The sequence below is a fragment of the Callospermophilus lateralis genome, chromosome 7 (assembly GCF_048772815.1).
Source record: "Callospermophilus lateralis isolate mCalLat2 chromosome 7, mCalLat2.hap1, whole genome shotgun sequence".
NCBI classification, from domain to species: Eukaryota; Metazoa; Chordata; class Mammalia; order Rodentia; family Sciuridae; genus Callospermophilus; species Callospermophilus lateralis.
This window is the reverse complement of record NC_135311.1, coordinates 127520103-127660496: the sequence shown is the minus strand read 5'-3', so window position 1 is coordinate 127660496 and position 140394 is coordinate 127520103. Positions and strand designations below refer to the sequence as shown.

Sequence of the window (140394 nt, the reverse complement as noted above, 5' to 3'; positions counted from 1 at the left end):
AATAAGGGTGGTTTGGGGAGACCTTTGGAGAGATCTCATTTGAGCAGACCTGCAGGAAGTGGGGGAGGCGGGCTAGATAGAGAACCTGAAAAGACCTTAATTTGAGAAAGAACTTGGAGAAAAGACCTTAATTTGAGAAACAGCAAAGAGGCCCCGGGGCTGGATCAAACAAGGAAGTGAGAGAATGGAAAGAGTCAGGAGAGGTGCAGGACAGACCTTGGTTAGGTTCCAAGAAGGCACTGGGGTGCTTTGAGAAGGAACTGAAAGTCTGATGGTGCTGCTTTCCTACTGTGGCATTTCAGGAGTTCTGTCTCCCCCAACCCCTTCTTCTTTTTTTTTGAAATAATTTTAGACTTACAGAAGAATTATAAAAAATAGAAATCATACACATAAATAAGTGCAAGTAAAACAGGGAAGGTGGGTAGGTTGCATCCTTGTCAGTGTCCTGGTTGTGATATTATTTTAATATTTATTTTTTAGTTGTAGTTGGACAGAAAACCTTTATTTTCATGAGGTGCTGAGGATTGAACCCAGGGCCTTGCATGTGCTAGGCAACCGCTCTACTGCTGAGCTACAACCCAGCCCCTTATTCTGTAATTTTGTATAGCTTGGATGGTGTTGGACAAAGGATGAATGTTACTATTAGGGGAAACTGCAAAGTGTACAAGGGCTTTCTTACTTTTCTTGCAAATCTATAATTATCTCAGTAGAATTTCCAATGGAAAAAATTATAGAAAGCTCCTGTGTCACCCCCTTTCCCCTAATGTTATGATCTCATGTAACCATAGTGTAGTAATCAAAATATAAAGTTAAAATTGGTTAAGTATTGGGCTGGGGATGTGGCTCAAGCGGTAGCGCGCTTGCCTGGCATGCACAGGGCGCTGGGTTCTATCCTCAGCACCACATAAAAGTAAAATAAAGATGTTGTGTCCACCAAAAACTAAAAAAATAAATATTAAAAAATTCTCTCTCAAAAAAAAAAATTGGTTCAGTATCATGGGTTTTATTTGACTTAAGCAGTTTTTCTATTGGTGTTCATTTTATGTTCCAGGATCCAACCCAGATCCCACATTGCATTTCATTATTTCTCCTTAATCTCATCCAACCTGTGGGCATTCTTCAGTTTTGTTTTTCATGACATTGACACTTTTGGAAAGTACTTAGTAGATTGAACCCAGGGGTGCTTTACCACTGAGCTACATCCTCAGTCCTTTTTATTTATTTATTTATTTTGAGACAGGGTCTCACTAAGTTGCTGAGGGTGGTCTTGGACTTGGAATCCTCATGCCTCAGGCTGTGTAGTCACTGAGATTATAAGTGTTAGCCATGACCCTGCCTAATCAGTTAATTTTAGAATCTCTCAGTTTGGATTTGCCTGTTGTTTTCTCATGGTTATATTGAGGTTGTGTGTTCTGGAGCAGAATCCCACAGAGGTGATGTGGCCCTAGTGCATCAGTGTCAGGGGGCTTATGATGTTGCTACTTTACTGAGGTAGAACAAAGGATCTGATCTTAGGAACTTTAGAAAATAGTGTGTTTGATTAGATACTAGAAGGCTAAAGAAAAAAAGAACTCTACACAAACTTTCTACATAGTGGGGAGCGGGAGGAGAGAGCAGAAGTCTCTTTTCTAGGTTTGAACAATAAGTAAATATATTGTACATAATGAGAACCAGGTTTCTCCCTGTTGGAAAATAAGTGAAAGAAAGAACTACAAGTATGTAAATGGGAAATGAATGAACCCAGTGGAGTTGGATTGGAGGTATTTTTGGAACTCAGTACAGAGAATTGTGTGTGTTCATGAATTAGTAAAAAAAAGCATATATTTTCTATCTCTTTCTACTTGAGAAGACCTACAAACACTCCAGAAACATCACCTTAACCAAGCAATCAAGATTATCAGTGGTGAGCTGGGTGTGGTGGCTGGAGCCTATAATCCTGACAGTTTGGGAGGCCTAAGCAAGAGGTTTGCAAGTTCAAAGCCAGCCTTAGCAATTTAGTGAAGTCCTGAGACACTTAGCAAAAGACCCTGTCTCTAAAGCATAGAAAAGGACTGGGAATGTGGCTCAGTGATTTAAGTGCCCCTGGGTTCAATCCTTGGTACCAAAAAATTAAAGAAATAAACAGTGGCTGGGCGTGGTGGCACACACCTGTAATCCCAAGGATTCAGAAGGCTGAGGCAGGAGACTCTCAAGTTTGAGCTATCCTCAGCAACTTAAACAGCCCCTAAGCAACTTAGTGAAACCCTGTCTTAAATTTAAAAAAAAGGACTGGGGTATGGCTCAGTGGTTAAGTGCCTCTAAATTCAATCCCTGGTACCAAAAAATATAAATAACAGCAGTCACTTGGGAGGCTGATGCAGGAGAATTTCAAATTTGTGGCCAGCTTGGGCAACATAGGAAGACTCTGTTTTAAAAAATAGAAAGGGCTGGGCAAGTAGCTCAGGGGTAAAGTACCCCTGCATTTAATCCTCAGTACCTCACTCCCCAAATAAGAGTTTTTGGACACTCTTAATCACTGTATGCCACCACGCCCAGCCACTGTTTATTTCTTTAATTTTTTGGTACCAGGGATTGAATCCAGGGGCACTTAATCACTGAGCCACATTCCCAGTCCTTTTCTATTGCATTTGAGACACCTTTTAATCATCTTCAACTTTTACTTTATTTGTAGTACTAGGAATCAAACCCTTGGTTTCATGCATGCTAGGCAAATGTTCTATCACTGAGCTATATCCTCAGCTACCTGTTAGTCATCTAAATGGAGGTGTCACATAAGCAATTGGGTAACTGGGGAAAATAGATAAAAACTTGGCAGGGGGCTGGGCTGTGGCTCAGCGGTAGAGCGCTTGCCTCGCACATGTGAGCCACTGGGTTTAATCCTCAGCACCACATAAAAATTAATAAACAAAATAAAGATTAAAAAAAAAACCTTGGCAGTTACTAGGGTACAGAATGAATCAGTTTGTACATTGTCAGTAGCAAAGTGCTTTTCAAACTTTAGCAGGTTTATCTCCTAGAGAGCTTATTAAAATAGATTCTTGGGCCTCCCAGGACTTCTAATTCAGTGGATCTAAAGTTGGAGGAGAATTTGCATTTCAAACAAGTTCCCAGATGCTGATGACGCTGGTCATCCCAGCTTACTTTGACTAGAATCTAATGCTGACCTTTTAGCCTCTTTATTCAGTTTTTCCTTTCTCTCAAAGAAGATAAAATATCATACTCTAAAGGACAGTGTCTAAAAACCACATGCTTTAAACAACTCTTTTTAAAACAGATAACCTGAGTCTCACTTACTTCATCTTACCTTAAATCAGCACATATGAATGACAGTTGGCATTTGAACCCAAGTCTCCATAGTGCACATATTATACCCTACTCCCATATGCAAGTCACCAAACCTAAGCCAAATCTTTAAACATTCTGTCCTACTAGGTGCTGAAGAGTCAACATATAGTGGTCCCTTCTTATCTAGTTTTACTTTTGTTGCTTTCAGTTACTCTTTTTTTTTTGAAGAGAGAGAGAGAGAGAGAATTTTTTTAATATTTATTTTTTAGTTATCGGCGGACACAACATCTTTGTTTGTACGTGGTGCTGAGAATCGAACCCGGGCCGCACGCATGCCGGGCGAGCGCGCTACCACTTGAGCCACATCCCCAGCCCCACTTTCAGTTACTCTTAATTTCATTCTGAAAAAATTTTTTGGCAGGGGGAAGGAAGTTCCAGGGATTGAACTCAGGTGCACTCAATCACTGAGCCACATCCCCAGTCCCTTTTTTTTTTTTTTTTTTAAAAGATTTTTTTTGTTGTTGATAGACCTTTATTTTATTTATTTGTATACAGTGCTGAGAATCAAACCCAGTTCGATTTCCTCACACATACCAGCAAGTGCACTACCACTGAGTCACAGCCACAGCCACTCCCCAGTCCTTTAGTATTTTATTTATAGACAGGGTCTCACTGAGTTGCTTAGCGCCTCACCATTGCTGAGGCTGGCTTTGAACTCTCAATTCTCCTGCCTCAGCTAAACTATCCACTGGCCACTGCATCTGATTCAATCTGAAAATATTAAGTAGAAAAGTTCAGAAATAAACAATTCACAAATTTTAAGACTGGAGATTTAGCTCAGTGGTAGAGTGATAGCCTAGTATGCCCTGAATTCCATCTCGACACTCCCCCCACCACACACACACACACTGTTACATCCTACCTAGGACATGAATAATCCTTATCCTGCTTATCCACATTGTATATGCTGCCCTCCTGTTAGTCACCCAGTAGCTATCTGAATTATCAGATCTATTGCAGTGTTTGTGTTAATTTAGTAATCTAATGCTAAGTCACAATGCCTATATTATTCACCTCATTTCATCTGAACATGTAGGCTTTGTATCATTTCACATCATTATAGGAAGAAGGGTAAGTACAGTATAATGAGATATTTTGAGATCAAGACCACATTGACAAAACTTTTATTACAGTACATTGTTTATTCTATTTTATTATTGTTAATCTCTTACTATGCCTAATCTATTAATTAAACTTTATCATAGATATGTATGTGTAGGAAAAACAAAGTATTTGTAGGGTTCAGTACTCACCTCAGTTTCAGGCAAGAAGTCTTAGAACATACACTCCACAGACCGGTTGGGGGAGGGGGGCTACTGTGCGTGAAACTGCTGTGCATGCTCTAACACTGTGCTTGTGAGTTGTTCCTGTTGTCCTTGTAGATGTGGTCAGAGATTTTCAATGTGGCTAATGTTGATCTGGGATATAGTAAAAAGTCTCACAGCCCTAATTGTGAACTAAGCATCTGTGGAGAGAATTATGTGTGGTGAATTCCTGAGCTCTAGAACATGTTCCGTTAATCTTTGTTTTATTCATTTTTGTGCTAGGGATCAAACCCACAGTCTGACTGGTGCTAAGCAAGTGATCTACCACTGAACTACCTCCCACTCCTGGTCTGTTTTAGAAATTGCTCTCATGGTGGTCAGATTGTCATGCCTACCAGCTGAGCTCACAGGGACTTGGGGGCACAGAGAAAGCTCAGAGGAGGAGATAAGAAAGAACTAACATTTATTGACAGATCTCCTTTGTTCTGGTCCCTTCATATATTTGGGTTAATCTTTATAGTTGCCGTATGCATTATACAATATTCCCATTTTACAGATGAGGAAAGAGACTTAGGGTCATCACCAAGAAGTGATGGAGCTTGAATTCTAACACTGTTCCTTCTGACTAAAAGTTTTCTGTCGCCTGAAGAGGAACCTTGAAGCATAGATACTTGGGCTCTAACCTAATGGCTTCTGGTGTGAGGCTGTAGGAAGGGTGAGCCCCAGGCAAGAAAGTTAGAAAATTTAAAAAACAACACCACCTGTACTCCCAGCTACTTGGGAGGCTGAGGCTGGAGAATCTCAAGATCGAGGCTAGCTTCTGCAGTTTAATGAGACTCTGTTCCCAAAAGGGCTGCAATGTAGCTCACTGGCAGAGCACCCCTGGGTTCAATCCCCAGTACTACAAAACAACAACAAACAAAAACGAAAACTGGGGAAAACCAGACAACTCTGTGGGCAGTCTATTTGGGACCTCTGGGAGTGAAAATTTCCATCAGGAACCCTGTCACTTGTCTTCTCTTTATATCTGCTTCAGCTAAATTTACCATTCATCCATCCCTTCCCAAACGTTCATCAAAGCACCAGGCCTGTGCTGGGCCCAGCAGTAAGACTGAGTTCCTACCTCTGGGTGCTACAGGAGGAAGCATGTCAACATAACACTGAAGAGTGGATGTAAAGTAATCCATAGTAAGCATAACAGCATTACCATTTGCCCACAATTGCTTTTACTTCTGGGTGTATATACCAAGGTATTTAAGAACAGGCACTTGTACCCCAATGTACATAGAAGCATTATTCATAATAGCCAAATGTAGGAAAAACTCAGATGTTCATTGAAAGATGAATAGATAAACAAAATTTGCTATATACATACAGTGAAATATTACTCAGTTTTTAAAAGGAATGAAACCCTGGTATGTGCTACCTCATGGATGAACCTTGAAGACATTAAACTAAGTGAAATAAGCCAGTCACAGCAGGCCAAATGCTAGATGGTTCCAGTTGTATGAAGTACCTACAGTAAGTCACAGAGACAGGAAGTAGAACCCCTGTTGCCAGGCATCCTGTGAGGAAGCAGTTAGGGAGTTTCTGTGGAGCGGTGCAGAGTTGGATCCTGGGATGGTACACTTGAGAAAGGGTGGTGAGAGGCACAGCAGTGTGAGTGTGCTCCATGCCATGGAACTGCACACCTGCAAATGATGAAAATGGTAAATTTTATGTACATTTTGCCACAATATAAAAATGTAATATATTTGGAGCTTTTTCTCTCTCTTTTTTTTTTTTTTTTTGGTACCAGGAATTGAACACAGGGGTGCTTAACCGCTGAGCCACAACCCTAGCCTTTTTTTGTATTTTATTTAAAGACAAGATCTTGCTGAATTGCTTAGGTTCTTGCTGAGTTGCTGAGGCTGGCTTTGAACACCCAGTCCTCCTGCCTAAGCCTCCTGAGCTACTGGGATTACAGGCTTACGCCACCACATCTAGATGGTCTTTTAAACAATATGAAAAATTTAAATTATTAAAATAAATTTATTTTATGTTTTACCAAAAATAGGTAATGCAAATAGCCATATAATAACCTTTGTGGTAAGTGCTACAGAGAACCCTACCTAGTGTTGGGAGAGAGGATAACAGGTAAACCAGTTCTGGTTACTGAGGTTCTGAAACTGAGAAGGAGTTCTTCTTTCAGAGAATGTCATTTCAACTAAGCCCTGAAAGGGAAGGCTTAGTGAAAGGGGTGGGTATGGGTGAAGGACAGAACATTGCAGACTGAAGGAACACAGCAAGGCAAAGTCTTGCCAAAGGGCCATAGTGTCCTCCCAGGAGCAAATGGAATCCACTAAAGAGTTTGAGCAAGGGATTTTTATTTCTTTTATTTCAGGGCCTTGTATGTGCTAGGTAAGCATTATAGATTCACACCCTGCCCTGGGATTTTTGTAACTTGACAGTCCATTTACCTACTTGAAATTAAGTAGAAATGGAAAGAATTTAAAATTTATTGTGGGCATACCGTGTGCTAGCTGCTTTTCCTGCCATTCTCTTCTTGGGTAGAAGCCCTGTGAGGTCAGAATTATAAGGAGCTAAATCCCTTGAGGACAAGGACTAGCATTTTCAAATCTCTGTCACTAAGCATAACATTTGGCAAGCAAGGTGCTCAAAAATAACTCAATGGTTGATTTTACAGCTGAGGCTCAGGGAGATGAAGCCATTTGACCCAAGTGAGCAGGTAAGGAGCTACGTGATCTAGGAATGGGGCTAGCCCCAAGCCCACACTTCTGGTAGACCAGGCTGCAAATGCCAAAATCCCAGAATTCCCTGCTCATTTCCAGAGCTGCTTCCCAGGTCCCTTCTCTCAAGAACACTGGTGTGTGTGCCCCTAGGTCCAAGAAGTGGCCAAGGGGCAGACTTTAATGAGTGTGACTTTGCACTTACAGGCTGCAAGGGACTAGGGAGGGTAGTGTACTAGTTTCCTATTGCTGCTGTGTAAGAGTTACCACAAAGTTATTATCTCATTTTTGGAGATCAGAAGTCTAAAATAGAGCTGGGTATGGTGGCACACATCTGTAATTCCAGGGATTTAGGAGCCTGAGGCAGGAGGATTGAAAGTTTGAGGCTGGCTTAGGTAACTTTTAGTAAGACCTTATCTCAAAATAAAAATTAAAAAGGTGTGGGAACGTAGCTCAGCGGTAAAGCACCCCTGGATTTAATACCTAATTAAAGAAAAAATCCAAATAGATCTCAGTGGCTCAGTGTGGTGGCGCACGCCTGTAATCCCAGCAGCTTGGGAAACTGAGACAGGAGAACTGTGAGTTCAAAGCCAGCCTCAGCAAGTGTGAGGTGCTAAGCAACTCAGTAAAAAATACAGAATAGGGCTGGGGGTGTGGCTCAGTGGTTGAGTATCCCTGAGTTGAATCCCCGGTACTAAAAAAAAAAAAAAAAAAATGGGTCTCAATGGGCTATAATCAAAAGTATTGGCATTCTCCTGGCTGCCCCCTGTTCCCTCTTTTCACTTTTAGACCTTTGTGATTACATTGAGCCCATCTGATAATCCAGGATAATCTCCCTGTTTTGTGGGTTAGATGACTAAGAATTTTAATCTCCCTTTTCATATTAAGGTAATATATGCCACAGTCTGGCTGGGCACAAAATAACGGAGCCGCCATGAGGCACTTGTAGGTTCAAACAGGAACTCCTTTATTGCCGGAACTCCCTGGAACGCCACCCACGCGGCCCTCCCAGGAACACCACACACCAATCGGAACTCCCTCCACCGGAACTTCACCAACCAAAGCGAACTCTCCAGGAATCTGCGCAAGAGCTCAACAGGAACTCCTGGAGAACTCAAAAGGGCCTTATTCTGCTTATTGTCAGTAGAAAGAGAAGTCTAAGGGCCAGGGTCTAGTTCTTGTGCCACCACATTCCCAAGAACTCTGAGAATTCCAATTAGCTTCCAGGCCATTAGGAAGGTATGTTTATCAGGTAAAGAAGAGGATAGGATAGAATAGAAAACAAACCATATTCAACAGTTGTTGACTTATTTTGTAACTCTGAAGTTTTCAGATACATAATATGTAGGCCTCCATCTACACTCTTGACATCCACCCTGCAAAGCCGTATGCAAGTGAGTGTTCAAGATCCCGTTATTTTCACCCCAGGGGAACTAGGCAGTAGGCTGCCACCACTCACGCAGCTTTGATGGGTGTTACAGGACTACCTCTTCTGAACCTCCCGAGAAGCTGGCCGCCTCCACCTTCTGAAACCGAGTCTCCTCTCATTCCACATCTGCCCTGTGCAGTTGCCTCACATCCACACCCTCCTCAGGGCTGTTTAGATTTGTTCATTATGGATTCACTCAAGAGTTGTTCAGCACCTCCACTGGAGCTTCAGAGATGGCTTAGTCATAGTCTGCCTGTGAGCTGGTGAGCGCACCAAAAAAACGAAAGGTGCCATGACAGGGGCAGTAGGGACTAGGTATCAGGGATGGCTGCAGAGGTCACATGGGCAGATGGAGGGTGGTGAGTTTAGGTGGGGGCTTTTCAGAGGAAGTGGTTCTCAAGTTGTCTTAGCTAGGCCAGGAAGCTGAGGGCTGGAATTTTGGGTGAAGAGATAGATCTTGAGGTCAGAGCAGGGCAAGTTTGGGGAATCCCGAATCTGTCATGGTAACTAGAACAGAGGAGGAGGTGGAAGGAGGCAGAAGTAGGCTTAAAACACGAAGGGCTCGATTGATCCTGATGGACCACAACTTCATAAGGAGCCTAAATAGGATTCATTGTAACCTCAGCGCCTGGGAGAAGTCCAGCATGGAGCAGGGGCTTAGTCATTATTTGCTGAAAGAATGACATAGGGTCTCTGGACACCCTGCTGGAGAAACTGCACTCTGAGAGGCCAGCAGTTTCCAGCCCTGGCTGCACATTAGAATCATCTGGGGAGCTTTAAAAACTAAAAACATCTTTAGTCTGAATCTCAGAGTGTGGGACCTGGTGTTCAGAGAGGGTTAAAAGCTCTCCAGGTGATTCCCACCCTAGGCTGAGAGCCAGGGCTAAAGGTCCCAGGGGACCATTAAAGGGGTTTATTCAGATTTGCATGTTAGAATCATTCTGAATTGACAGCTCTGTGGGAATAAGTATGGCAGGGGCTGAGGTGGCAGCTGATAACAGGTGGTTGTAGCAGTCCAGCCAAGAGTGAGTCCCAACTAAGGGAGAGTCAAAAGGATTCTGAGGGAGTTTAGAAAGGTACAGTCAATGGGATCTTGAGACCGGAGGTGGCAGTTCAGGTCTGGCCCCCTGACTAACCATGTGAGTGTCCTCTCCTGGAACAGGGAGAGTGCTTTAGGGAGGATTCCTCTAATGGTTCTCAAAATGTCTGATCTTTGTTGGCTGCTGACTGTTCCAGCCCAGGGTTCCCCCAGTCCCCTCCTTGCCTCAGGCCCTTAGTAATCCCAGTTACTTTCATTTCTTTACCACTGTGTGGGTGGGGCTTGTGGCCAAGGGAACAGTCTCCTTAGCCCCCTCCTCCATGCTGCCCCACAGACTGACACTCTAGACCTGTTTTTTTACTTTTATTTTTTGGTGGTGTTGGGGATCGAACCCAGGGCCTTGTGCATACAAAGCAAGCACTCTACCAACTGAGCTATATTCCCAGACCCCTAGACCTATTTTTAAAATAAATAGGGAAGGCTGGGGATGTGGCTCAAGCAGTAGTGCGTCACCTGGCATGCCTGGGGCCCAGGTTCGATCCTCAGCACCACATACAAAGATGTTATGTCCACCGAAAACTAAAAAATAAATATTAAAAAAATTCTTTCTCTCTCTCTCGTAAAAAAAAAATAGGGAAGGAGGCAGGGATATGGAACAGCAGGGAGGTTATTTTCCCAACTGTTATGAAAGCAGCATGCATTTAAGAACATGAGGTGGGCTGGGGGTATAGGTCAATGGTAGAGCACTTGCCTAGCAAGAGTTGAAGCCCTGGGTTCAATTCTCAGCACTAGGGGAAAGAAAAATGGGAAAAATTGAAAAAAATTTTAACCAATTGTATTATGCCCACATAAATTGAATCACTGCCATCAATCATCTTGGTGTGTTTCCTAGACATAGATTATTTTGTTTTGTTCCTTTTATAGTTGTAATCAACTGGTGACACTGAACTGATTATAACAATAACAAAGCAGCTTGAGAAAGCAAAGGGAAAATATGCCCAGTGCAGGCAAGGGTGTGGAAAGCACTTTCACACAGTGTTGGTGGAACTATGCATTGGTAGAGTCTTTCTGGAGGCAGTTTGACAGTATCAGAGTCATACATATGCATGACCTTGACCCCAGGATTCTCCTTGGAATTGTCCTGCAGAAATAAATGTTCAGGGGCTGGGGTCGTAGCTCAGTGGTAGAGCGCTTGACTAGCATGTGTGAGGCCCTGGGTTCGATTCTCTGTACCACATATAAATAAAGTCCATTGACAACTTTAAAAATATTTTAAAAAAATAAAAAAATAAATAAATGTTCAAGTGCACAAATTTAGGTAGATGAGGATGTTTGATGCATTTTTCCCCAGTACTAGGGATTGAAACCAGGGACGCTACCACTGAGTTATATCCCTAGTCCTTTGCATTATTATTATTATTATTTTTAAATTTTGAGACAGTCTCACTAAGTTACAGAGGTAGGCCTTGAACTTGCAGTCCCCCTATCTCAGCCTCCTGAGTTGAATTTCTGGGATTACAATGTCAATGTCCTTGGCAATGTATTAGTTCTCTTTAAATAAGGAAAACCTGGGGAAACCCCACATACTTATTGATATAAGTGAAATAAATTCCAGTCTGTCCCTAGATGATATGGGAAATGCACCACAGCATATTGTTAAGAGAGGGCACAGCACATTGCAGAGCACGAGCACGTGGAATCCCATTGGGTATTAAAAGCAAACACAGAAAATGTTTCTGCCTTGAAAGAAAGGCACTGAAGTGTTAGCAGTGGTAAGCGTGAAGAGGGAACTGGTGAGTTGGTTAGGTGGGGACACTGCAGAAGCACCAGGGGCAGATGGGACGGTGTCTGAGATTCAGCCAGTGCAGTGAAATCACTGGGTTCCAAACCCATAACTACAGCTGACCTTTACACTCAGCAGCTTCTGAACCCCAGCTTTCTCACAAGGAAGATGGGAATGAATGGCAGTTGCTTCTGTCTCCCAGGGCCGCCTGCAGTGGGAGCCAAGTATCTCACTCAATAAGTGCTTACATATGAATGTAGTTAATCAATATTAGCTAACCCAGAGATTCCTGAGCTCACATTTCAGCTGAGCCACCAATTGGGCAAATTTCTTAACTTCTTTGAGCCTCCGTTTTTGTGTGAAAAATGTTGATTTATAGAAAGACACAGGGGCGCAGGCCTATGATCTTAGCTACTGAGCCTGAGGTAGGAGGATTGAAAGTTTGAAGGCAGCCTCAGCAACTCAGCGAGACCCTGACTCAAAGAAGAAAGGGCTTGGCATGTAGCTCAGTGGTAGAGTGCCCCTGAGTTCCATCCCCAGTACTGGGGCAGGGCAGGGGGAGGTCAATTATAGCATCAACCCTATAGGGGGGTTTTTTGTTTGTTTTTTTGTGATGCTGGGGTTTGAACCCAGGGCCTTGTGCATGAAAGGCAAACACTCTACCAACCAAACCATATCCCCAGCCCAAGCCCTATAGGGTTTTAAGGACATGGGATTATAGGATGTCAGTATCTCCCTGAAGAAATTGTCCCAGGTCCTAAGACAAAGCTGGTCATTCCAGTCTCTGGATTTTATTCCCAGGAATGTAGATCCCATTAAATCCCCAGTCCTGGAGGGGCACGCTTTGCGCCTCTAGTTGAGCCAGCCCCAGTGTGGGAGGCAGGGGAGCCATGGGGGTGTGGCCACAGTTGCTGACCAGCTCCAGCCAAGGGTTGGCCATTGTAGACTGGGCCAAGAGCTGCCAGAAATGACTATTTTTCAAGAGAAGTTGTGAAATCAATCTCCTGATTTAACACTCTTAGCAATCAGTTCATTTGGTGAACACTGTGAAAGCAAATAAAATATGCCAGCAGACCACATTCAGCCCAGGCTGTAGGATTGCTCCCTGTTCTACACCCTTTCTGCACTTGATTTAGAAAAATATTTACCAAGATCCTACTGTACCTGTCACTCCTCCAGCACCTGACCATGCTTCTTGTTCTGCAACCTCAGGTCTGCTGGCATAGTGCTCCTGTCAGTTGGTCAATCAATCTGGTGAGTAAAACAGTGTTTCATTGTGGTGGTTTGTTTTGTTTTGTTTTGTTTTAGTTGTAGGTGGACATCATACCTTTATTTTGTTTTTTATGTGGTGCTGAGGATCGAACCCAGTGCCTCACATGTGCCAGGTGAGGGTTCTACCACTGAGCCAGCCTCAGCCCCTCACTGTGGTTTTAATGTGCCCTTCCTTGACTGCTGCTGAGATTGAATATCTTTTTATGTATCTATATAAACTTTTCTTCATCAATAATATTTTTTGTTTCAAGTCAATTTTGGGGTGCTAGGGATGGAACCTAGAGCCTCATGCATGCTAGACAACTGCTCTACCACTGAGCCACACCCCCAGCCCTCTTTCTGGTTTAGATCATCCTCTGAATATCAATAAATTTAAGGGTTTCCCCGATATATATATATGTACTGGGCATTGGATCCAGGTGTGCTTTACCACTGAGCTACTTCCCCAGCTCTGTTGTTTTCTTTGTTTTGTTTTTTCAACAGTGTTTCAGTAAGTTGCTTAGGGCTACATTAAGTTGCTGAGGCTACTGGGCATGCTGGTGTGAACGCTTGTAATCCCAGTGTTTTGGGAGGCCGAAGCAGGAGGATTGCCAAGTTTGAGGCCAGTCTCAGCAATTTAGTGAGGCCCTAAGCAACTTAGAGACCCTATCTCAAAATAAAAAATAAAAAGGGCTGGGGCTGTATCTCAGTGGTAAAGCTCCCTTGTGTTAAATTTGCAATTATCCGCCCCCCCACAAAAAAATTGCTGAGGCTGGCTTCAAACTTGTAATCCTCCTGCCTCAGTCCCCTGACTTACTGGTTTTATAGGTGGGTGCCACTGCACTGCGCCAGAATTTTTCTTTTGAATAACATCACACCCACTAGATTGGACCCCTTGTTTAATTTGGGGCTGTGTACATATCAGAAGGCCCAGTGTCAAACTCAGTATTGCCACCAAGTAGAGTCTCAGTAAATGTTTGAATAGGACTGGTATATAGCTCAGTGGTATAGCACCTGCCTAGCATGAGTGAGGCCTTGTGTTGAATCTTCAGCACCATGAAAAAAATAGTTTGAACAAATCAAGTCCTGTTTCAAGAGCATGAGATTTCTTCTTTATTCTGCAGTTCTTGGCATAAGTATTATTGATTTAGCTATCACCTTATTCCACAATCAGGCTCCCCACTTTGATGAAAAAACAAACTGTGAGAGGTTTTCTATATTCTGCCCCATTAAAACCAGGAAGTAGAAAGGGGAACTAGTGGCCTTAAGGGAACAATGATTCTTTTAGGGGATGGGGAAATATCTACTAAAAGGGACATTGGAACTTGAGAGAGGGCTACTTTGAATCTCTGATAACCAGCTGCATAGAAGTGGTCCAACAGGAGGCTGAGCTGGAGGGCCCCCAGGACACAGAGGGCCTCCCTTCTTCATGTGTCAATCGCCTTGTGATGCCCTTTTGTGGTGAAGTGGGCAACACTGTTTTCATAGCCAGAAGGCTGGGCTCCAGTCCACTGATTCCCATACCCTGACCAAGTCTGTTTCTTCTTCTATTTAGGGGCAATAATACCCACCTCATGAAGCTGCCCTTTAAGTGAGTAAATATTGAAGGCCCCACCTTTGCAAACAGTGCTAAGCTGCCCTTTGATTTTGTGTTGTTAGCATAGCTGGCCTCTGTCACCCTAAGTCAGAGGGGTTTTATCTGGGGATGGATCTAAACTGCATTTGTCCCTGAGTCAGTCTGTTTCAGGCAGCTCTGCTCCCTGGAATGGACTTCCTGTGGTTCTCTTTCAGGCTGGTCTGTTTTTTTTTTTTTTTTTTTGGTACCAGGGACACTTAACCACTGAACCACATCTGGCCCTTTTTTAAATATTTAGACAGGGTCTCAACTGAGTTGCTTATGGCCTCAGCTGCTTAGGCTGTCTTTGAACTCACAATCCTCCTGCCTCAGTCTCCCAAGCCACTGGGATTACAGGCGTGCACTCTGCACCCAGCATAGGCCTATCTTTGGGGTGAAAGTCTCTGCTTTGTGGTCACAGGGACTTCTCTAGAGAGTAAGTTCCTTGAGGGCTGTAGGAAGTCGTGCTGGTTTGAATGTGGTTGTTCCGTATGGCTGGTTTGGCATCTGTGTTCAGATAGTCTGTTTTTTGTCTTCAAGGTAGAATATTCTAGTCCCACAACCCCTTTAATCAGTGTCCTCTGTGAGCATGTGTGGATGTTTATCAGGTGGGGTATTTGACAAAGATTGGGGCACACCATGAATGGTGCTTTTTTTCCGTGGTGCTTTCCATCATATTCCCTCCAGGCCCCACCTCCAACAGTGTGTCTGTCCATGTCCTTGAGCACCCAAGCTCCAGCAGACCTGTAATCCCATTAGACCTGCTGTTGCCTTACCTGGAGTCATCTTCCATTCACTTCTCACACCTGGCAAATTCCTTCCTGCAAGATCTCAGTCACATGGTCTCTCTCTGAAAGCACCACCTGCCCTCCAGGCAGTCAGGCCTCTCTGTAGGTATCATTCACTCACTCAGCTACTTTTTGTGTGTGGGGGCGGTGCTAGTGATTTAACCCAGGCCTCATGTTAAGCAAGAGCTCTGTTACTGAACTGCACCCTCATACCCTCAACAGCCCCTAGATCCCCAGAGGAGAACAAGTTTATGGAGAAGATAACAAATTTCATCCCTTGCTGAGTCACAGGCACACGGGAACCGGAGGAAATGTCTGTCCAGACATATTTTGAACTCCTTCCAGGAAATCTAAAAGATGGGACTAGCCCTATAGATATGGGAAACACCAACCCTTTGATGATAGAAACCATGAGATCAGATGGGAGTACACAAAGAGAGAGTGTAGTTACAAAAGCAAAGATCCTGGACCCATCCCTGAGGAATATAGTGTTTAAGGGAGAGAAATGGTGAAAAAGACATAAAGGTGACAGAGGAATAAGGGGACAGCCAAACCTCTCATGTGCTCTGTGAGCATATGTGGATATTTATCAAGGTATTTTAGGTTTTGTCACTTCCCTATCTAGAATTCATTAAGTCAGAATAAAATGCAAATTCTTTACCATAGTCTCTAATACCCTATATAATCTGCTCCTACTCCTAGCCAAATTCATCTTATACTGCCTTTACCTTTCTAATTGCACACCAGTCACCCACACCAAAGCTGGATGAATGAATGAAGTGTTGGATGGTATTCCAGGTGGCTTCTCAGGTAACAGGAAACAGAGCAGCTCAGGGGCAAAGAGCTTGAGTTCAGGTGCCATACAAACCTGACTCTTCAGCCCCCGGCAGTGCTGCTTATAAGCTCTGAGACCTTGGGGAGGTAACAAATCCTCAGTGAAACTTTCCTCATCTCTGAAGTGGAGATGATGTATCTATATTACAAAATGTTTCTTTCTTTCTTTCTTTTTTTTTTTTTTTTTAAAGAAAGAGTGAGAGAGAGAATTTTTTAACATTTATTTTTTTTAGTACTTGGTGGACACAACATCTTTGTTTGTACGTGGCGCTGAGGATCCAACCCGGGCCGCACACATGCCAGGTGAGCGTGCTACCACTTGAGCCACATCCCCAGCCCCACAAAATGTTTCTTAAGGTAAAGTTGAGAATTAATGCAGATTGCTTAGCACAGTGCCTGGCACATTTTAAACAGGCATCAGTGGCATTACCATCTTCATTGGTACTGCCGTCATAGCTTGACTAGCCCTCCTTGTTAACAGGAAGCAGGCCTGGCTAGAGTCATTCATGGAGGGGGTGGAGGAGGGGTGATCGGCGCCCAGGCTTCAGGCTTGGAGTATAGGCCCCTGCACTGAGCTGGAGCTGAGCAGACTTGTTCACGGTTTGGGTCCATCCATTACCAAATTGGAGCTCGTTCCTTAGCCTTTTTTAAAATTTTATTTTATTGTGAGGGAGCAATTTTTTTTTTTTAAAAGCAGCATAGTTATACATAGTAGTTGGATTAATTTTGATAAAATCATCTAGGCATGGGTTTTGATTTACTCCATTTCAATCCTCATTCCCCCCTCTTTCCTTCCTTTCCCTCCTTCCTCCCCCTATTCTCTTTCTGCTACTCTACTGTTCTTACCCTTTTGAAGCCTTGGATTCTCTATCTTTAAAATTGCTCAGGAGATCGCTGGAATGTAGGGAGATGAAGTATATGAAGGCAGCACAGAGCTGAGCCACCAAGAAGACACTCAGCAGGTGGCAGCTGTTCTCACCCCAGTCTGTGATGCCGAGTTTTTATTCTTCCTACTTAACTTCCCTTTTTAATCTTTTTGTTTTATTTTCTTAAAGATAGATGGGAGACATAGATCACTTTGAGAATTTGTAATCTTACAACACGAAACACAGAAAGTCCACAGCCCTGCCAACATAGAGTATAAAAACTTAGTCCAGCAAATCAGTCAGCCACTCCTTCCTCTCCTCTTTGTCCCCCTCCTCTGTTTTCCTTTCTATTTCCACCAGTGGGAGACTATCTGCGTTCAGCTCAAACTCTGACACCTTTATTCCAGTAAAGATTCCCAGCAAAGACCACACATTTTATTTCTGGGGCTGAGGGCATGCTCTCATTAAAATTTCTTAAGTATCAATCCCTCATCTAGAAAATTGAAGATTGACAAAGATAACATCATTGGTTGCTAGCACTTTCCAGTTTCATTTAATCTGTACAGTATTGGGGGGTAATTTTCATTCAACTCAATTTATTGAGTACCTTCTAGGTCCAGGCACAGTGATGCTCCTAGAGCTCACATAATGTGAAGAGACTATAAAAACAGGAACCACTAATTAAGGTAATTTCGAATTAATGTTAAGTGTTATAACAAAAATAAAAAAAGATGAAGAGCTAAGGGAAGACATGTAGGTTATTACCTGAATACAATTTGTATGCATTGGTAAAGTTTAAAAGTATCCATTGTTACTTTTTGATTTTTTAAAATTTGTTTTTATTCTGGGGATTGAACCTAGGGCCTCCTGCTTACTAAACATGTGCTCTGCCACAGAGCTCTGCCCCGACTTTTTTACTTTTATGGTAGCTGTTTTTCTGGAAAACATAGATTCTCTGCAGACTGCTCTCTAAGGGTGTGAGAGAATGCTGAAATATATTCTCTTCACACAAAGAACCTCAGAGGCTATCCAGGTTTGATATCCTTAAGTTGCTAGTGGAAAGTTTAATCCAACTTTCAGGCATTCTGTGAAAGGTGTGGATTTTTAATCTTAGGCACCACTCCCTGAAGCAGGCCATTTCCATTTCCATTACTGTATTTGAGGAGTGAATCTGGCCAGTGTGAAACACATCCTTTAGGAAGGTGCCATCCCTGAGTAAATAACCAGCTGAATGTGTTTGAAGGATGTGAAACAAAGATGGACATAGTAAATTCAGAAACCTGAGCCCTTTGGAAGAACCGTAGCCACAGCTATGAAGAACAAAATTGCCCAGAAGAGGAGTTTTCACTCTGTTTTACAGAAGATCCCAGAATGCTCTTGACTGAGGCAATGCATTTTCCTAACAATTGCTGCTTTTTCAAAAATACTACTCAACTTCACTCATTAATGTGATGACAGGTCTCACAAGAAGTCTAGAAAGGAGGAGGAAACAGTTTCAGTGAGTTCAACTTAATTGTGAGCTACACAGTTAGCATGGTAGAGGGAGATTGGAACTCGGATCAGCACTGAGCCCCAGCCTGTGTTCCCTGTACCCACCATCTGAGAACCTCAGATGCTGCCCACTTGATAAGATGAATGGCAGAGCCCAGGGCAGTGGGGTGGGGGTGGAGCTCAAGCCAGTAACCTTTACTTAGTACAGGGTCTGTTCAGCCTGAAGAAGAATGTCACTTGAAACTCTAGGAGAGGGTCTTTTTTCTGCTGTTGAGGACAAGATGGATGATTCATCATTATTTATTATCTTCCAGTGTTTCAAATTTCCTAATATGAGCCAGCCTGGGATTGCTTTTCTCTAAAATTAAAATATCTTTGGGCTGGGGGTGTGGCTCAAGCGGTAGCGTGCTTGTCTGGCATGCATGTGGCCCGGGTTCGATCCTCAGCACCACATACAAACAAAGATGTTGTGTCCGCTGAAAACTAAAAAATAAATATTAAAATTCTCTCTCTCTCTCAAAAAAAAAAAACGTTTAAAATAAAATAAAATAAAATATCTTTGTTACTTTGATTATGAAAGTAGACTATACTTTATGCAAAAACTCAAAAAATGTACAAAGCAGAAGAGTCCCCCTGTCCATTTTTCTCCCCAATTATAGCCTTAAACACATCTTCAGGGCATAATAAGAAAGTTAATTATTAATTATCTGTAAATTATTCTCGTGAAGAAGCTCTAATAGTGTTGGTATGTGGCTAGAGAACCCCTCTCAGGTTTTCAGATGAAAATCTGATCTTGCCTTAAGTTTAATGATTAGTTCAGTTTTCAACAAACTTTCATTGAATGTTATCTGTGTGCTAAGTGTTGCTGATTTGAGATAGACAAAACTACCCTGACCTTAGGCAATTTTGTTCCTGTGTTGAACATGCCTGTGTAAATCAAGAATTACAGTGGTAACCTCCAGTGAACATAAACTTTTGGCTGGTACCCCTGCTCCCTCCCAAGGGCACTCTACCATTGAGCTACATTCCCAACCTTTTTTTTTTAATTATTTTTTTACTGTGAGACAGGATCTCACTGAGTTACCCAGGCTGGCCTCAGACTTGTGTGATCCTCCTGCCTCAGCCTCCTGAATTTGCTGGACTATAGGCATGTATTACCATGTCCAGCTAAAAACTTTTTTTTTATTAAGTCAGACAATAACATATATAATAACATATGTAATTAACTGCTCATCAGAGAAGTCACAATATCCAAATGTCAGAGTACTTTGTAGACTGACTACAGAGGGGCAAAGGGTGGTGCACCCTCTCCAGAAGCCATCAGCAGCAAGTGTGGTTTCTTTTCATTTTGGTTGTTGAGATCTCCCTGGGTAACATTTGCAAAATGTTCCATGCGTCCCAAGTATGCACCAGGTCAGTTAGTCAGCAATTCTGCTTTAAGAACCAGCCTGTATTCCATTACACCAGTGCTGCATTTTCAAAATGGAAGGAATTTAAAGTGTAAAAGCATTTGTTGTGCAGAAGAGACTCCAGGTCTCACACTTGGTTCAATGCCTTTTTCCTTTATACCCCTAGATAGAGTTTAGGGCACAAAGTGAATGGTCATTAATCTTATGTGGGCCTCCCTAGCCCATCCCCCACTCTCACTCCTTATTGTGCTGGGGATGGAACCCAGGACTCTTACAGGCTAGGCCAGCAAGCACTCTACAAGCAAGTGCTGCAGCACCAGCCCTTTTGTATGGGCTTTTCATCCAAGGCTGATTATGTGGCTGTATTATTGTAGGCAGCAGACATTCCAGGTTGTTTTTGTATTTGACAAGACAGAAAATTTTTCAATTTCTCTGAAAGGAGTCAATTATTGAGGGAGCTTGTGGTGGGACACCAAAGGGACACCAAATAGAGGTGTAGGACATGGCAGGGAGGGCTTTCTAGCTAGAGAGTGAGTGAATGTTCATTTGAAGAAACAATTTATATTGTTTTTGTTTTCTTCCAGAACTGGAATGTGGAAGAATGCCTGGGCTTCTCTGCTTTGGGGGAAAGGTCAGCCCATATGCATTGTCAATTTGCTCCTGGGGATCTGATTAGAATCTAATGTAATCTGACCTAATCCAGTAAGATTTAATTGATGTTGATGTTTTGTTAGTTTCAACTGTTTAGTTTTTCTTTTTAATAATTATAATAAAATTACTTTTACCAAGTAATAGATTTTAGTGCTTCTTGGATGAGGGTTGGTGGCAGGGAGGGAGGTGTCTTGGGTTGTAATGATTCAGGATCTACTGCTGATGAGTAGGTCATCAGAGGAAACAGCCATTCATTCATTCAAGAAGTATTTATTTCGGGATTGGGGTTGTGGCTCAGCGGTAGAGCACACGCCTAGTGCGTGTGAGGCGCTGGGTTCATCCTCAGCACCACATATGAATAAAAAATAAAGGTATTGTGTCCACCTACAACTAATTTTTTTAAAAAAAGTATTTATTTGCTGCCCTTGTGCCAGACACTGTTGAGGGAGGGGGGACAGACCACTGTTGTCTGAAGGAGCTAAGGTGTTTTGACATATCCCTCTGGCCCTCATATGCTGACCTATTCATAGGTGTGGACTCACGATGGACTAGAGTTTTTAAAATCAAATTCTGTCTTCATTAACTATTATGTGAACATTTTGCAAGTTATTTTCATCTTCCTGGGCCTCCATTTCCTCATCTGTAAAACGGGGATAACTCGTTTCAATGGGTTGCAGAGAGGCTGAAATTAAGGTAGTCCAACTGCTGGCACAGTGTGCGTAACCTACATGGTCGCTCCTTTTATTACCCCCGATTCCCAGAGCCAGGCAAGGACCTGGGCCCGCCGTCAAGGCGTTAATTAGGGTGGGGCTGGCAGCCCCCCGCGGGGAGGGGTGGAGGTTAGGACTTATAAACCCAGGGTCTTGCTCTGTGGCCCATTCCTTTTTGGACTATATACTGGAGAGGTCTTCGAGGCTTGGGCTCGGCTCCCGGAGGACCTGACGCACAGAGGTCGGAGGCTGGCAGCGCGCTCCCGGGAGCGGCCGCGCGGCGGGCGGGCAGGGGGCCCGGGGCGAGCCTGGGGGCGGGGCCTGCAGCCGGCCAGCCCCGCGCCCCCCGCCCCTCCCTCGCCGAGGCCCGGAAGGGGCCAGTCGCGCTTCCGTCTCCGCCGGGGCTGCACGGAGGGCGGAGCTGCGGCCCGAGGACGCAACGCGAACCCAGTTCCGGCGAGGAGGCCGCGCCAGTGACAGCGATGGCGGCGGAGTCGGCGCTCCAAGTTGTGGAGAAGCTGCAGGCGCGCCTGGCTGCGAACCCGGACCCCAAGAAGGTCAGCGGTGGGCTGCGCGGAGCGGGCGGGCGTTGGGCGCGGCGCGGGCCCCTAACGGTCGCGGGCCGGACGCGGCCGATTCCCCACCGGCCGGCGCCACGGGGCTCGGACCCGGAGCCAGGCCCGCGGGCTGCAGCGCCTGGCACGCGGTGGGCCCGCCTCCCCTGTCCTGGGTCAGGCCGGGCGCCGCGGGCTCCGGCGGCAGGGGCGATCCGGGGCGAGCGCGGTGTGCCCGGCGGACTCGGAGCCGCTCCCCGGCGTCCCGGGCCAGCTGTTTCCTGTCGGGGGAGCTGGCGCGGAGTCGAGTGCCCGCACCCGCGAGTCCGCGCTGCTTTCCGCGTGTCCTGGGTGTTGGTTGGGAGCCGGAGGAGGTGCCGGCGGTGCGCCGTGGAGTCGAGGCTCGGTGAGGTCCTGCGCCTCTGCGGGACGTTTTTATCGCTTCTCGGCTTGGTCTTAGAGCGTGAACCCTTTGCTTTCTCAGTAAATCCCGTTCAGAGCAACAAAATAAAGCCTCCTGTCACCTAGCTGTACTCCAGAAACTTAGGTTGTAATTGAAGGGGGTGCGGCTAGAAGTTGTGGTTAGCTACCCTCTGGCCTTATAGAAAGGTGAGACCTACCGTTTCTCACTGCTGCAAACGATGGGCAACCATTTTTAATTGTACTTAACAAGTTTTGTTGCCTCTTTTAGAAATTGTTAAGTTAAATACGCCCTTCTCCCTTCTTGACTTTGTTACTCAGCGTCTCGATGTCTCTAGGAGTGTCTGGTGGGTGTTAGAATTGTTTTCGTTGAAATACAGAGTTGAGCCAGGCGCGGTGGCGCACGTCTGTAATTCCATTGACTGGGGAGGTTGAGGCGGAAGGATAGCAAGTTCGAGGTCAGTCAACTTAGCGAGGCCCTCACTAATTAACAAATAAAGACTGATTGGGGATGTAATTCAATCCCCAGTTCCAGAAATAAAATAAAACAAATCACTTAAGGGTGTGATGTTCTCTGCCAGCATTCTAGACAGGGTGAGTGGTTCCTAAGAAATGAGACCCGGTCCTGATGGAAGAGGAATTAAAGGAGAGAGGCATTGAAGATAAAATGCTCTGAAATTTGGATTCTGATCCATTTGCCAGCCATGAACAGTGGGGGAGTTCTTTGCTGAGCCTGTCTTCTCCCACTTTTGCCTAGGATTTTTTTATTTTTAGTTTTAATTTATTTTTTGTTTTTGTGGTACTGGGGAATGAACCTAGGGCCTTGTGCATGCAAGGCAAGCACTCTACCTACTGAGCTATATCCCCAGCCCTTTGCCTAAACTAAAAGACTCAGCTGGAAGAAAGTGCTTAGTAGATGTTAATCACTGTTTTTCAGAATTTTTCTCCCAGGCCCCCCGCACCCCCCCCCCCCCCCCCCGCAATTTCTCTTGTTGCTACCTAGCCTGTCACATGAGGGTTTTCATCTGCACACAGCCTCTCACTATCAGGCCACTCTTGAACTCTCTTCATTCATACCCAGCTGAAGAACCACTTTTTCAGCTAGTTACAAAGCTATGAAAACTTAAATGCTTTCAATTGTGTTGTATTTTTTATCAATGCTTTATTACCTAGTGGCCAGGCATATTTATAAGTTTCTTTTTACAATATCCCTTTGTGGACATCTAATAAATGGTCATTATTTCTGAGTACTAGTTCATTTTCCTGAATACTGTAAGATTTGTGACTGACTTTAAGGCACTATTATGTAACCTCCCCCCATTTGGTATGTATGTATTTGGTCTGTATGTATGTATTGTGCCAGGGCTTGAACCCATGAGTGTTTAATCACTGAGCCACATCTCCAGCCTTTTTTATTTTCTCTTTTTAAATATTTTTTTAGTTGCCAATGTGCCTTTATTTTATTTATATGTAGTGCTAAGAATCAAACCCAGCACCTCATACATGCCAGGTAAGCACTTTACCATCGAACTACAGCCCCAGCCCTTTTTATTTTGAGACAGGGCCTCATTAATTGCTGAGGACCTCACTAAGTTGCTGAGGCTGACTTTGAATTGGTGATCCTCCTGCCTCAGCCTTCTGAGCCACTGGGATTACAGGCATATACCACCATGCCTGGCTGGTCTTTATTTCTATCAGGTTAAAACAATGCTGTATTTGGAATAAGCTTTTCTAATATCAGGTAAGTTTACTTGAACTTTTAGTGGTTTTTGCTTGTTTGTATGTTTTTAAGCACTTAGGCTTTCCTTTCCCAGATAGAAAAATCAACCCCTAGGGTTGAGGGGTGAACTCAGTAGTAGAGCACTTACCCACTATGTGTGAGGCCCTTGGTTCCATGCTCGAACTGAGGAAAAAACAAACAAAAAAGCCACCCTGAATTTTTGGCTTTATTCTGGGAAGTGAGCTTTATGAAGATAAGAAAATGTTGGAATATCATCTTTGCAAAGGGCATAATAGTTGGCATTCAGAAATGAGCTAACTGCAGAGGGAAAAGTGCAAGCTAGCACACTGGCCTTCTTCCTCTCAACCCTCTGTTAACCCAACAAGCTCCCACAGGTTGTTCTTGAAATTGCAGGATGATTATAGAGCAATATTGCACATGTAATCAAATCTTGCTTTCAAGCCATTATTAGTCAAAGGATGGATTTTACACCTGTGCTCATGGATCTTCTGATATTAAACATTGGTGTTTAAGTGTAACTGTTTTCATTTTAATTTCATCTATGATCTAGGCTTTTTGGGAGAGAAAGTATCAGGCAGACCAGATACACCTGGATTCTGTTCCTACTATTAATTTGGAATTGATTTCCATGAGTGATAAAGTTACTGTTCCTGTGTTACATATGTGAAAACTATCAGGAATGCAGATTGATGGCAGGTGGAAAACTAGGGGGTCAGCTTTAAGGACACTTTTTTGTTTTGGGGATTGAAGCAGTGTGCAGGGGACAACTGAGATTACTAAGCATGCACTGTGCAAATGTTTGATAATTTTTAATTCTCTGTTATCAGGTCTTACAGCTCTACAGACCATACCTTAGTTTGATAACAGCAAGTTTCCATCTCTCTGAGGATACACAGAATATTCTTGTCTTGTTATTGCTTTATTCTTGGAATTTACTGAAAATAGGTTATGAAGTTTTTTCTTTTATGATGGGCTAGATCAGTTTTTAAATCTTGAGGGTTTTAGTATTGTGAGCTTAAGTCACTTAAGCAGAAAGGCAGCATTTGCTTTTCCAGTTCGTGCTAGGCTTTGAGATAACACACCCTCAGTGACTTCCTGCCCGTTCTTTCTATGTTGGCTTTGTAGAGGTCCTGGGACTCTTTGCCACCTTGGTGACCTCCTTTACCAAGTGAACTCTAAACTGCCATGCAGCATAGTACTGACAAAGAACAAAGCTGCTTTGCATTGTTCCAAGTATGCTAAGAGGGAGGCATAGGAATTACTGGTCTATTTTCTTTTCCTAAGAACAGCATTAATTATGTTGGATGCTTCTCACCTTGTTAGGCAAGTTACTGAATCTCACTGGCCTCAGTTTCAAAATCTGTAAAATTGGGAGAATAATGTCCACTTTATAGTGAAAATAAAATGAGGGAATGCATGGAAGAGCTTAGCATAGTCACTGACAAGACAGTGGATGATATATAAGTGTTTCCCACCTACTCCTTCTGGACAATTTAAAACAGGGAGAACTGCCTGTTTAAAACCTTTTCCATGATTCTAAATATGCCTTTAAGAAAAGGAATTAGGCCAAGTGCAAGCTTGTAATCCTAGCAATTTGGGAGGCTGCTGCTGGAGGGTCGCAAGTTTGAGACCAGCCTCAGCAACTTAACAAGGCCCTAAGCAACTTATTGACACCCTGTCTCAATAAAAAGGGCTCTGGTGGCTAGGGAGGCTGTGGCAGGAGGATCACGAGTTCAGCAACTCAGCAACTTGGTGAGACCTGTCTCTAAATAAAATATTAAAAAGAGCTGGGTTTGTGGCTCAGTGTTTAGGAGCATCTGGGTTCAATCCCCAGTACTTCCCCGCCGAAAAAAGAAAAGAAAAAATGAATTTGCACTAGACATATCTATAATACCAGTGACTCAGGAGATTGAGACAGGAGAACTGAAAGTTTGAAACCAGCCTCAGGAACCTGGGGAGGCCCTGTCTCAGAATAAAATTAGAAAAGGCTGGGGAATATCGCTTAGTGGTGGAGTGTCCCAGTGTTAAAACCCTAGTACCACCACAAAACTAAATTAAAAAAAGGAATTGGCATTGATCTTTGTACCCATAGCTTGGGTGTCAAGAAATACACAATAGAACTTTTTCTGAGTTGGATGGTAGTGCAAGTGGAATTTGAAGTAGAGGGTAGTTTTTACTCAACTGTTTTTTTTTTTTTTTTTTTAAGAGAGAGAGACAGACAGAAAGAGGTTTTATTTACTTATTTATTTTTTAGTTCTTGGCGGACACAACATCTTTGTTTGTATGTGGTGCTGAGGATCGAACCCGGGCCGCATGCATGCCAGGCGAGCGCACTACCGCTTAAGCCAAATCCCTAGCCCACTCAACTGTGTTTCATGCCCCCTAGATATACTACTTGGCTCCTACTTGTTCCCAGTCAAACATGATTATCACCTGTGATCCACTTGCTCTGCCTAGTGACCATGTTAAGTAATTGTGGAAGGAGAATTACCAGAAAAACACACCTGTTACTCTGCCGATTAGCCATGTGGCATACCAGGTGTAGCCTGGGCTATATGTGAAGAAAGAACAGATATTGTTATCTAATAATATTTAAATATAAAGGTGACCACAGTTATCTCTTTTGAACTGCTTGTACTTGTAGCACTCCTTGTATAGTCAGTGTGTTTATGGACACACAAATGTTTCCTAGAGAAAGGCTTAGCCAGTCATGGCTTTTGATAGAAATAGAGCAAGTAGGAATTGGTTGAGCAATATCTGGTTGAGGATCAAGGGTAGAACATTTAAAGAGCTGTCAGCAGTCAGCATGTTTTAAACTTTTGTAGTGTTGAAGACACTGTGACTAAATGCTTGTATGGTTTATATCACTTGAATCCTCACAGCCTGTGAGGTAGAGACGGGATCCAGTTCTTGTTCTGCGAATGCAGCAAGGTTCAGAAAGGTTACTGACCTGCACAAGATTACCTGGCAAGAAGGCAGCAGTCAAACTGAATTTTGTCTCTGACTCCAGAACTCTTGTCTTACTAGCTCTGCCTACCGATTTTGGCCTAGTTTTAGGGACTCTAGAAAGGAAATGTGGCCAAACCCAGATCTTTGCTAATTTACCCTGACATTTTGTGTTCATCATTGACAGTATTGCTCTGATTCTTGTAGCTCAGAATTGCTCTTGGCTTCTGCCCATTTCTGGTCAGCACAGTAGCCCTTCTGGAGACAGTTCTCTCTTCTCATAGAGGCCTCTTCTTACTTTTCTATGTGCCAGATCCATGGGTGATTTCCCTAATGTTGGCACTTTCTCTGTCAGAATTGAGGCAGAATTAGCTGTTGGTGACTTATCAGTCAGTAGTTTTTAATTATCTTTTGTGTCTTACTTTATCTTTTATGTCTTACTTTCTTTTGGTATAGAATAGCAGTTGAAAGCACAGAATCTAGAGCCACAGATCAGACATTCCTGCCCCACTTATATCCTGGGGCAAGGGTTTTATTTTTATTTATTTAATAAAAAATAAGATGGTGGTTTTTTTTCTTTTTATTTATTCACTGATTTTTTTGTGGTGTTGGGGATGAACCCAGGGCCTTTTACCTGGTAGGCAAGTGCTGTACCACTGAGCAACACCCCCAGCTCATATCATAATTTTTCTGAGCCTCTTCTCGTAACACAGATAATAATCATGCTTATTTTACTATAAAATACATAGTACTGAGTAAGCATTTAACCATCAGGTATTTCTATCTGTTCCAGTGTTTATGACTATAGAAATTAACCTTTGCTTTATTCATTCATTCTTCAGCTATTGAAATATTTGAAGAAACTCTCCACCTTGCCTATTACAGTAGATATCCTTGCGGTAAGAATTGTCTGTATTTCTTTCTATATTTCTTTCTTTATTCCTTTCCCTTTTTGTGTGTGTGTGGCGGGGGGGGGCTGGGATTAAGCTAAGGGCCTCTCATGTGCTAGGCAGCCACTCTACCACTGAGCTACTTCATTAGTCCCAACTTTGTTATATAACTATATCCCCATCCCCTTTCCACTGGAGAGAGTGTAGAGGAAGATTTAAAGGATGGGCTTTGAAAGTGAAAGAAACCAGACACAAAAGGCTATATCTTGTATGATTCTATTCATATGAAATGTCAAAACAGGCAAATCTACAGAAAGTAGATGAGTGTTGCCAGTGGCTGAGGGAATTGGGAGGAACAGGCTTCTTTTCAGGGTAATGGAAATGTTCTGGAATTAGATAGTACTCAAGGTTACATAATATTAGAGGTGTTCTGGAAATCACTGAATTATATACTTTAAAATGGTAAAATCTATATGATCTCCCCCCCCCCCCCCCCCGTGCTGAGGAATGAATCCAGGGTGTTCCTCATGCTGGATGAGCACTCTACCATTGAGCTACACCACTGGCCCTGTTATGTGACTTGTATTTCAAAATTAAAATGAATGAAAAGAACATTGGCTTTGGCATCTACTGGTTCTGGATTCAAATTCAAGTTCTGTGACTCTATGCTATGTCTATGTAAAATAAGGCTGATTTCTGCCTCAAGAGCTATCATAGCTGGGCCAGGTGTGGTGGCACATGCCTGTGATCTCAGCAACTTAGCGAGACCCTATTTCGAAATATAAAAAAGGGGAGGTGGCCGGAATGTGGCTCGGGGGGTTAAGCGCCTCTGGGTTAAACTCCAGTACCAAAAAAAAAGTTATCATAGCTGAGCATAATGGTACATGGCTACAATCCCAGATACCCAGGAGGCTGAGTCAGGAGGATCCCAACTTGACAACTTGGCAAGGCCCTATCTCAAAAATAAAAAAGGGCTGAGGATGTAGCTTAGTGGTAAAGCTCCCTGGATTTAATCCCCAGTATTAGAGGGAAAAAAGTGACAGAGAAGACTGGTTCAAATACTGTTTGCAAAACCCTGAGCTCAGGGTCTAACACCTACTATAATCATTCTTGTTAAAGTTACAGAAATATTTTGAGGAAGTGTTTTTCTGAATTTGTAAGCTTAGTTACCTTGTGTCATTTAAGAAATTTGAACATTGGCAACAAAGTAATTTGTTATTCAGACTTGCAAAGTATATTTTAGGACAGAAGTATTAGTTGTTGACTTTCTCAAAGCAAGAGACCCTATTTCTTTAGGAAAAATGTGAGCTGGGTTCCCTAACTCTCTGTCAATTTTGTTAAATTTGTAGGAGACTGGGGTCGGGAAAACAGTAAATAGCTTTCGAAAACATGAGCAAGTTGGAAGCTTTGCCAGGGACCTAGTGGCCCAGTGGAAGAAGCTGGTTCCTGTGGAACGGTGAGAACATTTCTCTTTAAGTTTATTCAGTGCTGTGGTATTTATTTTTATTCCTTTTCCATCTTTTTTTTTTTTTTTTTTTTTTTTTAAAGAGAGAGGTGAGAGAGAGAGAGAGAGACAGAATTTTTTTAATATTTATTTTTTAGTTTTTTTTTTTTTTTTTTTTTTTGGCGGACACAACATCTTTGTATGTGGTGCTGAGGATCGAACCCAGGCCGCACGCATGCCAGGCGAGGGTGCTACCGCTTGAGCCACATCCCCAGCCCTCCTTTTCCATCTTCTTATTTAAAATGTATATTTTGGCCAGACATGGTGGTGTGTGCCTGTGGTCCCAGCTTCTCAGGAGACTGAGGCAGGAAGATCACAAGTTTTTAGGCCACCATCAGCAACTTGGTGAGACTCTGTTTCAAAAATAAAAAGGGCCTGGGATGTAGCTCAGTTAAAACAACTCTGGGTTCAATCCCCAGTACCATAAGTAAATAGATAAATATCTATTTTGCCTCTATTATAAAAGTAATGCATGATTGGTTATAGACTCTTAGAAAATAGAGATAAGGCTAGGCGAGGTGGTGCACACCTCTAACCCCAGTGACTTGGGAGCCTGAGGCCGGAGGATTGCAAGTTCAAAGACAGCCTCAGCAATAGCAAGGCACTAAGCAACTCAGTGAGACACTAAATAAAATACAAAATAGGGCTGGAGATGTTGCTCAGTGGTTAAGTGCCCCTGAGTTCAATCCCCAGTACCTAAATAAATAAATAAATAGAGATAAGAATTGAAATTTCTTAAAGGTAAACAATAACATTTTTGTATGTTTTTTTCTAAACGTTGTTGTCATTCTGGATATTGAACTCAGGGGATTGTGCATGCTAAGCATATGTTCTGCTGAGCTACATCCCCAGTCCTTTTTATTTTTTGAAACAGGGCCTCACTAAGTTGCTGAGGCTGGCTTTGAACATGCTCTTCCTGCCTCAGCAGTCATTGGGATTACAGGTGTGCAACACCATTCCTGGCTAACCTCTTCTTAAAAGGCATTTTTAGCTTTTTTAGCTTCCTTTTTACATAACAAGTTTAAAATTGTCCCTGTGTTAAAAAAAAAAAAATCTTTAAGCATTTTCATGTCTACAAGACATTTGATCTTCCCTGTATCCTTGTCATTCCCATTTATTGAATATTTTGGGGTTTCTCAGTGTTTGAACTTGGTTGAGGATCTTCACGTGTACCCCCATGCCTTCTTCCTGTGACTGTGTTCTCATTGTGCATCTCCTTGATCTCTTGTGAGTTCAGGGCCTGTGACTTGTTGTCTGAACAAGGATTACACTGAGAGTTATCTCTGCTTTTTCTTTTATTTTAGAAACAATGAGGCTGATGAACAGGACTTTGAGAAAAGCAATTCCCGAAAGCGCCCTCGGGATGCGGTTCAGCGGGAGGAGGAGATGGAAGGGTACTACCAAGAAAACTGCAAGGCCTCGGGCAGCCGATCCTATAGTCCCGAGCACAGACAGAAGAAACACAGAAAACTCTCAGAATGTGAACAACCTCACAAAGTGTCTCACAGTCATGAGAGGAGAGATGAGAGGAAAAGGTGTCACAGGGTGTCACCTACATACTCATCAGACCCCGAATCTTCTGACTATGGCCATGTCCAGTCCCCTCCATCCTGTGCGAGTCCTCATCAGATGTACACAGACCATTACAGGTCACCAGAGGAGGACCATGAGTCCATTGTTTCACACCAGAAACCTGGAAAAGGCCATAGTAATGCCTTTCAGGACAGACTGGGAGTTAGTCAAGAACGTCACCTGGGAGAACCCCAGGGAAAGGGGATCTTGAACCAAAACAAGGAACACAGATCTTGCCACAAGGAAAAACGCCCTATAGATGCCAAGGGTGATGACAAGGCCTCTGCTCTGGGCAGAGAGAAGCCACACAAGTCCCTCTCAAAAGAGGAGACTCGAAGGCCACTCCAAGGGGATAGTGCCAAGGAGAGACCACCTTCTAGTGCTGCCAAGAAAGAGAAAGAAAGAGAAGGCAGCAGCCTCAAAAGGAAGTTTTCACCCTCAGAGGTTGCTTCAGACAACCACCTTAAAAAGCCAAAGCACAAGGACTCTGCAAAAACCAAATCGGACAAAAGCAAGCAACGCGTGGACAGCGCAGACATAGGAAAAGGGGCTGGAGACCTGTTGCCCAGAACAAAAGAGAAGGTTTCTAACAATATAAAGGCTCAAGAAGGGAAAATAAAGACTTCTAATTTGGATAGAAAGTCACTGGGCTCACTCCCTAAGGTAGAGGAGGCAGACGTGGAGGATGAATTCGAGCAGCCCACCATGTCATTTGAATCATACCTCAGCTATGACCAGCCCCGGAAGAAAAAGAAGAAGATTGTGAAAACTCCAACCATGGCACTTGGAGACAAAGGACTTAAAAAAAGTGATTCCAAAAGCACTAGTAAAAACTTAAACTCAGTTCAGAAATCACCCAAGGGGAATGAGAGCAGGTCAGAGAAGCTGCAGCTGGCTGGAGCCAACTCAACCAGGCTGAGAAAGGTGAGCCTCAAGGCTGCAGTGCCTGCGGGTTCAGGGTGCCCACCTGCTACTGTTCTCCTTGGCTTATTTGCAGTTGGCCTGTTGTATTTCAGTTTGCACTAATTTCCTCTGGGCCTCATTTGCCCAAGGATAGCTGATTCCCAAGCAGACTTTTTGGAGGCGTCCCTACGTGATGGACCCTTCTGTATTCATTTCCTGGCTTAGATGGTGGTGTTCATGACTATAAGCCTCCCTTCGGCCTGGACCTGCTAGGAATTTACTGTGGGTATGAAAGGTGTGCTCAGAGAAAGGGGCTCTCCATTCACTGTTTCTCCTCTGCAGGTCCCTACTGATGCACTGCCAGTATTGCCAGACCTCCCCTTACCCACCATCCAGGGCAATTACCGTCCACTTCCTTCCCTTGAATTGATGCCCTCCTTCCAGCCAAAGAGAAAAGGTAATTTTCTATGTCTTTTTTTTTTTTTTTTTAAATAAGTGAGATACTTAAAAAAATTTCTTTCTTTTTCAGTTGTAGTTGGACATAATGCCTTTATTTTATTTATTTATATGTGGTGCTGAGGATCAAATCCAGGGCCTCACGTGCTAAGCGAGCGCTCTACTGCTGAGCCACAATCCCAACCCCTCTTTAATTTTTAATTTTTTTTTTTTGTAGTTGTAGATGGACACACTGCCTTTGTTTATTTTTATGTGGTACTGGGGTTCGAACCCAGTGCCTCATTCATGCTAGGCAAGTGCTCTGCTGCTGAGCTATAGCCCCAGCCCACCTTTTTTTTTTTTTTTTTTTTATAACTTTATTTTATTAATGTGGTGCTGAGGATCGAACCCAGTGCCTCACATGTGCTAGGCAAGTGCTCTACAACTGAGCCACAACCCCAGCCCTGTATCTTTTTTTTTTTTTTAATTGGGATAAAGATGTACAAATTTGGGCTGGGGATGTGGCTCAAGTGGTAGCGCGCTCGCCTGGCATGTGTGCGGCCCGGGTTCGATCCTCAGCACCACATACAAAGATGTTGTGTCCGCCAAGAACTAAAAAAAATAAATGTTAAAAAAATTCTCTCTCTCTCTCCCTCTCTTTCTCACTCTTTAAAAAAAAAAAAAAAAAGTTGTACAAATTCATTCATGATTTGTCATCCTAACAGTTATCATCATATCAGATTTTGAGTACATTTCCTAGGAGTGTACTCTGGAGTTTGATGGCTTAGGTTGAATCTCAGCACTGGTTTTTGCAAGTAGTATAATCTTGGGTAATATCTTAATTTCTTTGGAACTCATTTTCACATTCTGTAAATAGAAGTAATAATGGTAGGATTGTTAAATGGAATCAAAAGTAGTAATGCCATGCCACTGGATGTAGTGGCACACACTTGTAATCTCAGCGACTCAGGAGGATCACAAGTTCAAGGCTAGCTCAGGAACTTGGTGAGACCCTGTCCCAAAACAAAAAATAAAAAGGGTCTGGAGATGTAGTTCAGTGGTATAGCATCCCTGGGTCTAGTCCCCAGTACCTCCCTACCCCAAAAGTGGTAATGCCAATAAAGCTTTTAGCTGTAGGTTTTTCACATACAATACAGTCTTCAGGAAATCTTTGCTCCTGCTCATTCTATATATTGTATGTCTGATTTTTAGCTTAAAGAAAAAAATTATAGAGTTTTGGTAGCAAAAGAATAAGAAGCCACATTGTGTCTGTCAGCAGAAGACTTAACAGAAACAGATATATCATGGCCTGTCCTCTTAGACCACTGTAAAAAATGTACAAAGTTTTTATGTATCATCATGGAATGATTTCCTCCAATGTGCTAAATGAAACAAGCGATGGACTCAGGCTCAGTGGTGCACACCTGCAGTCCCAGTGACTTGGGAGGCTGAGGCAGGAGGATCAGAAGTTTGAGGCCAGCCTTAGCAGTTTAGCAAGATTGTCTCAAAATAAAAAGGGCTGGTGATGTGACTTAATGGTAATGCAGTCTCTGGCAGAATCCAGAAGAATTGTCATTGATTGTCCTTGAGAAAGGGAAGGGAGAGGCCAAGGACCAATGTGGCTTGGGCCTTTTGTGATTTCCATTCTGGTTTTTCTTGCCCTGTAGCATTCTCTTCACCCCAGGAAGAAGAAGAAGCTGGATTCACTGGACGCAGAATGAATTCCAAGATGCAGGTGTATTCCGGTTCCAAGTGTGCCTATCTCCCCAAAATGATGACCTTGTACCAGCAGTGCATCCGTGTACTTAAAAACAACATCGATTGTAAGTCACATGCTTCCCTTGAGCACACTGTTGCAGTGGGACCTTGTCACTGGGTAGCTTGGCCGTTATGCAACACTCTTACCTTTGATTTCTTTGCAGCCATCTTTGAAGTGGGAAGAGTCCCGTTTTCTATTCTTGAACCTGTTTTGGAGAGGTGTACACCTGATCAGCTATATCGCATAGAGGAATACAATCACGTGAGTATCCTCCTTGTGAAGAGAGCAGTTTTCTGACTTGTGTCTCCAGAAATAGCTTTGTCTCTGTGGATCTGCGGTGGCTGAAGGCAGACCAGTGGTCGATCCCTGTTCTGGGCATGTTTGGTTTGCCTCTGGGCCTTTAAACAAGCATTTTCCTATCACCTGTTATTAAGTAGCCTTTTGGGCTAGAATCAGGGTGGGATTCAAAGGAGCAAGAAAAAACTTCTGGTGCCTCCTTTGAGCTTGCCTAGTCCGCAAGGGAGGAATCTGGCAGCAGAGCACCTGGGACCCAGGGATGCTCAGATGTGAGGTCAACATAAAAAAAAGTACAAATTGGCTGAGTATCCAGACCTTCCAGAATTCTACTGTAATGCAGACACACTCATCTGATGGCAGAGTCTCTCTCTCTCTAGTTCTGAGAGCTCATAATATGACATCCCTCTTTGGTGGCCCCCCTTGCCATGATAGTTCAGTGTAGTGCTAGGGAAGTAGCTGATTTGAATTCACCCAGCTCTACCCTTTACTGATTCCTAAAGGAAAAGAATGATCTTAATTTTTGTTTTATCTTCTCTTACAACCACCCAAGAGCTTCTTAGTGCTCACACTGAACTTTTTTTATTTTTTAATTCAGTGATTTGCTTTTTTCCCCTAGAGTTTTGCTATTTTAATATGAAACTTCTATGCAAACCAAAAAAAAAAAAAAAAATTGCTAGGAAACTGGTCACTCCTAAGTGTAAAAGAGATACGTAAGAATGTTTTTATATAAGCGATATCCTCACCTGAATGCAGGTATTAATTGAAGACACAGATCAATTATGGAAAGTTCATTGTCACCGAGACTTTAAAGAAGAAAGACCAGAAGAGTATGAGTCCTGGCGGGAGATGTACCTGCGGCTTCAGGATGCCCGAGAGCAGCGGCTACGAGTGCTAACAAAGAACATCCAATTTGCACATGCCAATAAGCCCAAAGGTAAGGGAAGGCAGAGGAGGCAGGAGCTGGCAGGTGGGTGCTGTGGTCAGCAGCAAAGTCTTGGTGGGCCTGGCTGGTGTGGGGCCAGTCCCTAAACGTCGCTTGTCTTTGTAGGTGGGCAGAAATAACAGCAGTGTCACTGCTCAGGAAGACAGATATTAATCTCTAAATTTTTCCATAGGCCGGCGAGCAAAGATGGCCTTTGTCAACTCTGTGGCCAAGCCACCTCGAGATGTCCGCCGGAGGCAAGAGAAGTTTGGAACAGGAGGAGCAGCTGTCCCTGAGAAAGTCAAGTAAGATCTCTGTTTGTGCTTGATCTTTACCTGCTCAGGGAAGAGAGCTCAAAAAGCTTGTCATCCACCCTCAGAGGGAGCTAACTGCAGGGCAGGAAGTGACTCACTTTGTAGTGTGAGTTCTGAGGCAGGCCTCGTTGAGCACAGACCTCTCTTCCTGAGCCTCAGTGTGCTGGACTGCAGCATGCCCTGCATGGTGATTCCTGCCACCCTGGGGCTTGGCTTGTGGCAAACACTACCTTACACTTCTCTCTTTTTCCCATTTAAACAAAAACATACATTTCTGGGGTGACTAGACTCTTTCCTCTAGACCACGTGAGCATCTGAGCATAAACTGGCACCTGAACAGAGAAGGCAAACTGAGATGTTGACTTGCTCTGTAGCTGCTGCAATGTCTCTGATCCACCACCAGAACCCAGGGGGCTGCATCCCTGCTCACAGTCACAACACGAGTCATCCTGTGGCAGGCCAGCTTCAGGCTGCTTGTGCAGGGCAGATTTTCCCTGCTTGTGGCTGACCAGCTCTCTTCTGTGATGCAGGATTAAGCCAGCCCCGTATACCACAGGAAGCAGCCACATTCCTGCCAGCAGCAACAGCTTGAACCCCAGCTCTGAGGAGCTGGCCTATGATGGCCCCAGCACCAGCAGTGCCCACTTGGTGCCAGTGGTCAGTAGTACCATCTCCTATGATCCTAGGAAACCTGCTGTGAAGAGTAAGTAACCTGGGCCCCTGCTCAGATACCTAAAACTAGTTTGGGAAGTTCCTTGAATATCATTGCCATGGTATTGAATTTATGTGCTGGATGTGGCATTGCAGATGCTAGAATAACGTCAGCCCCCTCTTTCCCTTGCTGTGTCCATGAGAATGATCATAGTATTAGGCATGGTGGCTCATGCCTGTAATCCCAGCAGCTTGGGAGGCTGAGGCAGAAGGATCACAAATTCAAAGCCAGACTTAGCAACTTAGCGAGGCCCTAAGCAACTCAGTGAGACCCTGTCTCTAAATAAAATACAAAAAAAGGGCTGGGGATGTACCTCAGCAGTTAAGTGCCTCTGAATTCAATCCTTGATACCAAAAGGAAAAAAAAAAAAAAAGAATGATCATTTTAAACATTCATTTGGACACTTAGGTTCTATTTTAAAAAATATTTTTGTACTGGGGGTTGAACTCAAGGGTTGCTTAACTACTGAGTCACATTCCCAGCACCGCGCCCCCGCCCCCCATTTTTTTTTTTTTTGGTACCAGAGATTGAATCCAGGAGCACTCAACCACTGAACCACATCCCCAGCCCTTTTTAAATTTTTTATTCTGAGACAAGTTCTTGCTAAGTTGCTCAGGACCTTGCTAAATTACTGAAGCTGGCTTTGAACTTGCAATCCTCCTGCCTCTGCCTCCCAAGTCACTGGGATTACAGGCATGTACCACTGCGCCTGGCCCAGCCCTTTTGAGATAGGGTCTTGCTAAGTCCTTAGGGCCTCCCTAAGTTGCTGAGGTTGGTCTTGAACTTGCAGTCCTCCTGCCTCAGCCTTTTAAGTTGATGGAATTGCAGGTGGAGTCCTGTAATCTTACTGAGGTTATAATCATAGCTTTCAAATATTTTTAATATCTGTTTGGGTCTATTTTGTGTATTATCTATTACCATAGACTACCCTCAGTATCCTCAGGGGTGTCTACCTTGAGAAAGGTACTATTGTGTAGTCCTTGCAGGACCTGTGGGAGGGTGGGAGTCCTAGCTCAAGTATCGGCCACACTTAGCTTAACAGTGGAGAGGTAGGTTGGCCCTCTTGAGGCTGTGCTTGCACAGGTCACCTTAGACCTGTTGCTGTAATGGACAAAGTGGAGGGTGGGGGTGCCATTTCCTGTCTGGATGTTTGTGAGGCAGAATTGAATTACGGCACAGCCTTTATAGTTGACAAGGATTGAGTTCCAGCTATGCCACCTACCACATACCCATGGACACTGCAGTTAGAACTGGGGACAGTGATGTTATGCTCCTGCAAGGGCCTCAGCAGGTGTGTGCTGTGTTCTATGGCTTTCACTGCAGTGTTAGCAAGTAGCTCCTGCTGCTGTCCACTGTCTGCTGGTGCTCAGCCAGTAGTGTAAGGCTTGGCTTTGACTCTATGCTATGGTCTAAGCTGCTGTCCATCTAAAACTGCTGCCTTACTTCTCTTAACAGAAATCGCACCAATGATGGCCAAGACAATTAAAGCTTTCAAGAACAGATTCTCTCGACGATAAACCAAGCACTTCTTTGGAGATGGAATTTGGGGGGCAAGAATACAGGGACAATGGGGGCTGGAGAGTGGGACTTCCAGAGGAGCCCAGAAGCTTACTTTGTGGAGCCTCTTGGCCTTGGAATCTTGCATGGTCGCAGGTGCTGCCCTGCACACCTACCTGTGCCCTGCCTGGAGCACACTTCAGAATTCTGAAGACGATGTGAAGCCTCAGTCTCACTGAGGATTTTAAGGTCAATTATACTTTTGTTGTTAATTAGCATCTTTGTAAACTATAAGACATAGTTTTAATTAATAAATATTGCCCCCAGATTGTATTTATATTACCCCCCAGAGTTTTTTGGTTTTGGTTTTGTCCTCTACCACACTTAGCTTTTCATTTTCCAGGTCCTTTATTAAAGTTAGATGAAGCCATTCCCTGTCCCAGGGCAGTGCTCCTGAGTGCTCTCTGGTCCAGAGGGAGCTGGGTGTCCCCAGAGCCTGTGTGATGCTCACTGCACTGAGAGCCAGGGCCAGACCATCACCCGGGGAGCCTCCTTGTGGGGATGGCAGTGTTTGGGGGCTCCTCAAACCGAGACCCCCCCTCAGCATTGCCCAGAGCCCTGTGCAGGCGCATCCTCTCACCCGCTCAGTAGTGTTTATTAAGGGAGGCTGTCTGTGAAGTCTAGAGTCCTCGCCTGACTTCTTTGAAAGTTCTTTTTGTTGGTTTTGCCTGTTAGGCTCACTAGAGGACCGGAACCTTGAGAGGAATTTGCATAGACTCTCAGCAATTTAATATTCCACTTTTTGATTCCTATTTTAGGTGGTTTCTTTCTTCCTCCTCTGCCTTCTCCCCATCAGCATGGGGATAAAACACAGATGTGGCAGGGCTCTTTATAGCCAGAATACAACTTTGGAGTAAGCCAGCACTAATTTCCTGTTCCCTGTGAATTGCTACTAGAAGCAAATGGTTTTTAAAGTTGTAATGCTCTGTTGAAAGTTGCTTTTGTTTTTCCTTTTTCTTTGAAAGTAAGATCATGTAATTGCAAGAGCACAACAATTTGCTCGTCTGGTAGAGAACTGCAGCCCTCTACCTCTTAGGTTGTGTTTGCCACATCAGGAGGGCGGGGCCGCCTGGGGAGTGGGGAGCCTCAGGGCATCCATCATGTTCAGGAAGGGAGGCTTTTGCTGACCATTTGACTTAGGAGCAAAATCAGGGCCAGGAGGGCAGTGTCAGCTCTTTCCTGGCTGTTGAAGGACACAGGAGTAGGAATTGCTTGTTTTGACCCAGGTGGATGTAGATGTGAATTTTAAGATGCACACATTCAAGAAGCCTGCAAAGCAAACTGAGCGGGTAGGTGGTTAGTGTGACAGCCTGCTGAGCGTGGCCATCAGTCCCTCCCACAAGCTCTCGGAAAGCCCAGAATACAGAGGCCACTGTTTTAACCCCCCTGGACACCCCCATCGGGCTCCCTTGGAGATTCCAGGGCCGTGCAGGAAACCTGCTCAGCAGAAGTCCTGCATCCTCCAGTGTGCATTGCTGGGTTTTAATTTGCTGTATTTCTGAATTGGGTAAATTTCTTTCCCTTGATTGCTTATTTTCACCAGTACACCCCTATTTTCTAGCCTGATTCCCAAATCTAATATTAGAAAGTCTTTTACCTGAAACCAAGTGAACACTTGGATCAGGTGCCAGGTACCTGCTACCTAGCTAGCTTCCTGTAAGTGTGCACCATCTGAATTTGTCTCTTATTGGTGTCTCCAAGTCTTTGTCATTGAACCAGTTTTGCATATTTCAGTCGAGTATGAATTCCTCTCATTAGGAGTCTGTAGGCAGGAAAGGACACAAATTTGTTCATTCCAATGTCAGTATCCGCTTCTGGCACATAAGATTTCTTGTTTGTGTAGAGCCAGGTCTTCCTCCGTCCCCCTCTGAGTGTCTGCATCAGGGATGTGACTTCGTGAGAAGAGGACACACTGAACTTCTAGATGACCCCCTCACCCAGCTTACCGAAATGGCTGCAGAGCAGACGCAAAATGACGTTGAACCTTTGGTCTCATTTGTGAAAACTTGTGCAATTTTTTTCTGTTCTACACTACACATGAATCACCAGATTACAGATTAGTCCTTTGTGATCCCTGGTGTGATGAGCAGGGTCTCTGAGGCTTTTTCTTTCTTGGAAGTGGGAGGGGAAGGAGCAAGGTGTAATCCTGCTCTTCATTTGTATTTTGGTCCCAAAATGTAAATACAATTTTCTATGTTACTTTTTTGTGGTAACTACCAAGATGAATATTTTAATTAGATAAGTTATACAAAAAGGAAAATCCCACGTCTAAATAAAAAACAAAAAAATTCTGCCTCCTGCATTTTTGCTCTTGTGTCAGGGAACAGAAGTCAAGATGTCTGCCTACTGGGCTGAGGCTGAGGCCTTCGTGGGGGCAGGGGTTGCTGTTGGTAGTGCCACAGGACCGGGGAGGGAGTTTCAGGAGTGAAGAACCCTCCTGGGGACAGAAACCAACCCTTGTTGTGCTTAGTAGCCTGCAGCTGTGCAGTCAACCGACCCGTACCATGACTTGAGGTGAGAGAACACTGCCAAATGCTGAGCTCCTGGTGGCCAGAGGAAGGATTGGAAACCCAGATTCTCTCGACTTGCAACGCTTGTGCGCTCTGGCTTTCCATCTCTCCCTGGAGGGTGTGGAGCTCAGGTAGGTTTTCTCGGTCCGCCACTGATGTCTTAAAGAAGGTTACTCTAAGCCACCTGCCTGTGATCCCAGTTACTTGGGAGGCTTGACCTTACTGATCATGCTCCTACCAGGTGCCAGACCCCAGCCAGTCTTGTATCCAGACAGCCTCAGTTCCTACTTTGAAATCCTAAGCCCTAGTGGACAATGAGAAGGTGGGGCCTTTGGAGGTGATTAGGTCATTGGGCAGTGCTGAGAGCCACAGCTGAGTCAGAATGGCCCCTGGCATTTTGCCAATAGTATTGGTTGACAGGTGAAACATTACTATTCAGTTCTCACGGGGATTCCCGGAGAGTTCCCATTGGTTGGGGAAGTGCAGGAGGAGGGATTTCCGGAGGATATTTCCGGGTGCTGGTTCCTGGACGAGCCGCACAGGGTTCGGGATAGTTCCCGGGGAGCATGTGTGGAGTGTGCTGGTGGAGTTCAGAAATAAAGTTTGTTCCTGCTTCAGTGGCTCGTGATTTGTGCCCAGCCAGAATGCGGCAAGCAGAGGCTTAATGAACAGGATTCTCCTGCCTGTGAGAGAAGAAGTGGGAGCTTTGGGTCACTCTGCTCTCCCCCATGTGAAAGCACAAGAAAAGAGCCATCAGGGGCAGGATCTGCAGTGCCTTGATCTTGGACTTGAGCCTCGGGAACTATGAGAGATGAATGTTAAGCCACCTAGCCCATGGTAATTTGGTACAGCAGCCCAAGCTAAGACACTGGGCAGTTCTTAAGATAGAAACATAAGTTTGAGAACTGCAGGAGCACACCTGCAGTCCCAGCATTCAGGAGGCCCAGCAGGAGGATCCCTTGAACCTAGGAATTCAAGGCCCCCCTGGGCAACATAGCAAGACTCTTGAAACAAAAGCATTGTTCTTGGAAGCTTAATGTATTTTTTTCTTTTCACTTCTTTTGTTCTTAGAAATTTGAGATTTGCTCCAGAGAATTCCACAAATAGCTCTTGCTACTTGGGTCAGTGACAGGAAATTGGCACATGTAGTCCAACACTTGGGTGGCCTCTCTCTGTTGCTGGGCAAGACCTAGCCCTTGCCCTCGTGAAGCTTTCATCTAGTAATGGAGATAGTTATCAAATAGTTGCACAAATAATTGGTTAAAATAGAATTTTCTGGGCACCACTGAAGAAATTTAGTTGACTTGGTCAGAGGTAGGATCTGGAAATACATTTTGTTTTGTAGTCCTCCTCAAGTGAGCCTGATAAGCAGTGTGGTTGGGACTAAAGCATAGTGGGAAAACCCATGTAAACCTGGGAAATGAGTCAGACCCAGGCTCCAATCCTGACTCTACCACCCACTGTACCACTCTGACCTCAGTTTCCTCATCTATAACATAACAATGACACCAAAGGAATTCTTATTAGAGCTCCCTGAGAGAAGAGGAGCTGAATGAATTTAAAATGGAGAATGAAGGGAAAGAGTTATTTTCTACTGGTAGAGGGTTTTATATCAGAATATAAATATATCAGAAAAATCTGTATGAAATAGACGATTTTTTAGAAAAATACAACTTAACCAAAAATTAGCTGGGCATGGTGACGCATGCCTATAACCCCAGCACCTCAGGAGTTTGAGGCAGGAGAATCACAAGTTCAAAGCCAGCCTTAGCAACATAGTGAGGCCCTAAGCAACTGTGTGTGTGTGTGTGTGTGTGTGTGTGTGTGTGTGTAGGGGAGATACGTTGGCCACAATAGAACTGGCAAATTAAACAGACTGATTTAATCCTTCCCCATAAGAAAGCTCCAGGCCTGCTGGGTACAGTGGTGCATGCTGTGATACATACCAGGGAGGCCTAGGCAGGAGGATCATAAGTTGGAAGTCAGCCTGGGCAACTTAGCAAGACCCTGTCTCAAAAAATAAGAAGGGATAGGGATGTAGCTCAGTGGCAGAGCACCCCTGGGTTCAATCCCCAGTACTGCAAAAAAAAAAAAAAGGAGTAGGGGGAGGAGGAGGAGGAGAAAAATATTTTAAATATTTTATTTATTTATTGGTACCAGGGATTGAACCCAGGGGTGCTTAACCACTAAGCCACATCCCCAGCTCTTTTTCATATTTTAGATACAGGGTCTCACTGAGTTGCTTTAGGACAAGTTGCTGAGGCTGGCTTTGAACTTGTGATCCTCCTGCCTCAGCCTTCCAAGCCACTGGGATTACAGGCGCACACCATTTTAATTTTTGTTTATTTTATTTATTTATTTTAATATTTATTTTTTTAGTTTTAGGTGGATACAATATCTTTATTTGATTTTTATGTGGTGGTGAGGATCGAACCCAGTGCCTCACAGGTGCTAGGAAAGCACTCTACCACTGGAGCCAAACCCCAGCCCATGTTTATTTTATTCTTCAAAGGGGAATTCTTTCAACCTTCCAGGATCAAGTGTCCCAGTTCCACCTGCTATTCCAAAGCAAAGGAAAAAGAGAAAGTGCTGTGGAAGCCAGTAAAACATGATATTGAAACTGGATAAAGGTTACACCAAAAAATAAAATTACAGACCAATCTTATTTATGAATATCGATGAGACTAGTCTAAATATTAGCAGAACCTAACAGCACATTAAAACAAACCAAAGAAAACATGCTGGGATCTTGGTCGTTCTCAGTGTGAAGACTGGGTTTCACAGTGTGAAGTTTGCCTCTTTCCAGCCCCATATGATGGAGGCATATCGCATCACCTGCCTGATGTGGCTTTAGGAACAAATCACAGCCAAATAGGGTTCACTGAGCACTGGCAGGACATTGGGACTCTATCAGAACATGTCAGGACAGTAGTTCTCAACTAGATATGATTTTGCCCCCAGTAAGACATGTAGCAAGATCTGGAGATGTTTTTGGAGATGTTTCACTGGTATGGGGTACAGGGTACATCTACTGGGGAGAGGCCAGGGATGTGATAAACATTCTACAATGCACTCTCCTCTTTCCCTGCCACCCTACACCCCACTGCCTTTTTTTTTTTTTTTTTTTTTTGGTTGTACTGTGGCTGGAACCCAGGGCCTTGCAGCTAGGCAAGTGCTCAATGCTGAGCCATACCCCAGACCCATCAACCTCTCTGTTTCTTTCTACAAAAATGAGGAATCAATCTCACGGAGCCATCTTATATCATGTGAAGGATCAAGATGTATAAAGTGCTTTGAGCAGTGCCTGGCACATAGGGAGAGCTGCGGACCTGCTGCCCTGGAGGAGGAGGAGGAGGAGGAGGAAGAGCAGCAGCAGCAGTAGCAGCTCCGTGTGTGTGGAAGGGGCATTTGGTACAAGGTCTCTTGAAGGCAGCAAACTGTTGAGTCTTTTTAAAATCCAATCTGCCAGTCTATATCTTTTATTTTATTTTATTTTAAAAAGAGAGAGAGAGAGAGAGAGAATTTTAATATTTATTTTTTAGTTCTCGGCAGACACAACCCGGGCTGCACGCATGCCAGGCAAGCATGCTACCGCTTGAGCCACATCCGCAGACCAGTATATATCTTTTAATTGTTGAGTTTAGGCCATTCACATTCAGGGTTATTATTAAAATATGTTTTATATTCCCAGTCATTTTGGTTTATTTTGGGGTTTTTAAAAAATAAATATTTTTAAGGTGTAGTTGGACATGATGCCTTTATTTTATTTACTTATTTTTATGTGGTGCTGAGGATCAACCCCAGGGCCTTGCCCATGGTAGGTGAGCACTCTACCACTGAGCCACACCCTCAGCCCCTATTTTTGGTTTTTAATTTGATTTAGTTTCTCTTTCATTTGGCCTTTCCTTTAGTGTAGTTCCTCACTTTGCAGATAGTCATTGTTGTTTTCCATTTCCTTCTTATGGAATATTTTGAAAAGAATATTCTGTAGTGCAGGCTTTCTTGCTGTAAATTCTTTTAACTTTTGTTTATCATGGAAGGTTTTTATTTAATATGAAGCATAATTTCGCTGGATATAAGATTCTTGGTTGGCATCCATTTTCTTTCAGAGCTTGGTATTTGTTGTTACAGGACCTCCTGGCCTTGAGGGTCTGGACTGAAAAATTGGCTGGGATCCAAATTGGTCTCCCCCTATATGTAATCTGATTCTTCTCTCTTATGGCCTTGAATTCTATTATTCTGTATGCTAGTCATTTTCATTATGATGGGGTTTGGTGTAGATATGTTGTAATTTTGTACATTTGGTTTCCTGTAAGCCTCTTGTATTTGATTTTTCAATTCATTCTTCATGTTTGGGAAATTTTCTGATATTATTTCATTGAGGAGATTGTGCTTTCTTCTATCCTGATAAACCTTATATTTGGTCTTTTTAAGTTATCCCATAATTCTTGGATGTTCTATTTATGATTTCTTTCCATCTTCACTGTGTGGTCAACTTTATTTTCCAGATTGTGTATTTTGTTTTTCATTGTCTGAGGTTCTGTCTTTCAAGTGATCTGGTCTGTTGGTGACACTTTCTATTGAGTTTTTATTTGGTTTATTTATGAAATTCTTCATTTCAAAGATTTCTGTTTTTTTTTTTTCCAAAATCTCTCTCTTAAAGTAATCTTTTGCTACCTGTATTTGCTCTCTTATCTCTTTGTTAGAGTGATAAATTTTTGCCTGTATGTGCTCATTTAGGTCATTCTTTGATTCACAGATCATTTTGATCATGTACATTCTTTTTTAAAAAATATATGTTTTTGAACAACCAACAATAAAAATTAAAATAAATAAATAAATTAAATTAAATAAAAATAAAAAATATGTTTTTTTAGTTGTAGATGGACATAATACTTTTATATTATTTTTATGTGGCTCTGAGTGTCCCAGTGTCTTTACACATGCTAGGCAAGTGCTCTATCACTGAACCACAACCCCAGCCCTGAATCATGTACATTCTGAACTCCTTTTCTGTCATTTCATCTACAGCACTGTCATTGGATTCTAGTGTTATACCATCTTGGTTTGTTTGGGGCATTTTCCTCCCTTGTTTTTTCATATTGTCTATGTCTCTTCCTCTCTTGCATTGTGGATCTAAGGTATTGAAGTTTCTACTCTATAATCTTGTAATGTCCCTGCAGGTTATGGAATATCTCACCTTTAAGGGAAAGATCAACATTTACAGCACCCAATGCAACTATGCAGCTATAAATCAATTAGCTTCTATTTAGACACAGTTTTGCCACTATAAACAGAAATGATGAGTTTGGTTATCTTCTACCACATAGGCAGTAGGTTTGAATAGGGTTTAGAGTTTGTAGTGGTGATCAGAGAGAGAGGGAAGAGAGTAGGATTGATGTTTATGAGGTAGGACATGAGAATACAGAGGTATTAGATTATAGGTTGAGTGAAAGGGGAATCAACAGAAGTTGGTTGTTAGCAGGAGGAAAAAAAAAAAGGAGAGAGAGGCGACCCTATGCAAGGCTCCCTGTTACCTCTGCAACAGGATGGTGACTGTTAGCACACCTAGTAGGGATACTTCTGGTGCCACTAGGCCCCCAGAGACCTTGGTGATGGTCTTCCAGTTCCTGGTTATTGTCCCTAGATAGAAGTGGCCACATTCCTAGTTGGTGGCAGTAATAGCATCAAGCCTGTAGGTACCTTGCTATTGGGGTTCCAGGCCTCAGTTGGTGTCCCAAGATGGAATCTTCCCTAACTAAATATGGCAGAGGTGGCAGTGGAGGTAACCCAATATGGCAGTTGAGGTGTCCCAAGATGGAGGCATCCACTTTCACAGATAGGGCTGGGAGGATGGGCTGTGTGATAGCATTGGGCAGCCTGTTAGGTGATGGCACAGTGTGGCACGCAGTGCTACAGCAGATAGCTGTCTCCTGGCCCTGTCCATTGTCCCACAGTGGAGAATACCATGTGGGAAGGGCTATGGCTGTGGCTGTAGTGTCCCAAGATGTAGGTGGTTTGGGTGCAATCACACTTTGGTGGATAGGGAGCCAGAGTGTGATGTTCCTCTCCATGCAGGATCATGGTTCTTGGCTCCAGCTGAGGATGCACATGGTGGGTTCTGGTCTGGGCTCCATAAAAAAATATATATATATTTAAAAAAAGGACTAGGGATGCAGCTCAGTGGTAGAATGCTCTTGGGTTTAATCCCCAGTCAAATAAATAAATACATAGGAATTCTGGACCTCTCAGATCTGTGCACTATAAGGAGGTGTGGAAGGCTCCTTTCTCTTCATATACTAAATCTGTTGCCTGGCAAGGAACCAAGTGCATACACATGCAGATGTCCTAACCTTGCACACTCACACTCTGGTCTACACAATGAGGCTCACATCATCATCCTTCAGAATACCAGGGAGCACAGAGAAGGTCTTCAAAACTCAGAAAAGGAGGGGGCACATTCAAAGATGCTTTCTTTTATATAATTTTAGTTGTCAACAAGACTTTTATTTATTTATTTATTTATATGCAATGCTGAGAATTGAACCCAGGGCTCCACATATGCTAGGCAAGAGTTCAACCCCTGAGCCACGACCCTGGCCCTCAAAGATGCTTTCTCAAAGTTAGAAGAAAACAGAGCAATTGCTTCAACATTATGAAAGAATTCATCCACAGTCAAATTACCAATTAGACATGAATAGACTGAAGATATTTTCTTTTTTTTATTAAAATTTTTTAGTTGTCAATAGACCTTTATTTTATTTATCTATATGCGGTGCTGAGAATCGAACCCAGTGCCTACGCATGCTAGGCATGTGCTCCACCATGAACCACAACCCCAGCCCTGAAAATATTTTTGTTTCCACTTAACAGGTATGGTTGTATGGCAGCCAGCCTCTAAGGTGGCCTGTAATGAGTTCCAGATCCTGGTATTTGCATTCTTGTGCCATTCTTTCACATGTCCGTGAACATGGCTGACCTCTGGAGCCAAGGGAGAGTGGAGAACTGCCAGTATGTGTCTTCCAAAGCTAGCTCATAGGCAGCATTATGGTTTCTACCTTGCTCTATTCTGGATCACTTGCTCTGGTGAAAGCCAGCTGTGATCAGATCATAAGATATTCAAACAGGGCCAGATGCGGTGGAGCACACTGTAATCCCAGTGGCTCAGGAGGCTGAGGTGGGGAGTGGCAAGTTCAAAGCCAGCCTTAGCAACCGTGAGGCGCTCAGCAACTCGGTGAGACCCTGTGTCTAAATAAAATACAAAAGAGTGCTGGGGATGTGGCTCATGGTTGAGTACCGCTGATCACGTTCAATCCCTGGTAACCCCCGCAACAGCAACAAAAAAGATTCAAACAGTTCTATGGTGAGGTCCATGAAGCAAGGAACTGAGACCTCCTTCCAACAACCTGCATAGTTTGCTGCCATGTGAGTTGGCCATCTTGGAAGTGGATCCTTAAGCCCCAGTCAAGCCTTCCAGAAGAAGATCCTTAAGCCTTCTCTCCATGGGAGACCCCAAGCCAGAACCACCCAGCAAAGTTACTCCCAAAGAACTGACTCCCGGAAACTGTGAGATTACAAATGTTAATTGTGGTTTAAAGCCATTAAGTTTGGGAGTAATTTGTTACACAACAAAAGAAACTAACACAGGTATATATAGGTAAGGTGGAAGGAGCCCCAGTATTTTGTAGTTTCTCTAATCAGTAGGTGAAGTTTAGCTGGGCGCAATGGCACATGCCTGCAATTCCAGCAGCTGGGAAGGCTGAGGCAGGAGGATTGCAAATTTAAAGCTAGCCACATAGGACATTACAGAAAAATTACAGCAGGTTAAAATGTGCTTGTGCAATTGGGTCTTGCTTTCTCTTGCTCCTGGGAACTCGGTGACTGTCACCTTGTAATTGAGCTCAGACAGTTTGTTGGAGACATAGACCCTATCATCTCATATAATAGCCAATATCAATGAGGCATGTGAGGCCATTCCAAACTGGCACAGCAAAGAACTATCCACAAAACTTTGAGAAATAATAAATATTTGTGTTTAAGTTGTTAATAAATGTTGTTGTTGAAGTTTTAGGATGAATTTAGGATGAATTCATGCAGAATTAGCTAACTGGTCCTTAAGTGAGACTCAGTTTTTCCAAAGAAAAGCTACTGAGTATATCATTCAATTAAATGAACACTTATTAAGTGCTTACCACATGCTGGGCCCTTGCCTGAGATTGTGATGTGAAAATAGGCATAATTTATGACCTAGAGCTACTTTGAAGCAGAACCAATCTTGTCTACTTCACAAATAACTGAAGTAGGAAAACTTGAACATATCAATATTTTTGTTTGTAGTTTAGCAGTCTTACCGTGGCACTCCTGAGCCTGCTGTGAAGTTCAGAGTATCTCAGAACTTCCTGGGATCCTGGTTTTCCTCTTTCCATCACAGAGCATTCTATTCTGAAAACAAAATCATTTTGATTCTTTTTATTTTTATTTATTTTTTTATTTTTAAAGGGTCCATTTTTTTAAAGAGAGAGTGAGAGAGGAAAGAGAGAGAGAGAATTTTTAATATTTTTATTTTTTAGTTTTCAGCGGATACAACATCTTTGTTTGTATGTGGTGCTGAGGATCGAACCTGGGCCGCACGCATGCCAGGAGAGCGCGCTACCACTTGAGCCACATCCCCAGCCCTTGATTCTTTTTAAATAATAAATAAATATTTATTTATATATTCACAGTAGTGAGGATTAAACCCCGGTGGCTTTACTACTGAGCTACATCCCAGCCCTGTAAATTTTTTTTTTAAATTTTGAGACAGGGTCTTGCTAAGATATCCAAGATGGCCTTGAATTTTCTTTTTTCTTCTGTTTTTTTTTGTACTGGGGATTGAACCTAGGCCTAGGGTTATTTTACCACTGAGTTCCACCCCCAGCCCTTTTATTTATTATTATTTTAAATTTTGAGACAAGGTCTCTCTAAGTTGCTTAAAGCCTCACTAAGTTTCTGAGGCTGATTTAGAACTTGCCATCCTCCTGCTTTGGCCTCCTGAAGTGGCTGAGATTACAGGCATGTGCTACAGTGCCTGGGTTGGCTTCCAACTTTTCATTCTCCTACCTCTGATCCTCTTGCCTCGGCCTCCTGAATATGTAGTGGCACACTGTTCATTTCAATTCTTTTTTAAAAATATTTTTTACTTGTGAATGGACCTTTATTTTATTTATCTATATGTGGTACTGAAAATCTAACACAGTGCCTCCATACCACATAACACAGGGCTCTACCACTGACCCACAGACCCAGCCCTTTTCAATTCTTTTTGACACTATGAAAAATACTTTCCATTGCACTTGGGTACACAAACTCCAATATAAACAAAATTTTAATCAATTGAGACTAAATTTAAGATACATACTGAGTTTTTGTATTCTATTTTATTCATATATATATATATATATATATATATATATATATATATATTTTGTTGTAGTTGGACACAATACCCATTTTTTATTAATTTATTTTTATGTGGTGCTGAGCATCAAACCCAGGGCCTCACACGTGCTAGGCGAGCATTCTACCGCTGAGCCACAACCCCAGCCTCTCTATTTTATTCTTTCAATATGTTGGTTACACCCAACATGTGGTGCACACATGTAATCCTAGTGACTCTGGACTCTGGGGGCTTAGGCAAGAGGAAGGCAAGTTAGAAGCCAGCCTCAGCAACTCATTGAGGACCTAAGCAACATAGTAAGACTCTATATAAAAATAAAAAGAGCTAGGGATTTAGCTCAATGATAAAGAGCCCTTGGGTTCAATCGCCAGTACAACAACAACAACAACAACAATAATAATCATTTAAAAAAGTATATCACAATCTTTTAAATCAGCCATTTAAAAGAGCTGTTCTGAAATATCACATAAGGGAGGCAATTTTAAGATCATCTAGCACGGGGCATGGTGGCACACGCCTGTAATTCCAGCAACTTAGGAGGCCCAGACAGGAAGATCGAACGTTCAAGGCCAGCCTCGGCAATTTAGCAAGGCCCCAAACAACTTAGCGAGATCCTATCTCAAAATAAAAAAATAAAAAGGGCTGGGAAGATAACTCAGTGGCAAAGTGCACCTGGGTTCAATCGCCAGTACTAAAATAAATAAAATGAAAATAAACCATCTGGTTGAAGCCCTTTACTTGAACCGAGCCTCAGAGAGGTTAAGTCACTTGCCCAGTGCTTAGATTTGATGGTAATAACCACCAGTCATTGAATACCTACCTTGTGTCAGTCATCACTCTGGGATCTTGAATCGCATTATTTCATTTAATATTCTTCCCACTTTACAGACAAGGAAACAGTCTCAGAATAGGACAAATGACTTATTCAGAGCGTCATACCATCCTAGCTCTTGTCTCCGGGTCAGGAGGTCCACAAAGCCCGCTATCAAGAACGTGGTCGGGAAATCGGGTGTGTGAGCTCTCCACGCCCGAGCGCACGTGTGAGGCACTGATAACGCCGTGGTAAGAGCGCAGGGCCTTAGCACTCCGCGCCTTCCTCCACCAGCTCCAGTGAAACGTGGCAGCTGAAGAAGAAAGCGCAGGCTTCAATCTCGGGGAGAGGGATTCGAATCCCGCACCACAGTCTGCTGATAACACCAGCAGCATCTCTACCCTTCCGTTTCCACGGCTCTGAAGCCGGTGTTGATAGGAAGACGCCTGTCAAAGTCCGCCGGAGCCACTCCCATCAGAACCACGCCCATCGCAGTCACGCCCACGATCACGCCCCCTCCCCCGCGGGCGCATGCGCCGCTCAGGGGCGCCTTTTACGACGCGTCAGACACTGCGCTTGGCGACCGCAGGGCAGCCGAGGGAGAGCTGCGCGAGCGGCAGCGGGGCCGAGGGGACGCGCGGGTGGCGGCGTCGCCATGTCTCACGGCCACAGCCACGGCGGGGGCGGCTGTCGCTGCGCCGCAGAACGGGAGGAGCCGCCGGAGCAGCGCGGCCTGGCCTACGGCCTGTACCTGCGCATCGACTTGGAGCGGCTGCAGTGCCTCAACGAGAGCCGCGAGGGCAGCGGCCGCGGCGTCTTCAAGCCGTGGGAGGAGCGGACAGACCGCTCCAAGGTGGGCTGCCCGCGCCGGGGCGGGCGGGGAGGGATCCGCGGGGCCTTCGGACACCGGGCTGCTCTGTCAGCCTCACTCTTGATGCTAAAAATAACGACAGCCAGGTCGCCAGACGCTTTCCGCTGCCGGCCTCGCGCTTGCCTTTTGAGAGGCGAGCAGGGCCATCTTCCCCGCTTTGCAGATAGGGAAACTGAGTCCCGGAGAGTGGAAGCGGGCGCTTTGGCTCTACACAGCGTAACGCTGTGTTCCAAGGCTGCCTGGGTTAAGGAGGAGGATGGCCGTGAGGGCGTTTTCCCTTCTGTTTGACCATTGGTCCCAGTGGCTGCGTGATCGTGTCACCTGGTGAGGACGGGCAAGGGAGATCATGGGTGTTTCCGATCTAGAGCGCAGGCCCCCTTGAGAGCTAAGCCGGTTGAAAGTTATGGACCCTCTCCAGAAAAATGCACATGAGCATTGATCTCTCAATTTGTAATTCAGGAGACTCCGGGTTAGGAAACCTCTAATTGGATGGTCTTTATCAGAACTCTGTGGATAGACATATTAGTTTCAAATTAATAAGTACTGGAAAACTGAGGAAGGTTGACTGCATTGCACCCCAGTTTGCAGAACAGGGTGGGAGATGCCTGAAGACATAGGCTCTCAGCAAATATTTGTTGCTTTCTCCTCCCTCCTCCCCATTCCCTCCAGTTTGTTGAAAGTGATGCAGATGAAGAGCTTCTGTTTAATATTCCGTAAGTATCTCCTTGGTGTCTGCCTCAGGCTAAATAGGCTGTACACAATTGTCTTCTCAGATGGATTCATTCATTGCTTGGGTCAAGAGCACACATCTGTTTGTAGAAATGGGATAATACTTTGGTGGGTTTGAGGAGGAGAGCATCATAACTCTTTTGATGCAGACTGGAAACAGATATATTTGTTGAGCAATAACTGAAAAGTAGATGTAAATTTCTTAGAATTGCAGAATGCCAGAGGTAGACATGATCTTAGAAATGATCAAGTACAAGTCTGACAGATGAGTACATTGGAGGTCAGAAAGGAGAAGGGCCTTGACTAGGGGTCACACAGCTAAGTAGGGATACAATCCCAGGTTGACAACCTTCTCTTTTGCATTCTGGCAGATTTACGGGCAATGTCAAGCTCAAAGGCATCATTATAATGGGAGAGGATGATGACTCACACCCCTCTGAGATGAGACTGTAAGTGGACAGGGCTTAGGCCCGCAAGAACCTTTTAGTTCTATTTCTTTCTTTAGTAACACTTTATTCCATAGTAATATAATTTTTCTTTATTAGATTTGATATTCTCCCTTTTAAAATATTTTGATCTTGTTATTTATGTGGGAATACACTTATCTCTTTATTTTTTTATTTCTTTATTTTTGAACCCAAGGCCTCACACATGCTAGGCAAGCACTCTACCATTGAGCTACATCCCCAGCCCAGTGACTTGTTTAGATTAAGCATCTTCAGGGCCAACAGCTTGTCTCGTTTTCAAAGTGCTTACTGTGGCATCATTCATTCAGAGAGCATTCTATAAATGCCAACTGTTGATGACTTTGCAGTTTTCTTAATAACCCAGCTGCAGATCTCAAACGATCTTTATGGATTCCACTCTTGGGATGAGCTTCAAAATGTTCCTTGGTATTTCACTTAGTCTTCATCTTTGCAGATGTTATCTTGACATGAGATTGCTTTGTCTGAGTTTGTGTGCCTTATAAGTTCTGTGTATCTTTTATGACACTAGATCTGTTGCCACCAGAGTTAGTACTCCCTTTTAGACAACTTACTTTATTCAAGTGTAGTCTAAAAGAGGAAAAATTTTTTTCTGAATTCTGAGAAACAAATAACAGAATAATTTTACATTTAAAAAAAAAAAACCATCCAGCTGGATTGTGATGGTGCATACCTGTAATTCCAGCAGCTCAGGAGGCTGAGGCAGGAGTATTGCAAGTTTGAGAGCAGCCTCAGCAACTTAGTGAGGCTCTAAGTAACTTAGTGAGATCTTGACTCAAAATAAAAAATAAAAAGGGCTGGGAATGTAGCTCAGTGGTAGAGTGCTGCTGAGTTCAATACCACCACCTCCCCCACAAAAAAATCTTTTTTTTTTTTTTCATCCAAGATAGGGATGGTGCCCAATGATAGAGTGTGTGCCTAGTGTGCCTGAGGCCCCAAGTTTGATCTTCAGCACTGTAAGAAAAAGAGGAAAAAAATTTTTTTTAATCTGAAAAATTGATCCAGTTTAAATGGACTTTAGAGAGATTTGATAACTTGATACCATTTTTTAATATTATAAAACAAATTTAAAAGCAGATTTATACATGCAGTCATTTTAAGAAAATTGTTTGTTTGGACTGATGCTTTTGGAGACTCAGTTACTAGGAAGATGGGCTGACTTCAGGATATCCCTGTTGCTTTGGATTAAGAGTGGGCTGTGAGGTAAATTGGGTTCAAATTCTGGCTGCATACTGGCTAGCTGCTGCATGACTAGGACATTACATAACTTCATGCCTATTTTCTCAGGTAAAATAGGAAGAATAAGAGCGTAACCTCAAGAGGTTATGGAGATCCAACATGTAAAGAACTTAGAATAGGTCTGGAACAAAGTATAGGCCCAGTTTTGGGGTGAGCAGGTACAAATACTTAATAGTTCTAACACACTACATATATAACATTTCTCTGAACCTAAGATGTCATTGTAAACACACTATTATTTTAGGTAGAGTTTATAAAAAGAAACAATGATTCCTGGTCAACAATGACATATCATTGACACATCCAAAAAAGTTAAATTAAGAATTTTGGGCTCTCTCTCTCTCTCTCTCTCTCTCTCTCTTTTTCTTTAAAAAAGAATTTGGGGGGCTACCAGGAATTGAACCCAGGGGGGGCTTTTTCACCAAGTTACATCCCTAGTCCTTTTTTTTTTTTTTTTTTTTTTTTAAAGTTTTGAGATGGGGTCTTGCTAAGTTGCTGAGGCTGGCCTCAAAGTTGAGATCCTCCTGCCTCAGCTTCCTGAGTTGCTGGAATTATAGGGGTTTGCCACCGTGCCCAGCTAAATTGAGAATCTTAAATCAGAAGTATGTGAATACCAAGTATGGATGTTAGATGATATTAAAGAATTACTGTTGCAGAGGGTATATAGTTCAGTAGTAAAGTGCTTGCTAAGCATACCCAAGGTCCCAGGTTTGACCTGAGTATCACAAAAGAAAGAGAAGAAAGAATTGTTGTTAGCTTGGCTAATTATTAATATTGAAATTACTGTAAAAGAATATCTTTTTTTAAAATTTTGTAGTTGAAGATGGACAGAATGCCTTTATTTTGTTTAATTTTTAATGCAGTGCCAAGGATCAAACCCAGTGCCTCACACATGCTAGGCAAACTCTCTGCCACCAAGCTCTAGCCCCAGCCCTAGCATCTTTTTTTTTTTTTTTTAAGAAATCTTTTTCAGGACTGGGGTTGTAGCTCAGTGGTAGCGCACTCGTCTGGCATGTGTGAGGCAATGGGTTCGATCCTCAGCACCACATAAAAATAAATTAATAAAATAAAGGTATTGTGTCCATCTACAGCTAAAAATTTTTTTAAAGTCTTATTCAGAAATACTAAAGTATTTATGGGTGAAATGGTATATCTGGGATTGCATTGAAATATGAAACAAAAACAAAATAGGGGTGATAGGCAAAATCAGCATAAATTTGATAATTAAGCTGAATTGTAAGGTATGGAGTTCATTATTTTCTGTCTGCTTTTGTGTATGTAGTTTTTCATAAAATTTTAAGTTTTAATATATGCAACTCTTAGAATTGATCCAATTTAATCTTCATATCAACTGTTTGGACTATGTATTGTCGCTATCCCAATTTTACAGATGAGGAAACTGAGACACAGAGAGGTTAAATCACTTGTCCAAAATTACACAGCTGGTAAGCGACAGCCAGCTTTAGACCTAGAAGTGTAGCTCCAGAGATATTGCTATTTATTTCTTTTTAATCTTTATTATTATTTTAATTGACACAAAATAATTGTGCATATTTTTATGGAGTACAGTATATTTCATGCACACAAATGTTCAGGATGATTGATATAACCATCACCTTAAACATTTGCCATTTCTTTGTGTTGGGAACATTCAAAATTATCACTAGGGCTGCAGATGTAGCTCAGTAGTAGAGCACTTGTCTAGCCTTCATGAAGCCTTAGGTTCAATCCCAAGCAGCCTTACCCTTCCCATCCCCCAAACCTTAAATATTCTCTGCTAGCTATTTTGAAATATACAACTAATTGTCATCAACTATAGTTATCCTACTGTGCTATTAAGAACATTAGAATCTGGGCAGTGATGCACATCTGTAATCTCATTGATTTAGGAGCCTGAGGCAGAAGGATTGCAAGTTTGAGGCCAGCCTGAGCAACTTAACAAGTCCCTCAGCAACTTAGTGACACCCTGTCTCAAAATAAAAAATAGAAAGGACTTGGGATGTGGCTCAGTGATAGAAAGAACATTAGTGGTATTCCTCCTATCCAATGTATCCCTATACTGATTACCCATCCTATCTTCATTCCCTCTTCCCTCACTCTTCCCGACTTCTAACCATTCTACCTACTTCTATGAAATAAACTTTTTAGCTTACACATCTTAAGTGAGAACATGCAATATTTGTCTATCTTTGCTGTAATTCACTTAATGTTCATAGTGTATGTATATGTATCTATATATATATATACACATATACATACATACACGTGTGTGTGTGTGTGTGTGTGTGTGTGTGTATCACATTTTCTTCATCCATTCACCTGCTGATGGATACCTAGATTGATGCCTTATCTTGACTACTGTGAACAGCACTGCAGTGAACATAAAAGTATGGTCTCTTTAACGTACTGATTCCTTTCCTTTTGTTATATGCCCCATAATGGAATTGCTGGATCATATAGTAGTTCTCTGTCTGTAGGATTGTTCATATTGTTTTCCGTCACACCAACATGTGGAAGAGCTCCTTTCTCTGTGCATCCTTACCAGCATTTGTTTTCTGGATTTTTGATAATAGCCATCCTAATGGAAGTAAGTTGATATCTCGTTGCGTTTTTTTTTTTTTTTAATACTTATTTATTTATTTTTTTTAGTTTTTTAGGTGGACAAAATATCTTTATTTTATTTTTATGTACTGCTGAGAATCAAATCTAGTGCCTCATGCATGCTAGGCGAGCACGCTACCACTTGAGCCACATCCCCAGCCCTTCGTTGTGGTTTTGATTTCTATTTGCCTGATGGGTAATACTTTTGAGCATTTTTTCATATATTTGCTGGCCCTTTAACTTCTTTTGAGAAACTCTATTCAGTTCTTTTGCCCGTCCCCTTTTTTTCCCAGTACTGGAGATTGAACCTGAGGTTGCTACTACTGAGCTATATCTCAAGCCCTTTTTATTTTTTATTTTGAAATAGTGTCTCACTAAGTTGCTCAGGCTGGCCTCAGTTTTGATTCTTCTGCCTCAGCCTCTCAAGTAGCTAAGATTTTAGGCGTGTACTACAAGTTCATTTGCCTGTATTTTAGTTGAATTATTTGTGTTTTTGCTGTTGGGTTGTTCCATATGTATTCTTGCCATTAATCCCTTATGATAACTAATGAATAGATCACAAATATTTTCTGCAATCCTATAGGTTAAGACACTATTTTTTTTTTCCCTTCCAGTGCTGAAGATTGAACCAGGGCCTCTGGCATGCTAGGCAAGCACTCTGCTTCTGAGCTACACCCCCCAGCCTGAGACACTGCTTTTAACTGCAGAGCTGCACTAGCTCTCATAGTACTACTCATAAATGTTCATTATTATCATTCTGCTGTGCATCATTCTTAGAAACACTTTGAAACAAACATTTGCTTTTTAAAATTATATGCATTTTGCTGCTGTTGAAGTCTGGGCCTTTCCTTTGTAGATGTGTTAATAAAAACACCTTTGTGTTGGTGGGTGTGGCTTAGTCCTGCAGAATTTGTAGAAACTGCTATTACTTAGATTTTTCTTTGAAAAATATTTTCTTAAATTGCAGTGATACCTTGACATGCCAAAGCCTTTTGCAAGTTTGCAGGCTTTTGTGCTCTTTGGAATCGGAAATCCCTAAATTGTATTATTTTAAGAACTGTAAGATGATTGAGTGTATGGGGTAATTTTTGGAAACAAAAAATGCTTGAATGTTGGGTTACCTGATCTTATCGCTTAACTGTTTAATATGCTTCTGCCAAAGTGTGTCTTTTTTCCCATGAGTAGGCTGTTTTATTTCACATCCTCAGCTTGGTATGAATGTGCTGAGTGTCTTATTTTCTCCATGCATTTGCTGCACGTGACCTAGTTTGAGCCTCCTCTTTGTGTATTGCTTCTCATGTGATTTTAACCCACTCAAAGATGCCACTGGATCATGTTGCAGTTCTCAGCTCTTTTCTTTTTTCTTCCTCTCTCTCTTTCCTTTCTTTAAGGAGACAGGTATCTTAATATCTTGCCTAGGCTGTCCCTGAATCCCTGGGCTCATGTGAATCCTCCTGCCTCAGCCTCCTGAATAGCTGGGACTATTGGTGTACACTACTGTTTCTTGTTGGTTTAAGGATATTTATGTCTAAATGTCAGTAAAATGCCATTTCCAAAATTTGACTGCAAATTTTTATCTCCTTTAGATGGAATCGAAGTAAAGTCAGTTGAGCAGTCCATAGGAAGTCTTAAAAAAAACCCTGAAAACTGATAGTGCACGTTTCTTGATTTTTCCCCCCTTTCCTTTCTCAGGTACAAGAACATTCCACAGATGTCGTTTGATGATACAGAAAGGGAGCCAGATCAGACCTTTAGTCTGAACCGGGATCTTACAGGAGAATTAGAATATGCTACAAAGTAAGCATGGGACCTGCTTTCCACTCCTGCTGAGGAACAGTAGCACCTCCTCGTTTGCAGTGAGCATATCCTCATATGCAGCAGTGCTTACAGAGCTTACCATTTATTTTTGGCCACTCTGCTGCCCTCTTAGCATCAGAGATGAGTTTAAAAAGTGGAGGAGGCATCTCGATCCTTGGCTTGGTCAGTTTTGGGCAGAAAATCAGTGTAGGCCACAGACTTGTTAACTTGTAAGCAACTGGCAGATCTGCATGAGCTCCCAGGATAGTCTTAGGAAATGTTTTTTGGAATTCCTCTTTTCATAGAGGGCCTATAGCAGGCTCACTTAGTTTTCTTTCTCCTATGGCTTAGATCAACACTAAGCATGCTTCAGAACCCCTGCCCAGTTACACAGCATTTCTCATTCCTTTTCCCTTGAGGGGAGGAGCAGTGTTTATTCATCTTTGTGTCTCTGCTTCCTTGGACAGGATATGGCAGATGGCTCAGGAAATATTCACTGAATGAATTGCTTGTCCAAAGGAGAAAAATGAGAAGGAAGAACCCAAGATTGATCCCTTACATTTGCCTGGGTTTTACCATATGTTGGAGCTGAACTGTTGGGCCCTGGTTGTGAGGTGCTCACTGGACAGTAACCTGTGTCTTCTTTCTTCTTTCATCCTCTAGAATTTCCCGTTTTTCAAATGTCTATCATCTCTCGATTCATATTTCAAAAAATTTTGGAGCAGATACCACAAAGGTCTTTTATATTGGCCTGAGAGGAGAATGGACTGAGGTAAGAGGGGGGTTGATAAAAACATATCAGCACACCATCAGAGTGGGGGCTTTTAAAGGAAGGGAAAGAGCAAATGAAACATTTTCTTGGTTTCTTCATTATAACATGTTCCCATTTGACAGACTATAGGTATTTTTAAAATTGAAATTACATAATTTATGTTAATGAGCTTTGCAACTTTCTCAAGATAAAAAAAATATCAGAAGAGAGGAGCTTTGAGACATCTGCTAGAAAGGAGACTGACTATAGACTACTCCAGTGTGTGTTCTGGGAAGCCACAGTTTCTTAATGGCCCACCTACCCAGCATCTCCATTTTCTTGCAGCTTCGCCGACATGAAGTGACCATCTGCAATTATGAAGCATCGGCCAACCCGGCAGACCACCGGGTCCATCAGGTTACCCCACAGACACACTTCATTTCCTAAGGGCCGGCCCAGGCTCCCACAGATGTGCAGTCAGTGAAGACGTACCACCTGTTGGGAAGGACAGAGATGAGGCTCCAGTGAGAGTTGGTTGCCACAGCCTCTGCTGAGTTTTCTCTTTGGGGCTTGCTGCAGAAATCCAGCCTATGGAAGATACCACACCACTGTGAGGGTTGTGTGGGTGCTGAGGGACAATCGTGGTTCTCTAGGGCACTGCAGAAATTGGGTCTTAGGTTGTGTGGCATCTGGCTGTCATGGATAATGCTTGCTTTTTCCGTTGATGTGGCCATGGGATCCCAAGTGTCTTGTTGCTTTGTGGCAGGATTTTTATGTGATTTTTTCTTTTTCTTTTTTTTTTTTAAATGGAAACTCTTCCTGAGCTGCAGGAAACCTGAAGCATCAGGATTTTGTTTGTGTGAGCTATCAGGAGGGTCTCCAACTAGAAATACTTGTCCCTGCTTGTTCCTTCTCCCTGTTGTTACTCAGCATTCTTGTCAAGTTGCCTAGCTTGGAGTTGTCCGTCACGCACAGTGTCCCGTGGTTATGGCTTGAAAAGCAGGAGTCTCCTGATGATGTGTGATAGCTTGGGGGGGAAGATCTTTCCCACTGCCTAGCTAAGCAGTCTGGGGAGAGCATGGGAATCATTTGTGTTTGTGGGTAACCTGGTTGGGGTAAGATTGAGACTTAGTTAAAATTCTCTTTGGAATCTCCTTAATGTTTTATCAGCTTCTAACTTGTGTTGTAAGCCCAATGCCAGAATTTGGAGATAAGCTCTTGAGTTCTTCTGTTCATGGCTTTTATTCACTGTGACTAATAAGCTTCCTAATAAATCCTTGCCAGACATAACGTTTGTATTTTCTTTTGAATTTTAGGTAGTACTGATGAAATTTTTATTTTACTGGAAATTGTATTGAACTTTGAAATTTTTGTTGTTTTGATCTAGGTAGATCATAGTGCCACAATTAAGACTAGATTGGTTTCTCCTGGAAAAGTCAAGCTTAATTCTGTATCCAATACCCACCTTTGTAAAGAGGAAGGTAGGGTTAAAGACCGATATTCCATTTCTCATGAAGGGAAATAACCTATGGAATGATATTTACAAAAACAAGGGAGGAGGGGGAAAAGGAGCACAGATCCTAGAACACATCAAAGGAAGTAAGGGTAAGGAAATGAGCACTGCATTCTGTCTAAAGGTGGGCCAGACTTTGGACTTAATATCTGAAAATCAGTCTAGCACTTGGAGAGAATTTAAGTATTTGAAAAGGAGATTTGAGGTTGTCAAGTTCTCTCCCTTGCAGAAAGCAGGAGCAGTTGATAAGGGGAATTAGTGTTGAATCTGATCCTCTTAAGAGGATGCATTGGCCTGTGCTGTTTTCAGGAGGATCTAGCTACTTTCTTCAGCTTTTCCTCTGAAGTCTGCCACCCCAACCTTGTACAGCCTGGAGATTCTGAAATGCAGCATGAAATCAACTAGAATGCAAGTGCAGTTCTTGATGCATTAAGGGTCCGACCCACTTGTCAGCCACAACCTCTTTGTTTTGGTTGAATCATCTTACAGATTAAAAGAAGGGCTATGTTTTAAGTATTTTTTAGTTTTGATGTACCTTTATTTTTTATTTATTTGTATGTGGTGCTGAGGATCGAACCCAGTGCCTCACACATGGTAGGCAAGCACTCTGCCTCTGAGCCACAACTCCAGCCCCTATGTTTCAATTTTGACTAAGGAGAAATATAAAGTTAGAAATCTCAGAGCACACCAGCCCTTCATTATTTCTACTACTAAAGCACAAATGACCCGTAGCCCCTGGGGCTGGGCTTCTGAATTTAAACTTAACTCTGAAGAATTTGCTGAAAATGCCATGATGTCGGGTGATTGGAGGTGCAGGAAGAATTTCATTCTTCATCAGCAAATCCAGAGGGATTTTGTTGTGGTGGAAGCCATACTTTCTTTCATTTTTGTGTTCTCTTGTGACATCCAGTCCTGGATCTTTGGTTTACAGTTTTTTTTTTTTTTCCTCCAATTTTTTTCCCCAGAATGTTTGTATTCTAGGTTCCAACTGCATGACCTGTTGAGTCCTCAAAACCAAACTGCCTCTTGGCTTGGAGAAAGGTGCTTTGTTGAGCTTCCAGCTTGTACTGTTTTGTTTCAGTTCAAAGAATTAAAAACACAAACAAAAAAACATAGTGTTGGTTAAGCTGGGAGGATGAGTCCTCAGCTGTTGAGGGACAAGTGTAACTCAACTTGCAGATCCCCACATGTGCTCTTGGGGGCATGGTCCTTCCATTCAGCTTGCCTGTCAGGCTTTTTTTTTTTTTCCCTGAGCTCTATTTCCACTTCACTAGTGTAAAGGCGACTCACTGGTGACCAAATGAAGCCCTTTTGTTCCTGACTCATTGGATGGTGACATTTTCTGCACCCCGCATGGCACTGCTAGTCAAGGACAGTTCTAAGATAACACTGCTTGAGGCCTTTCCAGCTATCCTGATTCGGCCTGCATATTTTCCCAGGGTACCTTTTAGAGTAATTAAAGCCTCATACTGGGACTTTACAGTGTATAAAGTATGTACACACGACCTCATGGGAGCCTAACATTAAAACTATGAGGTAGGCAGGGTGGTTATTAACACTATTTTATGGCTCAGGAAGCAGGTCAAGAAAGGCAGGCTTAGAGCAGCCTGTTTCTTTCCCCCACACCTTTTCTTTAAGGTAAGACTGGAGGACTAGGGGATCTCGGGTCTTTTCGGGTCAGAGAGCCTGGAGCGGGTGGTGAGGACGGACGGAGGACCACGAGGGCTGCAGCTGGGCGCAGCGCGGTCAGGAGTCGTCCTAACTGAGCAGACGAACGCTGCTCTGGCCGCAGTGGCTAGACGCGGTTGTGCGAAGCGATGGCCATGCCGATGTATCCACCGATGCCCTTTCACTGGACGTGCACCTCCCCACGCTGTGCTCCGTGACACACACAGACCTACCTAAGCCAGCCCCAAGCGGCCCGGGTCCCCAGGGCGTAACGCAGCGTGCCGGGCGGAGATGGGCCGCCTTCTCGCTGGCCAAGTGCGCGCCTCGCTGCGCGCGACGACGTCCTGCGGGAGGCTCGCGCGGGGAGGTGGGGTCGGGGAGGTGGGGTCGGGGGCGGGAGGCCGCGGGGAAACATGGCAGCCCGGTGCGGGGAGCCGGCCCGCTTCCGGGTTCCGTACCGCCGGCCAGGCCACTTCCGGCAGCGCGATGGCTGGGTTCCCGGGACCCGAACGGAAGTTCCGGCGGGGGCGGCCGAGGGGGAAGAGTGTCTGTGCGGGAGAAAGGGGAGAATCGCCCGAGCGGTCTCGCACGCCCCGGGAGAGAGGTGCCGGGCCGGGGCGCGGGGCGCAGGGAGCGCCGGGGGCGGCCGCGGGCGGGGCGCGGGGAGGCGGCGCGGCCCGAGCGATGGCGAGGCGGGCGGGCGAGGCGCGAGGCGCTGTCCAGTCCTGGGCACTTAGGGAGTGCAGCGCGGCCGGGCGAGAGGCTGCCCGGTGCGCAGAGAGGACTTCGCGGTCGTAAGTTGTGGGGCAGGAGCTTCCCCAGGGTCAAAGGTAGAAAGCCCCTTTGTGGGCAGGTGAGAGTCCTGGGTCCAGGTAGAAAACGTCACTGGGGAGGCGGTGACCCTTGTCAGAAGAGAAGTTCCCATTGTGGGTAGTGGGAGACCCCGGGTCTTACTGGGGTTGGAGGAGGACCCCAGGTCTGGAGGGAAGACACTCCTTCGGAGAGGGGGAGCCAGAGTGGGAGGGGGGAGTCCCCAGAGCGAAGAAGACAGGGAAGCCCAGCATTCCTGGGTGGGAAGAGGGACCCTAGGATCAGAGGTGCAAGATCCTCTGTGAGCTTCCTGCTGTAGGGAGGGGCAGCCCGGGGTCAGAGCTGGAGGGTGGGAGCCAGCTGGGAGTGCTGGGCGCCCTGTAAAAGGGAGGAACTTGGAGGTAGGTAGCGGAAGCTTCCGGAGTTTGGAGGATGCTAAGGGCGGGGAGGGGCCAGTCAGCCTGACATTCTTTTGTGTGTTTGGGAGTCCCAGAACCTGTTCAGCTGGGGCCCCATTTGGAGTCAGTGGCGGCAGCAGCAGCAGGTAGCCCCACTCAGGGGTGTGTGGAGCACCAGTTGGGGGTGGGTGGCACTTGGGAGTCCTTATGCATTCAGAGGACATGGGCAGCTCCAAGGGGCTCTGGGAATGGTTGAGCCAGAACTGCTGTGAAGGCTGGATGGGGGGCTGGGAGGGAGCAAGGAGAAGATGGGAGGAGAGTAGGGTCTGGAAGCATATTTCTCTGACATTTTTCTCCCCTTCACTTCCCAGTATGGGTGGGGTTGGGGAGGAGGTGACCCAGGGACTCTAGAGAATGGATGACTGAAGGCAAGAGAGGACACAGCACTGAGGAGCTTGGGGGGTGGTCAGCAGGGGTTGCCCTGCCTCCTTTCATTCCCTTCCCACCCTCCAGCCCCTAAGCCCTGCCCCTGCTCATCTCCAGCAAGCTCAGGCTCTGGAGTTGGGTCAGAACCAGGGACAGAGTTCTGGGCCACTACAGTGGCTGCCTTGCTTTTCAGCCCTGGAATGGAGGCAAACTTCTACCCTCCTGCCCGGGGACTTCTGCGTGCTTTTTCTCTGTGTCCAGGACAGAACCTGGGGGCTGTGGCATGGGTGGCACCCCTTGAGCCAGAAGGCTGCCCCCTGCCCAGCCTTGCTCTTGACTGCAGCCCCTCATTGTTCAGGCCCAGCCTGCAGGGAGCCCTGCAGTGTATGTGTGGTAACACCATGTCTGTGCCCCTGCTCACCGACGCTGCCACTGTGTCTGGAGCTGAGCGGGAAACGGCTGCGGTAAGGGGACCCTTTCACCCTTGGCAGCACCCCACACACATCCCCTGCTGCCCTGCTCTCATTTGCCAGACTCCTTGGGGACAGCTGGGGAAACTGGCTGGAGCCGGTGTGGGAAACATGGAGGTGGCAGTGTGGGAAGGGAGTAGGCCGAAGCCAGGAAGCTCAGGGTTAATAGCCTGTTGGCTGCCACCTGTTTCCCCCAGGTCCTCGCCTGTGGGAGGGGTGGCCCATATTGGAGGATCTGGAGGGGGAACTTCCTCATGGCCCCATCTCTGACTTTTCTAGGTTATTTTTTTACATGGACTTGGAGACACAGGGTGAGTGAGCTGGGGAGGGGGCTTTCCTTGCGGAGGTGGGCAGGGCGGACAGCAGGCTGGAGGGCCTCCATCCCTGCCTCCCTCCCTGCATCAGAGCCTCTTCTCCCTTCCTTCCCTCCTACAGGCACAGCTGGGCTGACGCCCTCTCCACCATCCGGCTCCCTCACGTCAAATACATCTGTCCCCATGCGTGAGTGTCACCCCAGCAAGGGAGAGACTGTAGGGGGATCATTCAGGGTGGGCATGACCCTGTGGTCCCAGACCTGTTTGCAGCTGTCAGCTGTGTCCTGGGGCTAGGGCTCAGAGCCTGCAGAAGTGCCTTATTAGCCTGAGCTCTTATGGACCCCTCTGGAATGGATCTAGCACCAGCCCCCAGCCCTAGGGGCTCCTAGACCTCCTAGGACCAGGGCCTCCCATGCCCCTTCCCCAAGTACTCACCCACTGAGCTGGAGCCCCGTTAACACCAAGCGCTGGGCTGTGCTTCTCCATCGTTACTGCTGATGCCCCAACCACAGCCTCCAGCCCCACGTGGCAGGTTGCCTGGCAACACCTTAAACACAGGCCCTGCTTGCTGGGAGGGGCCCCTAAGGGCTGCTCTGTCCCCTCCTGGGCCCTCTACTGTAGCTTCCTTACCCCCCTGAGCATGACAGGCCCTTTTGGATCTCCCTCCCAGGCCTAGGATCCCTGTGACACTCAACATGAAGATGGTGATGCCCTCTTGGTGAGTGTGGGGCTGGGAGGACAGAAACCCAGGGAGCTGTGGGGGCTGGCCAGCACAGCTGCCACTCCTCTGCTCCCCTAGGTTTGACCTGATGGGGCTGAGTCCAGATGCTCCAGAGGACGAGGCTGGCATCAAGAAGGCTGCAGAGAACAGTAAGGCCCCGGCCCCTTCTCAGCACCCTTCCCTGTCCCAAGAAAGTGCTGGACAGTACCTGCCTGATTCCCTTGGGGTCCTCCCAGCAACTTCCCCTATCCAATCATGCCCCTCCCCCCCAGTCAAGGCCTTGATTGAGCACGAGATGAAGAATGGGATCCCTGCCAATCGAATCGTTCTGGGGGGTTTTTCACAGGTGAGTGGGGAGAGACGGGGAGGGCTGGGTGGGTGAGCTGTGCCTTCATGACTTGTCATTCTCTCCTCCCTCCAGGGCGGGGCCTTGTCCCTCTACACGGCCCTCACCTGCCCCCACCCTCTGGCTGGCATTGTGGCTTTGAGCTGCTGGCTGCCTTTGCACCGGAACTTCCCCCAGGTGAGGGTTCCCACAGACCCTCTCCTGCCTTTGGGTGTCCTTGAGGCTTGGGCATTGGGCTGCACTCTGGTTTTGCCCTGAGTTCTCTCTGGCCCACAGGCAGCCAACGGCAGTGCCAAGGACCTCGCCATCCTCCAGTGCCATGGGGAGCTAGACCCCATGGTGCCTGTACGGTTTGGGGCCCTGACGGCTGAGAAGCTCCGGTCAGTTGTCACACCTGCCAGGGTCCAGTTCAAGACATACCCAGGGGTCATGCACAGTTCCTGTCCTCAGGTCAGTGGGGGGCTTCCCACTCCCACTTCTCTCTCTCCTCCCTCCAGCGGGAGCCTCAATTTCTCCTCACCCCCAGGAGATGGCGGCTGTGAAGGAATTTCTCGAGAAGTTGCTGCCTCCAGTCTAATCAGAGTTGCTGGCCCCCAGCTAACAGGGGACCCAGCAAGCAAGTGCGGCACCATCTTGGATCTGAGCCTGTTCCCTCCCTCCTGCCCTGTCCTCTAAGGCCTGGCCTGGCCTTGGCCTCTTGGCTGTCTGCAGCAGGTGGGCTGCTTCCTTACCCCACTTCCCTGAAGGCGGCCCCCCGGCAGCAGTATTGGAGGGGAAGTAGGCAGCGGGATAAAGGGGCCCAGCTGCTGACCCACTCACTCAGGACCTCACTCACTAGCCCCGCTTTGGGCCCCCTCCTGCGACCTCAGGGTTTGGCCCATGGGGCCCTTGCAGGCCCCAGCCCAACGATTGCCCGGATAATCCCGTGTCTCCTGCCTCACTGCAGCTGCTTCTCAATCATGAATGTGTCCGTGGCCTGGGCCCCTTGCTGCTCTGGCTGCCTGCCCCTGGGCAGGGGTGTCGGTGAGGAGTTGGGAGCCTTCCCACAGCCATCCCCCCACTTGGGGGCTGGGCCCTGCCTCCCCATTACCCTCCTCTCTTGCAGGCCTGGAGCCTGCAGGGTTGGACTGAGGCTCAAGGTCTCCCCTGGCTGTCTCACCCTCACTGCGTCCCCACTCTAGGGCCAGGGAGGTGGTGGGGGAGGAGTCGTGTCTCGTCTTCTGTCTCCATGTGGTTTTGGGTGTTTTTCTTGTTGTGCCCTGGATTCCAATAAAATTAAAGAAATTGCTTCCTCAACTCTTGGTCCTGGCTGATTCCATGCAGGGGCTGCAGAGTGACCATCTGCAAGATGCTGCTCCAGTGTAAGAAAACATTTTTATTTTAAATACTTTGGAAAGCTCCCTCATAGCTGTAGAAGTCAGTGCCTGGGAGGGTGTGGTCCCGAGCCCTGCCTCCTCACCGACTGGTGGTGGTCCTGATGAGTTCCTGACCCCTGCAGTAGAGACCCCAGCTCCTGGTCAGTGGAGCTCCTGGCCTCCTGCCTGGTGGGCTGAGTGGGCCCAGCTTGGGTTTGAGGTAGGGGCAGCCTTGGCTTGGCCCTCAGAGGTCTGGGGTGCTGGGGTCCTGCCAGAGGCCGTAGAGCAGGCAGTTGTGTCTCTTTTCCTTCTCTGGTCCATGGTAGGGGAGGGTCTTCAGGCCTGTGCACCAAAGCCTGAAGGATTTTGCTTTTGCCAGCGCCACAGATCTTCACCTGGGACAGACAAGGTGATGATCAGAACTTGTGCTGAAGGCGGTCCAGGATGGGAGCCCAGACCTGGTTCACTCCTTGTAGCCCCCTTTTCTTCTGGGTCAGGCCAGCACTCACACATCCTGTCCAGCCCCAGGGCCGCTGTCCAGCCCAGCTCCTCATGGGCCAAGCTGGGGTTGGCATAACAGGCAGCCACATCGCCTTCCCGCCGTGCCACCACTTTGTACGGGATCTGCAAGAGAGGAGGCAGGCTTAGCTGAGCTGACCCTGGGCCTTGCCCACACACTGCTGGTCAGGGCCACTTATAGATAGCTAGCGCCGGGTGTGAGGCAGGCTCAGACGGGCGTGTGCGCTGGGCAGGCGAGTGGGAAGGGCGGGGCTTTCTGTGGCTGATGGGGCAGGGTAAAGTAGCACCCACCTTCTTCCCTGAGGCCTTCTCCATGGCTTGGACCATCTGCAGCACTGAGTAGCCAGTGCCTGTGCCCAGATTGTAGATCTGCCAGGAGAACAGGGTTTGTGGAAGTGGCTGGACTCTCTACCCCTCTGGGGCCCATTTACCCAGGGTTCCCTGGCCGTCCCTCCCTGGCTTCTCCCTACCCGGCAGCCACACTGCTCCTTCAGCTTCTTCAGGGCAGCAATGTGGCCTTTGGCCAGATCCACCACGTGGATATAATCCCGGACACCTGCAGAGGAGGAGGCGGTTGAGGGGAGTTCGTCCCACTTGGATCTCCTTAGGGGCTCCTACTCCTGAGTCCACCTGGTCCTAGGCTCACCTGTGCCATCCTCTGTGTCATAGTCATTGCCAAAGACATTCAGGGCCTCCCGTCGCCCGATTGCCACCTAGAGTCAGAGGTTAGGTCAGCTCTTTCCAGCCTGGCACCAGCTGTGGTACCCCTAGGCCACTCCTGCCCCTACTCCCTACCCTTACCTGGGAGACATAAGGCATGAGGTTGTTGGGAATGCCCTGGGGGTCCTCGCCAATGCAGCCAGAGGCATGGGCACCAGTGGGATTGAAGTACCGCAGCAGCACCGCATTCCAGGCCTGCGGGACACAAGTCGGGTGATGGGACAGGGACACAGCAGCATGTCCCAGCTGAGTCCAGAGCCCTCCACCTTACACCTATGGATGTCCTCTGTGGTCCCTAGAAATGGACAGTGCCGTGACCTACAGCAAGTCACTGCTGCTTCTGAGCCTCAGCTTCTCCTCAGGATGGGGCGTCCTCGGGTCCCCATCCTCAGGCTCAAGGGAGAAGTCAGTCAATGAGCAGAGCTGGGGCTGGGGCAAGGGGCCCTCACCTTGTCTGCCCGGCACAGGTCCCGGATCATCTCCTCGATGAAGAACTTGGACTTGCCGTAGGGGTTGGTACAGCCCCCCGTGGGGTGGGCCTCGTCCAGAGGCAGGTACTGGGGGTTCCCGTACACAGTGGCTGAGCTGCTGAACACCAGGTTCTTCACCCCATGGGCCCTCATGATCTGGCCATGGAGGGAGGTGTCAGTGGCCTGTGCCTCCCATATTAGGCCCCTCTTTCTGTGACATTGGAAGCGCAGGACTGCACTTATGGGCACTCTCATTTCCAGAGGGGGAAGGCATGGAGGGCAGAGGATGGGAGGAAAAAAGACAAGTTCAAGATGACACAGATTGAGCCTGTCTGATTCCCACACAGGCCCTTACCCACAGGGGCTGGCACTTCCAGCCAGACTTCAGCCTGGCTCTGGGCTCTCTTGGGGTCTCTGTCCCTCCCCTAGACCCCTTACCTCCAGAAGCTGGATGGTCCCTGTCAAGTTAACTCTGTAATAATCCAGAGGCTTCTGCACCGACTCGCCCACAGCCTTGAGCCCCGCAAAGTGGATGACAGCCTTAAAGCTGTGCTGCAGGGGCACAGCCAGGGTCAGAGGTGGCTTTGTAGGCTAAGCCTTTGGCAGTGCTCCTGCCCCCCGCCCACCTGCACCCACCTTTTTGAAGAGGCGCTGCAGGGCTGCCTGGTCCAAGATGTCCATCTCCTCAAACTCCACAGGGTGGCCTGTCAACTCCTGTACCCGTCGTAGGCTTTCGGGCATGGAGCCCCCTCCTGGTGGGGCACATGGAAGCCATCAAGATCAGGAGATGCGGTTCTGGAACCCAGGATTTCCCTTCTCCATCCCTCCAGAAACCTCGGCCCCACAGCCCATGCTCACCACGGATGGCATTATGAAAGTTGTCGATGACCACAGGGGAGTAGCCCGCCTCCAGCAGCTCCAGCACCGTGTGGCTGCCGATGTAGCCAGCACCACCAGTTACCAGCACCTTCTCTGCCATTGCACCTGGCCCAGGACACAAAGTCTCAGGCTGAAGCTGCTTGCTCAGCCCCTGCCTCTTCAACAGGAGCTGGCCTCTGGCTAACCTTAGGGAGAGGCAGTCCTGTGTCCTAGTTAGGAGGATAGCTTTGGAGTCAACTCTGGTTCAAATCTGAGTACTGTCACTTTCTGACCTTGGTCTTTTAAGATCACCTACCCCTCTTGGTGGCAGTTTTCATCTCTAGAGGACAGAGTTAATAGTTGTACACACAGCATGGGGTAGGGAGGGTCCAATGAGGTGACTTTAAAGGCATGCCACATGGTACAGGAGGAGGGAGATAGACCCAAGGCTACCATATTTTCTAGTTCCAATTGATCCAGAACTCTGAGGGTCCACACTTTCCTCTTCAATGTCTGGGGACTGGACAGTCCTGGGCAGAAGAGAATATGGCAGCAGGACTGGAATCCAGGATCCCAGGCAGGTAGGTGTTCTGTCCATTCAGACTCAGGCCTCCTGTGCCTCTGCCATAGCTAAGTGTCAACTGACTCCTTTGTAACTAATACCTCCTGCTCTAGGCAGCCCCTTCTCTATCCTTTCTTCAAGGATCAGCTGGGAGGAAACAGGAAATATATCAGATGACCTTAAAGGTGGGATCCTTTACCAGGAAGACTAAGCACAGTTTGGGCGGCAGCACCTGCAGTCCTGGAGTGGGCTCCACCCCACCCAGCCCCGCCCCAGGGTAGAGCCAGGCTGGCTCAGCCTCAGTCCTGCCAGGGTCAGCCCAGTCACTCCAGGCTTGAGCTGCAGATCCCGCCCAACTTTAGGCAGTCCTGGGTGGGCCAGTGTAGACGTGGACTTGGCCCAGTCCCCACTGCCAGGTGTGCATCCCCGCCCTGAACAAACTGCAGGCTGAGGGGGAGGGGCCGGAGGAAGCCCCAGACACTAAGGCCTTTCATTCCAGCGACCTGGCCCGCTGCCGCCTTCCTCCAGGCTGCCTCGAACCCCTCTGGGCTCATCGAGCTCCCACCCACTTGACAGCGCCCACTGTGTGCCAGGCTCGGTACCAGGCACTTCTGCGTTATTTTCCTGAATTCTCCCCGCATCCTGACGAGGCAGCTGTTATGACTGGCACTTTACAGAGAAACCTACTAGTGAGAGAGGGGGAGTACCGAGCCTACGGTCTCACCCTAGTGACACCCAGGCTGGAATTCGCATCTCCAGGCTCGCAGCCCGGCCCTTCTCCCCAGCAGCCCGCCCATTTCCCCTCTGGACTCTGCCCCGGCGACGAGCCGCACTCCCAATGCGGGGCCCCCGAAAGTGCTCACGCAGAGGCCCTGGGGGGCAGGACGGCTGCCTGAGGCCCCCGTCCCGCGGGATGACCTTGGTCAGCTGTCGCTTCCTCAGTTTTCCCAGTCTGTGTAATGGAGGGGAGGAGGCGCTGCGCTGTGAGCGCCCAAGGGCAGCGAAGTCTCGGGCTAAACTTTTGGGCCGTGGCTCAGAAGGGGCCCAGTTAGGAGTCCGGGTCGGGAATGAATGAACCCGAGTCTCCCGGCCACCGCCGCGGGAAACGCGAGCAGAAGGGGCGGGCCCGGGTTCCTGAAAGTCTTCCAGGAACGCGGATCAAGCCACCATGCAACTCCCCTGCTCCCTGCCGACCACCCGGCCCTCCTGAGCCCGCCCGGCCCTTTAATGCCGCCCCGCAAACCTGCAGGGGGTCCCGCGCCCCGCGCTGGCTCCAGCGGCGCCACCTCCCGCGCCCCGCGCGGCGGTCCCTTTAAGAGCTGTCAGCCCACCCGGACCCCGCCCTGTCCACGCCCCCAAGGAAACGTGTCACTTGGGTTACGGGCACTACGGAGACTCCGGGAGGACAAAAGGCCTATGAAACTTTGAGCGACTGCTCGGAGCTTTTCGAGGAAGGGCGGAAGTGGGCGGCACCACGCCGTGACCCAGCGATGGCGTGGGACCCTCGGCCGCCCAGCGCCCTGGCAGCAGCGCCCGGAGCGGGGTTCCCACCCTCCCAGGTCCCCTCAGGTCTTGCATGAAACGCCTGACTCGGGGACGGCGGCGCCGCCCAGGCTGTGGTTCCGGGACGTCCGGTTGGGATTTGGAAACCAACCCCGGAGCGGGAGGAGCCCAAAGCTGCAGCCGGAGTTTCGGCGCCCCGCGGCCCGGCGGCTGTCCGCCCCCGCCCCCCGGGTGGGGCTTAGAGAGGTTGCTGGAGTTTAAAACCAAAGGCCAGACTCCGGAACGGGGTGCGGAGACGGGGCGGGGCTCCGTGTAGGACCCTAGCACCACTGTAAATAAGTAATGGTCCACTGGCGAATAAAACACTTATATATATATGACGTGACATAACGAGGACACCCGAACAAAGAAGCGATAAATGCACAAGTGCACAGCTGTCCCCACCCCACGAAGTCCCTGGGCCTGCCCGCAGAGCCTGAGGCCAGTGCTCCCAGACTGCCTCGGGCCTGAGAGCCTGGCCAGGCCCCGGTGGCCTCCTGCCCTCAGGGGAGCTCGCCCAGCAGCCCGGGGCACAAAGTCACACCCTCAGGAAACAGCCCCTGCGGTGCCAGGAAATGTGTCCAAAGTCCGTTTTTCAGGCCACAGGGGGCTCAGGTGGGGTAATGAAGGGAATCCTGAGATAATAAACAAGTTTAAAGTTTCATCCCGCCCCCTGCAGAGTGCAGCGTTGGGAAGAGATGAATTCCTCCACTCATAAACACACAGAGCAGCACAAACGAATATTGGAAAATTAAACCTTTAATTACATAACCTCTTTTCAAAAATCACATTCAGAGTGGAGATTTTCCAGGGATGATGGAGTCAGCAGATGGCCACCACAGAAGCTCGGCCCTCATTTCTCTGCAAAAGTCCTCTGCCAGCCTTGAGAAAACTCCCCACCCCTTGCTTTAAGAAGGCAGAAAGCAGTGGCCTGGAGGCCAGGCTGGATGGAGCATGTGGTTAGACAGCTGGCAACTGCACCCAGAATGAGACCCACTGCGCCCAGAATGAGACTTACGATCATCCCAAGTAGGTTCCCAAGCGACCTCAGGCACTTGACTTCTGGGCCATGGGGTCCACAGTGAAGGGAACTGTTCATTCCCAAGGCCACTCACTCCTACTTAGGTCTGGCAGGGCGGGCTGAGGCCAAGCAAGTCCCCTGGCCCTCACTTCCCTTCTGCCAGGGACCTATGTGCAGAGCTGGCTGGGAGGCCCTGCTCCTTTAATTTCATTCTCTTGTTCATTTCCCGCTCAGGAATCATCCATGCCTGCTCCTACTCCCATACAGTTCCCGGGCCTCAGATGGCCCAAGGGCTCAGAGTTTACAGCTAGCCTGTGCCACTTTGGAACTGGTTTTTCTGTTCAGGACTTGACAGATAAAGTCTCCAGCTTCCAGGAGCTTCTGAAGGTTCACACCCTTTGAGAAACAAATCAGAGGATACAGTAAGTCATGGCCCTCAGGACCCAGGGGGACAGCAGACTAGAGACTGTGATGCTGCAAGGGAGAGGTGATGGCAAACAGGCTCCTTCCTGATGTGGGCTGCCATCTGGGGTCATCCCTGGGACTGTCCCTCACAATGGCTGTGGTATCACCATCAGGAGAGGGGCCTCATCAGTTTTGCTGTCTCCATCTCCAGGGCCTGGCACAGGGCCTGCCTCGTGTATTGAAGTAAGGCTATGAGGCCGAGGGGGCAGGAACGAATGCCAGCTGACAGGACTCTTTTTTTTAAACTTGAAATCCTCCTGCCTCAGTCCTGGAGTGGCTGGATCACAGGTGTGTGCCATGACACCTGGCCCACAGTTGCTCTCATTTGCTGATGTGTACCGTGAGCTCAGCTCATGCTCAGCATTCTATTGGTTTCCCCCACACACACCAGTGCTGGGGGGCGGGGGGAACGCAGGCCTCACACAGGCTAAGCAGGCTGCACTCCCAGCTGAACATTTTCTTTTTTTCTGGTACTGGGGATTAAACCTAGTGGTGCTTAACCACTGAGCCACATCCCCAGCCCTTTTTATATTTTATTTAGAGACAGGGTCTTGCTAAGTTGCTCAGCATCTCAATACATTCAGGAGGCTGGCTTTGAATTTGCAATCCTCCTGCCTCAGCCTCCTGAGCTACGGGAATACAGGTGTGGGCACTCCACACATTTTCTTTTTCTTTTTCTTTTTCTTTTTAATTTTAAAAAAATATTTATTTTTTAGTTATTCGGCGGACACAACATCTTTGTGGTCCTGAGGATCGAACCCGGGCTGCAAGCATGCCAGGCGAACGCGCTTAGCCACATCCCCAGCCCCTCCACACATTTTCTTAATCCTCACAACAGCCCATTTCTCAGGTTTAGAGAGATGAAAGAATTAGTCTGTAATTACACAGCCTGTGAGGGGCAGGGCTGGTTTAAAAAATTCCATCAGATTTCAAAGCGGAGGTTATATGGCACCCAGACCAACACCAAGGGCCCTTACAGCCTTGGCAAGCCCTGGGGAGCTTATTCTACTGCCCTCCTTTTATAGAGAACTAAACAGAGCTGACTGTTCAGGCCAGGATCCTCGCCCCTTCAGGGCTCTCTCCCTGTTCCTTAGGGACTCAGAACGGAACAGTGAAGGACATTCTGAGCCCCTAGCCTTCTTGTGGCCCTGCTGGTGGCCTCACCACACTTTGCTACCTCAGAAACAGAACAAAGGTACCCCTAATCCCTGGCCCCTTTGCCTTCTTAACCCCACAAACCCCACTGGCTTCTGTCCTGGGGTTCAGGCAGTGCCCGGTCAGTTCAGAGGGTCTGCCACTAGGGGGCAGGGAGGCTTACCGTGTGAATGCCCAAGCCAGTTAGCATGTAGACCAGGTCCTCAGTGGCCAAGTTCCCTGATGCCCCCTGTGCATAGGGACAGCCTCCAAGTCCTGCCACAGAAGAGTCCACGACACTCACACCCATCTGGAAACAAGGATGGGAAACATGACCGCCTCTGGGCACCAGAGCCCACCAAGCTGCCCTGGCAAGCCTCTCAGTGCTTGTTGCCTGAAACTCTGTCATTCTTTCCTTTGGCTTCTGATTGTGTTAGTGACAATCCCACTGAAAGGCTTCATCCAGTTCCTGGGACAATGTGAGTCTGTCTTCCCTGACTTTCCTCTCCAGGAGTCTTTCTCCTCCCTTTCACCGTGATCCTTCTTACCCTGTAGGTCTCGGTCTAAGAGCCACCTCCTCAGAGAGGCCCTCCCAACCTCCCCTTCCCGCTGTGGAGATTTCAGACCCTGGTTGCTTACCGATTGCTTCAACCACACCTGCCCCAGTGCCCCAGGTCAGCTGCTTCCCCCTCTGCTGGGTAACTGGCTCCTTTTCTTCTCCCTTCTCACACCTCCCCCACCCATCCCCCACCCTCACTCTCAGCCACTTCCTAGTCACTTGGGAAACTGCAATCAGAAGAGACACTGAGCTCCAGGCCAAGCCCCCTCCACCTCCACGCAGAGGCCCACTCCAGCCAGCCCAAGCGGCCCAAGTAGCCCTTCCCTCAGGCTCTGCAACCTGCCCCTCCCTCTGCAGACCTCCTCCCAACCCAAACTGTTTCTTTTGCTCCCTTCAAAGCAAAGTGCCTCAAGCTGGGGTCGTGGTAGAGGGCCTGCTTGATTGTGTTAAGTGAAAATCCCACTGAAAGGCTTCATTCAGTAGGAGTAAGGAAGAGGGTTCATCCTCAGCACACATATAAATAAGTGAAGGTCCACCTGCGACTAAAAAAAGAAGCAAAGTGCCTCAAAAGAGCTGTCCCTGCTTACTATCTCCGGCCATTCCCAGGCCACTCCCCTCTGAAATGGGTCTTGCTGTCCTTGCCCCCAGCTCTTCCGTGGAAACAGGCCCAGTCAAGGTCACTGGAGACCTTCATGTAGCTAAAGTCACAGGTCAAGTCTCACAGCCCCTGGTTTCCTCCAGCACCTCTGGCCTCTCCTGAGGGCTCAGTCCTATTTTTGCTGGCTCTTCCTCATCTCTGGCCTCTAAAGGATGGAGCCCTCACTGCATGGCCCTCAGATAGCTGCGCCTCTGTGCTGAAGTCTCCAGATATCTACACCGAGGCCTGAGGCTTGCCCAGTGAGGCCTCTCCACTGGGAGCTGGGGAGGCCTCACCCTGCCTGCAGGCTCCCACCTGGCATCTCCTGCTTCTACCACCCTCTTACAGTCAGTTCACGTCCCTCGCACTCCTTAGCTTCTCAGGTCAGTCAGAAAGGGCCCGACAAGGCCCACTCACCCGGCTTCCTCTCCCCGCTCCCCACTGTCACACTGCTCCCCTGTGCCTCCATGTTCCTGGACAGAAAGTGTACACACCACCCCCCCACCCCCCCCACCCCCGCCACCCCGTCTTTAACCTATGTTCCTGAACTGGGAACCGCCCAACACCCCCCCCCTTTAACCTACGTTCCTGAACTGGGAACCCCCAACACAGGTATTTATATGGCTAGGCTCACTCCCTGATGTCCCTCAGTTCTCCCTCAATGCTGCCCTGGTGAAGGAGGCCTCTCTGTAAACACCTGGTGCTCCCTTGCCCTTGACCTGCTGTAGTTTTCTCCATGGCATTTATGGACACCTGGCTGACTATATATTTGTCTACTTATTATCTGTCTCATTCACAGCTGAATCCTCAATGCTGACAAGAGGGTCGGCCTCACACCATATTTAGTGTTAGTAGCTGAGGAAGCTGTACTGTCTGTTTGCCTGTCTAACCTTTCACCTCCTTCCCCCTAGGACAGAGCTCTGAGAAGGCAGAAACCGGGAGTCCATTCCTATTGTCCAGTCAGCGCTTCACAGAGCGCCCGGAGCGCAGAAGGCATGAACACTGAAGTAGTGGATGGAGGAAGGTGGAGGAAGTTACCATAGGTCATCATGCTCAGCTGATTTCCCAGAGAAATCTGCAAAATCTGAGGACATCGGATACCAAGAAACAGAAGACCAGAAAAGCAGGAGTATCCTGAGCATGGTCAGGATGACGTTTTGCCGCAGACCTTCCACACAGGTACAGAAATCCCTTCTCCTGGCCTGGCAGGATGTTGAGAAGAAGCCATTCTTCCTCACCTGCCCAGCCAGGCAACTCGCGGGCTTCAGAAGAGCCCAAGGGCCCAAGACAGGAGGTCTCACCAAGCTGGGATGTGGCGGGGACCCCAGAGCCAAAGCCTCAACCTTGACAATCAGGATTCTGGGGAAACAGGCCCAGAAAGTAAGAGAATCATCTGGCTTGGAGACATGAAGCTCCAGGAGGTAACAAGAGAGCCAATGAGGTGAGGGTTGGGGACCACCTTCTCCAGCCCAACCATGCAGGCTAGACTAGTGCCACTGCGAGGCAGCCGGTGTCAGACACGAGATTGTTCCTTCTAGGGGCTACCTGCGGAGAGTCCTACCCAGCCAGCCCACCAAAAGCAATCTTCAAGGGAAGCTAAGCCATAGGCCAGTACAATTCTGGGGAACTCCCCACTCCTCTGAAAAGCCTCTGCCTGTCCCTTTAGCTGCTCCCCCAGCTCAATACCACGGGCTGCCACAGGGCTAGGACACGCGAGTCCTCTTGAACCCTACTTTAGTCTTTCAGGGCAGCTCTCCCTGGTGGCTGTTCCTCTTCCCTTTATTAAATTGCTTAATTCCTCATGTCCTTCGAGCCTTCTCAGGCCTCGCCAAATCCGACTTCCTCAGCTGGGCCAGGGGCCCTCTTGGCTTCTCGCCCTGCGCTCCCTTCCTGGCCTCTGTCATAATGCAGCAGGGTTGTGTCGTAACTCCCTCGACTGTCTCCTCAATACGCACATGTGGGCACTTTCAGGGCAGGGGCACTGTCTTTGCCCACCACTGCCAGCGCTGGACCTGGCACTTGGCATCAGTGGTTGTTTGCTGAAAGAATCAATGAAACCAAACAGCCCTCCCCATGCCCTCTGGGAAAATGGGTACCTGCCTCTGATTACCTGCAGGGCCATCAAGGTGTTGGCCAGGGCCTGGCCGTAGGTGTCATGGCAGTGGACAGCCAGGGCAGCCACAGGTACCTCGTGCATGACAGCAGACAGCATGTCTTTCATGATCCCTGGGGTGCCCACGCCGATTGTGTCCCCCAGGGAGATCTCGTAGCAGCCCATTGAGTACAACTTCTTGGCAACCTGGGGAAGCAAGCAGGCACATGGAGGACCCCAAGTCCCACCAGCCAGGGGTCCCAGGGCTGGGGAGCAGGGATCCTTTGTGCAGACAGGTCACCTCCATGGCTAGGCACTAATTTCCTACTGGGTCCTAAGCTCCTGACAACTTCCAGTGGGCATGGCGAGCCATGGGCTGCTAACCAGGAGGCTGAGGCTCCAGAGCTGAGGCTCTAGGAGCAGGGCCTCCCTCCCTGCGATTTCCTCCCACTTGAGTTCTTCTCACCATGTCAGACCTAGATGCTGGACTCAGGAAAACTGATTCGTGTAGTTTTATCCTCGGTAGTAAGATCTGTGGGATCCTGGGTCTGAGATGCTAGTTTATAGATCTTCCAGGAAATACACAACTATTTTAACTTTTGAGAAGCCCATATGCGAACCCCTAAAGAGGCTGCAAAGCTGGATGGCTCCTGCCTCTCTTGAGGACAGGGTGAGGAAGAGACAGGTGATGCTCACCAGTGATTGCTAGGTAAAACACCCTCCCCCTCTCCCTGCACCTGGTGCACACAGGGAGACAGGAGCTGTGGCTGGAGGGCCAGGGGTGCAGCAGGCCTCTGGAGTCACATGATGCCTGATGAACTCCTCATTCCCTGCTCACTAGTTGTGTGCCCTGGCCAGGGCTTTACTCTTCTCAGCTTCATAGGTGGTGGCTCTCTGTGGGGCTACAGTGACAGCCACAGGCAGTGGGAGGCTAAAGCAGGGGCCCTGGCGGCCACTGTCAATGAGAAGCAGCCACTGTTACCTCCTCCTATCTGGATGTCACGTGGTATGGGACAAGAACAAGGGGCTTGTAGGAAGACAAAATGTCTGAGACCTGATTTCACCACCTGGGTGGCAAGTCCTTTAGTCTGTTCCCTCAACTGAAAAATGGAAAAATAACAAACTGCAGAGGAATTTTGTGGCTGAAATGACATAAGTTCTTGGGCTGCTCAAATTCCATTCCCACCCCAGTCCTCCTCTTGGTTACTATTCAGAGGACGTCAGGGTGTGGCCTCTCCCCTACTACAAGGAAACTAGGGACTCCTGTGAGCACCCCCCCGAAGCTGTCACCTCAACAATCACCTGTCCACTGACTGGACAGAACCTGAAGGCTTCAGGCTGGGCAGGGGCGCCGCTAGAGGGGCTCTAGGGAGTAGGGACAGGCCGCGCCTGTAGTGGGTAAGTGTGGCAGCCGGGTGAATGAATGAAGGCAGGGACCTAGCAGCAAAGGGTGGCAAGGGGCATCCATGTGCTAAGGGACAGGTGAGGTGGGCAACCCTCACAAAACCCCCCACCCCCGCCACACACACCTCAGCTACTTTAGCCGGGGGGATCTTCCCTTCATAGGGGCATCCAAGCACACAGGAGACGTACCTGTGGAAGACAGGGGAAGAAGGACATCAGTGCCCCTGAGCTCTTCAGCCAGCAGGGCAGAGGTGGATGGCTGTGTGACACTCATCCCTGGCCTATAATCAAAACCTGCCTGGATGGAAGGCTGATCCAGAGGCGAAGTGGAGGGAAGGAGCGTGGCCTAGTGCCAGGAGGGGGCAGTAGAGAGCCACTGTGGGAGGGCTGGGAAGCCCAGGTCTGGGAAGCAGGGCTTGCAGGGGCTTCTGCAGGGGCAGAAGTGGCTGAGGATCTACAGTGGGGGGAGGAGGAGGAGCCAGAGGGCACTGAGCAGCCCCTTGGTTTTTGGAGGGGCAGAAAAGCAGAGCCATGTGCCAATTGCTGGGCCAGTACTCAGGAGAGCAGGACCGGATGAACTAAAGGCCAGAGCAGGAGCTGGACGTGAGTCAGACCGGCCTGGGCTGGCCTCAGGGGCAAGGGATTTGCTGCTCCAGTGGGTCGACAGAGCCTTCCTTCATTCATTTATTCTACTGAGGTGACTACCATGTGTCAGGCACATGAGCGAGACCCCCGAGGTCCTCACACCCCTGGAGCTTGTTTCAGGACGGCGAGAGCCAACAGAATGGCAATCCAGTAAGTGGCAGAGAGCCTCATGAAGCACCGCGCTACGACAGAAACAGGAAGTGTGACAGGACCCACTAGAGGAGGCCAATAGTGGCGGCAAGGGTGGCCCAGGAGGACCTCCTCAAGGCTATGACGTTGGAGCTGAGAGAAGGGGAGGGTCTGTGGGAAGAACATTCCAGAGACAGGAGCCAGCAGGATGAAAACAGAACAGCGGAGGCACACAGAGCAGGGGCACAGGCGGTGGAGACGAGGTCGGAGACGGGCATGGGCGTCTTGGGTCCTGCAGGCTGTCTGAGGAGCTCAGTTTTGGGTGTTGACACTTTCTATTCCCACCCTCCCTGTTGGGGCCGAGATGCCTTTGAGACCTTTAGAATGGAGCAAAGTGTTCTTCATATTAGGAGGTATAATAAACGGTTGCTGGATTGATAATTTCAGGCTCATTGTGGGTTGCTGTGTGACCTCACAGTAGACTGCCCATCCTTCCTGAGCCCTGTTCCTGTCATCTGTAAGGTGGGCATGGCTGCTTCCCGCTGGGCTACTGCTAAGTTTCAATTAGACATTACACCTGCAATGGATGGCCCAACGATTAGAGGTGCCACCTGGGAAACTTAGAGGCCTTGAGGATTCTTCATGGATGGGCAAAGAGCTGGCGGAGAAGCCAGGACCATGCTGTCCTCCGCAAACCCTATTTAATGCCCTGGCCTGCAGGATACATCTACTGAACTGACCTAAATTTAGGTTTGAGAGAAATACTGGCCAGGATTCTTCTGACCATTCACTTGGGAAAAGATGCCTCAGTGTGGTGCTTGAGCTGCCCCCACCCAGGACCAGGAGAATGGCTGGAGGAGAGCCTAGCTTCACTCCAGATGGCAGGGAGAAAAGACAGCACTGTGGCCCGACTCACCCCCGCACTGGAATATTGGTGGCCTGAGCTGCCTTCAAGATCACGTCCATGCGCTGGAAGCTCTCGTCTATGGAGCAGTTGATGTTCTTCCTGGTGAAGAGCTCTGAGGCGGCCCCAAAGACGCTCACTTCCTTGGCACCTGCAGCCACCTGCCAAAATCCAGGTGAATATCTTCAGCATTTTCCTCTTCAAGAAACACTGACAGAGTGGCAAAATCTTATCTTACGGTAAATTTTATGGTATGTGAATGTTATAGATTGAATTGTGTCCCCTCAAAAAGATATGTTGGGGGTAGGGATATAGCTCGGTTGATAGAGTGCTTGCCACACTGGTTCGAACCCCAGCACCACAAAAAAAGATATGTTGGGCTGGATACATTGGTGCACGCCTGTAATTCCAGTGGCTCAGGAGACTAAGGCAGAAGGATCATGAGTTCAAAGCCAGCCTCAGCAACTTAATGAGGCGCTAAACAACTCAGTGAGACCCTGTCTCTAAATAAAATTCAAAATAGGGCTGGGGATGTGGTTGAGTGCCCCTGAGTTCAATCCCCAATACATCCTCTCTCAAAAAAAAAAAAACACCAAACCAAACCAAACCAAAAACTCCCCGTACCTCAGAATGTGATCTTGTTTATAAACAGAGTCATTGCAAATGTAATTAGATGAGGGCATCCTAGAGCTTGGTGCACCCCTAATCCAATAGGACTGATATTATTCTTTCCTTTTCTTGATACTGGGGACTGAACCCAGGGATGCTATATCCTTGTCCCTTTTTATTTATTTATTTTTGAGACAAGGCCTCACTAAGTTGTTGAGACTGGCCTCCTGCCTAAGTCTCCCAAGTCCCTGGGGTCACAGGTGTGTGCCACTGCAACCCGCTGACTGGTACTTAAAAGAACATGGCTGTGTGACGACGCAGAGCAAAGACCACGGGAAGCTGGAGGCAGGCCCTGCAGTGATGGATGTCCAAGCCCTGCAATGCCCAGGACCGCCGGCACACCAGGGACCAAGAGAAAAGCCTGGAACAGGTTCTCTCTGAGCCCTCAGAAGAAGCCAATCCTGCTGACACCTTGATTTTGAACTTCTGGCTTTCAGAATTTGAGAGAATAAATACATTTCTGTTGTTTTAAGTTTCTCATTTTCCCGTAGTTTCTTAGAGGAGTCCTAGAAAATGTAGACAGTGAATTGTATCTCAATTTAAAAAAAAGGCTGGGGGCTGGGGTTGTGGCTCAGTGGTAGAGAGCAGGTCTTGCACGTGTAAGGCACTGGGATCGGTCCTCGGCACCACATAAAAGTAAATAAAGGTATTGTGTTTATTTATAACTAAAAAAATATTTTTAAAAAAGGCTAGGAGTATAGCTCAGTGGTAGAGCACCTCTACCAAGTAAGGCCCTGGGTTCAGTCCTAGCCCTGCAGGGGAGGGGACACCAAGAAACAACTGTGACATCCCCCAAGGAAATCATCAGTGCTGTCGTCACCACCCTGAAAGTCACTCTTTTTTTGGTACTGCAGATTGAACCTAGGGGTGCTTTACCACTGAGCTAAATCCCCACTCTTTTCTGTTTTTCATTTTGAGACAGGGTTTCACTAAGTTGTTTAGGGTCTCACTAAATTGTTTAAGACTTTATTAAATTGCTGAGGCTGGCCTCAAACTTGCAATGCTCCTGCCTCAGCCTCCTGAGCCACTGGGATTACAGGTATGCATCATCACATCCGGCTCCTGAAAATTTTTAATTTTTTTTTTAGTTGTACATGGGCACAATACCTTTATTTTATTTATTTATTTTTATGTGGTGCTGAGGATCAAACCCCATGCCTCACACATACGAGTCAAGCGCTCTACCACTAAGCTACAACCCCAGCCCTGAAAATCACTCTTTTTTTTTTTTTTAAAGAGAGAGTGAGAGAGAGAATTTTTTGATATTTATTTTTTAGTTTTCGGCGGACACAACATCTTTGTTTATATGTGGTGCTGAGGATTGAACCCAGGCCGCATGCATGTCAGGCGAGCGCACTACTGCTTGAGCCACATCCCCAGCCCTGAAAATCACTCTTGAAAGAAGGTTTTTGTCTAAATGCAGGACACGGGTTGGGATTGTGGCTCAGCGATAGAGCGCTCGCCTAGCACATGCGAGGCCCTGGGTTCGTTCCTCAGCACCACATGAAAAATAAAGGTATTGTGTCCATCTACAACTAAAAAATAAATATTAAAAAAAATGTGGGACACCTGCAATGATGCTGCTGTGTAAGGTGACAAGATCCTGGCAGATGTAGCAACTACTGTGGAAATTCTCTGGAGAGCTTGGTTACCTTTCCCTAAAAGGGATAATAATAACAAGAGCTAACACTGACTAAGCACCTGTCTTATGTCAGGCTCTGGCTATGCAATGTATGAGCACCCTGTCTCCCCAAACCGGCAAATTTAGGTGCTATCATTAGTCCAAGTTTACAGGCAGAGTGAGGCTCAGAGAGGCTAAGCACCTTGCTGAGGTCACAACATGGTGAGTGGCAGGGCCGGGACTGCTGCAGGGGCTGAAGGTAATTGTCACCACTGGAGATACGCTGTCCAGGTGGACATCCCAGGAAAGGGGACTGAGGCAAATAATCAGGACAGGGAGTAGGGGAGCTGGGGTTGTGGCTCAGCAGTAGAGCGTTCACCTAGCACGTGCGAGACCCTGGGTTCGATTCTCAGAACCACATAAAAATAAATAAATAATGCTAACAAATGCTGTGGCTGTGTCTCAGCGGCAGCGCACTTGCCTGGCATGTGTGAGGCAATAGGTTCGGTTCTCAGCACAGCATATAAATAAAATAAAGGTTTAAAAAATAAATAAATAAAATAAATAAATAAATAAAATAAAGATATTGAATCCAACTACAACTGAAAAATAAATATTAAAAAAAAAAAAAGACAGGGAGTAAGGCCATCAATCTCACTCCAGGAGCCCCCCCAACCAAGCCAGCCTCTTACCGCTGCCTCGAAGCCTTTCAAATTTGGGGTCAGGACTGGGTAGTTGATGCCAGGAAACTTCTGAATTCCCTTCAAGACTTCAGTGTGGTCAGCCATCTAGGGACAAAGAAGACATGAAGTCATCACCAAGCAGACAGAGAGCTCAAAGGTCAGAGGGAACCTTTTACCACTTAATCTCCGTTTTCTAGAACTTGTGGAGCAGGAATGACAGTCTTCTGCAGAGCTGTCTCCCCAATGCTTTTATGATCTATGTGACTGCTGAGAGGACAGGAGGTGCCTGGGTTTGTGTGATATCCCCATTTCTTCCAATGGCCAACACTGCCTGCTTTGCACAAACAGGACCCACAGTGACAGTGCCACGTGCAACAGGGTCTTTCTCCCCTGCATGCCTGTTTCTGTGCCTCTAGAGTCCCCAGTCTTCCCTTTTTACAAACACAGGAATCACAGGAAGGCATGAAGGTTCTAGACTTTCAAGAGTCAGAAGAGACCTGAGAGACCATCTCTAACCTGGATAAGGAAAAGCCCTAGAGAGGTAACCAGCAGGTCAGGGCAGAGCCAAGACTGAATGTGAGCCCAGGCTTCCAGGCCTGACCTTCTGTCGCCCCACAGTGCTAGCAATCTCCTGAGACCTCTCAAAGCCAGGGACGCGAAACCTATGCTTCCACCTGCCACTCACTTCAAGAGCAAATGCGAAACCTCCCACCTCTTGCCTGGAAAAGCCTCTCCCTGAGGGCTGGGCTCACCTGGGGAACCCACTTGGGAGACACAAAACTGGTGGCTTCTACGACAGGGAGTCCTGCTTCCGAGAGCATGTCTATCAGCTTGATTTTCACTGGAGTAGGAACGATATTCTAGATCAGAGAGAGACAGCAGAGGACAGTGAGCAAAGCTGCTGAGGAACTGGCCTCAGCAAGCGATGCCCACTGGTCTGAAGCTTTTGCTCGAGCAAACACTTCAACATCTCCACTTCCAAACTCTAACACAGATGCATGTGCATCGTCAAGAGGCAGTACGAAGCCCGTCTCCAGGTTCCTCGGAGTGTCTTGTGGTGCAGACAGCTTCTCACTAAAAAGGAGTTAGTATTCACAAGGAAACAGAACCCTCCTGCCATACAGATTTTTCCTGAACTGAATGTGTGTTCGGTTATGACCCCGTCATAAACAAATTGAGAGCAAGGTGCCACACCCTAACAGGGCAGGTGACTAACCCTCTGGGTCCTATGGGATGGGGCCCCCAAGTATCACACCCTTCCTCTCCAGCTCCCGGCTGGCATGGGATTCATCCTCCAGTGCTCAGCCTGTCGCCTCTTCCTCTCTCCCTGTACATCTAGTCATCCAGAGACACATGTGTCACGTGTTTACTACATTACATCTAGGATATTCAGGTTTAGAACACTTTAATTTTCATAGAAAGTTCTATGGAACAGTACAGGTATACAATATTTTCTAGATAAATGCTCCCACACATATATAAACTTGTTTCTTACATAAAAATATAAAACCACACACACACACATACATTTACACCTTTGAGTCACTTAATATGCTCCTATATTAACAACTTCAAAATACTCCATTTTTGAATAGTTCATAATATGTGACCCAACCTTCCTGCCATATGGAATACTCAAAGCAGACACTTGAAAAACCTTTTCTGGGTTATTTCCACCTTTACCTTTTCATTTTGCAGTCCATCTCGGGGACCAACTTCCACAATTTTCACCTGCTTTGGGAAAGTGCCCATAGATGAGGTGCTGACCTTTGTTTAAAAGGGGAAAAGAAAGGAAGAGATTGTCACATTTCACTCTGGCTCCTGCTTCACTAATATTGAGATGAGAATCTGTATTTCTTACTGAATTCACATCTGGTCTGTTTTAGAATTAAGAACAAAAAGAATTTTTTTTTTTTTTTTTTTTGTTCCAGGGCCTGAACCCAGGGGTGTTTAACCACTGAGCCACATCCCCAGCTCCTTTTATATTTTATTTAGAAACAGGGTTTCACTGAGTTGCTCAGGGCCTCACTTTTGCTGAGGCTGGCTCTGAATTTGAGATCCTCTTGCCTCAGCCTCCTGAGCTGCTGGGATTATTAGCATTCACCACTGTGCCCAGCCCTGTCAACAATCTTATTAGGTAAGGACTGTCTAATCTTCATTTTGGGGTGAGAAATCTGAGGCCCAAAGTGATTAAGTAACTTTCCCCAGGTCACAAGGTCAGCTGGTCACAGAGCAGTATATGAACCTGGCAGTGTGGTTCTAGAGCGCATGCTCTGAACTCCGAAGCCACAGTGGCCTCTACCATAGTCTGGTTAAACATCCAGTCCCTTCTTTCTAGAAAGTTCTGCTGAGACGATTCCCTCCAACCACATAAACTGTGCTACAGTAACCTGAGCTATGGTGTATCTACATCAATAACAGAAAACACTAGCGCCCAGGGCCAAGCTACAGGCAGTAGTATCTCAAGACTGGAACCATCACTTTTCTCACTCCAGTGAGGAAGTAACAGCCTCAGAAACATTACCAAAATTGCACGAATAAAAAGTGACAGAGGGGCTGGGGTTGTGGCTCAGAGGTGGAGCGCTTGCCTAGTATGCATGGGGCACTGGGTTCGATCCTCAGCACCACACAAAAATAAAATAAAAGTATTGTGTACACCTATAAATAAAAAATAAATATTTAAAAAAAAAGTGGCAGAGCTTGAACTTGAACTAGGTCTGGATCTGATACTAAATCCATGCTAGTCATTGGATTAACGTGTCATTTCACCAGGTTTTTGTTTTTGCTTCAAAGCTCATTGTTTCCCACCATCTCATTCGCTTTTCTTAACCTCCCAAGGAATGCCCATTTCCATTTTACTCATGAGCAACTGGTGGAGGTGGGTGACTAGTTAAAGACATAAAAGTGGTTTGCTGAGTATACTCTCCGCCATTGTTGATAGAACTCCTTCTAAACTAAGGTAAAAAGACTCCCACTGAAGGCTTACTAAGTGCCAGAATAATGTCCAACGCTTTGCCTACATTTTCTCTAATCTCCCGAACAATCCTAAGGTAATGACTTTCGTGTTATAAATGAGAAAAGTGAGTTTGGAGTAAATAACTGTATCACTCAGCCGAGCAAGTGGCAGAGGCGTGGGCACCTCCACTGAGCGCGGGAGAGAGCGCAAAACACCGATCGAACGGACCCAAAGTACAACGCAAGGGAAGCACAGCTGGCCCTGGGTCACCCAGGTTCCCCCTAACTGTCCCTAAAGCAACAAGAGCTGGAAAAGGAGGCGAGTGGGCGAGGGTGACCTGGCAGGGTGTTTTGCACTAGAGGACATGGAGCGGTCTGAAGCTCAACTAAAATAAGAAAGGAGCCAGGGACACCGGCGGGGGCCGAGGGCCGAGGGCCAGGCACAGGACGCCCAGGACGGCCTCGCGGGCCTCCACGACCGAGCCAGCCGCTGTTCCGCTCCGGGCCTCGGTTTCCCCACACCCCTGGGCAGATCTGGGTGACAGGCAAGGTCCGAGGCTCCACGGCCCTCCGCATCCCAGCCGGAAGGGCTGTCCCGCTTCGCCGCTCAGGGAGCAGCCGTCACGGACCGAGCCGCGACCGGGCCCGGGGCACTTACAGCCCGGAGGGACGCCAAGCGCACCAGTCGCCGCGGCAGGGCCTTCCTCATAGTCGCCATCGCGCCTCGGCTTCCCCCTCCGCCTCCCAGCTGGGCACCACGTGACCGCCGCCGCCAGGTGGGCGTGGCCCCATTGGGCGGAGCCTCGGGAATGATGTGCGGCGCTCCGCGATGGCTCCACCCACAGGCTCTGGGTTTCTACTCCTGCCGGGCCAAGAGAGGCTGTAGGGACTGGAGATGCACAGACATTAACCCAGCTTCGTTAGCGTCGGGAGGTGTGGGGAAATGACAGTCGCAGAGGTGGCTGTGTAAATCCTAACTCCCAAGGTAAGGAGCAGCAGTGTCACTCTGTGCCACTCACTGAGTTCTGTTCTTTGCGTGTGTTAACTTCATTAAGTCGTCAGGACTCAAATGCAGGCGTCATCTCCAAAAAGAGAAACATCCTTCCATGGATACTGCAAGTAAGATCCATCCAGGTGAAGAGGACACAATTAAAGCTTTCCAGACAGAAGGAATCACCTATGCAATGGCCCTGAGGCAAAGCAATCAAATGCTTAGAGCGATGTTTTCAATCTGCGTGTTGTGCCCCATTAATTGGTCATAATATCAATTTACTGGATACCAATTTTTATATATAGTGCAGAGCCTGGAGCAGTGACTCACTCACCCAGCAATTTGGGAGGCTGAGGTAGGAAAATTGTAAGTTCCAGGCCGTGGAGCATGGGGGGAGAAGAAACAGTATAGAAAATATCAGAGGTACATTGAAAAAAACAGTAAATCTAAGTATCACTTTGCAAAGCTTATAATATATGTCCACCAGTTTTTATTGTAAAATAAATAATTTCTTACCATAGGCCGCGAACAAATGTTTGAAAACTACGTTTAATTTTTTTAAAAATATTTTTTAGTTGTCAATGGACCTTTATTTTAGTTATTCATATGTGATGCTGAGAACCGAACCCAGTGCCTCATGCATGCTAGGCATGCGCTCTACCACTAGGCTACAACCGCAGCCCTGAAAACTGCATTTTAGAAAGATGAAAAGAAGCCAGATGCGGTGACACACACCTGTAAAACCAGCCATTTAGGAGGCTGAAGCAGGGGGATAGCAAGTTCAGACTAGCTTCAGTATTCAGTGAGACCCTGTCTAAAAATAAAAAATAAAAAGGGCTGGGGATGTAACTCAGTGGGATAGTGTCTTTGGGTTTGAAAGGAAAGTAACCATGATACTTGGAGCGACCAAGAGATCTTTATTGCCGCAGTGTCTGATTGACAGGAGAAAGAGGAAAAAGAGAGAGAGAGAGAGAGAGAGAGAGAGAGAGAGAGAAGAAAGAGAAAAGAAAGGAGGGAGCAAAGAGAGAGAAAGGTGAGGAGAGAATGAGAGAGAGAGCAAAAATGAGAGAAGCAAGAGAGAGGAAGGGGGTGGGGAGAGCAAAGTGCAAGAGAGAGAGGGTGGGAGAGAATGAGAAAGAGAAGAGAGTGAGAGAGGAAAGAGAGAAGGAAGAAAAAAGAGAGAGATAGTGAGAGGGAGAGTGAGAGAGAGTGAAAGTGAGAGAAGAGAGAGAGAGCAAGAGAGGGGGGCCCAGCAGGAGAGAGTTTTTATAACCAAAATCTAATGGGGTCTCTGGGTCTGCAAGCTGCCTTGTTGGCACACAGTGATTGGAGCATACAGTAGTTGCTAAGGGTGTCATCTTCTGCCTTCAGGTAGATGGGGCAGGGGCTAGATGTGGGTTTCCGTTGCATCAGACAGTTGGGGTCCAGTGTTCAGCCTTGAGTGGGGTGGAGTGTTCAGACTTGAGGCAAACAAGCGATAAGGAGGCAGATGGGTGAGGGTGAGGATGGAGTGTTCAGCCCACCCTGCAGCTAACATTTGTTCAGCCTGCTCAGCAACTAACAGGTTCAGTCCCCACTAGTGAAAAAAAGAAAAGAAGGTCAGAATAACTGAAGAGTATAGAAGGAATAAAAAAGGGTCTTTCTGCTAAGATTGGAGAGCTTGGCAGGAATCATGTCTCAGGTCTTTGGAGGATGCCTTAATGGCAGCTATCCTAACAAGAACACTTTTGAGGTTTAAAGCAGGGAGAAGGAATTAAATTTGCATCATGTAAATAGTCACTGTGGCTACTGGGTGGATATTGAATGGTGTGCTGATGTGTCCGCCATTGTTAGTATTTTGGACAGCGGAGGTAGTCAGAGAAAGGACTGCTCCTGCTTCAAGGGGCCCAGATTTCATCCAGGGAGAGAGCAAGATGTGACAATTACCTTTAGCAGCACTGGGCATTTCCTTCCATCATCACACTTAGATCACAACTTACAGAATTGCAAAACCCACAGCTAGAAAACTGAACTGGGCCCAGAGACACCAGTGTGGTGTTTAAAACAGTATGACTTTAAGACTTCTACACTGAAAACTACACACCACTGCTGAAAGAAATTAAAGAAATATAAATAAATGAAAGGACATCCCATGTTCATGAACTGGAAGACGATACTGTTAAAATGTCAACTACTCAAAACATACTGTAGATTCAATGCTATCCTTATCAAAATCCCAATTATTTTTTGGCAGAAATAGAAAAAAACCATTTTTAAATTTATATGGAATTGCTTTTTTCTTTCCCTTTCTTTGTGGTGGTGGGGATTGGACTCAGGGCCCTTGCATGGTAGACAAGCATTCTACCACTGAGCTATGCCCCCAGCCCAGGGCAATCTTTTTATCAATTGATGCACGGAAAATTGGTCATCCACATGCAAAAGATTGAAGTTGGACCTGTACTTGCCACCTTATACCAAAATTAACTCAAAATGTGTCAGAGATATTAATATAGAGCATACTACTACAAAAGTCTTAGAAGAAAACAGGGGGAGGAGTTCTTGACTTTGGATCTGGTTGTAATTTCTTGGGTATTACACCAGAGCCAAAGGCAACAAGAGAAAAATAGATAAATTGGACTTCATCAAAATTAAAAACTTTTGTGCATCAAAGGACACTATTAGAGCTAGGTATGGTGGCACATGCCTCAGCTACAGGAGGCTGAGGCAGGAGAATCACAAGTTTGAGGCTACCTGGGCAACTTGGTGAGGCCCTATCTCAAAATAAAATTAAGGGTATGGAGCTGTGGCTCAGTGGCAGAGTATGTGCCTAGCATGTGTGAGGCAGTGGGTTCAATCCTCAGCTCCACATATAAATAAATAAATAAAAATAAAAGTTCATCTACAACTAAAAATATTTAAAATATATTAAAAAATAGGGGCTGGGGCTATATAGCTCAGTGGTAAAGTGCTTGCCTTGCATGCATGAGGCACTGAGTTTGATCCTCAGCACTACATAAAAATAAATAAAGATAATGTGTGTTCATCTGCAACTAAATATATGTAAAATTAAATTAAAAAGATCTAGGGACTTAGCTCAGTGGTAGAGTGCTTGCTTAGCATGTATGAGGCCTTAGATTTAATCCCTAGTACTAAAAAAATAATTATGCTATGCCAGATACAAAAGGAGAAATCATGATTCCATTCTTATGAATGTGATGGTTAATCTTTGGGGATGACTTGACCAGGCCACAGGGATCCCAATTATTTGGCTAAGCATTATTTCTAAGAGATATTTATGGATGAGATTAGCATTCGAATCAGTGGACTGAGTGAAGCAGATTGTTTTCCCCAATGTGAGTGGGTGAGTTAATCAGCTTTATGTCTCTGTGGCCAAAATACCTGACAAGAACAACTTAGAGGAGGAAAGGTTAATTTTGGCTCATGGTTTCTGAGGTTTAGTACATGGTCAGTTGAGTCCATGGACTCAGGCCCAGAGTGAGGCCCACCATCATGGCAGAAGGGCATGGTAGAGGAGTGCTGCTCCATTCATGGCAGCCAGGAAAGGGAAGGGAACAGGCTTCTGGGAACATAAACCCTTCCAGGGCATACCCCCAGTGAACCACTTCCTCTACCATGCTCTACCTGGCTACAGTTACCACCCAGGCCATTCAAACTAGGACAGACCGATTAGGTAACAGCTGTCACAATCCAATCACTTCACCTCTGAGTATTCCTGAAATAACCCAGGATCTTTTGAGGATGCCTCCTATACAAACTGTAACATTTCTGCTCCTGGCCCCCAGATGCTCACGTTCATCTCACAATGTAAAATACATTTAGTTCACCTTCAAGAGTTCCATAGTCTTAACAGTTTCAGCATTGCCCAAAAGTTCAAGTCCAAAGTCTCCTCTGAGACTCCAGGCAAAACTTGTGAGCCCCTGTAAAAATCAGAATCAAGTTACCTATATCCAGTATACGATGGCACAGAGTACATATTCCTGTTACAAAAGGGAGGAATAGGGACATAGAAAGAAGGGAGAGGCCAAAACCAAACCAGGCAAACAAGTCGCAGAATGTGTATAGTATCTAGGCCATATGGCTGTGGGATGGACTATCCAAATGGCTTAAGCCTTCCTGCTCCTCTGGCCTTGCCGGTTGCAGGGTGTGTGGCCTCTCTTTTAGCAGCTTCATTCAGCAGGACAGTCCACATTACTTGCATCTCTTCATTCCTAAGGTCTTCATTCTGGCTTCACCTCCTCAGGGGCAGTCTGCAGGGACTCCAGCCCTGCCTTGCTCTTTCTGGCTTCCCAGTACTTCCTTGGAAGTCTTGATGGAAGCCTTCATGACCCCTTAACTCCACTATCCTGCATTCCTGCAGAGCCAGTGTTGCTGTTGGGATGTCCAGTTGGAAGTCCAGGTCCTTTGTGTCCTGAACAAAGAGTTGAGCAAGACACACAGGAGTAACAGTCAGAACAGCTTTACTGAAGGAGAAGGTAGCACTCTGTTAGGTAAAGGGGAGTGGGCTGAGCAAGAGAGGGATGCTCAAGGCCCCAGTGTCTGGAAATTAGGATCTTATAGAGTGAGCTGTGGGGCATTCTCTTCCCTTTATGGACCTGATTGAAGACCTCACCTCATTTGCTTCCATTGGTTACCTTATGATACCGGGTTAGAATATTTTCCATTCCCCTCTATTGGTTATTTTAGAAAACCTAATTAGAATACTGCCCACTTCACCCCTATTGGTCATTTTACAATTTAAACCTGTGGTGGGAGTTGTCATGATGATAAATCCTCAGTGGCAGGAGTTGTCATGGTAATGGAGATCTGTTGTAAACAGGGACAGGATTCATCTCCTTGTTTTGTCTTCCAGTGGCTTCTTATCTCTTATACCTTATCTCCACCATCTTGATGTTCCTAACACCAGCACCACGTGGATGATGGCAAGGTCTTTGTCAGTTCTAGCAGTAGCTGAGCTCCCTGAGGTCATGGCTGCAGTGACCTTTAAGTGCCTAGAGACTGAGCACAGTGAAACAAATTCTTAGATCTCCTTTCACAAACAGGGCACATCCATATCTATTTTCAAAGAAATTTTCTCTTTACACCCAGAAGCCTCCAATGGGTGTGGTCTTGCAAATTCCTGAGATGCCCTCAAACCATCTTATCTCTGTGCAAAGTACTCAGCATATCTTTAGGGGATACAGTCTCTTCAATAAGTACAACTTCCTTGTCCCTAGTTTTAAAACTACAAGTTTTAAAGATCCTTTAGCCCTGTTTTCTTAATTCTCACAGTAAATCTGTCTAAATGCTGCTTGCAATATCCATCCCACTGACTGGAAGTTTGGCTGCCTTGAAATTTTCTCTGTCAGATTTATTAGGCCATCACTTTTAAATTGCACTTCACACAAAATCTCAGGATAGGAGCAAAATATAGCCAAGTTCCTTGCCAAAATATAACATGAATGACCTCTGATCCAATTTCCAATGGAATCCTCATTTTCTTCTGAAACCCTATGAGCACAGTCTGCAATTCCTATAATCATTCTGGTCTTCTGAGCTCCCACCAGAATTTCCCATTAAGCTCTGTTTACAACATTCTACATTTTTTCCATCCTGAATCTCAAAACTTTCCCAAATTTTTCCCACTGATAGACCCAACCTGATCTTTTCTTAAAATTGGGAGCCATCTCGCCACAAAGCCATGAAAAGATAATTTTGGCCTTACTATAAATTACTGCAAATTCTGAACCTGCTTGGAATGCCTGCCCGTGCCTTGAACTCACCCATGCCTGGCTCTCTGACCAGATAGCAGCCCTCTCTGAAACTTTAGTGACGCCTCACAAATCTTGGCCTTCCCTGGCCAGATAACGACCTCTCTGAGGCTCTAATGACCTTCATAAATTCTGATGTCGGGGCCAGCAAAAATGTAAACTACCATTTGTGTTATGCTCCTCAGAGTTCTGTTATCTGTAACCCCCCTTTGTGTAACTTTCTGGGCTATAAAGCTGGGCTACAGGAAAGCTGCGGCTGCTGTCTTGTTCCCGCAGTTTTGGGAGGGAGAGGCAGCCCGGCCGGTGGAAATAATAAGTTTGCTTTAATTTGATTTTAATTGGAGTCAGTGGTCTTTTCTTGCGTCCTGATCTAACACCACACATCAGCTCCAAAGGCTTCTGGACCACATGGGCAGATTAGTCAGAAGATGACCCCACTCCTGGCACTATTTTCTGTGTTAGTCAGCTTAGAGGAGGAAAGGTTTATTTTGTCTCACAGTGTCAGAGGTTTATTCCATGGTCAGCTGAGTCCATTTGTAAGAGTAAAAGAAATTGAAGTTAAAAAGTGAAGGACCAGGTATTGTTAAATTCCTCTGCTACACCCTGAGGCAGTTGCCCTACTAGGCTATTTTGCTGATTCATAGCCTAGAGCATACAGGGCCCGAACCAATCAGTTTGAATGTGTACCCCACTTAGGAATAACCAATCACCCCTGCCCAATCTGTTCCCGCCAATGAATGTACTAATCATGTCTCAGAGTTGTTGTTCAATTTTCCCGCGCCTCATGCTGATTTGTTCTGATGTATGCAAAGCCCCCACCCTCCCCAAGAAGTGTACTTAAGTGCTGCTCAACCCCTGCTCGGGGCTCTTGGCTGCTCGCCCTTCTTGAGTGGGCCGGGAGCCCCAGCGTGTTGGAATGGATCCCCAATAAACCCCCTTCTGCAATTGCATGAGTCAGTCTCTTGGTGGTCTCTTCCTCTGACGGTTCGCCAGACCCTTACACATTGCTCTGGGCTCAAGGTCAGACAGAACAGCATGGTGGAAGGCATGCAGAGGAAAACTGTTCCATTCAGCATCCAGGAAGCAGAGAGAGGAAGGAAAGGGGCTACTGAGAACATGAACCCTCTGAGGGCACTCCCCAAGTGACCCCCCTCTTGCAGTCCTACTCTACCTGGCTACAGTTACCACCCTGTCCATTCAAACTGGAATGGACCGAGTAGGTTACAGCTCTCACAGTCCAATCACCTGACCTCTGAACATTGCTACATTAACATAGGAGCTTGGAGAATACCTCCTGTGCCAACCATAACAGTGGGTACCTAAATCAAACAGAAAAGTGGAGGAAGGAAGAATCTTCTCAGCTTGATCTGGGTTTCTTGGGCCTTCCTGCTTGGACTAGAAGCACACCACCAGCTTTTTTGGTTCTCCAGTTTGCTGAAGGAAGATTGTGGGGCTTCTTGGCTTCCATAATCAGTGGCCAATTCCACCTATTGGTGGATCTCCTACTGGTTCTCTTTCTCTGGAGAACCCTAATACACTGAGTTACCTAGAATAGTCAGATTCACAGAGAAAGCAAGTAGGAGCTAGGGGAGAGGAAGTGGGGAGTTTTGTTTAACAGGTTTATTGTTTTAGTTTGGGATGATTGTTTTAGTGGAGATGATTATACAACAATGTGAATATACAGAATGTTATTGAACTGTACACTCAAAAGTGTCAAAATGTGTCGGGGGTTTTAGGTCCCTCCCTTCCCTCCTGACCTGTGGGAGAGATTGGGGGAGCACAACCCGACCAGGACGGGCCAAGAAAGGTAAAGGTCGACTGGCCGCCCACACCCAGCCCTCCCTCGCTGGAGGACAATCAGACACACCAGGGAGAACTGTCAAAGCAGGATCTCGTTTAATGAGAAAACACACACAGCTAATATCATGTACAGGAGCCAATCAGGGTAAAGGTCAGCAGGGTGGGGAGAATTCATCTACACCCTTCCTACAGGCAGTAATGGGAGACAGTCCGTGAGGGCAGAAGGGTTCTGAGCCTATCCTAGAGGTGGTCCCATTCTTCATCACAACCCACGGCGATGCCTTCTGGCTGATCACTAGGTGCTGTCTTAGCCACCTGTGGCCCCAGGACTGGGAAGTGGGTAGCAGCCAGCAAGTTAAGTTTCCTCTTTTCTGATGCAACGTGCCCCACGTTACATTATGCCCTACAAAAATGGTGAATTTTATGTTATGTGCCTTTTACCATAATTTACAAAAAGAAGTATACTTAGATCCCCCAAAATAACTTAGGCAACCCATATCATTTCCAGTTTTCTAGTCCCTACCATTCTGTTCTCTATTTGCCCCCTAAAACCACTTGTTGGCAAGTTCTGCCAAAGTAAATAACTTATACACCCAGTTTTAGGCGAATGCCCTAAAGGAGAGAAGAGAGACTTTAGCTGGTGGTTTGCTGTGGCGACCCCAGTACCGAGACCAAGGGAAGCCTAAATAAACCTTCTAGCTTCACTTGCTTTCAGTTACTTGTTTTCAGTAAGCTTTGAATTGTCACTGATTTGGGAGGACTCACAGCTGAGCAATATATCATTAGTCTCACTAGCTCTGTGGTAGATGCCCCTGTGACACGTGGGTCATGATGATATGGTTGCCTAGGTTACTTATCAGCAACTTGAAGTCTGTTTTGGAGACCTCTGACTCTTCACTTGGTCCTGCACAAATGTCAAACTTTTGATGTCACGAGGCCCCAAACTCCAGCCTCAGCTCATGCCAACCTCATTTTCTGAAGGCACATCCCAAGCAGAGCCATGAAGTTTGCTTTGCATGCACAGACTGAAAGAATTCTCCACGCAAAGACACTTCGCTGGGAGAATTCCAATTTTATTGCAAAAGGCTGTGTGCTTATATAGATCTAAGAGGAGATGGCAGGGCTTAGATAAGTGGCAGGCCACCCATTTATTGGCAAGTTCTTCCAGATATCAGCTCAGGAATTAGTTCTTATTGGGGCTAAGGTTCCCCGCCAGTGAGATTTGAAATTGGCGCCGGCGGGAGAGTTCACACGGTGGGAACTTTTCGCGCCAGTGAGAAAAAGGGGAAAGTAGGGAGAGGAGGTCGTTAGGCGCCGTGTTGGGGTTTTTCTCTGGGGTGCAGCTGCCGTTATACTTTTCCCAACACAGACCACTGACTCTTCTCCTCCAGCCACATTCCTCCAGGTCTTTTTTTCTTCTTTTCTAAGAGGAAGGATTTATTTTGGTTCATGGTTTCCAGGGTTGATGTCATGATCCGTCTATTCCATTTCTTTGGGCCTGAGGTGAGTCTTTCCCCAAGCCTTAAGTCACCCTGTTACTGAACCCAAGTTCATTTACTTGCCACTTGAAAAGGCCCAATGACTTGAGGACAAGTTGTGGGGCAAAGAAAAAAATGCTTTAGAAAATCAGCAAACCAAGAAGATAGCAGGCTATTGCCCATAAAGAGCATCTTAACTTAGCGTGAGTTTCCAGCCGCTTTGTAAGGGGGAGAGAGTCAGGCAGGGGGCTTAGGTTAGGCAAGGACTAATAATTGGAGACTTCTAGTCCCCTTTCCAGTAGTCCGAAATGGGATGGTATAGAACCTGGTACTTGGTACTCATATAATCACAAGGTCTTGATGCCCCTGTAAATCTTGAAAATATCTCGGTGCCTTTAGTCTTGAAGTGGGAGGAGAGAGATTAGGTAAATTTAGAGCTAATCAACTTTGTACTACCCGGATGAGCATCCCTTGTGACTAATATCTACATGCAGAGCTGGGCAGAAATCCGACCCGAAGGTTAAGTTGCAAAAGGGACAGATGCAAAATGAAGGCAGAGATGCGAAGAAGCTTTTCACTCTGTTTTAATCGCCCATCAAACACTTTCACAGGCCTGAGTGAACAGTGCTGTCAGCATGAACAACTCTCAAGCCCCCACAGTGGTGCACACCTGCAATTCCGGTTACTCAGGAGGCTGAGGCAGGAGGATCTCAAGTTCAAAGCCAGCCTCGGCGACTTAGCAACACTCTGTTTCCAAGTCAAAAAATTAAAAGATCTGGGAATGTGGCTCAGCGGCAGAGCCCTTGCCTCTCATGCTTGATGGCTTGGGTTCGTTCATTCCCAGTACCACACAAAACAAACAAACAAAACTTCAAATGTCTGAAAAGTAACCTAGGCAACCATCATTATGGTCCACACGTCAGTTTCAACTTAAGCAGAGCCTGCCGGAGACTAATAACATATCGATCAGCTGTATGGCCTTCAAAATTAGTGAATTTTTAAGTCTACTAAAAGCAAGTGAAGCTAGAGGGTGTATTTAGGCTTTTGTTTAGTTACAGCCCTACTTCTTTATCCCATAAGCATCCCCAAACCCTATCCTTGGGAGGTGGATTTGAGAACTGGGACTCTTCTTCTACATTCAGCTGCTTTTTGAATAAGCTTTTTTTGCAAAACTCTGTCAGTGATTGGCATATTGTGCAGTGGGCAAGATGGACCTGGTTCAGGAACCATACCAGACACGTGGCTGGCACTAAGCATTTCCTGAAAGAGTATTACTGAGCCACTACATGAGGATCTGCTCACCATCACCCTCAGTTGGAATCTTATTTTAAGCAAGATGCTTTCTTATTTGTGCTGTGACCTCTCTCATTTGAAAGCTTACAACAACGTTAATAACAGCAAAAACAACATGTTCAGCACATTTTATATCAGTTGTATTATTTAGTAGCTTTGCATGTATTATTTATCACAAACTCTGCAAGATACACATTACTCTGCATTTTAGAACCGAGGAAGCTAAGGCTCAAGAGGCTGAGGCAGGAGGATCTTGAGTTCAAAGCCAGATTCAGCTAAAGTGAGGCGCTCAGCCACTCAGTGAGACCCTGTCTCTAAATAAAGTACAAAATAAGGGCTAGGGATGTGGCTCAGTGGTTGAGTGCCTCTGAGATCAATCCCTGGTACAGAGAGAGAGAGAGAGAGAGAGAGAGAGAGAGACAGAGAGAGAGAGGTGTGTTAAAATAACTTTTCTAAGATGGTATATGGGAGGCAGACTCGCTCCCCACCCCTAGACCTTGTTTTCTTGGCTGCTTGCCAGGGCTATTTCTTTCTTTTTTCTTCCTTCTCTCAACTCTACAAAGACTATAGAATATTTTTACTAAAAAGATATTGGGAGGCTATGACCAAGACACAACTTGCTAAGTGCTGGGAATGTAACTTCCTCAGGCCTTCAGATTTTATGGTAATAGGTTTTTTCTTGAAGCATTTTTTTAAAGTCGTTTTTTGGACTCATGGAGTAGGTTGGGCCAGCTAAGGAATTAATACCTCAATTCAGGCAATAAGTGTATGATGACCATAATTGAAATACCAGTTGTTTTCAGGAAAAAGATTTTTATACTCAAATTGCATTTCTAATGCACAACAGTAAATTTCTATTTATAGCTCTTCCTTAAAAGCAGAGGACCCCTCCCCTCCCCAGATGCTGTGGTACATGGTAGTTCCCGCTACTTGGGAGACTGAGGCAGGAGGGTCACTTGGGTCCAGGAATTTGAGGTAAGCCTGGGCAACACGATGATAACTTGTCTCACAAAACACAAACAGCAGAGGAACTGACCTCCCTTCTGCAACTCGGAGTAATGTTTAAATCCCACACCTTCTTCTCTGCAAAATTTGTGAGTGGTAGCAGACTTTTTATATTAGTGCAACTTGGCCAGTGTGGACTTCTATGAAAGTTTATGATACTCTGGGCCATGAAACAAATAAATAATTGTGCCATATGTATCCTATTAATTCACCATAATGCAATTAACTTAGAAATACGAAAACATTATCTTTTAAAATTATGAACAAAACCCAACTCATGGATCAAAGAAAAAAATCATGGCTGGAGATGTAGCTCAGTGGCAGAGTGAGTGCTTAGCACACATAAGGCCTAGGTTCCATCTCCCCAGCACTGCAAAAATAAATAAATAAAAGAGTACCGACATATGTAACATAAATAAACTTTGAAAACCTGCTAAGTGAAGAAGCCAGATACAAAAGAATGTTTATTGTATGATTTCTTATATTTTTTTTCAAAATTTTTTAGTTGTAGATGGACACAATACCTTTATTTTGTTTGTTTGTATGTATGTGGTGCTGGAGATCAAATACAGTGCCTCATGCATGCTAGCAAGTGCTCTACCACTAACCCACAACCCCAGCCCCTGATTTCTTATTTTTTGAGACTGGTAGAGAACTTGCCTGGCATATGTGAGGCCCTGGGTTTAATCCTCAGCACAATACACACACACAAGCTTATAATGACAAATTTCATGTTTAAATTAAATATGTGTGTGTGTGTGTATGTGTGTGTGTGTGTGTGTATACACACTGCACTGGGGATTGATACCAGAGCCACATGCTGGACAGCACTTTACCACTGAGCTATATATATATCCCTGGTGATTCTTATTTTTAAGACAGGATTTCACAAGTTGCCCCAATGGCCTTGAATTTTTTTATCTTCCTGCCTCAGCCTGCTGAATCACAGGGACTACAAGTGTGTGCAACCTTGCTGGGCTTATGTTACATATATATATATATATATATATATATATATATATATATATATATATTTTTTTTTTTTAAGAGAGAGAGAGAATTTTTAATATTTATTTTCTAGTTATTGGTGGACACAACATCTTTGTCTGTATGTGGTGCTGAGGATCGAACCCGGGCCGAACGCATGCCAGGCGAGCGTGCTACCGCTTGAGCCACATCCCCAGCCCTGTTACATATATTTAATCACAATTTTAAAAAGATTAGTTAAGCATTGTGGCACACACTTATAATCCCAGCTACCTGGAGACTGAGGTAGAAGGGTCCCAAGTTCCAGGCCAGCCTTGAGAACTTAATAAGACCCAGTCTCAAAATAATAAAAAGGGCTTCGAATGTAGTTCAGTAGTAAAGTGCCCCTGAGTTCGATTCCCAGAACCCAAGCAAACGAAAAAACCATTGTAACAGTAATCTCTTTCATAGGTATACCAATTAGCTTAAAAGTGGAAACAACCCAAATGTTGTTCATTCAAGTGGTGGATAAATGTGCTAAATCCATTCAATGGGTTATTATTCATTCATAAAAAGAAATAAAGTAACAATAAATGCCACAACATGACATGACACATAAGCCAGACACAAGAGACCCTATATTGTAGGATTCCATTTATAAGAGGTACCTAAAATAGGCAAGTTCAAGTTCCCAGAGCAGATTAGTGTTTGTCTGGGGCTGGGAGGGGGTTGGGTGAAAGAGGTAATGACTGCTAATAGGTATGGGGTTTCTTTTAAGAATGAAATTGTTCTATAATTATTGTGATAGTTAGAAGTCTAATCTGTGAATATACTAAAGACCACTGAATTGTACATTTTTAAATGGGACAATGTTTATTTCAGTATTTATCTCAGTGTTAGTTATGTCTCAAAAAAATTGTTTTTAAAGAATGGTAAGAAACATGATTAAATAAAGGGAGGAAAAGTCCCAAAATAACCCATAAGAGAGTCCCCTGGGCCTCCATGGCCCAGTCTTTCGGGTTGCTTGAGGTTGGCTCCACTAGTACAGGGTCTCCACCAGTACAGGGTCCGGGCTTGACAGTCTCCAGGCAGCCACAGGGGCAGGGCTATCTAGTCCTGGGAGCCACACCTGCAACATTTCCAGCCCATTAACAGACTCATGGGGTCACATTGATAGCTGGCCAAGATCAGGACCATGCAGAAATGACTGGTCAATACTAGGCAGGATCTCATGGCAAATGGGAGTAAGTGGCCTCCCAAGGTCCCCAGGTGAGGAATGGAGACACACCATGGGCCTGTTATGTAAGGGTTTCCAAATTTAGCTCTTCACTATAAACTGTGCTGACCTCTTCTGTACTAATGACCTCAGACTTTGGCGTTGATGGCAAATCTTGTAAGGCATTCAGTTGACTGTTGCCACTGAGAAAGACCCTCCAGCGGGGATTTAGGAGATGCAGATTTGCTAGAGACATCTGTACAGTCTGGAACGCTGGAGGCGGGGACACCCCTTGGACTTCTATTGTGGAAGGCTTCACAGCAAACCATCCAGGCCTGTCGCCCTCCACAGACCATTCTCCTTGATCAGGGAGGCTGAGAGGAAGAATCACATGGCGCACCTGGATTCTGTGAGGAGTTGGACCACACTTGTCTCCCACTTAACCATTCTGGAATCTGGAATCGCCATCCAAAATCACGGATTTACTCTAGACTGGAGACGCAATCTGGTCTTGTCGACTTGGGGAACACAGCTGGGGACTCGACTTTGAAAGGAGGCAGATCTGTTTTTATAGCAGTCTTTCTCCAGCAATACCCACCCGCACAAATGTGCCCATCGATGGCCTTGGAGCTACATTTTGGGAATCATTTTTTAAAGGAACTGAAAAGCCATCCGTGTTCATAGCAAGCACCCTGGGGTAACGCGGGGTGGAGGATTTACCTAAGACGCCAGACGCAACCCTGAGGTCTTGCGGAGTAGGGGCCGGCCTTGCGATGGAATCTTCCAAGAGTCCTGCAGGAACCGTGCTGGACTCGCGCCCCCCAAGCGCTCCAGACATTTGGTACCTGCTGGAAGATTCAGCGAAGAGTTACTTCGACTGTGGAGTCGCTCCTGTGCAGTCCCTGCGCGGAGCCCGAGCCCCGAGCCCGCGCGTCTCCAGCCCATCTGCATCTGCTCCCGTGGGAGAGGGCGGTTGGAAACTGGAGGCCGTTGGAGTGCGACGGTTGGAAGTCTCTTGCTAATTGTTTTAGAGTCTTGAAGTCTTTTGTTGTTATGGTACATGGGATCCCCCACCCCCACCCCGGTTTCCTAATTCCTGGATTGAAGAAGTGCAATTGATTTTTTTTTTTTTTTTAAAGAGAGAGTGAGAGAGATAGAGGGATAGAGAGAGAATTTTTAATATTTATTTTTTAGTTATCGGCAGCCACATCTTTGTTTGTATGTGGTGCTGAGGATCGAACCCGGGCCGCACGCATGCCAGGGGAGCGCGCTACAGCTTGAGCCACATCCCCAGCCCTGTGCAATTGATTTTTATTGATTCAACGACTCGTTTTCTGTGTGGTCAGTTAACATCATCCGAGAACAATGACAACTTGGTTTCGTCCTTGCTGCTCCTTAGGCCCCTTTTTCTTGTGTTACTGCATCTATTAGGACCTCCCCCCAGATATGGAATACAGTGATAGGGGACACCCCACCATATTCCCGATTGCAAAGACTTGCTTCTAAATATCTTTTAGAAAGACTTGCTTTGTCATCTTTTTATAAAATCACAAATATTTTGAATATTATCAAAATTCACAAAATGTGAAGTAACCTTGAATTCCTGAAGTAGCCAATTGTGATATGTGATTTGTGTGTGTGTGTGTGGTGCTGGGGACAAACCTGGCTTCTGCTGGCCAGGCACGTGCTGGACCACGGAGCTACATTCCCAGCCCTGATTTCCGTTCTTATGAATATTTCCTGGATTCAGTTTGCCAATCAATATTTTGCCTAGAACTTTTTGCATTTTTGTTCATGAATGGAGAAGGCTATTCTTTTATCTTACTCTCATCTTAACTGTGGCATCAAAATGATTGTGTCATGAGAGTTGTTTCCTTTTCCTATAGTCTGAAAAGCTGTACAACTTCCAACTTTGTTGCAGGTTCTTGTGGCTGACCTGTGAAACCTCCTGGGTCTGGTGTCTTTTTTATGAGGAGTTTTCTTTCACCCCTTCCTTTTGAGTCTTCTGTTAGAGATACTTCTGCCTTCTTTGGTGTGTTCTTCCTAATTTCTTTGTGCTGATACTACACTGCTCGCTACATTTCAGACTTGTTTTCAACGTTAACCATTAAAGGAAAATGAAACATTTTCCTTAGGAAGATTTCTTCCCCAAGTAATTATTGTCCCATAAGCATGAACAATGACAGTTGTAAAACCACTATGTGGGTCATTTGATACTGCTTTTTTTGGTATTTTAGATTCTTTTAATTTAAAAATAAATTTTTAAAATATTTTCTTAGTTGTCCATGTATCTTTATTTTGAGAAAAATATTCTTTAAGTGTTGGGTAAAGATTTCTAAATATATCTTAAATAAAAAAGAAATAGAAACTGGGTGCAGTGGTGCCTGCCTATTATTCCAGTGGCTCAGGAGGCTGAGGCAGGAGGATTGCAAGTTGAAAGCCAGCCTCAGCAACTTAGGGAGGTCCTAAGCTATTTAGTAAGACTGTCTCAAAAAAGGGTGGGTTGGGGGAAGCTGGGGATGTGGTTCAGTGGATTACTGCCCCTGGGTTCAATTCCTGGTACCAAAAAATAGAAAGATTGACTAAATAAATAGTAATGCAAGAAGCTGAACTGGTAAATCACTCAGAAGAAAGAGACCAAAAGCTAGCAGCAGGATGCAAAACCACAGGGTTACATTCTTTGTTCTGCATTTAGGAGGCCTGACAAGCTTTTTCTTTCTTTAAAATCAACCAACCAACCAGAAACTGATCATAAAGCTATCAGCACTCCAAATTGAAACAAGGGAAAGAAAGCTACAACATGGTTTTTGGTAAAAATGATTTGACTTATAAATTTATTTGATCATATTTAGAAAATCAGGGCAGAATCACATTCTTTCTCTTAATGGTACCACTGTAAGCATCCTCGACTTCAGAGCCCTTGGTTTGCTCAGAAATGTCTGGAGAGTCGACCACCAGCAGCTGGCAAGTCTTTCCTTCCCCTCCAGGCTCTCCTGTCCTTTTGGGAAACAGTTTGGTGACACCTGATGCTGGCCAAAGACCAGGTGGTTGAGCTTGCCAAACCCTGCCCGTCTCCTCCCACAGGCAGCAAGTGGCTTAGCTTGTTCTCTATGTAAAATTCTGAGTAAGTGGAAGGTTAAACCGAGAGTGGAAGGAAATTTCCATTGTAGATAATCCCCAAATATAGGAGTAGGTGAACTCGGTTTAACTGTCCAGTCCCTTCTTTTGCTGACCAGAGAGTGAAATGTTAGCAATGGATTTCTGATCCATTAATCACCAGTGTAATGTGATCAGTTTCCTGGATTAGAACATTCTGGAAAAGCCATCTTTGGATAGGGAAGAAATTACTTTATTATAATGATGGTACTATAAAAAAGAAAATCAAAGCAGCACACAGCAGGCAGAGTCCCCGACCTCTTGAACTCCTACGGTCATTCCACTCCTACCAGCTTTATAGTCCATGCAGACCCCACTGGGAGAGCAGAGGGCAGCAACAGGGGCAGAGAGATGAGGAGACCTTCGTCTTGGCGTTCGACCCATTTCAGATCCCCCTGGATTCCGAGCATTGATATCTGCAGGAAGCAAAAGGGAATGGGAAACCCAGTGATGCCCCTGCACGCAGACTGTGGCCTGAGTGTGGCCGGCAGTGCCATGCTGGCTCGGGGCAGGGAAGACCTCTGACTGGCGTGGATACGGGAGGAACCTGGAGAATACAGGAGGTGGAGAGAAGGCCTGCAGGTTCCTTTAGAAAAAGGTGCATCTTAGAAAGGGCTGAGTGGGCTCCTTACTTTTGTATTTGGTGTAGTTACGGGGGATACGATATTTAAGATTCCATTTTCTGGCCAGCGTAAAAAAATGGCATAAACAGCTAATTCTTGTGAGGTATACCTGGGAAGAAAAGAGATATCATTGTCAAAGATACCTGGTTTATCACCTGGATAATCTTATGAATTCTGCTTTCAACTGCTTACCAGATCCAAGACCTTGACTCTCACTTCTTCTAAGAAGCACCAATAATGCAAAACCAATTAAGGGCTGCAGGAAGGCAGCAGTCTATAAAACTCTTTTGATATCTTTTACCCCCTCTACTAGATTGTTATATATTTATTTTAGTTTTAAGTGGACACAATATCTTTATTTTATTTTTTATGTGGTGCTGAGGATCAAACCCAGTGCTTCATGCATGTTAGGTGAGCGCTCTACCACTGAGCCCCAACCCCAGCCCTTGAGTTTTATTTTTATTGATCTCTTACACTAGTGGTTTTACCTTGAAGCCATTTATTTTCAAATCTTTTTTTTTCAACTCCAAATTCATGAGAAAATAGGGAATAGAGCAAGGGCAAGGTTTGTAATGAAGATGAGTTTGTTGTCCTGAGATTTCATTATGTTTAGGGAAGAGGATGAAAATCACTAAATAGAAAAACTCAACCAAACAGAAGGAATAGTGTGTTTCCCCTGATCTGAAGACCCAAGCTCTTTGGCTCTTTGGTACAACATCAGAGGTTATGTTTTTTTGAAGTTAGAGGTTGCTGGGTGCTTTATACATATTAGCTCATTTAGTCTTAAAAACAATTTTCTTTCTTTCTTTTTTTTTTTTTTTTTTGGTACTAGGGATTGAACCCAGGGGTGCTTTACCACTGAATCACATTCCCAGCCCTTTTTATTTTTTCCTTTGAGATAGGGTCTCACTAAGTTGCTGAGGCTGTCCTCGAACTTGCAATCCTACTGCCTCAGCCTCTGAATCTCTGGGATTACAGGTGTGCACCTTTACACCCAGCTAGTCTTCAAACAGCTCTACAAAGGTAAGTATCATCACTCCCTTTTGCAGTTGAAAACACCAAAGCTAATATCAAATCACTGGCCCCTGAAGTCCAAGTATGCATGGAAACAATTTAGAATGGAGCCCTGTGCATGTAGGTGTTCTATGAGCATCAACTGGTATGATTTTAGAAGGCAGGGTCTTCTGATCTAGACATGTGATGTCCCCCAAAACCTGTGTTAATGCAAGAACGTTTAGCGGTGGGATGATTAGATTATGAGAGCTGTGAGCCAATCAGTGGAGTGCTCCATTTGCTGGATGAGTAACATGATAGACTACTGGTGGTAACTACAGGTCCCTGGGGGCACGTCTTTGGGGTCTGGACTGAAACTCTGAAACCATGAGCCAAACTACGCTTTTCCTTCTCTAAGTTGTTACTGTCAGGTATTCTGGTCACAGCGACAAAAGCTGACTAACACACAGGGCGAGAATCACAACCAAACTGACCAATGCACTGCGGCTCCTTCCTGTCCACCAGACCCCGCCTGCCTCCCCAGCCCGCCATCCTGGGGTACTAAGACATAACCCAACCGGGTCACAGAGTGTACGGCTCAATAGCCGCTGGTTTCCTCAAGACCACGTCTAGCCTGGCAGGCCACCGTGGACTGGGCCATACCCTGTTCCTGTGCGCATCACAAGATGAGACTTACCACACAGAGGCGTTCTTTTCGAATTGCACCCGCCAAGGTTTGGAGGAATAGATGGCCTCCCCGTTGACATTCATCCATCTGCCAACAGAAAGGAGCCTTTCTTGGAAGATGGGGTCGATTAATCCATCTTTGGTTGGTGCGATGTTGAGAAGATAGTTGCCTCCCAAACTCACAGTCTGAACCAGTTCCTAAAGAAGGACATGATGAAACCCTGGCTTAATGCTTAGAATACACACCGAGCCAGGGCACCTCCTTCCTGCCTTGCAAATATCCCTGAACATTTAAAAATCATACATATTTCTGTTGTTATAGAAGCAGGACGGGCTCACATGAGAAAACAAAGATCCTGCTATAAGATGGAGAACAAGTTAACTGAATTCAAGGGCGAGGTCACAGGCTCTTCCCGTGAGACTATGCTTCTCCTGGTGCCGGGCACAGCAGGAAGGGTTGGGTCTAGTAGCACAAGGAGAGAGTGGGGCAGGAGAGGAGAGCACTCTGCAGTGGCCGGATCCACAGGAGTGTGGAAAGACAGACAGACTGACAGGGAATACAGGGGTCAGACAGGAGAGATTCTGAATGGCTGCTGTGGACACTGGGCCAGGAGAGATGCAAAGGACTTCAGGACGTTCATCATGTGGGCCACAGGGTGCCCCTTTGGGAGGACTGCTGTAAAGAGAGGTAGTCTGCGAGGCTCCTGCACTGGGGCCTGTGTGTGTGTGTTCACTCTGACCTCAAGCAAGTGCCCTTCAAGGTTACAGAAAGACTTGGGTTGGATACACAATATTTTAAAAAGGAGAATCCAGCCAGGTGTGGTGGCGCACACCTGTCATCCCTGTGGCTCAGGAGGCTGAGGTAAGAGTTCAAAGCCAGCCTCAGCAATAGCAAGGCATTAAGCAACTCAGTGGGATACTGTCTCTAAATAAAAGACAAAATAGGGCTGGGAATGTGGCTCAGTGGTTAAGTGACCCTGAGTTCAATCCCCAACACCAAAAAAAAAAAAAAAAAAAAAAAAAGGAGAATCCATTACAGCCCTCCAAAGACTCCACACCACTTACCTAGGCTATCTCCTTTCAGTCTTTTTCCTGTGCAGTTAATCTTATCTTTATTTTTAGACTTTTCTATTTTTTGATACTGGAAATTGAACCTAAAGTTTCTTAACCACTGAGTCACATCCCTAGCACATTTAAGAAAAATTTTTTTCGTTTTGTAGTTGTAGAAGGTCAGCATGCCTTTATTTTATTTGTTTATTTTTATGTGGTGCTGAGGATGGAACCTAGTGCCTCATAGGTGCGAGGCAAGTGCTCTGCCACTGAGCTACAGCCCCAGCCCCAGCCCCCACTAGCACTTTTTGAGATAGGGTCTTGCTACATTGCTGAGGCTGGCCTTAAACTTGCAATCCCCCTGCCTCAGTCCCCTAAATTGCTGGGATTATAGGTGTGTATCACCACACCTGGCTTCATCTATTTTTATTGATTGGTTGACTGATTGTGGTACTGGGGATTGAGTCCAAGGGCACTCCACTCTCTTTTAATTCTGAGACAGGGTCTCATTAAGTTGCCCACATTGGCCTTAAACTTGCAAACCTCCTGCCTCAGCCTCCTGAGTATCTGGGATTACAGGCATGAGCCACTGCACCCAGCTCCCATGTGGTTCCTTCTGTACGGCTATAATACATGATATTTTTCACTCAGTAACTGAGCAATAGCCGCTATTATGTTCAACATTTTACTGGTTTAAAAAATTCTCAAATTTACCTAATTATCTCTTTATGGCTGCAAGAAATTGAAACCACCCATATGACTAATTAAAAATAATCCTGGGAGCACATTTCTATATGTAAAACTTTCTTCGGTATTTGCAATTATTTCCTTAGGACAGGTCTCTGTTCCTAGGTTTGGTAGCTCTAGAGGGTTCTATCAACCTGCCCTTCTATCCAGATGCTTCCATCCCACTTGAGGGAAATAGTTGAAAAATAACTTGGAGGGCGCTTACCCATATGATTTCAGATTCACTCAAGATATCCGCCATGATCATGTCCCGACGATAGCCCCAGGAGTTCTTGTCGATGCTGGTGCACATCTCCCATTTGTGGTCCAGCAAGCTCTGTGGCCGGAATTTATCTTGACAGTTGTAGAACCCTCCGTGGTGACAGGAAGTGTTCCTACCCCATCGATCATTTACCACCACCTTAGCCTGAAGGAGGAAGGTCTGGGTCATTGGAGTAACACCACCTGGTTCCTTTGCAAGACACAGTGTGATAGGATAAGAGTCTACTTGGAAGTAGGAACAGTGAACCTACAGCAGAGGGTCTCAAACAGAGACAGATGTGTCCTGGCGGGGCATCTGGGAAAGGTCAGAGCCATTCTTGGTTGTCCCACCTGGGGTGGTGCTGCTGCCTTCTGGTGGGCAGAGGCCTAGGATGCTGTGACACACCCTGTAGGGCACAGGATAGCCCCCAAAACAAAGGAATAGTCAGCCCCAAATGTCACCAGAGGCTGAGGATGAGACCCTGTCCAGAGACATATGACAAATAGCAGAGCCAGGAGAGGCTGCTTTGAGGACCAGCCACTGTACAAGAGGAAGAATGCATCTGAGGTCTTGTCCCTGGGCAGTTTCCAAAGCTGGGACAAGGAATCAGGCATCTGAGTCCAGCTCAGGTCACCTACTATTACACAACCCTAAAGCCAGCAAATAATCATTTTCTTCTTTCAAGATTTAGCTGATTAAGAGAAATCACTACACAGAATATCTTACTGTGACATTTAATATATAGCAGTGTATTTTAATAACACTATCAGCTCTTAATTGGCAGAAGGACATTCAATAAAAAAAATATTCTACTTTCTTGCCTGTTTTAAGGCCATTCACCTTACTATGGACATTCTTCCTATGAAGCTAGTTGAGGACCAAAGCAAAAGAAAACATTTGTTATTTGTAGCTAGTTTGATTCAAGGTCCTATGCTCAATTATTAATATCTGGACATCATCAGAATTGAAAGGGTCAAGAAAAAAAACCAACAACAACAAAACCAAAAACTCAAAGGGTGGGTTCACCAGGGGCTCTGAGGGTCCCACCTGTGAGTCAGAGGAACTCAGGCAGGTGATTTTACCTTGTAAGTCTAGTTATCTGTAAAAACAAATGGACGAACAAAAAACTCAACTAACTACAAACCAACCAAAGGAAAATTACCTACCTCCTGGGGACTTTCAAAAGGATAAAAATGATAGCATCATGGCCCTGGCACAGAATGGTTGCTCAGGAAGCCCTCATTCCTGCCTCCTTTACCTCCCTCTCAGCCTGAGAGGGTCTGCACCCCTGTCTGTATACTCGGTCCTTCAAGGACAGACACAGCCTTGAACTTCTTCATACTCACAGTCTAACTGGGTACCCCACGCTTCTGGCAGATTGTGGGGACTTAGGACACACCTCTATTGTCTTACTGACCACCCTACATTGCATCCTCTCACTCTCTTCAGACTGCAGTTCCTTGAGAGCAGAAACTGTCAATTCTGAAACTCCAGGGCTCCACATACCGTGTGCCATAAAGCTGACTCCTAATCAATCCTTGAGGAAGTAGGGAGCCATCTACAGTCCCATATATCTGCAAAGCTGGTGTATAAATAGGTAGAGACACGTCCACGCCAAACGTTCTGTTTGCTAGGGAGTTGCTATGACAGCCCAAAAGACTGTCTCCCTGACTGTTTTGTTTTTTTTTTCTCCCAGCACTGCTGGGGATCAAACCCAGGACCGTGTACATGTCCGGCAAGTGGTCTACCACTGAGCTGCACCCCAGAGTCTTGATATGCTTTTTTTTTTTTTTTTTGGTATTAGCAATTAAACCCAGGGGTGTTTAACCACTGAGCCATGTCCCCAGACCTCCTTTTAAATTTTTTTTTTTAAATTTTGAGACAGGATCTTGCTAAATTGCTTAGGGCTTTCCTAAATTGCTGAGGCAGGCCTCAAACTTTCAATCCTCCTGAGCTGCTGGGATTGTAGGCATGTGCCACTGTGCCTGGCTCAATGGGTTTTTTTATTTCTTCCCTTTTCCAATCCTGCATCTTTGCTTAATCTTTTTTCTTTTTGTTGTGCTCCTGAACTGCAGAAACTTGACTGTAATCCCACATAGCAAATGACCTGGCTTCTTGGGTATACACCTTGAATGTGTATGTAAAATCCACTTCAGAGAAAAATGGGGTGTTGGCTGGGCATGGTAGTGCACACCTATAATCCCAGCTACTTGGGAGGCTGAGGCAGGAGGGTCCCAAGTTCAAGGCCAGCCTGGGTAACTTAAAAATAAAAATAAAAAGGGCTGGTGATATAGCTCAATGGTAGAGTGCCCCTGGGTTCCATCCCCAGGACCATGGAAGGAAAAATTTTAAAAAAAAGGAAAAAAAAAAAAAAGAAACCTGAGGTTTAAACCATCTCCATTCTTGGTTCAGCAGCCACCCACTCATTAACTATTTACTCAGCAACTAGTATAAGGCTCAAACTGTGGCAGGTCCTGGGGTATCTAAGGTGACTAAAATATAGTTGTTGCCCTTAAAGATTAAGCAGAGACTTACAGGAGACAGATATGTGGACAATTATGACATTATATCAGTTAATTATGTTAATTACTTAGGGTTGATCTACACACCTAGGAATCCCTACATTCTCTCTGGAAACCATTTGTAATCTCTCTGTTCACCACACAGGGTCTCTTTCTTCTTTTTCTTTGTTCCCATATTCTAAGTTTATTGATAGCTACCCAACAAGATCCTTAGAGGCTTATGAATCTACTAACGTATTTCAGTTCAACTTTTATTTTTATTTTTTGGTGCTGGGGATTGAATCCAGGGCTTGGTGTATTCTAAGCACTCACTACAGTTACATCTGAGCTACAACCAAGCTCCCAAGCTGGTTTTTTGTGTTTGTTTTTGCAGTGGTTGCTGGGAATTGAACTCAGGGCCTCAAACATGCTAGGCAAGCTCTTTACCACTTAAGTCACATTCCCAACACTTAAACTTTCAAATTTTTAAAAAAATTTCAAATTTTTTAAAAAAATCTACAACTAATTTAGAATGTGAAATATTGAATTTTCTATGACCAATATTGAGATTTCTGCTGCTTTGTAAAAGCACAATATAAACCATAAATGAGCAGCCATCACACACTGGCTAATAGTGTTGATTATAGGCAGCGAGTCAGGGTAGGCAGTATACCCACCAAAGTTTGAATATGAGGGAAAGGACCTTGCCCCTAGAGAATTAAACTACATAACCGATGCAGGGTGGGTGGGACCACAGACATGCACATTTTATTCTCATCACTTAATTTTTGTTACATATTAATTTTGGGCCGTTCTCATTTATATATATTTGTTTGATAAGTTTATTTTTCTCTGAGAACTCTATATGTTATTTCCATTCTACCTGAATTAAATGCCACTTAAACCTACGTTATCAAAACCAAGAATGAAAGGAGAAGAGGGCAGCTTGTTCTCCAGGACTTGAGGGTAAAGGAGGAAGGTTTCACAGCTGTTAGGCGCCCAGCCCTGCCAGTACAGCTCTTCGCCGTTGCTGCTGCTGCTGTTCCTGTTAGTGCTCCAGATCTTAGGTTTTCTTTTATCCTAACAGATAAATAAGTCCTGCAATCACCTACCTTGATGGGGCTATCATTGTAAAGCCAAGAAAGAAAACCGGTGGCATTCCAGTAAGAATCGGGAGACTCCCACTCCCCATCTGACCAGATGATGTCAGGCTTGTAGCTGGAAGACATGTGATCAAGGAAGAGGTTACTGTCTGAGTGCATCCATCTTGTGGACTGATCTTTGTTACAAATATTTTAAAAGTTTGAAAGCACCATATAAGTGCTGCTGTGCGGATGATGTAGAAAACTAAAGAGACAGGGACCACACATCAGTTTGTCATCATAACCACTGATTAAAACAAAGAGCTCTCTGGTATGTCTCCTCCCAAACTTTTTCTAGAAAAAGGAGTTGCAATATGCCTTCTGGTTTCCTTCCAGCAACTAAAACAAATTAAGAGTGGTGCTCCAGCTGGGCGCAGTGGCACACACCTGTAATCCCAGCCTTTTGGGAGGCTGAGGCAGGAGGATTGTGAGTTCAAAGCCAGCCTTAGCAACTTAGCTAGGCCCTGAGCAATTCAGCAAGACCCAGTCTCTAAATAAAATACAAAAATGTCCAGAGATGTGGCGATGTGGCTTAGTGGTTGAGTGCCCCTGAATTCAATCCTCGGTACCAAAAAAAAAAAAAAGAATGGTACATGTACTGAGAAGCCAGGCACGGTGGCACACACCTGTAGTCCCAGCAGTACTCAGGAGGCTGAGCCAAGAGGATCATGGTTCAAAGCCAGCCTCAGCAACAGCGAGGCACTAAGAAACTCAGTGAGATCCTATCTCTGAATAAAATACAAAGCATGGCTGGGGATGTGGCTCAGTGGTTGAATGCCCCTGAGTCCAATTCCCAGAACCACCCCCAAAAAAGATGTATTGAGAGAAGGGTGTGGTGGTGCACACCTGTAATTCCAGCGACTCTGGAGGCTGAGGTAGGAGGACTGAAAATTTGAGGCCAACCTCAGCACCTTAGTGAGACCCTGTCTTAAAGTAAAAAACAAAAGGGCTAGGGATGTAGCTCAATGATAGTGTCCCTGGGTTCAATCCCCAGTACAAAAAAAAAAAAAAAAAAAAAAAATTTGTACTAGGCAGCTTCTACTCACTACTTCTATTAGTTCTCATGACTCTGTGGTGTATTAACTCCATTTCCCAGATAAAAAATATGAGTTCTAGAAAAATTGCCTAGTTTATTCAAGGCCATACAAGATTAGTAATGTCCAGATCTGTCTCTGGACAGGCCCTCTCTAGGCCTCCTACAATGATACTGTTTCCTTAGAGAAGTCCTCAGGGTAGAATCATGGTCCTGAAATAGAGTTCAGGCAGAGTGAGCTGCCCCTTAAGTTCAAGGGTCTACCATCTGGTATGGCCCCAGGTACAATAGGGCAACTGGGGATTAACACGGTGAAGACTAGTGGCAAATTCTGAAGTGGAAGGGGCCTCTCTCTCCCTCTTTCTCATTTGCAGTTCTTCAGACTGAAGCCAAGGCCTTGCACATACTAGGCAAGAACTCTACACTGAGTTATAGCCCCAACTTTTAATTTTTTTTTTTTTTTTTTTTTGTATTTGTGGCACTAGCGATTGAAACCAAGGACCCTCCACCACTGAGCTAAACCACCAGCCCTTTTTCTCTTCTTTTCTCTTTTTTGGGTACTGGGGATTGAACTCAGGGGTGCTTAACCATGGAGTTATACTCCCAGCCCCTTTTTATTTATTTTATTTATGAGTCAGGGCCTTGCTAAGTTGCTGAAACTGGTCTTGAACTTGTGATCCTCTTGCCTACCCTTCCCAAATCGCTGGGATTACAGGTATGTGCCACCACAGCCAGCACAAAGAATGATGATCTCAGTAACCTTTACTCAGTCCCAGGCACTGTGACGGATGTATTCTATGTATTATTCTTAAGTCCTACATAGAAGGAATTATCACTACCTAACTGAGAATCTGAGACCAGGCAGGGTGATCTGTTGAAGGCTTCTAAGTGACAATAATACCCAATTTGTTAGACAACTCACCCCGTCTCCAAGGTCCTTAATGTAATGAAAACGGAAAGCAAGGAGGAAAGAGAAGTTCTGACTTATTCCCACTCTGAATTTTGGGAGATTGTTTCAATTTATAAAGACAATATAATCACCTTACAGAAGTTTCAAAAAGTAGGAGGAAAGTGTATTTTGCCCTAATAATACAACCACAGCCACCACTTGTATTATTTGAAATTTTCTAGATTTTTTTTCATACCTGCCCCCACTCCTCCTCTCTAAAAAATATTCACAGTATTGGGGACTGAACCTGGGAGGGCTCTAAAACTAAGCGACATCCTCCGCCCTTTTGTTTTTCACTTTGAAGCAGGGTCTCACTAAATTACTGAGGCTCACCTCGAACCTGTGATCCTCCTGCCTCAGCCCTCTGAGTGGCCACTGGGCCTGGCCTTCCCTCCTCCTCTAACAGCCTCCTACAGGAGCTCTGATTTCATTGATAAAAGTCACAAGGCTGAAATCATTTCTGTTTCTGTATGTTAACATACCTGTTAACAAGGTGGTACAGCTCTGGAGCTGTTTTTACATTGACAAAATTCTGAGTTTTGAAGCCATTTTTCTTATCCAGTTGGTAGAGTGGATGGAACCACTCTAAGAGTGAGTGGTAGAGGCCATAGCGCAGGTTCCTTAAACAGAAAGGCAGATGGAAACTGTCATTAAGCAAAGGACAAATAATTTGTCTTTACATTTTTTTTAGTTGTCAATGGACCTTTATTTATTTATATGTGGTGCTGAGAACCAAACCCAGTGCCTCACACATGTTAGGCAAGCGCTCCACCATTGAGCTCCAGCCCCATCCCCAGCCCCAGTGAAATCCACTCTTAAGGGCATGCAGGAGAGAGACCAAACCCACTTACTTCAATTCTCTCTTCCCTTTTCCTCCCACTCTTTCTTTTTTGTAGGGCTGAGATCAAACCCAGGGCCTCACACAGGGTAGGCAAGTGTTCTAGCACGGGGCTACATCCCTAGCCCTTAAATTATTTCTCCTCATCTACTTAAGCAAAAATATTGGTTTGTGTGTGTGTGTGTGTGTGTGTGCGTGCACGCGCACGTGCAAGTGTGCATTTGGGGATGCTAAGGACCAAACCCAGGAGCTCATGCATTTTTTTTTAATTTCTTTTGTTGTTGTTGCAGATGTTGTAGTTGGAAACAATACCTTTATTTTACCTATTTATTTTTATGTGGTGCTGAAGATTGAACCCAGTGCCTCACATGTGCTAAGCAAGCATTCTACCACTGAGCTATAACCCCAGCCCCATGTACTGTTTTGATAATAAACATAACTACTTTTACACATAGATACCTTAACACCAAAATGTCACTTAAGGCTGGGGATGTAGATCAGTGGTAAAGCACTTGCTTAGAAAGTCCAATGTCTTGGGTTCAACCCCAGCACCACACACACACAATCAAAAGTCATTTAAACTATTTTTATGACAATTATTTCAGTAACATATATTCCTTTTTAAAAAAAAAATGTTTTCAAGCCAGGCGCACTGGCACACACCTGTAATCCCAGAAGCCCAGGAGACTGAGGCAGGATTGCAAGTTCAAAGTCAGCCTCAGCAACTTAGCAAGGCCCTAAGAAACTTAGCGAGACCCTATCAAAAATTTAAAAAAAAAAAAAAAAAAAAAAAAGAGAGAGCTGGGGATGTGGCTCAGTGGTTAAGTACCCTGGGGTTCAATTAAAAAAAAAGTTTTCATCGTTAATCATAAATATCCATATTGTAGAGAAACTGGAAAATAGAGAAAAGCATATAGAACAAAATGCCCCAAATACTATCACTCTGAAATAATCATTTGCAACATTTTCTACGTAGTTGAAATGTATGAATGTAGGTTTATTATTCTATTTATCTACGATTTACTAATAGTTCTTAACATACCCAAAATAAAATATGGTTAGAATAATCTGTTTCCATATATAAGAAATATTTTTAATTTCTTTTCTAATTTGTCATATATGACAGCAGAATGCATTACAATTCATATTACACATATAGAGCACAATTTTTCATATCTTAGTTGTATTTTTTTTTTTTTTTGGTCAGTGCTAGGGATGGAACCCAGAGCCTCACACAGGCTAGGCAAGTGCTCTAGTGCTGAGCTTCACCCCACACTGAATGAAGCTTGTTTTGGTTTATGAATAGTGAGTTTCATAGCAGAGAGGAAAGAGAGGGTACTAAGCTAGGAAGGATGGGGATGGGAGAAAAAGAGGGGCTGGGTAACAGGTACCACATCTAGCTACCCAAGAGGAGGAAGTTCTGGTGCTCCCCAGCGCAGAGGGATGCCTGCGGTTCACAACAGTTTATTACATATTTTATAAAGAACTAGAAGAGAGGAGTGTGACGCTCCCAACACAAAGACATGGTAAACATTTAAGGAGCTGGGAATGCTAGTTACCCTGATGTGATCATGACACACTGTACACACACATCAAATTATCACACTGAAACCCATAAAGATGCACATTATGGGTCAATTAAAAAAAAAAAAGAAGAATGGGTCCATCATGGTGCGAGGAACTTGGGAGGTTGAGGCAAGAGGATTCCAAGTTCAAAGCCAGCCTCGGCAACTTAGCCTAAGTATAGACCTAAGGTCTTAGCCTAAGACCCTAAGTATAGCAAAAGCTTGTCTCAGAAAAAAAAAAAAAGAGAGAGACTGGAATGTAGCTCAGTGACCTGGGTTTAATCCCCAGTACAAAAAAAAAAAAAGAAAAAAAAAAGTAGTATTACAAAAACATCATGCTGCAAGTGAGAAGAAAGGTTAAGACTATAATGCACAGGTAAGAACTGAAGTTAGGATGTCATCTTGTGACTCGGGACCAAATGGCACACAGAAGATAAAAATCCTGGTCTCCAAAGTTCATATCAAATAAATATTTAAGATCTAATCAACACTGACATCAGGATAAAAGCATAGCATCAGGAACTGAATATGAGTAGTTGACAGGAATCAGCAAACTTGCTCTTAAAGTCTAGGTAATGTTTTAGGCTTTGCAAGCCTTGTGGTGTCCAGCTCAACTCTCAAAAATTGTACCTTGAGATTGTCTTACAGGGCATAAACGAACAGGCTCAAGTGTATTCAAATCACACTATGCTTTATACACAACAGCCAGCCTACCCCTCAAACAGGACACCACATTGCCAAATCATAGCACAGCTGAGGCTGAACCCACCACAAAACCACCTTTCCTCTGTACAGGACTGTAGGATACAAAGTGCAAATATCCGGGTTCCAATCCCCACTCCGGGGCTGGGGGTGTAGCTCAGGATAGACTGCATGCTTAGCATACAGGAGGCCCTGGGTTCAACCCCCAGCACCCAAGAACAAGAAAACAAATTCCACCTCTGCCACTCCCTATCTCTTTGATCTTGGGAAGCCACTTCTTATTAAGTGACATATATTAGGGAAATTAATTAGAATCAACTGTGTGTCCTTCCTATCATTACATTTGCTGCTTTAGCTAACCTCGGCACCCAACCTGGCCTACCATCATCCAAATGCTTCCTGCGTAAAGCTCTACGCTGATGGCTAAGGAGGACACAGAGATGAGAGGCCCAGTCCCTGGTCTCCACCAGGCATTGGTGAATGCCCTGCACTGGAAGGCTTCCCAGGAGGGATCCTCTGCAGGATGCAGATGGAGCACCGTGGTCTATGCTGGGTGTGCTTCACCCAACCAGAAGCCTCCATGAACTTCTCCAAAGGTGTCACTGTGGCCACGTGAAAACCGTTAAGACTTAAACACTGGCAATTCAAAGGCTAGAAGCTCTTCAGTCTCCTTGTTAAGTGCAAACTTAGAATACACATGAGCATGTTAGGTACAGAACTCTGAAAGAAAAGAGATGAACAGGGTAGCTGTCCATAGACACACACCTACTCCGGACAGCTGCTCCCAACTCACCAACCAAATCACGATGGGGCCCCACGTCCTTAGAGTTCCAATTCCAAGACACAGGACTTGGCCAGTTTGTGAAGCCTTCATGATGTTTTGTTGTGAAGACCACATACCTGTGAATGTCAAAACCAAATGAGCAAAGGAATTGGCCACGGGTCACAAGCATGAACTTGCCCAGCCTGCCTGTGGCTTTTAAACTGGTCAGGAGAACTTGATCCTAGGAATCCTACTGGGATGGGTGACTAAACTAGTGATACCTAGATGTTGCTGCAGTCACAACACCTTGGGTATTATTCCAGGACTGAACACAGCTGGCAAATCAGTCTTTGTCTCCAGCCAAGGGGAGGCCCAGAGGGAGGAGAGGAGTGAGTAAGAAAAAAAAAAAAAGTATACCTCAGCTCTCAGATTCTTCAACCCTTCTGGGTATGAACAATTAGCTTTACTTAACCTTTTGCCCTAAAGGAGAAGGGTCTCTATTGGCAATGGCAGATGGGAGAAATGTAAGCTGTATGTTTTAGCAAGCCTATAGAACTTCTTATGTATAGAGGTAACAAAGACCCAAAGGGCCAGGGAAAAGGGGCAAGTATTGAAATAACCAAGTGACTCAGTATTTCATTTACTTTTATGGCAGAAAAATAGATAATGCTATCACACGATGCCTCACTGGAACTCCTGGACTTTGTAGGCCAGATAGTATTTAGGCTTCTGAGCCACATTCCTCTGTACATGTTCTTCTCTTCTTCTATTACAGTCCTTTGCAAATGTGAAAACCATCCTCACTTTCTCGGCCTTAACAAAAAATAGGCAAAGGACCATTCCGTCTGGCCAGTTTGCAGACCCCTGATGCAGTGGAAAAAGTGTTTACCTTGTAGTCCTAAGATCTGCAGTCAGGACATTAGTCCCCTTCCTCTGTCTCTGAGCTGCTCTCCTTATCCTAAGGGGTTTGGAAAGAGGCTGTCTCCAGATGTTAACTTTATTGTTGTTGTTGTAAATTATGGGTATCTAGCACTGCCAGAAGACGATTACACTGGCTCTGCTTATTCAAGTCTTTTATTCCCATACCTTTAATTGGAAATATTAAATGCCAATTGTCATTTCCTTTTAGTTTAAGAAAACCAAAAGGGACACTGAAGCATGGCAGATGACTCAGGAGGGGAGACTGGTCTAAGCCAGGACAGGGGAACCTCGCAGCTTTGGCCTTACTCTATTCAACCCACTTCCCTCTCTCGGCAGTCAAAAGCAGGAACTATTTCTAGAAGGTAGGGAAATCACTTCCCGACTTACCCTGGGTCCACTCAGGGGCCCTCAAGGCTTACTTCTTCAGGATGGCCCTGCCTTCAACAAAGAAATGGATCCTCCACCCCTTTCCCACATAGGGGCTCTCCAAACTTCCAGTTCTCTGAACCAGCCCACCGCAAGCTCCAACAGGTTTTCAACACAATTCAGACCATTCTGGAGCATTTTCTATGAGCAAGGTACTGAGAAGAGCTGAAGAGAGAGAATCCATGCAGCATCCCCAATACAGCAGACTCCCTTCCCTCTCTTTCCACCTTAGAGACATTAAATCAACCCGTGCAGTTTCCTTCTGTCAGCATCCAAGGAGGCTGCAGGGAGGCTGAAGTTCACAATGGAACCTGATCCAGACCACTGATTTAGAATCCCAGTTGTCTTACGGATCTGGAAGGAGCGTTAGGTACCGACCGCCCTTTGGATAATACAGGTGTAGATACCGAGAGCTTTCCAGACCATCCGGCCTGAAATCTTTTATTTTTAAATCCTCAACCAGAAGCACCTTCTCCTTAGGATCAGGTGTGCCACGTTCAATTCTGCATCCAAAACACAAGACCTGGAGGTACCCTGAGGTCAGGCAGGCCCTGGGCAGGCGGCCCGACCCGCCACCTCCTGCTGCCCGGGTCAGCCCGGCACTCACTTGGCCCCCGAGGCCATAAAGAGGTCGGCCCACTTTTCCGGTTGGAAGAAGCGCGCTGTGAACTGCGGTCCGAACTCGGGGTAGCTGAAGCCGGGCGGGTAGTTCTCGTTCATGAAGCGCCGGTACTGGGGCAGTCCCTCACCCTGCCAGTGCCACCAGAACCACTCGCTGCCCCAGGCCGGCACCGAGTACACGCCCCAGTGCACAAACACCCCGAACTTGGCCTCATCGAACCAGACCGGCAGCGGCCGGGAGTCCAGGCTCCGCCAGTCGGGGGTGTAGCGACGCCCACTACCCCAGCGCGACGACTTGGCCACTTCGAGCAGTAGCAGCGGCAGCAGCAGCAGTGCGGCGACACGGAACCGCCACTTCTCCGCCACCTCCGGCATCGCGGCTTCTGCACCCTTACCGTCCGCTCTGAACGCGCAGAAGCTGACGAGCGGCCCCACCCCTCTGACTAACGATTGGCTCGGAAAGGAAAAGGGGCGGGCCGACCCAGACGGGCTGTTGAGCCGCTTCCTCCACGGATCGCCCGTTCCTCGAGCGCCCTCTGGCGGTCAAAGGGTGAAAGACGCAAGCAGGTAGGTGTTGAGCTCGCTCCGCTGATGGAAGAATGACAGCTTTTCCCCCAGGGGTTTAACTGCGAGGTTAAATCATGGAGTTTGGGAAAGCTTAGGGGAAAAGTGGGAGTAATTCACTTTGCTGCGGTAATCTGGCACGGGTAGGAGAGTCAGATCTTGAGTTTTATTTAGTGGGCAAATGGGAGCCATAGGGGGCTTTTGAGCTGTATTTCAAAGAGAAGCCTGAGAACATACCAGATTGGAGGGGTGTTGAAACAGCCCTGGCAGAAAAAACGAAGTAGAGGGATGATAGAAAGAAGCATTATGTGGAGAGCAGGCTCTGCCCTGTCCAGAGTTACTCCACGGTTTTCAGGCTATGCTTAAAACTGAGTTACCCCATTTTGTAGAGCAGTAGTTTGCCATCAACTACTCCTAAGTGCTGAGGTGGAATGACTCTACACCTTGTTTGTACAAGTAAACAACCACCGTCATCCCAGCACAACCAAAGAGCCAAAGAGCGCCAGCTGGTAAATCAGGGTGCTAAAGAAAATGACCACCTGTGGACTCAGTGAATTAATCAGAATCACAAGGATGCATGGGCATATCAAACTCGAATTGGAAAAAACAGACCACTGAATGCAACAATGACCTCGCTCAAGGTCCACAAAAGGAGGAGTACCAGGAGACTGGACAAAGCAGCACCCTGACCCCATCACATGGTCACTCCTCAAGAGCTTTGCCCAGGAAAATTGTCACATCGATAAAAATTCAAATCTCTGTCTTTGGGCTTTAGCAAAATGGGGTTTCTTCTCACTGGGATGACCAGGCACTGCCTCAAACTGACACTCCAAGATGACACTCTGAACCTGCCTTCCCTCTGTATCTTTGCCTAGACTAGAATAAGTTCCTGTGCTTTGACAGCTCTGTGCCCTGAAAGAGTTCTTCTTCGGATTCATAATCTTCTCTGACTACACACAGTGACAGTTTGCTTTTGTGTCTGCTCCCCAGCTTCCTGAACTGCTGTGGTTGCTTTAACCCTTTCTTAGCCTTTCTGTAAACACACACACATACAGTGATGTGTGACTTGAGTGTTATAGATACTAGAAATTGAGACTGGAATAGAAGAACTTGTGTTTGTCTGGGTTATGACTACCAGGTGACCCACAGGTTTTCAGTAAACTGCCACAATTCTGACACTGTGGAAAGACACAGATGTGTTTGGTCTATGTATGCCATAGCTTGCTTGCTACACCTTCATCAGGGGTGAGGAGGGAGAAGAGTGGGCACTGAGGGAGAAGGAGAAGGTGTGATCATTTTGCTGTTTAATTAGCTTGCTTTGGGAATTCTGAGACATTTCAAAGAGTTCAGTATTTAACTATGAAAACATGGCTGGGGTGTAGCTCAGTGGTAGAGTTCTTGTCTAGCCTAGGTTCAACCCTCAGCACTGCAAAAGCAAAACCAAACATGACCCGCGTTCAGGTTGCCATCAGTTACACTGTAGAAAACCAGGTTCAGCAAAATGAGAGCCAAGACAGTGACCCTGGGAGGCTCTGTATGAACCTTGCCTGGCAGGGAGATCACCTAGGTCCTCTACTGTTGGCACACGTTACACATGCTCAGTCAGGTGGGAAGTAGGCCAGTCAGAAGTCACATGATCCCACGTGGAAGTCAGAAGTCCCTGGTCCCATGTGGCAAATCAGTCCCCGTATTGTTATAGGGCTGGGGCCTTGCATGAAACTGAGGCTCTCCTTTGAACCCCAATTCTTGTATAAACAGGCCAGAAAGATTTCGGTCAAGTTGCTCATAGTAACACCCATGATTCTATTAGAAGAGATAAGATAGTGGGAAAGGGGACACTCTCAAGGTAGAGAGTGGGTCCTCTTGGAGAGGAGAGGGACGACATGCCCCTCCTGCCGTCAGTTTTATTGGGACCCCAGGGAAGTTTCTAGAGAGTTGCACTGAGGTCCACCCCTTGACTTTTGACTATCAGCAGGATGACATCAGACTTTCAAGTTCCCCACCATGGGACAATTCTAGGTCACTTGGGTCTATGCCGACTGGTTCTAACTGGAATGGGTTCTTACAGATTTTATGGTTTGGAGGGATTATCCTTTTCTTCTTGAGTTCTGGGATCTGGTCTGTGTAAGAGTCATAAACCTGCCCTCAGCCTTCAGCAGGGTAACTCATATTCTTCTCATTTCAGACCTGAATTTCTCCTGCAGATAAGAGATTGTTTACTGGGACTGAGGTGATGGCTCAGTGGTAGAGAGCTTGCCTCACACATATGAGGAACTGAGTTTGATCCTCAGCACCACATAAAAATAAATACAAAACTGAAGGTCTTGTGTCTATTTACAACTAAAAATATAAAACAATCACATTTTAAGAAGAAACAAGTATTTGCTGAGGACTGCCACGTTTCCTGTGAACTTAAGCCAGGCTGGGCTGTAGGTAAATTGCTTTTTAGAAAAGAAAGCATGTGGGCTCAGGAAAGTGGGCCCGTTTCATAGATTTATTCCTTTAACCTCATGTTCCCACCACAACATCAGTCAGTTGCCTATCATGATCAGCAGGAGAACAGCAGCATGCCGGAGCTGGCCTTATAGACCTCCGCCATCATCCCTTCCACACTCTTCCCATTTTACAGAGGGGGAAACGGAGGCCCAGAGAGAGGAAGATCAGGCAGCTCATTTGGATCAAGAGTGGGACCAGGATGCAGATCTTCTCGGAAGTGGAATCTGTGCCTCTGTCCACCTGCGGAGGAGGGGCCAGAGCCAGTGTTGACAGAACCAAGCACTTCCTTATTTGGGGAGCAAAACAGAAATACAAAGGCTGTAGTATTTTCTTTATTTTTTTGTGTTCTTCCTCTGCAAGATTATGTTGAAATTGTGTCACAAGAGTAAGCACAGTTACCTTAAAAAAAAAAAAACAAAAAAAAAAAAAACCCAAAAAACCACCCCATACATCTGATCAGAGCATCCTGTGGCCTTTTTTAAAAAATATTTATTTTTTAGTTTTAGGTGGACACAATATGTTTATTTTATTTTTATGCAGCACTGAGAATCGAACCCAGGACCTCCCACATGCCAGGGGAGCACTCTACCACTTGAGCCACAGCCCCCGCCTTCCTGTGGCCTTTAACATACAGAACTTGTCTTGGGGGGAGAAAAAATGGGATACCGTGACCTTCATTTGTCCTTACCCACATAACCAAAATGCCAACCCACCGGGACAGGTGAGCGGCATTGAGGGGGAGCGGGCAGAAGGACATGACCAAAAACCTGGGGTTCTTGCACTGGGCACTGTGCTGGTCTCCTTGGGCAAGACTTGTCCCCTTGTCTGGTTCTGTTTCTTCCCCTAAGCACAGAGGACAACTCTCAGGGATACCCAGGGTCCTCTTTCCTGTCTCTCTCCCCCCACGACCTCTGCTTCTGTGTGGAAGTGCACTTGATTGAATGACTCCTAAAATCTAGTTGTACTCAATAAAAATTTACTGAGTGCCACTTTCTGTCACGTACTTGGTCATTTTCTTTGCTAAATAAGGGGGGAAAGCCACCAATGAATAAGAGAGCCACCAATGAATAGTGAACATAAGAAATCACTTAAAAATTTTGTGGCATTTGCAGGGGATGCAGCTCAGTGGTGGCGCCCTTGTCTAGCATGTACAAGGCCATGGGCTCCGTCTCTGGCACCAGAAAAAACACAATCATGGCATTTCTTTGCCATAATGTGAGTGAAAATAAAATTTGGTTTTCCAAAAATGCATGTTGGAGCTTTTCAGAGACAATTCAGTTCAACAGATATCGACCAGGTCAACATCTTCTCCCTGAGCACTGGGGACACAGAGGCAAGCACAGAGCTCAGCTCCAGAGAAGACAAGCTAATGATTGTCATTAACACAGCTCAGAGGGGTGGACTTTGTCCCTGGTGGTTGTACTGGGTTGAACATTTTATAGTGTTCCCCAAAACTTCACATTTACATGGAGCCTGTGAATGTGACCTTATTTAGGGACTTCATTGATGTAGCTAATTAAATTAACATGAAATCGTGCTAGATTAGACACCAAGAGACAAGGGATAAAAAGGCCATATGAATGGGGCTGGGGCTGAGGCTCAGCAGTAGCGCACTTGCCTGGTATGTGTGAGGCACTGAGTTCGATTCTCAGCACTGCATATAAACAAATAAAATAAAGGTCTATCAACAATTAAAAAAAATTTTTTTAAAGATCATATGAAGACAAGAGACAGAGATTGCCACAATTTAAAGACACTGGGAGCCATAGGAAGTTGAAAGAGGCAAGGAAAAACCCTCCCCTTGCAATTCTGGAAGAATCATGGCCCTACTGGTTTTGGACTTGTGACCTCCAGAATTGGGAGGAGATAAATTTCTGTTTTTTAAAGTCACCCAGTTCATGGACATTTGTTATAGGAAATTAATACAGGTGTACAGAATGAAACGTGTTAAGAAACAATGCTGAGTTAGGGTCGCAATGGTCTGGTGCTAAAGAAAACCACCATCATGCCTAATGAGCAGTAGTCAAGACAAATTGGACTGAACTAAGCTGAGAAGGTCATGTTTAAGGAGGCAGGCTTTGGAGTAAACAGAACCAGACTGGAAACCCCAGCTCTGGGAAATCAGCTGTCCTTAACCACTGGTTCCATGCGTGTGAGTCTAACAAACCACAGATTAAAAAATAAAAAAATAAAAAAAGTTTTTTGTTTTTTTTTTTTTTTTAAATTTTATCTGGCCGGATGTGGTGGCACATGCTTGTAATCCCAGTGATGTGGGAGGCTGAGACAGGAGGAGTGCAAGTTCTAGGCTAGCCACAGCAATTAAGCAAGAACCTCACTAATTCAGTGAGACCCTGTCTCAAAAAAAAAAAAAAAAAAAAAAGATAAAAAGGGCTGAGGATGTGGCTCAGTGGTAAAGCTGAGCCATCCCCAATACCCCCCCCCAACACACACACACGAAGTATGTGGGAGAATGCACTCAGGTTATGTGCAAATACCCCTCTTATATAAGGACTTTGGGCATCCAAGGACATTGGCATCTGTAGGGAGGGGAGGAGGTCCTGGAATCAATTTCATATGAAATTTGCATATGACCAACACAGCCAACACCAAGGGACAATTACATTTGTTAGCAGTGTCACCTCAGACAAGTGACTGCCTTTTTGAGGCCACTAGGCCCTGTTTGTCAGATTATTCTGCAGACTAAATGAACCGAGGCATCTCAAAGCACTTACCCAGGGCTTGGGACATAGTCATGGCCTGTACACACAGTAGGTCTACCCTACTTGAAGTTGCCGTCATCAACCCCTGTCCCATGACCTTGCTGATTTCCTGCATTGCACCTCCTGTCGTTTTTGAATTTTTGCTGACTTTCTTCTTATGCAGACATGGAACACAAGCCCCATGAGACTTGGGGTGGAGTCTCGAGGCTGGATTTCCTCTCCCAAGCACGGAGCCCGGCACTTGTTCACAAGATGGATGGGACAGAGAGTAGACGGGGAACATGTTGTCTTGGATAATTAAATGGAAACATGATCAGTCAATATATTTTCTTTTATTGCATCTGTGGTCCCAAATGACTGCGCCTGAATTCCTTTTGCGATCCTTCATGCCGCCAACAATTTCTCTTGCCTCCTGTCTGACGTCTGTCTGCTGGGAACCCAGCCTCACAGACATGTAAAGTACGGTCCCTGCAGACCCTCCTAAGCCTGGGTCAGTTCTTGCTGCGGTTCATAGACTGGGAAGTCAGCCTTGCCCCTCCCACTTGCTGGGCATTCTAGGTGTCTGGTGCAGGCAAAGGGGCTGCCTATTGAGTGGGGACTGAGAACCCTCTGGGACTTAGAGAACCTGTGAATAGTTTCCTTTTCCCTGCAGCTGGGTTACCCTGGAACACTGCTTGCTCCCCATAGCACCGCCAAGAGGATGTCGTGGCTCAGTATGACTTTGGGAAGCATCTGTGTCTACAGTACCTCCCATCTCCTCCCAGGGATCTGGGGGTAATCATGGCATGAGCAGGATGTCAGGGCCTCAGGAGGGCCTTTACCCTAACAGGATGCCCTGAACTGAAGTCTTGTCATTTGTCTCTGCAAGAAGTGGGTCAACCCCCTTGATCCTCATCAACTCACAACTTCTGGGGCCTCAGTGGGAAAGGGTGACCTGATGGAGGGGCTTTCATGCTTCCAGAACAAAGGAGGCCCCAATGATCAGTCAGACACAAGCCCTGGCTGGCCGTCTCATCTGATAGCCAAGGTCCCGGGACACACAGCCAGCCAGATGCTCCCTCCTTCTGTGGTCTCTGGGGGGATGCAGGCACCAAGCCGCTTGTTGGGAAGGTTTTCCTGACCCGACATGAAGTGAGCCTGTCCTGGGCCCTGTGCCTTTGACGCACTTTGTCACTCTTCACTAAGCCCCAGACTTGTGCAGGTGGACACGGCCAGGCCACCCTCCAGGAACCAGTCCCAGCACTCCCCAGCACAGAGGGGTCAGTTCCAAGTCCTGGGGCTGGTTTACAAAGGCCGAGAGGGCCAGGACCGCTCTCATTCATCTAGGGAACAAAATGATTTCTGACTTGGGTTAAAAATGGGAAGAGGCCTCCTCAGCAATCTGAGCAGAATGGACCTCTGACAGGGGTCCCTAGGTGATTTTCATGTCAGCCTCTGTCTCTGTGACGGAGGACTTCGGGGCCTCTTCCTTTCCTTCAGGACCACGGCCTCTCAGGTAGCCCTTCCAGCGGGCCAGGCTATGATGGGCCGAAGAGCGGATCTCCCGACTCCGCAGGGCGTAGATGACAGGGTCGACCATGGAGTTGACGAGGCACAGCAAGGAGCAGAAGGCAAAGACCTTCTTGACCTGGTCACTCAGCGGGGCGACCAGGCTGTGGGCTAGGAGGGCCAGTACCGGGAACCAGCATATGACCAACACAGCCAGCAGCAGCCCCAGGGTCTTGGCCAACCTCACGTCCAGCCTCATGCGGATCATCCCTGGCAGCTGTCTGTCCTGGTGCTCGGCCAAGTTGACTGCATGCTGATAGGCCTTCCAGAGGACGTGCCCGTAGGTGTAGATAATGCCGGAGAAGAGAATGGCAACCAGCAGGAGCCAGCCCAGGAGATAGTTGTCGGGGACCAACGGGATAAGCTGAGAGCAGGGACTGGGACAGCAGGTCCACCCCATGAGAGGCAGGTAGGAGACCAACGCTGACAAGACCCACATGATGCCCAGGGTTGCCAGGGCCCTCCCACGGGTGAGTAGAGCTTTGTATGTAGGTGGGTAGCGCAGACAGAGGTAACGGTCAATGGCGGTCAGCAGCAGGCTGCCCACCGAGGCGGTGAAGGTCAGGGTCACACTACCGATCTTCAGCAGGAAGATGGCCTTGGAATCCACGCTGTGGAAGACGTGGAAATTGATAAAGTTGCAGGCGAAGATCACACTGGCCAGGAAGTCAGCTATAGCCAAGCTGCCAATGAACAGGTATGAGGGCTTCCTGCGGAGTCGGCAGGAGGACAGAATCAGATAAAGCACTGTCAGGTTCTCCAGGGCACTTAGCAGGCTCAGCAGGGTGCACAGCACCGCAATCGCCACCTGCTGAGGACGGCTGAGGACCATGTAATCCTTCATGGGGTTGAAATTCAAGTCATTCTTTGAGCCATTGACTGCCTCCATCTCCAGGCAGAACTCCATGGGTGGGGGCCCTTCCGCGTCCACTGGCTGGTCCAGAGGGCTCGGCTGCAGGACAAGGAAAAGAGAGAACTTTTCAGTCAGTGCAATCATCCAACTGACTCCAGTCCAACTTGGACCTGTGCGGATGCAACCCCTGTTGAAAAATCAGCTTCCACTGTGGCTGTATACATTGCCCTTTGTCCATTCAAATGGACAGCCAGCCAGAGCCACGGGCAGGCGACAGGCAGAAAACCCTCATCTGAACACTTCCTTTTGAAAGCAAGGGGAATCCCCCGGAGGCAACAACCAAGAGGAAAGCAAAACCCCAAAGAAATGGAATCTGGAGATGATGTAAGGGGGTTTCCATTGTGTGTGTGTGTGTGTGTGTGTGCGCGCGCGCGCACACACACACACCAGTTTTGGTAAAGTGCTGAAGTTTTAACAACAGTTTGGGGAAGGGAAATAAGACTATTTTTACCCCAAGTGGTGGGAAGATAAGCTATAGAGGATAAAATATTTTATTTTATTTTATTTATTTATTTTTTAAATTTTTTTATTGGTTATTCAAAACATTACAAAGATTGCAGAATCACATCAGTTACACATCCACATTTTTACATAATACCATAATAGTAACTGTTGTATTCTGCTACCTTTCCTATCCTCTACTATCCCCCCTCCCCTCCCCTCCCATCTTCTCTCTCTACCCCATCTAACTGTAATTCATTTCTCTCCTTATTTTTTTCCCATTCCCCTCACAACCTCTTATATGTAATTTTGTATAACAATGAGGGTCTCCTTCCATTTCCATGCAATTTCCCTTTTCTCTCCCTTTCCCTCCCACTTCATGACTCTGCTTAATGTTAATCTTTTCCTCCTGCTCTTCCTCCCTTCTCTGTTCTTAGTTGCTCTCATTATATCAAAATAAAATATTTTATATAAAATATAGAAATCCAAATAAGCTGGTTGTGGTGACACACATCTATAATCCCAGCTACTTGGAGGCTGAGGCAGGAATATTGCAAATTTGAGGCCAGCCTCAGCAATTTAGTGAGACCATGTCTCAAAATAAAAAATAATAAGGACTGGAGCTGGGGTTGTGGTTGTGGCTCAGCAGTAGAGCGCTCACCTATCATGTGCCGGGCCCTGGCTTCGATCCTCATCACCACATAAAAATAAATAAATAAAATAAAAGTATTGTGTCCAACTACAACTATTTTTTTAAAAAATTATAAGGACTAGGGATTGAGCTGAGTGATAAGGCACCACTGGATTCAATCCCTAATACACAAAAAAATTCAGTTAAATTTGAATGTTAGATAACGAATCTTTCTTAATATAAAAGTTTGTGATATTGAAGAAAAAACTCGGGACATGTAAATATTGTCTGAGACACGATAGATATAATTAGAAAGCAAGCTAAACATTTTTATACAGAGATATGCTTACGCAGCTTGCACAAAATTACTACATAAAAAGGCCTGTGGAATTTGGGCTCGACATATAGAATTTCACAATGTGTGAAAGCAACAGCAAGCATTAGCAGGAATGTTCAATAACAGAATTACCCTTCCAAGAGCTTTGTAAAGTATAATTATTAGGTAAAACTTACAAAAATGTGTTTGGGATAATTAGCTATAATTAAAAACATGAGCACAGAATAAGAGACTGTCTGGGTAGACATTTTTAAAAATTATTTTTTTTCATTTATTTATTTATTTTTTTAGTTGTAGTTGAACACAATACCTTTATTTCACTTATTTATTTTATGTGGTGCTGAGGATCGAACCCAGTGCCTCACACATGCCAGGTGAGCGCACTACCACTTGAGCCACATCCCAGCCCCCATTTTATTTATTTCTTATGGTACTGTGGATTGAATCCTGGACCTCACACATGCTAGGCTACATCCTCAACACCTCTTTATTTTTCATTTTGGGACAGGGACTCATTACATTGCGCAGGCTGGCTCTGAACTTGTGATCCTCGGCCTCCTGAGTAGTTGAAATTACAGGTGTGCACCACGCCCAGCCTATTTTTTTGAGATGAGGCCTTGCTCAGTTGTCCTCCTGGCCTTGAATTTCTGAGCTCAAGCTCCTCCTGCCTCAGCCTCCCAGAGGCAAGACTATAGGTGCATGTCACTGTGCCTGCTGTGGGTAGATTTGAAAAAGAATGAATAAAATTTCTGGAAGTGAGGGCTAGCCATGTAGCTCAGTGATAGAGTGCTTGCCTAGCATGAGCCGGCCTGGGGGAAGATCCCCAGCATGGCGGGGTGGGGCTCGGAATCAGGCATCATCCCTTCCCAGGGTTAGTGCGGCAGCTTCCCACCCAGGCTCCCTGCTTTCCTGCAAGCCCATTTCTGGTTTGATTTTCAATACATCAACCTGAGAGGTCCTTTTAAACATGTCAGATCATGTTGCTCCTCTGCCCCAATGCTACTGAGTTCCCCATGTCATTCACAGCAAAAGTCTTAGTCCGGACAGTGACCTGATAGGACTTAGGTGATCTGGTCCTTACCTCTCTGACCTCCTTAACCATATTTGTCTTGGTCACTCAGCTTGAGCCTTGTTAGCTGCTGCTTTGCTTCCTTCCTTCCTTCCTTCCTTCCGTCCTTCCTTCCTTCCTTCCTTCTTCCTTCCGTCCTTCCTTTCTTTCTTTTTGGCAATACTAGGAATTGAACCCAGGGGTGCCCTATCACTGAGCTACATTCCTAGCCTATTATTATTATTGATATTATTATTAATTATTTTTAATTTTGAGACAGTTGTTGCTCAGGCTGACCTTGAACTTCCAGGGGGTGAGCCCAGGGCCTTGTACATGCCAGGCACTTGCTCTACCACTGAACGATATCCCCAGCCCTGTATCTTTTTTTGTGTAGTTACTGGAAAAATCCAAGCGACATGGGACTCCTGTCGTATGGTCATGGGCAGTGTGCCTGCTGCCTGCAGCCAGCCAGGTGGAGGTTTTCTTCCTACCTCAGCCCGGCTCCAGGAGCTGACTCCAGTTCCCCAGGAGATTTGCTTCCTGGCCTCCAGATCTTTGCCCCAAGATTCTTTTCCTGGCTCACCTTCCTCCTCCTCCTCCTCCTCCTCCTTCTTCTTTTTAAATTTTTTTTTCTTTTTTTAGTTGTAGATGGACACAATACCTTTATTTATCTTTACGTGGTACCGAGGATTGAATTCAAGGCCTCACACATGCCAGGCGAGTGCTCCACCACGGAGCCACACCTCCAGCCCTCACCTTCCTTCTTGACCTTCCATTTGGGCTCATCTCCTGCCCAGTGCGGACTCTCTCCAGCCCTCAGTCACATGCACAACTCCCAACCTTACTCTGTCCTTCCAGTATGTACCGTCAGGGACCACCACAGGCACATAAGACAAAAAAAACAAGCCTTTAGCTCCTGACCCCATTGTCTATTAAAAGAAGGGTATGCAGAAAGACCAGAAAAACATCCGGGACCTTAAACCTTTTTTATGGTTTGCATCTAGAATGTTCCACAAAGGCTCAGAGAGAGAGAGAGAGAGAGAGAGAGAGAGAGAGAATAAACTAAATGATTACTGATTTTTATCTTCTACAAAGAAGAAATTCCTGAAAAAAAAAAAAATACTATACTCATGACCAGGGGAAATGACCAGACCTTAGCCCACCCTAGAACCCTAGAACTAGTAAAAAGCTGGCCCCTTCCTTGGGAAACACTCTGATATTCATATTCATTCTCTCTCTCTCTCTCTCTCTCTCTCTCTCTCTCTCTCTCTCAGTACTGTCTCTCCTCTCGTGAAATAAAACCCCACAATTAAAGCTTTCTCTGTGTGTCTGTACCCCTGGCTGACCCCATACAAATTCCATACAGAATATTTTTCTAGCCATAATCTAATTTCATCTACCTATGATAGAAGATTCACAGGTGGGTGGGGCAAACTATGTCACATGTATAGATTAGTATTTCAAAATGGACCCCACTCTGCATCACTATAATTTACTAATAAATTTGTTTAAAAAGAGCAATTATGTTTGGGGCTGGGGACGTGGCTCAGTGGTTGGAGAACTTGCCCAGTATGCACAGGACCCAGGTTCCATCACCAGCACTTAAAAAAAAAAAAGTCTATTATTCAGTAGTTTTTCAGATTTTTAAGGGAGCAAACACTCTGACAATTGTAGGACCCCTATTTATAAAACAGGCCACTATGTTGGGAGCTCAGGTTCATCTGTGGAACTGTCAGGCTCCAAGGAACAGATTGAAAACCTCATTTCATCCATCACCATCAACTTATCATGGAGCAAACAGAGAACGGTGGGATGTGATTTGCCCAAGGTCACCCAACAAATCAGTGGCAAAGCCAGAATTGGACTCACACCTCCTGACTCTTGTGCCGCAGGAACAGAGATGGCCCCACCCAGGGAGGCTGGAAAGTGGCCCAGAGACAGATGCTCTTGACAGAGCATGGTCAAGGTCAAAAAGCAGCGCTAACTGAGCTCTCTCTCCACCTGGCCACAGTGAGTGACAGACAGTGCCCAAGTGGTGCAAGCTTCCTCAGCTCCATGTCCTGGGTCACCACCTCAGAGGTCAGAGATGCAAGAAGCCCCCTGCTCCTCGTAACTCTCAACAGGGACTCTCTTCTCTTGTTTCCCTTGAAAAACTGCCCCCTCTACCCCGGGAATGGTTTACCTCCCACCCCACCCCCAGAGCCCAGCCTAGAAGAGAGACTCTGGGGGTGGCAGTGGCTGGCATCTGTGCCTTGCTCAGTCCCAGTGTGGCTGGTGACCTGTGGCTACTGTCCAGAGTGGGAAAGGGCAGGAAGCGCAGGGATTCGGATGGAGGGCCTTAGAAGACAGCATCTAGCAACAGCAGGACACCCAGGGTGACAGGAAACCCAGCGCCTGTCCACTGGCCCTTTGGGCAGATAGAAATTCTGGAGTCACAACATCTGGCTTCTAGATGGAGCTGCCTCTAGGCAAGGACGGGGGTCTGGGTGCCCAGCGCCTGCGGATCGGGGTGACTGCGCCAGTCCCACCTCCGCCACACCTGTGCAAATCCCTGCAGCTTTCTGAGCCTCTCTTCTCATCAATGAAGTAGCAATGGCGATACCTGCCTCCTCCAAGGTTACTGGGGCTGACTGATGATTTGTAACCCCCGCCAGGGTGGGCTCTGATGGGGTACTGATCCTCCCCAAGTGTATGACACATCTGTGCTTTTTTTTAAAGGAAAAGGAAGCAGCTAGGAATGAGCAGCAACAGGGGACCCTAACAGAGCAGGTCACAGGAATTGCCTTTCGTGAACAACCAGGTAACACGGAACAATGGGTGGACTAATCCTGAGAATAAATAGGTGGACACAAAGAGAGCCAGTTAAGAAGTACGTAAAAAAGGAAAGATCAATGGGCTGATTCCTGGCAGGGTCTACTGAGGTCACTGTACAGCTAGGAGTTATGGCCATAGGTTTCTCAATGTATTTCAGAAGAGAAATTTCTTTAGTAGCACAGGTGCACTAAGGCAAACTGTCCAGTCACTGACCCGGACACCCACATTAACATGGGGTTGAGCCTGGCGCTGTGGAGAATGCCTTTAATCCCAGCGGCTCAGGAGGCTAAGGCAGGAAGATTCAAATTCAAAGCCAGCCTCAGGAACTTAGCAAGGCCCTAAGTGACTCAGCAAGACCCTCTGTCAAAATGAAAGATAAAAAGAGCTGAGGGTGCTCCGTGGTTCAGCACCCCTGGGTTCAATTCAATCCCTGGTACAAAAAAATGGGGTTGACTTGCAGATGAAGCCCCCCTGAATAGGATGGCTACTACTGCACTGCCCCATGTGAAGGAGGAGTTGAACACCCGATTGGTAAGGCTGCAGCAGGTGGTCCTCAGTTCTCCTGCTAAACGTCAAACAGTAATAATTTTCAAAAACGGTTTCCTCTGCTGTTCTCTGCTCAGACCACCCACTCTCACTCTTGAGAGAGCCCTTTGCTGGAGACTTACTTTACTTTCACTCATGATAAAATACTCCTGCTGGACTTGTTTTTGCGGGGGGGGGGTGAGGGGGGGTGTGTGTGGTACTAGAGATTGAACCCCAGGGTCACTCGCCCACTGAGCCGAAACCCCAGGCCCTATTTTTATATTTTATTTGATTTAGCAACTCTCACTGAGTTGCTTAGTACTTTGCTTTTGCTGAGGCTAGCTTTGAATTCTCGATCCTCCTGTCTCAGCCTCCTGGGATCACAGGTGTGTGCCACCGCGCCCAGTGTCTTGCTGAACTTCAAATTTTCTTTCATCAGGACACAAGAACCAAGGTTTGGCGCTTCAGCTCCCCCCGTCCTGAGACACACCTGATAAAAAGAGCCACCGATGTATGCAAAAACATTTTGTGATCCAGTGCTGTACAGATGTGAGATTAAAAGAGAACCGACCGAGTGCGTTCTCCACTCACAAAAAGTCAAAGGCCAGGAACCACCTGCGCGCCTTCCCAGGAGGGCATCTAGGCTGGGCCTGCTGTCTGGGGGCTGCAGCCTGGACCGGGCTCCTGCAGGCTGAGCCTGGGGAGCTGGGCATGGGAGGCTTGAGGCCTGGGAAATGCTCAGGAGAAGGTGTGCCTGGGGGTTTTCTGACCTGAAGTGAAAACCTGAAGTGAAAGAAGGTGGCAGCTGCAGACTGTGTGTCGAGTCCTGGAACCCCCACCCTGCCGTGGGAAGCTGAGGTTCCTTGCACCAGTCTCACGGGGCGGGTGAGGGGGTTGGTTTGGGTTTTGGTTTGGTTTGGTGCTGGGGACGGAACCCAGGGCCCATGGCACACTGAGCATGTGCTCTACCCAGTCTCCTCTTCCTGGGTTCTATCCCTGCCCTGTCACTGAGTGGTTTGGGGCAGGTCCCTTCTACACTCTGAGCCTCCCTCTTTTCTCAGGTGGGTTAAGGGGGGTGACTCCTAGGGTCTTCACCTAGAAATTCAGCATGTTGGATCCCAATGTCATGAACTTTGAAACAAGACATTCCTGGATTCAAATTTGGTTCTGCAATGAATGGGCTGTGTGATCTTGGGCAAGTTACTGCATTTCTCTGAGGCTCTGTTTCATCACCTGTAAACAGGGAGAAATACTACCATAGAACTTTGTGCAGATTAATGCTAGAAGATTACTAAACTCACAGCAGTGTGCCTGGTGACTGTAGGTGCCTAATGAAGAGCAGGAAATGCTCACTAGAGTTACTTCATAGGATCCTCATAGGATTCTGTGCTCAAGTCATTCTGGAACGAGGCAGATAGAAAGACCCCCACTTACTCCGGACTGACGCCCTAGCACCATGAGGCCAAACCATCAACATGTAGAAACCGATTTGACCTGCAAGAATAAGCCATCAGTAACAGATCAAGGTGACCTTCTGGACCCGCTACTCAGCAGCCCTGGTTGCTGTCTATGGACAGCCCAGGAAGGGTGTCCTGGGCTTCCTTCCACCTTTTTCCTTTCTGTAGTGCTAGGGACTGAACTCGGGGCTCAAGCATGCCAGGCAAGCACTCTCCCACTGAGCTACATCCCTGGCCCCCACAGTTCATCTTCTAGTCCCCTGGTTCTTGCCCTTGATCACAGTTACAATAATTTTTTTTTCTGGAGTTTTGGGTTGTAGGCTGTGGTCCTTGACCCACGTTTTATCTATTTTTATCTGCGGATAATGGCTTAGTGGTGGTATGCACGAGGCCCTGGTTTCCTTCCCCACCACCACAAAAACAAAACAAAACAAAGCAAAAAAAAAGTGGCCCCTGCCTCCTCCAGGAAGCTTTCCCTGGTTTCTCCCACGACTGGCGGAAGCTTGAGGAGTCCTACCCCCTGGATCTCTGTCCACTTTGTATTATTTGTGTCCATTCTGCACCTTGCTTTCTGGACAATGAGGTTTCTGATCTTGAACTTTCAATTTGGGTCTGGAAGTGAAGTTGTCACATCCCCCTTTCTCCCAAAAAGTTGCTGCCTAGCACAATGTTAGGCCCACATTTGATTCTTGGAGGAGGACTTTTTTTTTTTTTTTTTTAGCACCAGGGATTGAACCCAAGGACACTTAACCACTGAGTCACATCCCCAACCCTCTTTGTTTTTTATTTTGAAACGGGGTCTCAATGAGTTGCTTAGGGTTTTGCTAAATTGCCGAGGCTGGCTTTGAACTTGTGATCCTCCTGCCTCAGCCTCCCAAGCCCATGGGATTATGGGTGTCCTCCATGACTTGGTGGAGGTCTTTTGAGGAGGGGCCAGAGCAAAGCAGCCGTGTGCCCACAGAACTCAGCCCAGCCAGGTGAGGTGATTGGATGGCCCCCGAGCTGCCACTCCTGGACCCTGTGCCCACAGCAGCTGTTGCTCAGGAGTCCTCCTTCAGCAGAGCTCTAAAGCAGGACGTGACCTTGAAGGTCAGCAGCTGTCCAGACTCCTTTGGCCTTGGGGACGGACCACAAGGACAGTCACTCTTCAGGTGGATCCAGCAGAGGAGGGGAGAGCATGGTGGGGAGAAGGAACTTGAAATGTCTTCAGTGGCATAAGTCCCATAAGTATTAATGGAGAGCCAAATACAGAACCTGAATACAGAGCTGAGGAGCTGCCCCAGGGCTGGCTTTCCTAATCAATCCCTTTAATAAACTCCTTCTGGGATTTCCAACACCTGAGCCAGCAGGAAGACTGGGAAAAGCAAGCACTTAAATACTTTTAAATTGATTTATCGAATGAATAAATGAACCAAGTCCTGTTTTCAGGGAGGTTCGGTGTTTGTTTCTCAATGCCGGGGATCCACTCAGAGCCTCAGGCATGCTAGGTAAGCACACTAACACTGAGCTCCATCCTCAGCCTTTTTTATCTTACTTTGAGACAGGGCCTCACTAAATTGCTGAGGCTGGCCTCAAACTCTCGATCCTCCTACCTCAGCCTCCTGAGTCAAAATCATGGCCTGTGTGCATGCCAGGCAAGTGCTCTACCATGAGTCACATCTGCAGCCTGAGGAGGTAGGTGGCTTTGAAACAGACACAGACATAGATGTAAAAATGGATGAAATGTGGGTCATGCTTGAGTTCAGTCCCTAGCACTACAGAAAGGGAAAAGGTGGAAGGAAGCCCAGGACACCCTTCCTGGGCTGTCCATAGACAGCAACCAGGGCTGCTGAGGAGCAGGTCCAGAAGGTCACCTTGATCTGTTACTGATGGCTTATTCTTGCAGGTCAAATCGGTTTCTACATGTTGATGGTTTGGCCTCATGGTGACAGGGCGTCAGTCCGGAGTAAGTGGGGGTCTTTCTATCTACCTCGTTCCAGAATGACTTGAGCACAGAATCCTATGAGGATCCTATGAAGTAACTCTAGTGAGCATTTCCTGCTCTTCATTAGGCACCTACAGTCACCAGGCACACTGCTGTGAGTTTAGTAATCTTCTAGCATTAATCTGCACAAAGTTCTATGGTAGTATTTCTCCTCGCGCTTCCTCTCGAACTCACGGTCCTCCTACCCCAAGCCTGGGCCCCTGCATCTGGCTTCACCTGCATCCTTGCTGTGCAGCTTAAATAATCATTAAAATGATTGAGCAGTATGGGGCTGTCTGGTTGAACTGGAGAGAATGTGTGAGCCCACAGGAGGAATCAGGGGCTCACAGTTGGAGCCTGGGCTCTGGCACCAGGTGGCTCTGTGGAGAAGCCCTTTCCCTGTCTTGTTCCCACACGGCCATCCAAAAGGAGGACAGGAGGGTTATGGTGATGGGTCCTGGGCATTGAATTAGCTCTGTCTATGTACTGCCTCCTGTAAGCCTCAAAACAACCCTGCAAATAGGTCTTATTATTATTTTCCATATTTTATAGATGGGGAAGTTGGGGCCTAGAAATATAAAGAAACTTACACCCGGAGCCATGGCGGATGCCTATAATCCCAGCGGCTAGGGAGGCCGAGGCAGGAGGATCGCAAGTTCAAAACCAGCCTCAGCAAAAGCAAGGCGCTAAGCAACTCAGTGAGACCCTGTCTCTAAATAAAATACAAAATAGGGTTGGGGACGCGGCTCCGTGGTCAAATTCCTGAGTTCAATCTCTGGTACCGCCCCCAACACACACACGAAAAAGAGATATGGAGAAACTCGCTGGTATCATTGGGCTTAATTCCTCCAAAGCCCCAGGATCCCTTCCTATGATTCTTTTTTTCCATTTTCCCCTCTCTGTCTCCGGACAGACGCTTGGTGAATTGACTCACTAGTCCAAGATCTGCCCACAGGATGGTTTTGTCACTTTTCAAACATCTTCTTCCTCTTTCTGCTATCTTTTGTGCTCCTGCAACTTCCTTTTCAGAGAACAGCCTAGTGGAGCCTGCGACCATATCACACTTGATAATTTACACCCCAGCTGTCCAGTGAACCAAGCACCTTTCCTCAGGCAGAGGGGTTCAGAGGGGCTAAGTCACTCACCCAGACACCCACAGCAAGCGGCAGTCTGGCCTGGTCATAACCCAAGGTGCAGAGGCAGGCGAGGGGCCCAGACCGTGGACGCAGACATGTGTTGTCTTTACTCCCAGGGGAAGACCACATCCCTCTTCTCTTTTTTGACTCTTTCGTCTTTTAACCAGTTTTGCTCCCTCATGCCTCCCTAGACTTTACTCAGTCTGACCTTGAGGATCTGCCTGGGCTGTTGGGCCTTGGAATCGTGGTTCCCACAGTATTATTAGCTTTGTGCCCTCCGGTAAGGTCGCTCAGTTTTTTCGCCTCTTTCTCTCAGTTTCCTCATCTGCAAAATGGGAACAGCCGAGAGACAGTACTTGCCTCCTGGGTGGTGGCGAGGCACAAGGATTAATCGAGACAGGGCCACGCTTTCCACAGGGCGGGCGCAGGGAGCCCTCCTCAGCGACGGCTCCAGACATCTTCTGTAGAAGGCATACTCCTTACAGGTGTCTCCTCCGGGTCCCAAGTTCTTTGCTGGTTGATAGTGAGTGAGAGTGACAGGTCATCTCTGTTGTGCTCTTGGGCTGGGAGGGGGAGGGTCAAAGAGGGAAAGGAGAGGTGGCCAGGAAGGCTGGGCCCGGAAGGCAGAGGAAGAGGATCCTGTTTCTGTGGAAGCCTGGCGGTGGCCAGCCGGGGCGCACTCAGCAGCCACCCGCCTGCCGTCGTGACAGGAGCCCTGGGTCAAGAACACACCTGACTTCAGTTCCACTCTGGGAGAACTACAGCCGATGGCTGGGCAGCAGTCCCTTCTCACAGGGCGGGATTTTCTTTCTTTCCAGTACTGGCAACAGACTCCGCGGGTCTCCACCACTGAGGGGGAGCCAGGCGCTCAGCAACCCAGGGAGGCTCTGTCTCTAAATAAAATACAAAATGGGGCTGCGGGTGTGGCCCGGTGGCCGAGTGCCCCTGCGCTCAGTCTACCACTGAGCGACTTCTCCAGTGCTGTTTTATTCTTCCTTTTGAAATTGGGTCTTGCTAAGTTGCTAAGGCTGGCCTCAAACTTGTCATCCTCCCGCCTCAGCCTCCGGGGTTGCTGGAATTTCAGGTGTGCCTCTAGGAGGGGCTTTCTGATGAGCTCTCAGAAGGTCCTGCCAGTCTGGAGGTGATGTGGTCAGCCACAGCAGAGGAGCTGGCCGAGAACAGGAGGGCATCATTGCCTGGAACCCCCACTGTGGCCTCAGCCTCCTTTGCCATCTTAAAATTCCCCAGATGCTACAGTGCTTTTGATGTGGGTTACACCCATCGGTGTTGTAAAATCAAATGGGTAATTTAAAAATACCTTTAACTATTAACCAGACATCAGTTCTAGTTTAATAGCATTATACCTTTAGAGTGAGTGGATCTATTACTCTAGCAGAGATCAATATTGGAATTGAGTTGTCGTTTGTTTATTTGACAAGCCCCCTTTTGGGGAGTTTGGTGGGGGAGAGAAATAGACGCTACCAGCATAATGTGGATAGAGTTTTTCATTTTTACTCGACTAAGGGAAACTGCTCAGGATTGAGAATACTCCAGCATGGGAAGAAGGAACCTGCGTCTCAGGAACTCGTCTTTTGGGTGTGCATATAAGTTTGCCATAATTCTACTTTTAAAAAGTTTGACTTGTGTTCAGTTTGATAACCATATCCTTGGCCTCAGTGTTTTAAAGAGGTCTCATCATCTTCTACAAAGACACAAGGCTTCAGACTTACACAACCTAAGTATGACCAGAAATGTCTGAGCTCAGAGATTATTCTG

The 140394-nt window shown here is 46.3% G+C and overlaps 7 protein-coding genes across 10 annotated transcripts; 3 read left to right on the top strand and 4 right to left on the bottom strand.

The window, feature by feature from the left end:
* The first annotated feature begins 21613 nt into the window (after positions 1-21613).
* On the top strand, positions 21614-40022 carry Eloa (elongin A). Its single transcript, XM_076861050.1, has 11 exons — positions 21614-21762; positions 27709-27765; positions 29106-29212; positions 30565-31756; positions 32078-32192; positions 33838-33993; positions 34093-34190; positions 34980-35160; positions 35342-35453; positions 35993-36165; positions 37630-40022. The coding sequence occupies exons 1-11, from the start codon at positions 21688-21690 to the stop codon at positions 37689-37691; spliced, it is 2328 nt and encodes a 775-aa protein (XP_076717165.1). The 5' UTR covers positions 21614-21687; the 3' UTR covers positions 37692-40022.
* An 11004-nt stretch (positions 40023-51026) lies between these two features.
* Pithd1 (PITH domain containing 1) lies at positions 51027-60242 on the top strand. The gene is made up of 6 exons (XM_076863244.1): positions 51027-51341; positions 52029-52072; positions 52460-52537; positions 58106-58210; positions 58874-58982; positions 59307-60242. Exons 1-6 carry the CDS (start codon positions 51144-51146, stop codon positions 59406-59408), a joined length of 636 nt encoding a protein of 211 aa, XP_076719359.1. The 5' UTR covers positions 51027-51143; the 3' UTR covers positions 59409-60242.
* A 2371-nt stretch (positions 60243-62613) lies between these two features.
* Positions 62614-66923, top strand: Lypla2 (lysophospholipase 2). Of its 2 annotated transcripts, none has more exons than XM_076863241.1 (10): positions 62614-62746; positions 64135-64240; positions 64526-64557; positions 64682-64747; positions 65231-65278; positions 65360-65430; positions 65554-65627; positions 65703-65804; positions 65904-66077; positions 66154-66923. In XM_076863241.1, exons 2-10 carry the CDS (start codon positions 64163-64165, stop codon positions 66202-66204), a joined length of 696 nt encoding a protein of 231 aa, XP_076719356.1. In that variant the 5' UTR covers positions 62614-62746; positions 64135-64162; the 3' UTR covers positions 66205-66923. The 2 variants fall into 2 exon arrangements, with proteins under 2 accessions (XP_076719356.1, XP_076719357.1); XM_076863242.1 differs by lacking the exon at positions 62614-62746 and adding an exon at positions 62836-62936.
* A 59-nt stretch (positions 66924-66982) lies between these two features.
* On the bottom strand, positions 66983-71837 carry Gale (UDP-galactose-4-epimerase). 3 transcript variants are annotated; one of them, XM_076863239.1, is made up of 11 exons: positions 71766-71837; positions 69550-69675; positions 69328-69443; positions 69130-69243; positions 68671-68847; positions 68303-68416; positions 68148-68214; positions 67972-68057; positions 67793-67870; positions 67492-67606; positions 66983-67377 (listed from the first exon to the last, which is right to left on the bottom strand). In XM_076863239.1, exons 2-11 carry the CDS (start codon positions 69668-69670, stop codon positions 67319-67321), a joined length of 1047 nt encoding a protein of 348 aa, XP_076719354.1. In that variant the 5' UTR covers positions 69671-69675; positions 71766-71837; the 3' UTR covers positions 66983-67318. The 3 variants fall into 3 exon arrangements, with proteins under 3 accessions (XP_076719354.1, XP_076719353.1, XP_076719355.1); XM_076863238.1 differs by lacking the exon at positions 71766-71837 and adding an exon at positions 71355-71416; XM_076863240.1 differs by lacking the exon at positions 71766-71837 and adding an exon at positions 71030-71055.
* A 557-nt stretch (positions 71838-72394) lies between these two features.
* Hmgcl (3-hydroxy-3-methylglutaryl-CoA lyase) lies at positions 72395-87325 on the bottom strand. The gene is made up of 9 exons (XM_076863237.1): positions 87230-87325; positions 85300-85383; positions 84369-84476; positions 83626-83721; positions 80656-80804; positions 79091-79154; positions 77580-77768; positions 74458-74583; positions 72395-73070 (listed from the first exon to the last, which is right to left on the bottom strand). Exons 1-9 carry the CDS (start codon positions 87287-87289, stop codon positions 72969-72971), a joined length of 978 nt encoding a protein of 325 aa, XP_076719352.1. The 5' UTR covers positions 87290-87325; the 3' UTR covers positions 72395-72968.
* Positions 87326-103922: 16597 nt separating this feature from the next.
* On the bottom strand, positions 103923-120421 carry Fuca1 (alpha-L-fucosidase 1). The gene is made up of 8 exons (XM_076863236.2): positions 120012-120421; positions 118060-118194; positions 114672-114809; positions 112178-112283; positions 108529-108729; positions 106537-106724; positions 104856-104955; positions 103923-104639 (listed from the first exon to the last, which is right to left on the bottom strand). The coding sequence occupies exons 1-8, from the start codon at positions 120398-120400 to the stop codon at positions 104499-104501; spliced, it is 1398 nt and encodes a 465-aa protein (XP_076719351.1). The 5' UTR covers positions 120401-120421; the 3' UTR covers positions 103923-104498.
* A 6795-nt stretch (positions 120422-127216) lies between these two features.
* Positions 127217-128260, bottom strand: Cnr2 (cannabinoid receptor 2). Its single transcript, XM_076863235.1, has one exon. The coding sequence runs from the start codon at positions 128258-128260 to the stop codon at positions 127217-127219; it is 1044 nt and encodes a 347-aa protein (XP_076719350.1).
* Positions 128261-140394: the final 12134 nt, after the last annotated feature.

Coding starts and splice junctions, on each gene's coding strand:
- Eloa (XM_076861050.1), top strand. CDS start 21,688: ATGGCGGCGGAGTCGGCGCTCCAAGTTGTGGAGAAGCTGCAGGCGCGC. Junction 29,213..30,564: donor AAGCTGGTTCCTGTGGAACG/GTGAGAACATTT, acceptor CTTTTATTTTAG/AAACAATGAGGCTGATGAAC. Junction 32,193..33,837: donor CTTCCAGCCAAAGAGAAAAG/GTAATTTTCTAT, acceptor CTTGCCCTGTAG/CATTCTCTTCACCCCAGGAA.
- Pithd1 (XM_076863244.1), top strand. CDS start 51,144: ATGTCTCACGGCCACAGCCACGGCGGGGGCGGCTGTCGCTGCGCCGCA. Junction 52,073..52,459: donor GAGCTTCTGTTTAATATTCC/GTAAGTATCTCC, acceptor GCATTCTGGCAG/ATTTACGGGCAATGTCAAGC. Junction 58,211..58,873: donor GAATTAGAATATGCTACAAA/GTAAGCATGGGA, acceptor TTCATCCTCTAG/AATTTCCCGTTTTTCAAATG.
- Lypla2 (XM_076863241.1), top strand. CDS start 64,163: ATGTGTGGTAACACCATGTCTGTGCCCCTGCTCACCGACGCTGCCACT. Junction 64,748..65,230: donor AAATACATCTGTCCCCATGC/GTGAGTGTCACC, acceptor TCTCCCTCCCAG/GCCTAGGATCCCTGTGACAC. Junction 65,628..65,702: donor TTCTGGGGGGTTTTTCACAG/GTGAGTGGGGAG, acceptor TCCTCCCTCCAG/GGCGGGGCCTTGTCCCTCTA.
- Gale (XM_076863239.1), bottom strand. CDS start 69,670: ATGGCAGAGAAGGTGCTGGTAACTGGTGGTGCTGGCTACATCGGCAGC. Junction 69,444..69,549: donor CTTTCATAATGCCATCCGTG/GTGAGCATGGGC, acceptor GTGCCCCACCAG/GAGGGGGCTCCATGCCCGAA. Junction 69,244..69,327: donor TGCAGCGCCTCTTCAAAAAG/GTGGGTGCAGGT, acceptor GTGCCCCTGCAG/CACAGCTTTAAGGCTGTCAT.
- Hmgcl (XM_076863237.1), bottom strand. CDS start 87,289: ATGGCGACTATGAGGAAGGCCCTGCCGCGGCGACTGGTGCGCTTGGCG. Junction 85,384..87,229: donor GCTTGGCGTCCCTCCGGGCT/GTAAGTGCCCCG, acceptor TTTTAAACAAAG/GTCAGCACCTCATCTATGGG. Junction 80,805..83,625: donor TGAAAGGCTTCGAGGCAGCG/GTAAGAGGCTGG, acceptor GGATTTTGGCAG/GTGGCTGCAGGTGCCAAGGA.
- Fuca1 (XM_076863236.2), bottom strand. CDS start 120,400: ATGCCGGAGGTGGCGGAGAAGTGGCGGTTCCGTGTCGCCGCACTGCTG. Junction 112,284..114,671: donor CTGTACCACCTTGTTAACAG/GTATGTTAACAT, acceptor CATGTCTTCCAG/CTACAAGCCTGACATCATCT. Junction 104,640..104,855: donor TAACTACACCAAATACAAAA/GTAAGGAGCCCA, acceptor TGCTTCCTGCAG/ATATCAATGCTCGGAATCCA.
- Cnr2 (XM_076863235.1), bottom strand. CDS start 128,260: ATGGAGTTCTGCCTGGAGATGGAGGCAGTCAATGGCTCAAAGAATGAC.